Source organism: Chelmon rostratus, chromosome 4, assembly GCF_017976325.1.
Source record: "Chelmon rostratus isolate fCheRos1 chromosome 4, fCheRos1.pri, whole genome shotgun sequence".
NCBI classification, from domain to species: Eukaryota; Metazoa; Chordata; class Actinopteri; order Chaetodontiformes; family Chaetodontidae; genus Chelmon; species Chelmon rostratus.
Genome location: NC_055661.1, coordinates 15,894,972 through 16,039,150, shown reverse-complemented (window position 1 = coordinate 16,039,150; position 144,179 = coordinate 15,894,972). Strand labels below are relative to the sequence as shown.

Sequence of the window (144,179 nt, the reverse complement as noted above, 5' to 3'; positions counted from 1 at the left end):
GTTGTATTTGTGTACAGTTTCTCCAGACTCAGGACTCTAGAGTCGTGTTTAATGCTGTCAACAAAGCTGTTTATGCGCCGTCTCTACTCCCAGTTATTCTCTTTGAGACAGTGATGAAGTCCTTTCTATTAAAACATTGGTGATATTTTGGATCAAGGGTGCACAAGGCCTGGCTTTCTGCAACTAAATTTGAATGCATTTGCAATATGAAGTCCTTTTCCTGTTCCTTGGTAATCGTCCCCACAAAAACACTTGTGTATGTATTCACTTCAGTGTCCTTATGGATCACACAGTAGTTAGTTACTTTACAGAGAAACTTTGGCTCCCATCAGAGATTTGGTATTCAACACCTGACTGATGTGTCTATGAACTGAAATTTAAGGCTTTATGCTAAATCTTTTCTAGATAATAGATGGCAGTGAAATGCTGGAAAGAGGCTTTTGTACAGTAGCTGTAATGTTGCTGTTTTGGTCAGTGGTAGAGATTTTCCAGGTAGCTTTTTTTGTACGTGTCTCTGTTTGTGTTCACACTGCTACATTTACCTCCACACCCAAATCTCTGACTGAAATGTCGGCAGAGGAGTTGCATTGTGGGTGATGTAGGTGCCAGGTTTTTGACAAAGAAGAAAGACGTGTGGAATAAAAGCAACGTCTTTGGCAATTTTATGTGAGTGTAAAGTGAAGTCAATGTTGTACTCTGTTAATCTGAATAAAGCTTGCTACATGTCAGCGCTGCTTCTGAAAAGTATTTGTAAAACTGAACAGCAGAGTAGTCCACTGATCCATCCATGATGACAGTTTTACAGGCTCTTGAAGTTCTTGAACCAAACCTCCAGTAGCTAGTAATCTACATGTTTGCATGGCTCCCAATCTTTAACTGTACACTGTAGTGATGTTGAAGTTTACTAATTGCTCTGTTACAGACATGCTGGGCAGGAGCACAGGCTGCAGATCCATAATCAATCTAGTCTCTAATGACTGTGAATGTTGTGGTGATTAGTGCCTTTTCCCTAGAAAAAACTGCTCTCGCAACATATGGAGTTACTGCAGCCTGGGGAAGCTTGAGCTCCTGTTTAAACAAATTAGCCAAAGGCGAAACCTTGAATATTTTACTGTTCACTGCACAGACGTGTTCATAAAATCATCCATATCAATGTTCCTGAGCCAGAACTGGTCTGTACTTTCTACCAGATGGCTTCAATCAGTCAGTGCAGGACCAGATGAATGCAGACCGTGGTTTATTGGCTTTACTGATGGGGATAATGGGTGTTTTTGCCTAGTAAAATGTCCCTGCTTATATTGCAGTTATTTATAGAGGAGAGGTTGCTATAAACTGCAAGTCAGTGAGCAAACATGTTTTTATATTTTCATTGATCTGAACAGTGTGCATTATGACTGTTTGAATAAACTGACTAAAGAGTATAAAATCTAAACTATTAGTCTAATACATCATTTTTTATAGTATACAAATTTACTGTGACAAACAACTAGCTATCAATAAGTGGGATGGCTCTTGTGTACCAAATTGAAATTCATTTTTCAACCTGTGTCGGCCTTGCATGTCACAACCACAGAGTGTATGACGAGTTGACACATAACACACTGTGGACTGTATAGAATGTATCAGTATGATGACTGATGGTGATGGTGACTACTGGCTTCTTGAGGTTCGGGAGTCATTCATTTAATGGTTCAGAGGTTATAAGTGCCAGTGTCAGTGTTAACTACAAGACAGACAGTGATAAAGGTCCTGGCTGACAGAAAGTAATTACTCATAAACACTGCCAGAGAAAACAAATATTGATACGGATAATTAAATGTCATATTCATATCATCCTTAATGTAAATAAGTAGGTTAATTAAATGTTGTACGCGAGGTAACCTCACTGAGATTAAGAGTCTCCTGAAAACTGACGAGTCAAAGCACTGTGCAAAATGTGAATAGAATCAAAATAGGAGTGATACTAAACAATGAATTCAACCAAAAGAAATTCCTCTTACTGTAGAAGCACTACTGAAGTCCACCAAATAAATACAAAATCAGCAGTTTCACCTTTTCAGAGCCTATTTAAATTTCCATTAAACAAAGCGATGACACATCCTTATTCATATCCTTTATTGGCCTTCAGTTTGACAAAATTCAATAACAGACGCTTAACAAGCAAGTAAGTAATAAATCATATGAGTCATGGCACTGTTTTGTGAAATGGAATTTTAAAAGATAAAGATTATTAACACAGAAGTAAATGCTACATCTGTTGTGGAGTCAAAATGTTATTAATTATAGTAATTATTTTGTAGGAAATAATGACAGAAATGCTAATGGATTTTCTAGCTGAGACTTTGCTTCAGAATAATTTGGTGACAGATAAGCATCACTCATCCATTCACTCCACTGCAAGTCAACTGCAGAAGAGTTATTTAAAGGTTTCCCATATGAAAAGTGACTTTAATATTCTCAAAAAGTCAGTGTTGGTCCTAAGTCTGACTACAGCTTTTGTGAAGCCATAAACTAGTTAAAGGTTAATGCCGTTGGAAGGTCTGAATACAGATGACTGTGGTTTATACAATTCACAAAGTTAATTTTCAACCAAGCTGACTTTTATGGCTGGAGCGTAAGGACATATTTAATGACCTCAGATCTCTCTAATCTTTAGCTGACAAACACTTTCACTCTCTTAAGGATGACCTGAATAGCAGATTGTTAGAGGTGGATGATCATAAACAGATTTTCTGGTTTTTGGTGAGGATGTCTCTGGAGGATAGCAGACTGGAGTTTTAGTAAGACAAACAATTCTTAGGCACAGAGCTGCTTTATCAGATATAATCAGTTAAGCCTCAATTAACTGAGATAAACAGCTGTGGAAAAGTGAGGTGAATGAGAAAACTCTTCACAGTATGAAAATATAGATGAAACTGACTTTCCACCTGAAGTCATGACCATAGCTTTAGTTGGAAGCTCAGTTAACTCATTAACTGTCAGGAACATCACCCTTAAATCTGATCATCATACTCTGATGTAATCCTGCTGCTGGCGGTGGTAAGGATGGCCATGGTTGTCAAGGGTCCCCCTGAGGAGGTGGGACTGTGTTGCAGCTGAAGTTAATTGAGCTGAAAGAGCATGCTGGTTAGCGATTGGCACTGAGGTAAGGGAAGAGAGAGGAGTGGTACTAACAGGGGGAGACTGTCTCTTGAAGTGATTTAAAATAGAGGAAAGTAGGAAAATATGAGAGAATCTGACTCAAATGTAATATCGTAGAGGAAACAATGGATGGAGATGAAGAAAAAAGCTCCTTAGTAATATCAAGAATTCAGAAAGATCTCTTTGTTTTCTTTGCATTTTTTTTAGGGCTTTAGTCTGATATCATTTATTCAGAGACTGTTTTTTTTTTTTTTTTTTGCCCATCATGTGAGGAATTACTTCAGCCATTTATTTTCGATATGGATCTACTCTTGGGGATGTTCCTGCTCCAGTGATGTAGCATAACAGTACTTCAAATAATTCTTGGACAGGAATAAGGTTTAATGAGACTAAGAGGCTGCAGCCACGCTAGCAGCTCTGTGAGGCTGTACTTAGTTAAATGCTAATGCCAGCATACTGACATGCTGATGCTAAACAGGTGTATTGTTTACCGTGTTCACCCTCTGTTCAGTTTAGCTGCTAAATGAGTACAGGTGAGACTGATGGGACTGCCAGTGTTGCAGGTATTTGGTCAGTAACCAAAGCATTGGAGAATCTCTGTTTCTGTCTTCACCAACTCTTGAGAAAAATGTTTGGCTTTTTAACTGCAAAAAGCTCCACATTTTATCATTAACTGTTGCTGTGTGCAGTGTGTTGCTGGGAGCGTAGTGCGCAGTGGGTTTGCCAGCTCCCTGGTGTGTCTGGAAGTGGTGCTGATGAGATGAAAACAAAAAACAATGAGCTGAAAGTGTGTTGATTATTCCAACCCAAAACATGTATAATATTTAACAAGTACATGAAAACAGTATGGGCTCACTCAGCACTTTACTTATGACTTTGCTGGTAACTAAATTCAACCCCCAAGATAAAAAAAAACTTATAAAGCAGGTGTAGTGAATAGATATGAGAGGCATTTTAACAGTAGCATGTAAGAAAACGTCTTCAGCTCCGGGGTAAGTTCAGCCGTGTAACTCAGGCCGAACCATGAATAATTGGACATCATAGAGTCCTTCAAAGGGAAGACTGAAACTCAGCTGGTGGTTAGCAGAGCGTCTTTGAAGTGCCGCTATACCTCCTGCACATCAAATGCTTGTGAAAGAGCCGGCGGCGGTGACGTTCGCCTGTGAAACACCAGGGCACGGTGTAAAATGGCAGGCTATAAAATCTAAAAAAATAGTTTAAAATGTCCATCTGACACTGGAAGGTGTCGTCTTTAAATGTCTTGTTTTGGCCCGCAAACAGTCCCAAACACAAAGATGTTCAGTTTACTATCACTTAGATAAAGGGAGGAAAGGAGACAGATCGTCTTTGGAGAAAAATATGACTTTCACAGTCTGCACATGTTCATGTGTCACAAGAAAGACATACACATACATGAAAAAGTTGACATAATGGTCATATACACATTCTGTATAGGCTTACTCATTTATTGCCCTTCCCCTACCGCCACATATACTTGCGTACACGGTTTCGTACAGTATGTGGCATGGATCCAATCTAATGCAGCAATTAGATGATTGATGAAATCAATCAAAAATTAATCGATAACGTAAGTTATCGTTAGCTGCAGCCCGCCCTAATCGATCCACATGGAACCAGCCCCAACAGGATCAAGCAGTGTTTTACTGTTTACCAAAATGTATGCTTATTATTATATGCAGAGAGAATACACACCATGGGTTATTGCAATGCCATTTAACACAACAGTCCTGTAATACCAAACTGCTCTCCTACAAATAATGTTCAAATTAGACTATTTTGGTAATAAATACTCTCTTTGTAAAACCTGAATTGTTGTTGACGCATCTCAGAGGTCATTTTATAATTTGTGGTCTTACTGTATTGGATTACATTAAGTGTTTCCAATATGCTGCCTCCTCATATACAGTATGATGTGGATATACGTATAAATATTATGAACACACTTTCATTACAGACCACTCCCAAACAACACTACCACAAAGTTCAATTTGAAAAGTTAGTTTACAGTTGAGTCAACACACAAATAACTGAAACCTTTTCATGTTTTGTTCGGTCAGGCCCGTTGTTTTGCATCACATAACGTCTTGGAGCTGTTTATTTTTTTTCTTTCTCCTATACATATCTGTGCTGACTGGCAAAACAGCCACTGGGGGTCGCAGACCCTGCCAATCCGTCTAGGCGGTTGGTTTATTTTTGTCCTCATGCCACCTGCCTGCAAACAAGAGCTAACTAACAGCTAATTTATTAGTTCAATTGATTCACATTAAACATGTCCGGCAAGGCCATTTTTCTTGGAATGAACTATGCTAATTTACAGCCTGCAGTATGTTGTATCCACTCTTGGCTCATGACTCTATTCGAGTTTAAATAGCATCATTGCCTCTAAAAGCACATGAAATTATTTTACCTGCAAAAGATCTCAGAGTGGAAACTAAAGAGAACAAGTGGCTGGAGGGATAAATATAAATCAGATTTATTGTATATTTGGACTTGAAGCTCCAGGCTGTGCTAAAGTGAGTACTTAACAAGAATTTACTACACAATTTGACTTAATGCACCCTGTGTTTCGTGATCTATTACAATATAAAGAGTATTATTTTGACCTATGATAGAGATGAAAAGTAAAAGCAGGACAAGTCTGCAATTTATTAGACTGTATACAGTAGTGGAAGAATTTGTGAAACAAATCATCCATAAATATGCTTCCTCCAGCCCATAAAAAACTCTCTGCTCCAGTCATGCATGGTCCAGGAGAATAAGCAGCACTCTTAATGGAATAGTAAATTGGTGTTGTCAAGAATGCAAATTCAGCATGAATGGGATGTGTCTTCCATCTTTGTAAAGTGGCTCTTTTTCATCATAATGTCCACACGGTAAATAGCTCTTTGTGTAACTGAAATCGATAAAGATCTTAAAAGAGTCACCAGGTTAATGAGGAGAAGGCATTCGGTAAAACGTTTATCATTCTCGTGAGGGGAGATCAACGAAAAGTCACATCACAATAATATCAACCTACGCTACGTCTTTAATCTTCAGTCCATGTTTTTACGTAGACACCAGTTTAGAAATATTGAGCTGCTTCCTTACTTCTATGTCTGTAAACATCTCATTATTATCTCAAGAACTAAACTCCAGCTACATCTAGCCAATCATGAAATTAAAATGGTTTGATTTGGATTAGAGACTCTTTTGTTTAAAGTCTTATGTAGATTCAGTTTCTGTGTTCACAGCTCTCTAGAGTGCAACATATTCGTCTCTGCTGGTTGTCATGATGCAAATCACCCAACCGTTGCAGATCAATTTTTTGTCCATCGATCTGAGGAGAAAGGAACCAAACTGTAATCACATTAGCATAATCAATTATAGCGTGTTCATTCATTATCTTAGGTTGGATTTCTTCCTTCAACATGACCATGAGAAAATGTGACAGCATCAAATAATCACCTGTGCAATTAGATTTTTTTCAGAAATGTGTTTGGATGAGTCCAGTGTCTGCAGGTGTGTGAAATGACTAATTCATTTCTTAATTTAACACATTCCAGTACAGTGGCTGTTGCACTGATGGGATCCTTCTAGAAAAACACTGAGCATTTTCATGCAGCACACCCTCTCAAACAACAAAGTCCACACCATTGCAGATCTGTCTGCTTTAGTAGAGAGTCTTATAACTCATATGTGTCCTATAGGTCCACGTATTCAGGTTTATGTTGCTGACTCAATCATTAGCAGAGCCTGGCACCTTCACATCTCTATCACAGTTTCCCAGACTTCAAATTTGAGTCCTAAGCTACACAAGGCAATGTTGTACAATGGAACAACCCTATCGCCAGACAAAAACGTTGATTTTGGACAAACGTTGGTCGAAGACATTGTTGTACATCCAGTGCCGGTGTTTTTAAATGTATTTCTCTCTGCATTACCTGCATATAGAAAAACGAAGGTTGCAGGTCTGTCAGAGAACATGAACTCAGAGAACATCGCCTGCGTGGAAGTCGGCCTTACTCCACACCTCGCTGTATAGTTCGCAAAATGTCCTGCATTGATAGAGCGTGTTTGTATTAGAAGTAAATTGTGCAGTGCAGAATTGTCCAATATGACGATGTAATTATATGTTCTGAGCTTCAATTCCCAGGAACAGTGGCTACATTTACATGTGCATATTATTCAGTTTTTTTGCCCTTATATCGAAAACAGTATTCCTACTAACCAGTTTACATGGTTATGAAAATGAATAGAAATGAATATTCCACTAATATTCCTGTTTACATGCAGCTATGCATACTCTGATGATGGAACACAGCCTTCTGCTTTTTTATTCATCCAGCCACAAAGACCTGTTACGATATTCAAGTCTTTCAGAATGTTTACAAGTAGCCGTGTTTCTCCTTCCGACCAGAAATGTGGGCTTTTCTTTGTGCATGCATCTCTACCCCAGCCTTGCAAACTAGTTGGTTTGTGCACAATGCACAGAGCCAAGTTTCGTGGAGAGAATTCTGCCGTCATTGTAAATCAGATGCTGAATACATGCAGATGTGGACTGCAAACACAATGGAAGCCGACAAGAATTTCCAGCATATACAGCATATCCACTGTCAGTTCATTTGTTAGGATGAGCCGATACAGCCAGTCAGTGTCCCTGTGTTACATTATCTGTCACCCATGTTGTGCTTTTTCAGATCTGTCCTCACATGTCCAAGGTCTGGTTACTCTCTGACTCATGACAGGTGTCTCCACATTGTATTGATGCCTGTTTTTCTTGCCAAGCACTCCTGGATTCAGTTTGAGTTGAGATTAAATTTTATTCTGTTCGATGTTTCCATGCCTGACTGCTCCTTACTCAAAACATCTGGCATTTTGATTCGCTCAGCCTTAAATCATGATGTGTGCCTGTATGCGTGATGTTATGGAGTACTAAACCCATCAAAGGAGACTGTAGAGGACATCAGGACGCAATAAATCTGTAACATCACTCACCAGCTGATGGAAATGTGACAGGCCCGAGAGTGTGACATCAGGTTTGTGTCTGATGTTAATGAGTAAACATATCATCTGCCAACACAGACGTTTCATTTAATGAAGACCATAATGTAGATCCAATTTGAAATCGTGACAAGTAAATCAATAAAAAGAGACCGTTTCTGTAGCCAGTAAAGCAAAACTATGATTGCTTTGGCTTTGAACTACTTTCATTATTTTAAGTGTGCAAGTTTAAGTATCTTGAAATTAGATATGTTTTGCTTATGATAGTTATTAAGTGCATATGTGTGTTTTGTCACAAGAATACATGAACCAGTGAAATGTCAAAAAACGAGGATGTTACTAGACATGGCCTTTTCTCATTGAAGCCTTGAATGTCAATGGCTAAAAAAAGCACTTTTTAAAGTCACCTGAAGCAGAAAAATCAACTAAAAACTGTTCTGTGTGCACACAGGCGGGACAGTATGATGTAGGAGCACAAATATCAACCCTCGTGAAAAAAGAAACACCAAAATATACTAAATATTAGTATACTGAGCATGCTAAAGTGTACTTGTGTACTAGTACTTGCAGCTGGATTATTAGTGCACTTAAAGTGTGCTAGATTTAAATAACTCATTTTGTACTTATTGCACTTATTTAAGTTGTACAGAAGTCCAACTTAGGTTGTATTAACAATAATATTGTATTAAAATTGACTGTGCTCAAATTTTAAGTGTACTTAATATACTGCAAATATGCTAATTATTTTATATTCACTCATGCTATTCTTTAATTTAAAGTGCAACTGAAATACATTAATAATGTAATGCAAATTGTACTTTGAGTGTACATTAAATCAAACATTGATAGATTGCAAATGCATCTACATTAGGAGACTGTGTTTTTACATAGTTCTTGAGCATTTTCAGTACACTTTAAGTGTACTTGAAAACTGAGGATGACCAGGATGTACATATATGTTCTCAGACATATAATGCATTCAGTGCACATTAATGCCTGCCTGTCCTTGAAATTTTTTTAGGTGACACTTAAGAGCGATGTGTGCATTTATGCACGTGGCACAGCAGTCGTAGCTTTCGTCAGGATCTGTAATAGTAATTAATATTGGTATGGCCATGTCCTCTCACTTTATCTATGCATCACATCTCCAAATACACAATATGGTTTTGCATCAGGAATGGTTTTTCATTATAGGACAGGGATATTTTAAATGTTATGTATTTTCATCGTGGCTTACTTCACAACTTTACAGTCTTTGCATTTTTATATACTGGAAAATTTGGACAGCTGGGCCAAGATACAGTATAGTTTTAGTGTTTTAACACTACATATCAGAAGCATTTTTATTGTCAATTTTTTGTCCTTTACATTTAGAGCTGCAACTAACAATTATTTTCATTTCTGTTATTCTGCCGATTGCTTCTTTTGTCCAACAAACCCAAAGAGTCTTCATTTTCTTTCAGAATTAACAAAGAAAAGCAGCAAATCTTGACATTTAACAGGCTGGAACCAGCAAATGTTTGACATTTGAAAAATAGCTTAAACAGTTAATCAGTAATTTATAGTTGGCAACTAATTATAATTCGATGGACATTGTCACTGTTCTTTATCTCACAGTAGCATTTTTAGCAGAGCCTCAAGAGTATGCTTAGAATTTCAGTGCACATATTGTATGAGCACGTCACAAACATAACCCTTGAATGTTGCATTGGGTCCGCAGACTTGCCAGTTGATACCACGGTCTCTTTCACAGTGCACCAGTTTAGCTGTACGTTATAACACATGAGAAATTATTAACGAAAACACCTCAGCTACTCATATGCTGTTGGATGTCGTCAATTATTGATGGTTGCTGCTTCAAAATTATTACTTGGATTATTTTGTGATAAATGTTGTAATTACATGTTTTGGTATACACAATGACTTAAACTGCCTGAGTTTATTAGTTCAATTGCTCTAATCACCTAACACAGATTAGATCATCTTTCAGCTTTCAGCAGGAATAAAGCAGATAACAGCAGGGACAGTGATAAATGGCACAACAGCATGGATAAACAGCTGGAAACATCACCTACCGTTTTGAGATGCAGATGCTGTGATGGCCTCCCTCAGGAGGAAGTCCATCAATGCGCTTTTGAATCACATGCAAAACAAGGCTTCTCGGATTTGGTTACTGCTCAGAAATGGTATAAATTACATCTTCTGTGTTCTTATTATGTACTGAGAAAAGTTGTTGTAGCTCTCATGTTTCTGGCACAGATATTTTTCACATTACAGCTCAGCATCAGCATCCTTTCCATCTTCACAACACCATCACCAAAGCAGTGAATGTACCTCTTGAGTAACAGTGTGCATCAGAGATATTTTAGAAATGGAACAAAAAGTCCTTTGATGATCTGGTACAGTGGATACCAGATCATCTTGTCAGGTAAAATGTCCTTTCTTTGCTTTTAAGCTTTAGGAAACAAGAGAGAGCCTTCTGCACGTCTAATTTTGTATAAGCGTGTAAAAAATGTACAAATGTTGAGTGAAACCCCCAAAATCTAGTTGTGTAGCAGTGTGTATCACCTACAGTATATATTCTATAGTCTTCTGGTGTTAACCACTGAGCCAGTGATGGGGGGGTTCAGTGCCTTGCTCAACGACACCGTCATGGAAGCTATGATGGGTGGAAACTTTCTGTTGTATGAAAAGCAGTCACCATCAATACAGAGAGATTTGAATTGTGGACTACATGTTCGCCTGTCATCTCCTTCCGGCTGCTCCCTGTTAGGGGTTGCCGCAGTGATCCATCTGTTTCCATCTCACTGGCAAACCGGGTCCCACCCAACCCAGCGTAGAAATCAGATTTTTATGATCCATATATTTGATTTGGCATCGGCTTTTTATGCCTGATACCCTTCCATAATGGAACCCTCCCATTTTATCTGTGCTTGGGACCAGCAATTAGGAAACCACAAGCATTGAGCAAACCGGAGTTCAGTGTCACGCTCTACCTCCTGAGCCACAGGAAGGTATTTTGGCCTGGTGCGCCTGTCACTTTTTAAATATATTTTTATATAATTTCATGATGCATGTCATATCACACTTCCTCTTGTTATAACAAAACAAAACTTGCATTTTTGCATTTTTCTTGAGCTAAATTGTCATTCTTTTCCAAGAACAACTTTGTACGCCATTTGAAAAAGTCACCCCTGTTTGCAAACTGTCTCTGTTTAAAGACACTCAGAGCTGTCCTCTTGTTAAACATAACATTAATCATAATATTTGTGTTAGTGGTCTCAGTATCTGGTAATATGCTGCTTTGACGGTGTGAGTCACGACAGTTTGAATGAGTGAGGGTCAGACTCAGAGGGGACTGTGTGCTTCAACTCTTGTACGTGAGCCAGATTGGATGTTTTTTTTAACTTACCGGATGATGAGTTTCCAGCAGCGAATACAAGGACTTCTGGGAAACCAATGAAACATCAGATTGAGATAGTTCCACAAGTGAGGGAGAAAAGAATCTGCTCTGTCTGTCCTCTCGACAACACAACACAGCTCAGCGTGTGAATAATTGATACGATACCTCACATCGACAGGGTCAGGAGCAGGGAAAATATTCCCTCCAGCTCAACCTGCAGAAGCATCCATCTCCTCCGTGTTTAAACTGACAACTCATTTCCTTAGTCAGGAGTTACTTTATTCTGCTCTCTAATCTGATGGACTACTGTTGGACCTTGTTCTCTCTAAACATATGGCACATTGTTGAGTCTTTGGAAAAGTGCATACATCCAATATGTCTCAGCAGACGGAGGGTAATAATGAGAAACAAGAGGTAATTTTCTGCTCGATTTATTTCCATGCATGTATGCAGAGGACAGCGTGTCATGCTCTGCTGGTGCAGATTTTAGCCCCAAGTAAAGAACATGCATATGTATTGAGTTGCAGCGCCTTTCATGTCAGATATAGCTGGAGTGGAGCCTCACCAAAGTGTTCCCATATAGAAACGTAAGGTATACCAACACAAGATATCTGTATAGAAACTGAAGCACGTACATGAGCACAAAATCTGCACAAAAACAAACCTTTTATTATCCATATAGTATTTATTCCATAATGCTTGTCTCTACCTACATTCTTGCACTTTCTATATCACATCCATTAACATACAGCAACAAACTGACCTGCATATATATGGTCATGTCCAGCTCATGTTTTAAGTTTGCTTATATTTGGTTAGCTGTATGTCTGTTTTGTACTCTTCTGTAAATTTGTCTGCATGTCAAGAACTCAAGCCAAATTCAGTTTGTGTAAGCATACTTTATGACTGATTGTGATGTTTGCTAAGCGTGACTTTGAAATGCCTGAAAAGGTCATTTTAATCATGGACAAGAAGCAACTTTCCTTGAGTTTTCTGCTGCTGCATGCTTTTAAAATTCACAGGCGGCTCATGCCGTATGAACCCTGTACTCAATAGGCATAACAGCCTCCACCAAATGGTGCATACATCAGCACAATTTCAGTGGTCGTGTCTCCTGCCAGCATCAGTCGTGACCTTTTAAATTCAAAGCCACCGGGCTGTGCTGCTGATCAATATCTGCTCCTGTAACAAGGATGCTTGTTGAAGGAGGCTTGTTGTCATGTGGGAAAAAGCTCTGCCTTTTTAGTATATGTTCAGTAAATCTTTGTTCACTGACCACAACAACTGAATTTTATCTTGAAGACGAAAGTGGAGAGAGCTTGTGTTGAGTCAGTGTGGGTTTTTTTCTTTGGTGTTAAAGTGTTTATTTCTGCCCTTTGATGAGTGCTGCTGATTATACCTTCTGCTCTGAGCTGTCAGGATTTTTCCCCTCCGGCCTTAACATCATTACGTTTAATGGCGGCAGTATTTCAGCAAACAACATCTACTGACTGTGAGTCATAGTACAGAACAGCATCCAAAATTTCCAAAAAAGGTCTGTTTTCAGGTAGTTGACCTCGGATTCTGTTCAGGGTTAACGTAACTAACCACTTACAGGATCAACAACTGCTGCTGTTTCTAATTTTCCCAGAACAGCAGCAAAATTGCCATAATTCAGAATCAATACAGGACTAATTATGTTCTTTCCCTTTTCAAGGCAGAGTGGTTGAGAGAAGAAAGGCAATTGCAACTCTCAGACATGTAATTATTGTGTTCTGTACACCGGATGCTTAGTAAGCACTCTTTATTTCAGAACTAAATATACATATACTCTCTTTTCACCTATTATTGGGCTCCCAATCCACAAAAAGGAATGAAGAGTTGAGTTGACCTCTAGTCAAACTTTATATAGTACCAAAGTATAATTCTTGAAACTAAGCAAGAGGGTGAACATTATGGCCATTTTATGTCCATTTTCTCTGTCCTAGAAACCATGTCAAGTGTGAGATTGTGTGTACAGTATCTCAGTGTGAGAGCTGGCAGGACTGACAGTCAGGGCTAAAGGACCATTTATAATGAACAAGGCGTGGAGGACATGCTATAAAAATGAACAACAGTGTGGACGTCCATTACAGCTAAGCTATATAACCTGACACAGTGCATGAAATATAATACTCTGAAGGTCAGCTGCACTGGAATCATGTTTTTTTTTATTCATTTGGTTGTCTTATTCAATCTACTGCTTCTGTATGTTTTAATTGTAATGGCTAAAACATCAATTAAACCAAAATTAAAGGCCAGTATGGCTGATTCAGCATTTTTTGGCCTTTGTGACACTGAGAGCACACTACCGATCTGTGCTGGGATTACGACTGCAGTTAATTTTCATTAGAACTCTTACTGGTTCTCGACACAGATGGGGCTTTAATCAATGACAAATCAGGTTTACTTATCTTCTAAGTAATTGACATGGACAATAAAACTCAGTGCACACATGACTGTTACACATACTGCTGTTGCTGTTTAACATCCTCCATGCAAACACACTGGTTAATGTGGAAGAGAGTTAATGGGTTCAGGGATTATTCATTATCTCATCAGGCAGAACTGTCTGCTCCCAGTGTTTGACCAGATGTGGATTTACTTCATCAAACCAACATGTGGGCATGCGTTCAAGAGATGAGCTACAAAAATAAACTATTTCTGAGAGGCGGAATCACCATTAAAGGCAGGCACCAATTGAGCTCACCCAGTAAATATGGAATTGATGATTTGCAGGTCAAAAGACATCTTGATGTCGAGGTTAAAACTCGACTGAATGAGGGAACAAGCCGCAGTTTTGGAGCTTTTGATCTAATCACATGATCTTCATCAGCAGATGGGGTTTCCCTGTTGTCATGGAATTGTACACTGGACTAAAGTTGGTTGAAAAGTGAAAGTATTTTGGTAACAAATAACCTTTGCTGCAACAGCATTTAAATTACTATATTTGAGTGTCAAACAAGTGCTAACTACACTTTGAAATGCAGTCATTCAGATGTCTTTGAAGCAATGCATTTAAGTAACCCAAGCAACTATAAAAGCTTTCTCTTTTCAACCAGTTTTCACTTGGATGTCATTTAACCACTATGATACTGTGATAATTGCTGCCTACTGGATAGCACAGGGCAATCTTTTTTGCTAATTTTGGCCAAGTTAAAAGTATGACAGAAAGGACATCAAAATTAAATATCACTTAACCTTATTTCTTTTAAATAAATAAAAGCAGTGACAATTAGAGCTGTACTCGAATCAGGATATTCACAGTCGAGTTGCTGTTCTGCGTCACGCTGTCCTCTGTTTCCACCAGCTAGTTTTGTAGTTAAGGTAATTTTAAGACAAGACTCTGTAAATGTTGTAAATGTTTACGGCCTGCCATGCTGCTGTCCGGCTTGTCCGAAGTTAAATTCAGGTGTCAGGTACAGTCATCCCTGGTTTGGGGTGAAAAATCAGCCTGAAAGGAAAATGTAAACTGTCTGCCAAAGAGCAGTTTTCAGAGGAAGGTGGACTCACCACGGCTGTCATTTCTTGGTAGGGTACTGTTGTTCTCACACACTGACTAACATGACCGTGCTGTTTGCAATTGATGTGACTAGACAGGAATTCTGGGAACCCATGTTAATGTTTCAAACTGCTGCGGCTTGCTGCCATTTTTGTGCAGTCTGTGACACAGTAAGTTGCCCTCTGAGCTCGAACCCTTTTATCTAATAATTTGTGTACATTTCATCTGTGACTCCAGATGTGATGGAGCGCAGACGGTTTCCAGTGAATGCAAGTGGGTGGCTTCTTTTTTAACTTTGACGCAACAGATTGAAACCACGCATTAAGAGTCACGACGGCCACTTCAAGTTTATATTGAAGACTTTCGCTGTTTAAACTGGTGATAGCGCACATTATTTAGCAGTGAGTGCAAGTCCATCGTCTTTATAAAATAAACAAAAGCCCACAGAACCAAATCGTGCTTCCACTTATCTGTCGTCAGAGACCTTTATTCATGTTTGAGACTCATCTGATCGAGATGTGTTCTCGCTAAAAGGCCCTGGCTGACAGACACTGAAGACCTGCGCTGTCATGATGTCTAACCACACACTCAGTACAAGATCCCACCACATGAATCAAGGCTGGGGGCGTTGAGAGCTGAATTTCAAACACCTCAGCAGCACCTCTACTTTTAATGCATAGCCACCCCAACCCCCATCCTGTTTCCATTTACACCACCGCTTCTCCCCCACCAGAATCTATACGCTCAAACTGAACATGCCAGATTTCATAAAGTCCTCTGGGGCGGTGTTGGCGGTAGCTATGGCTGATTCCTGAAGCTCCTCAGAGGTGTAAAATCCATTACATGGTTGTAGGTAACAAGAAATTAAAGTTCCAGTGAACCACAACATTTACATTTAAAGATGATAACTGGTCTTCTAGAGAGAAGGGAAACCTTAAGTCTCCTGTTGAAATGTTATTGATGGTTTGCTGATTAGGATGGGAACTAGCTCATTTGATCCATCAGCTGAGCCCCAGTGTGCAACCCGCCACTATCCAGCCTAAATTGGATGTGGCGTATCGACCCGCTACGGTTACTGACGCTGAACTCACAATTACACTGCCCGTGTTTGTATAGCGGGATGGATGAAAGGAAGCGAGAGACGCGGAGACTTGTACTGCAGACTGATTTTAATGGACTTGTCGGTTACATAAATGACACTGATCTTGAGCGGTCTGTCCTGAATGAAGAATGTGCTTGAGCAGCAATGTGATGAGTGACTACAGGGGGAAAAGCAAAAAGAGGGGTGGCCGAGTGTGAGTCCTGACCTGGGAGATATTCTACTTTTAAATGATTTTGAGTTTAAGAACACACATCAAATGTTATTCTGTAACATCCATTAGTTGTTACTACAAAAAACCTTCAATATCGTCATTGCTGGGAAATGTTGCTGCAAATAAAGCACCAAACACTCCCTATTTATGGGTAAATATCTTGATTAGTCTTAAACTTGAGGTTTCTCTCCTCTTTTATACAAGGCATACACTTAATGAAGCATAACATTTGACAAGTTCTAGTCAAATAACACTGGTACCCAGAGATATTTAATGTTTGTGGTTCGTAAGTGCCTCAAAATTATTTTACCAAAAGAGAAAATACTTATTTTTGGACAGTAGGTGGCAGCATTGCCTCTGTCGATGTAAGCTTGGACAGTCTAATTAAAATTTATTAATACATGTCTATGTCTTTTACCGAGCAGACTATGTTAAAATTAGGAAATCCAGATTACAGCTGCAGATGTACATGGGGCAGTGATATAAAACTTTGCATTGTGATTCAGACCACAACTTGAAGTACACGGCAACATTATACAGAAAACATTGTTTTTTCCTGCAGAAATGGTTAATTCAATTCAAATTCATGATTTCAGTGTTCTTGCCTGAATAGGACTATACCCCCTTTAAAGCCTCCAAACAAAACAAAATTAAAACACATAAAAACATAAAAACAAAGCAAAACCTGCGTAAGATAAATAAGATTAACTGTTGTTCTAGTAAAATAGGCATCAAAAAGATTCTCGTGTAACAATTATGTTAATCATTCACAGCGAGCATGATTTATATAATTTTTAAGTTGTTCCCTGATAGCTGTATCTCTGCTGTTTGTGCGCTGAACTGAAGGTACCACGTGGTCTGTGGTGATTCAAGACTTCGGGTACCTCCAGTCGTCGTCCCAACCTCGACTGATTCAACCTCAGCCTTGAGGGTCGTCCTTAAGACATTTCACTTCTTCTTTGGATGCTAAAAGACAACAGGAAAAAAAAATGACAAGTGTAATCAATACCCATTCAGTTCATATCCAGCAGCAGACAGTGTGATGAAGCTACAGTTAATAATATACGACAATAAAGACAAGTCAGTGGACCCGCTGGAGAGAAAACAGTCCATAAAACAACACACACCCTATATTTTACAGCTGAAACAAATGGTAAATGGCACCTACCCACTGAAGAGTTTGACATGATTAACCAACCACCAAGCATGTGATTCCAAACTAACGCTGGGATGAGGACACTTGACTGGGAATTTAACCACCTGACCCAATCTGACCTGCCGTCCCATCCAATTAATCGCTTCACCCATCAGAGGTGCCTCTTCCTGGGCCCACAGACAGTCATTAGAGATATTTGTCTCTATTTAATTTCCATTTGCTCCAGATGGACGGCAGAGGGATTCAGAGACACTATCTGAACCCTGAGGAGACAAGGCGCAGGCTGCCACGAAAGCTACACAAATGGTTTTTAGGAAATGCATGTATGATCCAAAACCAGCACACTAGAGGTCAGTTTAATACAGTTTTGATGTGATGAAATCTAACTTGGGTCTTCATGTGACAAAGTGACTTTCCATTATTGTTGCTGTTCCATTCTAGCCTTTTTAATAGTTGGTATATCTGTGCATAATATATAATACACATCCAGAACCCTTCTGTACTGGACAGAAAGGCACTGATTTGAACAAAATACTGTGTGGTTTTGAAAACCTCAGCCGCCATGCCAGGACAGAGAGAAAGACAGAGGTGAAATAAAACCTCAGATGTCCACGCCAGCCGTCGGAGTAGAAAGAGAGAGATGTGATAAAAATGCAGATGTCTGGATGAGCCAAGCCAGATCTGAGGGGCAATGGTGCACAGCAGTTCACAGAGGTGAGAAAAGCTGAAACTGAGCAATGAACCTAGAAGTGGATTCTGGGAACACTGCAGTACTTCCAATGAGCCATCTGTTGGTGTCCTAAGCAGAAATACTTTGAAATGTTTCCACAGTGAAAAATACCAAGAAAAAACTAGCAGGTAGTCAATCAACTTTGAGTATATTTTAAGAAATCAGTGTATATTCAAACTGTCAGATTTGCTGAGCAAGTGCAAATGAAGGAATGTCCCCAGTGGACTGCACTGACGTGGACTGACCCCAGACTGCAGCACAGATACAGAAGACTCACTGTGCATGATGGATCTGGTCGTGCAGCGGGGAACGGGGGTTTATGGGATGGGTGGATACGCCACAGCCCTCTACAAAGTGCACGGCGTGTAACCACCGCATACCTAACTCAATCCTGGTCTGCAATTCTTCCTGGCCTGGCTCTCCTCTCCCTAAGTGTTCCCAAGATAATTGCCACTACTTCTCCAGGCTGAATTTGTCTTCATTTTGACAGACGTGTCTTATTCTGCGCCATACCGGTCAAACATAAAGCTTGCTGTGTGCTTGGAAATGTGCCTTCAAAGTAAAAACTGGCAGCTTGCTTGGTTTCACCTCTTAAAGGGAACAGTTTCTTGGATGTTGTAAATTACGGCATCCAGTCTTATTTTTTCTGACGATTCCTAAAAATATATTCCCAGGACACTTGACTGCACCTGTTTTTTTTTTGTGTAATATTATGCACAAGTGCAGGTTGTGACACTCGTGACATTCCACACAGCTCTGAGATTAGATATAACCTTGTACAGTGAAGTGCACAGAGGCATGGCTGCTTTTATCCTCTGATTAATGATTAGCTTGTCACATGTGTGGCATCTGAATGTCCTTCACAGCCCAGAGTGTAAAGTGTGCTGCGGTGGTGGTGTCAAGAGACTGTGGGGCATTAACTTTTAGTGAGATTTTTTTGTTGGGCAGCTTTCAAATTTAGTGCCAAGAACACCAATATTTCCATTTTAAATTCCATCCATGACCAAAAACCTAGATGGCACGGTTTTGCACTCAAGTAATGTGTATTGTGGACGTTGCTTACAGCAGCAGCGAGCGCTTGCTCCAGGTCTTCGATGATGTCTGCCTCATCCTCCAGTCCCACAGAGAGTCGGATCAGTGTGTCGCTGATGCCCAGAACTTTCCTCTCTTTTTCTGGCACTGATGCATGAGTCATAATCGCCCTGAATTATAATAGAAGACAGTGCCACACTATGAGCCATATATATAAAAACATCCTGCTGTTTCAGAAGAGATTAGAACTGAGACATAGACTTCATGATGGAAAAAAAGTGTCTCAATTAAAATCTTTGAGTCTGAAATGGATTTTTTCCTTGATCTCTGCTGCCCCCTTGTGGCGCTCATTGTTACATTACATCTCAGATTGCAGTTGATGAGTGTTACCTGCATGTTAAAGTTATAATTTGCCTTATATAACTCGTCTACTGTTTCTGTCTGACTCAGAGTTTTTAGTACAACACTGCACTGAAATAATTGATATATACAATACAATGTTTGAAGACAAACAGGGATACTTACGGATGTTCTGCTAAACTTTCATAACCACCAAGACTCTCAGCTACAGCAAACATCTATAATACATAGACAACACAGGTGAAATTAATTTATGGCAGAACTAACAAATCAAGTCACACAAAAGATGATAAGTAACAGACTACAGAAACTACCAAAGCCACAGTCACCTCCTTTGCTTACATTTTGTGGTTTGGATCATTTTCAAACATGCCAACAGTTAGCACTCAGGTTTCTGTCATATACAGCAAACACAATATGGAGCTCTTGTGACAGCATGAGCCACTTATCAATGCTGGGGCGTGTCTACTTCAAATAAAAAGCTGTTTAAAACCAGCATGAACAAAAGAGGTGGTGGTTTCCAGGGCGAGCAAATTGAATGATTCTGGTGTGTACTCAAAAACCTTCTTCGAAAGCAAACTCAGTCCTAAAGTTTTTACAGTGCGTTATTGCAACATCGTGTTGCGCCAGGAAATGCCTGCAAGTAGAACTGTAGTGCTTTGCTGAAGCGCCCATGTAGCTGTGGTGTTTTTTTCTCGTCACCATTCCTGCCAGTCTGGGAATTCAGCCTGTTTGAAAAAACCCCTCCAGTCTGACATTCTCAGCATTAGAAAACACAAAACTGAACAGTCCAGGTCAGATAGACGTTTACTGCAAAATTACTTTGAGGTTACTGAGGAAGGCGGTGGCATGCTCGAGTTTCCCTTTAATGTAGAAGGTGATCATCCCTGGACATCCGGTGCATTGTCTCTTCATCAGTTCGTGCTGGGGGTGAGAGGGCAGGCCTGTGTCGACATATTGGAAAAGCATTAAAAAAAAAACAGTCAGGTGGTGATTGCAGGATATTTCTACCTCACTAAAGAATGGGCAACTGGAGGCCTGTCCTTTCATAAACAATGTGTGAGTTTGAACATAGTAATATTAATTTAAAATATGGATATAGCAACATAACATCCATCCAGCCTATTTACACCAAACATGCTACAAGTGGTTTATTCGAATTGCAGAGTAGCTGAATATGTCAGTGGAGGCATGATTTAAAAGAATGTTTAAGAATCAGGCAATGGATCAACAGGCATGTCTCAACAATTTACTGGTATGATATGAGAAATAATGAGGGGTTTATATCAAAGTCGTTATGTTTATATTGCTACACTGCTGAGACATCACCTGGGAAAATTACGCGCTCCACTCTTTCATCGGCCTCCAGATACTTGGCAGCAGCCATGGCGTTCTTGAAGTGCCGCTCCATCCGCAGGTGTAGTGTCTTCAGTCCTCTGTTACACAGGAAGCAGTCAAAGGGAGATGGTACACCACCCAGTGCTGAACCAAGGCAGGGTCACATGGGGAAAAAAAACAAGAAGGTTATAAAGCCTCCCAAAACCCAGATCAGGCGAACAACAAAAGCATACACAAACACTTCTTTCTGAAAAGGTTTTAAATTGGTTCTGAAACTTGGCCTCAGTAGCATGTTTTGGTCATTTAATGAGTGAATGTAGGTCAGGTTGCAATAACCAGTTCACCAAATACTGAGTGTGGCAGAGCCAGACTTCCTGAGGTCTGTGTCCTTAAATGAACTGGCAAAATTAGAGCGTGCGAACATTTGGCCTCTTGCTTAATAAATGACTCAAACCATAAATCTATCAAGATATCTGTTGATAGAACTTTACTAACCCTGAAGGAAATTCTTGTGGCAGAGATCGCTGGAAAGTTACAGTAGCATAATAAAAACAAAGTAATAAATGAATAAATAATAATAGTAATAAATATGAAGTGTAAAAGGAGGAAATAACATCAGTGCCTAATAGAATAACAATTCAGTAAAATCATTTAGATCATTTAGTAAATATAAGTTAACTAGAATAAAACTAAAATTGAGAAAGTAGTATTGGCAACGATTTTGAAAAGTAATGAAAAGTATTATTGCACATGATATTGTAAAAGTAGTATTGCAATGACCTTGAACAGTAATCATGTACATGCTTGTTGCTTTAGTTCAGCACTAGTCTACTGTCCGGTACTGTGAAGCAGCTACTCACTGACGGCATCTGATGAATGCATTTTGTCAATGATTCATCTGTCAGTCTTCATTTGTTGGTCTTTCGACTCACCGTTTTGCAGAAACTTCAGTCGCTCGTACAGATCGTCCCGGTTCACTGAGACCAGACCCATCACCACATCGCTGTGACCTGTCCAGTTAAAAGGCAGGAATAAAAGCAGAGCTGATATTTAATGTCCAAATTGGAAATAATGTTGAAGCAGAAAATTTTAGCTCATGTGTGGATAGTATAACATCAGAGACATTTGAAATGCACGCTCAGAATGTTTTAGTGTTTAGTGTCAATGTTTCAATGTCAAAGTCATGATATTTCAAGAGTCTAATAAATAGATATTAAGACTATGACAATCACGATGGTGTAGGTTATGATGATACTCTGATGCATTTTATTGACTTTTGTATCAAATTTCAATGAAATTGTATGCAAGCAAAATGGGAAAATGTACATAACCTACCGTTCATGTATTTGGTGGCTGAATACATACAGATGTCAGCCCCCAAAGCCAGGGGGCGCTAAGCAGCAAGCGTACAAGAGACAGGAGTTAATCAATGACTAGTTTCCACATGAAGTGGAACTTGATTGCAGATCAGACGAGCACAAAGTGCAGACCTGTCACCCTCACCTGGAAATAGGCAGACATGAAGGTGTTGTCTACGACCACCACTATGTCTTTGTTGTGTTTGTGCACCAACTCCGAGCAGACCTTGATGTCAACAACTTTCATCGTGGGGTTGGTGGGCGTTTCGATCCACACCAGCTACACCGAGAAAGAGAGGATGTTATTTCATTGTGGCAGGAGTCAAAGACGTGTCAAACACGCACTGTGGCAAAGGTTCCCACCCGCCACTCCAAAAAAAAAATGGGACGCTGTGTGAAGCTCAAACAAAATGTGATGTTTTGCTAATCCTTTCTGACGTATACTCAATTGAAAACAGTACAGAGAATAAATCTAAGGACTGCTTCGAGACAGCTCATCGACTGGTGCATGAAAAGTAAAGTGCTGATTCACATGAGCAGTACAAGTTTGTACTAATGACACGCCCGATTATATAACAGTCTTGCAAAGCTGGATTTGAAGAAGAACTTTTTGACCTTGATGTCTTTTTTTTTTTAATGTATGTATATTATGAATCAGTTCCACTTTATTTTTATAATATCATCCTTTGGCTTACTTTAGTGTTTTCCTTGAGAGCAGCCTTCAGCACCTCTGGTTTCGTACAGTCAGCGAAGGACACATCCAGACCAACTTCAGCGGCAATTCTTTGGAAGTAGCGATTGGTGCCTTGCAAGTGAGAGAGTGAAACTGCGATTACGTCTCCAAAAATAACCACTTACGGTTCCAAACCAGCTCACAATGTACTCTCAGACCAACAGCCATTTTGTACAAGTGTGTAATGTTGCATCATTTCTTTTCCTACACAGCTGTTGTTACAGAGTTGTGTCTCACCTCCATACACGTCATCCATGCAGACTATTCCATCACCGGCCTTCAGCATGTGAGTGATGGTCACTGTGGCTGCCAGCCCAGAGGCAAGAGCAAGACCTGCAGGGGAAAAGCACAAAAGCCGTCAAGACCAAAAATTATTTTCATATCAGAGAAAACAAAGGCTGGAATTTGCAGAAATTGCACCTTTCTGATGGCTGATCCTTTTTTTTTAAATGCAGTGTTGTTAAACATACCCTGTCTCTGTGGAATTTGACCACCATGATTATGTAAGTGTCTGTAATGACAGCGTTACTTACAATATTTTGCCCCATCCAGAGCAGCCACAGCCTTCTCAAGACAGTTCCTTGTTGGGTTTCCACTCCGGCTGTACTCAAACCCCTGAATAAAAACACAGTTATAAGATGATTCGGTCACCGAAAATCAACATTTGTAATAATATGCTACGTTCAAACAAGAGGAAGTTGCAAGCGTGCATTTATCCGGTTCGTTTTTACGCCCAGTCGCACTAGAACACTGAAAATTCCTAAATGCATCATAGCTGCTTTATCACCTTTAAGAACTCAGGTGGCTGCCAGCCAACACGCCATCTGGAACTGCCTCTGCTTGCCACTCGCACAAACAGGCAAACCCAGCGTTTGTTTTTTCGCTGGATAATCTCCTAATAGATGGGTGTGTGTGCAACACCGGTAACTGTGAGAACAACCATTTTAAAATCATTGATTGTGAAGTTAGATATTGTAGGATTGTCTGTTCAAAATAACAGGGTTAGGTGAAAAAACAAGTCACCCATTAACGTACAGCTTTACTGCTAAATAAAAGCTCACTGTGTTTAATACAAGGATGCACACACTTTTCTGCTGTAAATATGAGAAACATACAGAGATCAGCTAGTTTAAACAAGATCTCATGTACATTTTGGATTCTTTGGAAGTGGAACTATAGCACTTCTGACAATAGACATGTTTGGATAAAAAAAATACTGGAGACTGTCGCATTGAACAGTGGGTTTGTGGTATTTCTTTTAGTTTGATCATCAAATCAAAGATGCAGTTTTAACCCATAAGGTAGCACATATGCCTTAGGGTTAGTATAAGCTGGGAAATGTAAAGACCATTCAGTGTCTTTGTGCCAAAAAAAAGACATCAAAAACCTAAATGGCTTCTGCTGTCTGTCATTCATCTTATGGAGTATCCACAGCACTTCCATACTTCAGTAAAAGTCAACCTTGCTTGCAGGAAAACTGCCAACTGCGCTGTTGAAACTCCAGGGAGAATATTAAAGGAAGAAAACTGGTTGTTAATTGCACACAGACTGTTCTTTGTGTGTGTTCCCAGATATGGCCTCGGGAGTCAGAACAGACAGACAGAGAGAGAGGCTGGTAGATTCACATATGACTGAAGAACCACATTAACACCCACAGACGTCATTTGCTTTACATTTAACAGAAAGTACAGGTAAATGCTATACACAGGACAGATTTATTACATACTATACATAGTCCTATATTTTACATAATTGTGAATGTCTATGTGTACATAGAGTCTCTATAGCTTTTCCTAATTATTTCTGGCCAATTGCAGTGTCAATACAGTGTCTCTGCTTTCACTTTTAATGGCTGTAGATTAAGGTGGCAAACAATTTCTTTCCAATTCCACTGCATGTGGATGAGACAAGTTCACCATTACTATTTTCTCTTTACGGTTGGCTTGTAACGTGAGCCCATCTATCCCAAGGGCAACAGACCGATTGAGACAGTATTGATTATGTCTTAAAAAAATTCTGATCAAACATTCTGGATATGCTAAAAATATGTACATGAAAGTGTATCTTTACCGACAACGTGGTTATATGTATCAAATACCTTCAAACAAAAAACAACACCAGAATATTCATTTAAAGCCCGCTTAAGTCCTCGTGCATGCCGCTGAATAGGGTGTACTTCACACACGCGGTTACCGCCGGATGATGCCCATCACCCCTCTTCGCCCCCTCCTTATATAGCCAAGGCATATCGGGCTACTTACGGCATGGTTTCCTGGTGCGCTCTGCTTGAACGTGGTGGAAAGAGAGATTGGCGGCACTACAGCCATTGACTTCCATTGCTCCGGCTCCTGGCCGACATGAATGGCCTCAGTGGCGAACGATTTAAAAGCCGTGTTGAAGCCGGCGAACACGTCGCTCTGCTCGTCTTGTTTGTGGTTCTGCTCCATAATGGTGTGCTTCCCCAAGCATGAACTAAAGTGAACGAGGGATGAGTATGCATTACCTCTGTAATGTAAAGGGGAAACCCGTTTAACGTAGCTGTGAGCGGCCCCTGTCCCCGTGCGCCAATCAGCGCTCATCAACAAGCATTTGGAGGCGCTGATTGGTGGTTCGGCAGGGGCGTCAAGCCAACGTGATCTTGCACGTTGTTTGCGTTCTTTGTGAGTACTGATGCAACGCTTCCTGCTATTACAGACAGGAAGGCTACACTTTTTACTCCTTTACTACACGTTTACTTCTAGTTAGTTACTACTTTTAGTTACACCTTAATTTAAGAATCACCTTTTTTAGCGACGTCGTGAAAACTGTAAAATCCGCCCTGTAAAATGTAGTTCTGCAAAATAAAAATCAAACTCAAAAAAGCAAATCAATCAATCAAAACAAAAAGCAGAATCAAAGCCAAACCAATACAAAAGCAGGATATTTCTCAGCCCACATCAGAAATGTTGTAGTTGGGAAAGGATATCTTGAATGTTGTGCATTTTTGTTCCTGGTGGAACAGAACAGAGATGTTCAGCTGCATTTCCGTACATGAACTATAGGTGGAGGAAGTGCTCTGTACTGACTGATCACTAGAGGAAGGTCTGCTTCACCTTTTTTAAACTTCACCAGATGGATGCTCCAGTTTGTGTATGTAACTGGTTTGATATCTGCAAGGGTCACAGAGTCCACCACACAGTGTGCAGCTGGTGAAGGAAGTACTCCGATCTTTACTTAACTAAAAGTACTAATACTCATAATAATGCTGTGAAGAAATACTCTGTTCTTAATAAAAGCAAAAGTACTTAAGTATAATCAGGAAAATGTACCAAAAGTATTAAAAGTAAACGTGCTCAGCAGAAAAATGTCCCCTGTAACTATGTCTGCTGTGATATCTTGGGATATATTTAAAATCGCTAGATTGTTATTACTCATGCATTCATGTAAATGCAGCATTTGAGTGAGTTGAGGTTTAGCTCATTTTTCAGTATTGGACTAAAGCTAATAATTATTTTGATTTTGGATTGATCTGCTGATTATTTACCCCATTAATCAACTGATTGTTTGGTTTGTAAAAATTCTGAAAATAGGGAGACATACCTTCACAATTACCCAGAGCCCAAAGTGACACCTTCACAATGCTTCTTTTATCCAACCGAATGTCCTAACTGCAAAATGATTATAAATGCATTTAAGTCATTAAAAGGATAGGCAGCTAATCCTCACATTTGCGAGGCTGGAACTATGAAATGTGTGAAAAATTACATAAAGGATTATCAAAATAGTTTTCAATTAATTATCTGTCAATTAATTAATCAATTAATCAACTAATAATTTCGGCTGTACATTTAGAAAAATGTTGGGTGGTTTGATTTAGAACAAAACATCACATTTTAAAAGCTGCTGGCATGTTTTCTATGCGGAAGTCTTTATTTGTAAAGTAAGTGTCAGATGATTGTTGTGAAGTAAAAAGTACAATTTTTCTCTCAGATGTGGTGGAGTAGAAGTAGAAAGTAACATGAAAAGACAAAACTAAAAGTACATGCATCTCAAATTTGTACTTATGTACAGTACATGATAGTATGTAGTCATTTTCCATCACTGGCAGTGTGACCTTGAAAAATATAAAAAAGCTAGATAGCAAAAGCCAAGTCACATAAATCACAAAACTGAGATAAGAACCTCGAGTGACCAGAGAAAACAAATATAACAGCCATAAATAATAGATCAATCAATCAACATGAATAAATGTTATTAGAGAAATAAAAATCAATCAATTTAAACTCTAATATGTAGCTAGTAAATATACACTCTGCAATGATAGTGCCACAGTAATGTGCTAAGTACATAATACTGTGTACTGTACAAAGTGCTGATTGAGTATGCATGCATTAAAATATCAGAAGCGGGAGTAAAACAAGAACTACTTTATAGTCGTACTGAGAGAATATTCAAATACACAGGATTTTTAGTTGCAGTCGTAATACTAGTCAGATGGTACAGTGCAATAAAGCTTACTGTTAATAGTGGCGGAAAGAAACAAAGTACACTTATTCTAGTACTGTTCTTAGATACAGTTATGCTACTTTACACTTCTACTGAAGTACATGTCAGAGGGAAATTTCCTCCTTACTCCACTGCATTTATCTTACAACTTAAATTCACGTTTTCTTCCCCCATTTCCTACCCGTGGGCTATGTATAAACAATCAGACCCCATTTAAACCTGGTATGAAATGGGATCTGTATCTGGACAACATGTCATTGTTGTCACGATCATTTGAAACATAGCGAAATATAAATCCAAACAGTATTAAATGAGCTTTATGACAAATGCTGTCAGGGAGCGAAACCTACTGCAATAGAAAATCTGAACTCAAAAAGTTCTAAAACTGAGTGCCCATGAATTGAATTTTCATCTGTGCCCCTTGAAGGCATCTCAGACTAGCTGGGATGTTAAACAAAAGCGTGCCTCAGAGGATTTATGGATTTAAAAGACTTTTCACTGAAATTTGTAGCTGCAAACATACAAGACTGTCTTCTGCAGCTGTATCAGATCTTAAATAAAATATAAAAATACCTCATTACAAGTAAAAGTCTTTCAGAATTGTACTTAAGTAAAAGTATAGAAGTGTATGTAAGTAAAAGTCCTCATTATGCACAATGGCTCTTTTCAGAGTTTGACTTTTGCCTTGAAAGAGGCCAAATGTATTATTATTCTTGAAGCAGCGTTTAATGTAGTAGATGGTTGAGGTGGAGCTAATTTCGTCACTTTTTCTATGCCCTTGAGTGGAATAACATATCATTACACACACATATGTGTAGTAGCTGGTTGAGGTGGAGCTAATTTTGTCACTTTTTCTATGCCCTTGAGTGGAATGACATATCATTACACACACATATGTGTGTGTGATATGCAATATTATTTTTATGCTGTTTTTGTATAAAATGTACATATATAGTGGATTTTTTTAATCCATTTTATTGTCTATTTGTCCTTTTTGTAGGTCTCCTTTTTATTGTTGCTGTTATTGCTGTCTGTAACATCTTAATTTCCCTGGCGTGGGATCAATAAACAGTACCAGAAATCTGTATCTGGTACATTACAGCACATGAGTAAATATACTTTGTCACTTCACACTGCTGAGTGCTGCATGATGGATACAAATGTATTGAATGAGTATTAGATAGTGACCGTTAGTAACCTTTCCTGAACTCTCGCGATACTTCCAGGCGGAAGACATCAGCCGAATCTTCCGTACTAGTTAACTGGAGCCGCTTATGTTGTGCAGCAATCAACGGCAGTTTTGGACGGTAGGAGGAGAGCGAACTGTTTGTTTTCACAGTAAACCGGTAAACGAAAGCTTCTACTTGTTCGTCTCCCAACAAATGGTCGTTTTTGCCTGTTCGGTGAAGGAGTAAGTGTTTTCATGTTGTGCAATTTACACTGTTTGCGTGAAGACTTTCAACTGGCGAATAGCATCAGTTCGCCCGGAGGGTCATCGTCAGCGACGACACCCTCTGCTCCGTTAGCGTCAACTGTTTAGAAAATGACCGGAGAGAAGATCCGCTCCCTGCGTAAGGATCAGAGGCCGAGCAAGGACGAGGACTTACTGGAACCGGACGAGGAGGCTGCCACCGGGACGTTCACCGCATCCAAGACGAACAACAAGAGCAGAGCGAGTAAAATCTTCAGCAATCACAAGTTAATCAAGTCTTCATCCACACAGCAGCAGCAGCAGCAGCAGAACCAACAGTCGCAGATTAATGCTAACACTAACACGCTGTCATCAACGGATGTCATCGATGACAATAACAAAAACCCCATCATCCGAACCGGGCAGGACTTTCCGGTTCATGAATGTGTATTTAAAGGAGATGTCCGGCGCCTCTCTTCGCTCATACGGACACAGAATATCGCCCAGAAAGACGTCCATGGTGAGTCCGGCAGCTGCTTATTGCCTAGCCCCGAAGGCAGGATCCCCAAAACCCATCACGATCTACCAATTTCAAGGTCCAGTGCAGCTTAGTTTTAGTTAGCCAATAGGCCATCAGTCTGAAGCAGCAGTGGATGTAGGCGAGGCTTCTCCATACCAAGGCCTGGATAACTGATCCCCCAAAATAAGGAGGAATAGTTTGATTCCACTACCATATCATTTCAAGTTAAAAGAATAAAAACAGAAGTGTTTTGAAATTCACTGATCAGATCTATTCACTAAAACCTTGTAAGATAAGTCATAGTTCTGCGTATTTAGATTTACATTTTTAGATAGCAGCTCTTGCTCTTGCTCAGGGCAAAGTCTGCTCAGATAATACCACAATTTCCAAAGAAACACTCCCTGAACTGGCAAAAGGACAAAATTGGTTTGTTCCGGTTGACATGCTCAGACAAAAGATGTCCTGTACTTGTGCTCGGTGTCAGCACTGGAATGTGGTTTGTCTTCAAATCAAAGCTCTGACATGGTGTAATGCAGCAAGGTGTCAGACAGGGCATTTGCCTCTGCTGTTGTTTTGGAACTTGAGCCTGTATTTTTCAAAGGCTTTCGCCCGTCTTGCTGAGGGTCAGCATGGCTCAGTGTCAGCAGTTTGTGTGTTTACCCACACATCAGTTTGGCTTCCAGTGGGTACAGGCTGAGGGCAGACTGTCACATAATGTCATTAAAGTCAGTTAGCGTGTTTACATTTTGATTAATGGTCATTTGGATAAAAACAAAGAAAATAAAGCTTAATTTTTTGTTCTAGTCTTTGGCCTTGGCCAAAAGATATTGGCCTAACATAAGTCACACATATAGCAAATATAATACACAGTTAATGGTTATAATGGTTTCTCACTAGTTGTTTTCAACCATTCACATAATATTGGTATTATGTGCCAGTGTTTTGAGTTGTCCAGTGTAATAGAATTCTTTTTATTGATTGATTAATCAAACAGTTTTTGGGGAATTCATCTGTTAAAAACTTGAAGCTGGTTTGCCAACTGCTGCAGAAGAAAGGAGTGAAAACACAGAGGAGGAGAGTGAAATCGTAAATACAGAGCAGGGGGCATCCAATGAACGCAAGATGAGGGAGAAGAACTTGTTACTAAAAGGAGTGCAGCATCTGTCATGTGGACATGGGTGGGGTTTAGAAGACCCAGCACAGTGTGGTTATATTAAACAATTTCTTAATTGAATTTATACACCTATTACTGTATCGTACTGTAATCTTACTGTATAAGATTTTGGCCATGTTGCCTACACCTACCTCCCACCACCACTGCCTGGTTGGTGGGGAAGTAGCAGGGGCGACTCTTGAGCTGTAGATGTGGTTGTTGTTGGCAGTAACCACAGTACAAGCCTACAACATCTTTGTGTTCCTAGAAAAGCACTTCAGTTGGGTTACTGCCCTATCTGTACAGTTTATTGTAACATCCAGTGGGACTGATAGCTGGTCCCCAGCTTGTAGTTTCACCCACATCAGGGCTTTACAAGGCAGGCCCTCTTTACTCTGGATGCTTGCCCACCGCTCTTCTCCTGGAAGAGAAGCCTGTAGGAGCTGACTGGGCAGTTTGGCTTCCTCTTGAGGGATTTTCCAATGCTTATGAGGCACATTTCACATGCTGGGAAGAAAACATGTGCTTTCCCACACCTGACTCAAATGTTATTTTACCTTTAAGTGTTTACTCATGTCTGTTAACAAGCCATGTCCCTGTCAGTTAAATGCAACTTATTTCCAGTAGCTGTTTGCAGCAGGTTAATAGACTATAATATTGCTTGTCATGGCAGGAGGACACACAATAGGCATGTCCTTCCCACATAATTTCGAATTAGTGCATTCTGCTTCCCAATTATACATTTTATTCAGTGTGACAGTCCTGGAGGCGCTGTGCTTGTCACCGACTCTCGTCTCTATCTGTGTTTATCAAAGACAGCCGACAAATTCATTTTTCTTCTCTTCCTACAGGAAACACACCGCTGCATCTCGCTGTCATGATGGGCCACAAAGGTGAGTAATCTTTAAAGATGCTCATCTATGTGGTTTATTTTTGTCTCTGTATGTCTCTGTGGCTTTCCAAATGAGTCCCTCTGTGGGTCTGTATGTCTTTTGTTTGTGTCCCTGTTTATTTGTGTGTGTTTCAGTTTATTTCCCTGTCTTTATGTGTGCATTTGTCTGGCTAAGCACCACCAGACATTTGTCACAGATCACGACACAAATCCCAGACGGCAAGATGCTCATGCATGACTAAAGAGGTTGTGTTTATGGATTTTTGCCTGGTGAAAACCCAGATTGAGCAGGAGAACTCTTTTTTTCTTTTCTATTGGACATTTCTTCTCTTCTATTTAATACAAAATGCTGGAACATGTTGAATCAGTGGGGAGATAGATAATGATGACAGTGCAAGAAATAAGATCCTCTCAGTGGGTAAAGTCTCTTGTTCTGAATGATGTCCCACTACCGGCTCAAAGACTAATAGTTTTAAGCTGGCAAAGGGGGTAATTAGTTGAGATAAGAGATTTCATTTTCAACTTCCAAATTATTTGCTTTGTTTGCCTTCATTAGCTTTCTGCTGGTGTTTCCTGTGCTGAAGAGGTTGCTTGGGGTTGTCATAGTTTTTAGTTGAGTTTGAGTCCGTTGTGAAAATCAAAAAGTACCACGAGTTGTGTATTTATGTAACTCATAATCAGAAGAAAAAACAATCATTTGGAGCCAATGTTGAATGTGTCATGGTGTATCAAGGCTTTGTACAAACCTTTATGTGATTTTGTTTTCAGCTGAATTGCACTGACTGGACTGAAAGCATGTGCATAAAATATTAATGCATTGCCCCTTTGTGAGTCGATACTTACATTAAATTTCATAAGGAGACTTCAGACCATGCTATTGAAAAATTAATCCCCCTTCTTAGCAGCATGCTCACAGTGAACAGTTGAAGCATAGAGTTGCTCATGCGGCACGTTCCCATTTGTTTAGTGTCTGTCATTGGAGCGTGGGTTTCAATTGATTTCATATTCGCTAAGTTCAATTCCTGTTGCTGGAGTGAAGGCCCTGCCACTGGCTATTGGTAATCCAGATAGCGGAGCTCCGAAGTGTAGTGGTGGATGGGACGTAGTGGAATTGATTGTGCTAATGAGGTTGCCTATCTCTTGCCTGTGCTGCTGGCCTGTCCTCCAGGGATGCTCAGGCCAGACAGGCTGAAGGCTACAGCATGAGATCATAGTCTGGGTGTGGCTGGTCTGTGGGGATGGAGAGGACAAGGCTGTCTTTGTGCTTGTGTGTGTGTGTGTGTGTGTGTGTGTGTGTGTGTGTGTGTGTGTGTGTGTGTGTGTGTGTGTTATTCACCAGACTGACGGTGATGCATGCCTATAGTCTCTTAAATTTGAGATTTTACTGCTATACAGGTGAAAAATAATCAGTAGAAGTAGAGACACTGACAGTCAAAAACAGAGCATCATGCAGTCCAGATTTGTGGTTCTGCCATTCATAACAAATGAGATACTGACAGTGAAGCGCTATATGCATATGAACATAACTATAGGTGCAAGGCAAGATTAACATGTGCAAAGAAAGAAAGGAGACACCAGCTCTCTTATAATTATACCAACTGGGCTCAGCACATGGCACAATTCTTTATCCACACTTATTTTACCCTTAATGGAAAAATGTATTCTGCCCTATTACAGGGACCTTTTTCCCCTCTCAGGGTTGCCAAAAGTCTTTGGGGGAAATACAGCAGCTGCAGCTGAAAATTGTTTTCGTCATCGATTCATCTGCCAGTTATTTTCTCAAAGACTCGCTTGGTATATAAAATGCTGAAAAATAACCTTTATAATTTCTCATAGCCAAAGCCAATGTCTTGAAACTTTTACTTTCGTCAGACTAACACCCCACAATCCAAAAAAATACACTTTAAAATTATATTAAACAAGCAAAAGCAAGCAAGAAGAAAAAATAGCAAAATAGCCTTTTAATTTTCTGTGTCAAATCTTTTCAGCTCTCAAGAAGTGAGGTAGATAACTGACATGTTCTCAACTAGACATGGACGACATGTCTAGTTGAGAAAAGTGGTTAAATCAAATGAGTAAATAGTAAAACAACTCGAAATCAATGATGTGAACGAATGTGCAACAGCGGATTATTCTATTCAGTAAATATTCTTCACCTCACTGTCCGATTGTGATTTGCAATGTGTCCAGAAAACGCTCTTGAAATGACACTCCCTGGAAATTGAAACTTGGAAGTACACTATTTCACACCCTATTATAAGATGACACCACAGTCAGAGGTATGAGATTAAGACAGTTTTCTCCTCAAGCCTGTTTCCTGCCTGGCCTCTCAAAGGACAAAAATGTTTTCCTTTTGTGTAGTGGCTATGATATCTCTTCCCGTGGGCACCGAGATAAAATCGCAAGATATTTCAAATTGGTTTCAGAGATACAAGATACTGACTGAGTGAGTGTTTGGAGCCAGTGTGCCAGGCAGGGGTAGTCTTCCTCTCACATGGCACATAGGCACATTTTATCAGGTCGTCACAAAAAAAAAGAAGCTAGTTAAATCTGGAGAACAGGGTAGATTGTCAATATGTACATTAAGATTCATTTTGTCAAGAGAAAAAACACAACATTCATTTGAGTCAGTCTGTGAAGCGAACCAGGGGATGTGATAGAGCATCAGTTTTGCCTCAAAGACTGTGACATTGTGTTTCGTTAACTCCTGATGGATGCTGAGTATGTGATCGATGGCGAGGAAGTGAGCGTAAAGCCATTTTATAGATGTACTCAGCCTGGATCAGTATGAGTGGTGATGGTGGGGGTTTTAACAGCCCACAGAGCCTCTTTACAAGTGCCCCATCTGTAACCAATGCACGTAGTGAAGCATTAGATTAGCACTTTATTTGCTCCATCCTGCTCTGCCTCCCTCATTCCTCTGTTAGAGTTGTGACTCGAGCAGGACCTCCGTACGCCTGCTGCGCATGCAATCAAGCCAGAGACCCACAGGGAGACTTCCTTTTATCAATACTTTCACAACTGCGTATTGGATCGAATCAGACGGCACACCATGGCTAATGGGTTATAGGCTAAATGTTAATGTATCCAGGCAGCTCTTTTCGATTTTGTTCAAATTAATGACCTGCAGTTGTTTGATTATTCTTTCTCCAGCTTTTTACAAGGAAAAAAGTAAGAAAACACCAACTCAAAAGAATGGTATTTCTATTATGTTGTGTGATATAAAGCTGAAGCAGCTTGTCAATTAGTGGATAAACAGAAAACAGCTTGCAGCAGAGAGATGACAGGAAATAAAGGGATAGAGAGTGATAGGGAATGACATGCAGCACAGATCCCCACCTGGACGTTAACCAGTGATGCTGCTTTTCCTGTTTGGCGCCCTAACCTCTAAACCACCACAGCATCACAATCAACAACTATTTTAATAATCGTTTCAGTCATTTCTCAGGCAAAAATACCAAATGCTCTGTAGTTGTAGTGTCTCAAATGTTCGGATTTGCTGCTTTTCTTTGCCATATTTGATAATGAGCTGAATTCTTGTTGTTGGTCAGATAAAACACAAAGAATGTGTCACCACAGGCTTTGGGAAATTATAATGATTATCATGATTTTTCATAATTTTCTGGCATTTTATATACTAAATGATTAATCCAAAATCACAGTAATCTACAGATTAATCAATAACAACTCCATAGTTGCAGCCCTATAATGGCTCTACTAGTCAAAACTGGACCTTTACTAAGTCACAATTCACATCTTACTACTAGGATTGTGCATCAATTAGTCTAAATGTGTTCAGACTTTGGAATGTCAATTAGAAACTGAAAATCCAAGAAAGATATTTAAAACATAGAAAACAGAAGGTATATAACCTGGTGTCCACACACTATGATGACTCAGATCATTCGAATATTTTTGTCAGTATCAGTTAATCCACGGTCCTGCACCTGCAAGGCTGAAGCCGGACCAGAAGCTGGCAGATTCGCAGCTCAGGACACATGGCCTGGCTGGTCTTTCCATGGTTATGTAATGTATATCTGCTAAATGTTGTCATTATTGTTATACAATCATTGGATTTAGCAGGGTGATATATAGGTCAAAGACCCGCGGGAATGCAAGGCTTACGTCAGAAAGCAAGCACTCAAACACTTGGCCGCCCGTATTTTCTCGACATCCACCTCTGTTATCAGCTGCTCCATCCCGGAGCCTGGGCACTGATCGGACTAATGCATAAACACAGAGGTTGGCTGTTTTGTCCGCTGATGTGAGGCTCTTTGTGAGGCACTCTGCAGTTACGTCCATCCTCTCTGGTGCCAACACAGCTTCTTTATTTAATCAAAGCACGCAATGTGGCCAATATTAGTCTGAAGTGGTCATCATTTGGACAATATTCAGCACTTAACATGCAGATCGCGTCCAGCAGAATTTGATAAGAAAATAAATTCAGACTAGCCATGAGCCAAGTCTTGCTCCGCCTACGTGAACACAATGACTTCCCATTGGCCTGTCTTTGTTCATTTGGATTTTCTCTGCCAAGTTTCCACCTTGAAACAAGCTGTGAAGCAGAGCAGTGTTTTTGGAAAGAACATAGCCTAAATGCTTCGGGTGCTGTCACAACACACCTTTTTATTTCCCCTGCAACTATTCTCTTGGGACAGCCACGTGCTTCTGTTTTTGTGTGGATAATATGTTTAATTAGGAAGAGTTTCGAAATGTATTCCTCCCAGTCATAAAGAATGAATGAGACCCTGGCCTCTCTCTCATTAATAAAACATAGTGAGTCTGTAGATTAGAGGGGTGGTGTGGTATGTTGGACTATGTGACAGTGTTGCTATGTCTTATGCTGTCTTGACAAAAGGCAGCAGTTGTTACTTATGGCTCTGGGCACCAGGTTTGCTCTGTGAGTACGCCACTTGAGGCAGGTTTTCGTTAATAGCTTTCATGCCGATGTTAAGCAGAGAAACAAGTCTGTACATGAGGGCAGTAACCAGTTTGAATTTGTTCACATGACTAATAGGGTTGAGTCAAAGGTTTGTGATGAAAGAGGCTGTATTGAGAGCTTCTGTGCAGCTTTAGTCAGCCTACACGATCGTTGGAAAGACTCGTCAAAGAGCTGTCATAAAGCTCAAGTTCCTGCCCCATCAAATGAAAGCCCTGCATGTCCACTGAGCAGCACACTGTTAGCAGTTAGCCTCTGCTTTGCATTCGAGCGGTTTGCTGCTCACAGGACTGCGACTGCTCCTGCCCGCCAACATAACAATGAATGATGTCACGAAAAAAGTGAGAGCTGAGCCGGAACAACGGGCTTCATTTTTGGCTAGCTGCAGTTTGTTGACAGGCTGCCCAGAGAGGGAAGGGATTTTGTGCTGCGCTTACTGCTGATGTTACCACAGAAAAGAGATGAGGCTCTTTGGCTGTTTTCCCATTGCTGGAATACGAGCACAGCTCAGAGGGTTACTCCACGCTGTTCCAGGGGACCTGTCTTTTTGCGAAGTTGACATATTCTGCCTGAGAATCCTTCCTTATTTTAAAGCAGTATAGACTCTAAAGTAGCATGAGTCTTGTGTAACTGTCGGCCCCATATGGCTCTTTGGTTATTGGGTCAGCTAACATCTCAATCCTACACACAATCTGTCCCTCTATAAAACTCAGCATTATTTTTATATCATTGACTTGATGCAACAGGAAGCTTCAGTTTGAATCACATGTTGAAAGCATGGTCAGATAGGTGTGACAAAAGTGTGATCAGATTAAACAGAAGCATGCAGCACAGGACAAGGTAAAGGCAGTAAGAGAGTCTTGGACTTCATGTTTGGTCGGTTTCTCTCTTGAAGAGGAGGTTAGCACAAAATCTGAGCTGGGCACAGTGTTGCCATGGAGTTGAATTTGTTTCTTGGCCTTTTATTTGTCTGTTTGGTTTGACATAATTTTTCTTCCCTTTTTGTCTTAGTATTTTGTATTCATGCATTGTGGCTGTGTGGTCCGTTGTGGTAGTTTAAGTTTCTTCCTTTCAACCTTGCAGAGTGTGCCCACCTGCTGCTGGCTCACAATGCACCAGTGAAGGTGAAGAACGCTCAGGGATGGAGCCCCCTTGCTGAGGCCATTAGCTACGGAGACCGACAAATGAGTAAGTATGGCTTTTAGTGTCACTACATCCACACTAATACGCTTTCCGTTTAAAACACATAACTTTTGCTGCATTTACGCCTAGTGTCCACGATACTCTGCCATTTTAGAACCCCTAAAACAATGACCTTGATACCCATGTTTGCGTTCTCATTGGTTCTTATATGGATGTATATTGGTTCATGTTGTAAAGTGCTTTGAGTGATTGGCAGACTAGAAAAGTGCCATATAAATACAGTCTATTTATCATTTAGTAGTCTCAACATGTCCTTCCTTGGTTTGTCACACCCCGATCCCTAACCCACGTGACCCTTTTCAGGAAGAAATGAAACATCATCAGCATGTACATATCTATGAGCCTTGACTACCAGCCGTTAAGTCAACATGGATAATAAATTACAGGCATCGCTGACCTTGTTTTTCATGCTAGCAGCTGTTGTGCAGTTAAGTTCTGCATTTTATCATGCTACAACTGGCTAGATGTGCATGCGCAGTGAATGTGGGTGGTCATGTGATATGTGTTTTCAGCCGTGTTAGTTTGGACGAAGAATATTTGTGCTTAAACACAGGTCTGGATGGAGATGGTTTGCGTTTTGAAATGAAAATGTAGTTGTGTGGACATGGCCTGAGGCTGGCTGACTGGCACTGCTTGGGAATACACTGGAGCAGACCTTCGAAACTCTGCCACCACTGCTGTGTACAGAGATGATGTTGGTCAGTTTATTGAAATCAATGTGGCATTAATAGGGTTTCAGTTTGGCTTTTCCCGTGTGAAAACGGAGATGCCGGAGAGAGAGAAGGTGCGATCAGCAGATGCAAATCAACAGTTGCTCCTGAACATTCTTCCACGCTGCTGCCTCCAAGTGAGGCCGCGACTCCAGCCTGCCTCCTTTGTCCCTGAGAGAGAGGGGACATTCCTCAAGGCCCTCTGGCTTTTGTGCTTTGATGAAAGGCAATTCATTAGACGTTGCTCTCTCTCCTCATAGGCTGATTATGCTCAAACCCCTGCCTCACCCATTTTCTACCCACATTTCAAAGTGGCTCAAACCTTTTTAAATATCTACTTTAATAAACCACTGTTATTGGTCATGATAGGTTGTACAAAAACAGCACTGACATGTAAGTGAAACCAATGCTGTTACTTTTTGTAGGTGCTCGGTTCACCTTTGCATCCTTGCAGTTTACTTTTTCACTCCTGAATGTTGAATTACTTGACCTGTAATGACCAATGTGCTTTGGACCTTTGTCAGGCTGGTTTTTTTTTTGATATCTCAAAGTGTGCTTTTACTTGATAGTTGCACCGTGTCCTCTATCTATTTAAAGCTCTTGATATGCTGGTCATGGGAACAGGAAGGCCTGAGGTTTTGTTCTTTGTGGTGGAGCTCTGTAGCAATTGTGAGATACTAAGTACAAACATGTCATACTGAATTATAACACCTTAATACTGAAACTAAATACACTACTAAAACTTCAGCCAGGCTGAGATGTTGAAGTGCCAGTGTTGCAACTGATACTGCATATCACACGTACTGGAATATTATGTTTACAGGCTTTGTACAAAGTCTTGAAAGTTTGGAAAATTCTTAATTTTAACCTTTATGTTTTCAAGGTTATGAGCTTGAATTCAAATATATTCCTTGAAAAATTTTGATTTTCAACATAACCTGTTGTTACATCAATCCTAATTATTCCTGTAAGCCTAAAAATTTGCATTTATAGGTTGTAACAATGTGTAACAATGTGATGATGATAAAAGCTTTAAGAACCTTTAGGTTTAGATACCGTAAAGGTGCTTGAATTTTACTCTTACAAAGCTGTAAGAACCCTGTATTTAAGATGACAAGTTAAAAACAGCAAGAAGAGATGAAAAAAGAAGGAAAAAGAATAAAAAGCAAATGTGTTTAGTGCCCATGACAATGAAAGAGTTAAGACTTCATGCAGCCACTTGGCACCAACACTGAGCAATCATACAGGGAAGCAGCTTAGAGTGTTTCCATTGACTGCATCCTCTAATTAACTCCCTAATGCCACTTACCTTACTGGGTTTACAAGTGTTTATATTGACTGAGGCCTCTAAGAAACCTTAGAAACCATTTTTCTTTGCCATTTACAGGTCCAACCCATGTCTAGTTTGTACAGACCATTGTGTCATGCAGCTGATGATGTCCTGTGTTTTGAGTGAAGGCCGCAGCTCCTGCTTTTCCCCCCTGGAAAAAGTTGCTGTTTTGCAGCTGCGGTGGTCTCTGTTGACCAATGCCCTTACACATTTAATGCAGCAAGTTTGTGCCTTTTGGTAAATATTATTAAAAGACATTTTGGGAACTACAGAAACTCTGACATCAGTGAAAAGTTATAGTACGACCATGGAAGTTCATTGTTCATTGCAGGGCTGGACGCTCTCTATTCAAAAAGCAGTTAGATGACTTATTCTTCCATTGTTGTTGCAGCTTTGGAGCACAAGGTGAGGGACCAAAACTGAGAGTTAAGGTCCGCGAAGACCTTTATGGAACGGCATTCTGTGAAAGAGCAAATTCGCCAGAATCTCCTGGACCCGGGCCAGGGAGAGGAGTTAGTTGGCCAGAGCTTAGTGGCCGGGCCTGTATCTGTCTGCTGATTCAGGAGATCACTAGACAGGTACAGGCTGGACCTGCTGGCAGACAGGTACAGTAGGTCAGTCTGCTGATCAGCCGACAACAGGGGACTGCAGCTTCTGTTGCACTGAAGCAAAAACTCTGGTGCTTAGCCCTCTTTGCCTCTTTGTGTTCTTTTATGTTCCTCCAAAGTAGAGGGCATTGCCTGTGTTGTGACAGCTCAGCTGCAAATGGCTGAGTCTGCAGACTGTAAAACAACCACACTTGGCTTTTCAAACAGGAAAAGTTTACCTGGCTGCCATGATCACATGAAAGGAGAAAGGAGCTGAAGGAAACTGTGACTGTTTTCCCTATTCAGCGCAATAAACATTGAGCCCTTTACAGGCGTAGCCTGGCAGAGCCCTGCCCAGCAGTTATTCAGTATGAGCTGAGTCAGCGTCAGTCAGGAGTCTGTGAGGGAAGCAGAGGTCGAGGAGCTTTGTTGATTTACAGTAGGGCAAATGTCCTGGCTGGGAAATCGCTGAAAACCTGATAAACCTGCATCTTTCCTAATCAAACGTTTTCTTCAATGAGATCAATTACAAAATTCTCAACCCTGCCTTCTCGCTGTGTTATTTTGAGCCAGTGTTTGTGACTAATCTCCATAGACGTCAAGCCACATCTGTTATGATTTGATGTCTTTGTCACCTGAGTTTTGCCACGTGTGGCTTTCCATTTGAACAGGAGACAAGATGTGGCTCAGAAATAGATTTTGTCATGTGTTTTGTTGAAAAAGAGCTATTTCTGTCCTCGGTTGATTGCCACTCACACAGCTGTAATGTCAGCTTCAGCAGCTTGTTTAAACACCGCCACAGTCACTTTGGTGTTTAGCTGACGGGGAACTGCTCACTGTCTTTCATCGTCTCTTAGCTTATTCTCAGTGTAAAGCAAATTTATGATCGCATAAATGGATAAAGTTTGATTTTGATGTTTTACAGCCAGTTTAGCTTGTAAACTGTATGTTGGTGCCTAGCCAGTGTTGGAGTCCTCCACATCTATAGTATCAGACCTCCAGTCACATACTGTAGGTTTCATAGCAAACTGAAATCATACTCCATTTGAAATGCAGTAACACCTCACAGAATTATATCTAAACAAAATATTAAAGCAAAATGATAATATTTGAACAGGCCAGTTCCTCCATGCTAAAGCGTATTTGTTTTTTTCCCCTCCCCCTTAAAGTAAATTTTAATCAGACTTTAAGTGCTCTCCATCCTCCTTGTGCTCAGCTAAAGTGGCAATTTTGAGTCTCTTTAGATGTCTTGTAAAATTAATAGACCTCGCCTCAGTAAGTTTCAATATTTGAAACTACATTCAGATTGGCCTGTTTGCTGCTGCCTGTCTGCTCGGCTCTATCACGCTGTGACTCCACAGCCTACCTGTGTCAATATTGACTGTTCTCAGATTCCTGGAGACCTGCCATCAGCAGTTGCCCAGTTAGATCCAAGGCTTAATTGTTAAATAGTGGCGGTTTGTGGTGATGTAAATGCAAACTTGTCCTGACTCTGTCTCTTTTCATTAATGTGCAGAGGTGAAATTACTGAGGTCACTCACCTAATTAATGCCAGGAAAGTGCCCTAATCAGTATCTGGGTGAATTAGCGCCAGCATGGAGAGTCAGTTTGGGTTAGTGTTAAAGCTTTGGTTTCTCGGCCTGTGTTGGCTGGGTGGTCTGTGGACAGATGGTGAGATTGTAGTCCCTTCCTCGTCCCGCTGAGAGGCGGCGAGGATCAGGAGGAGCCCCATCCAGACCTTGTCCACACTCATTAGGCAGCCGGGCCACAAAGGCACCCTCGTCCTGTACATGTGTGTGTGTGATTTGGCACGTGCGTTGGCTTGTGTGTGTGTGTGTGTGTGTGTGTGTGTGTGTGTGTGTGTGTGTGTGTGTGTGTGTGTGTATGTGTATGTATGTGTGTGTGTGTGTGTGTGTGTGTGTGTGTGTGTGTATGTGTGTGTGTGTGTGTGGGGGGGGGGGGGGGGGGGGGGGGGGCAATGCATGCCTGTGCGCTAATTTTGCATTGTTGAACCATGGAGCCCTCCACCCCCTCTGTGTTGCCTCATAGAGAGCACCACTAAGACAATGAGAACCACATGTTTGTGTATGTTGATTCACCACGTGGAGCCCAGGAGCTAGTTAGGCTAATGATTATGCCGTATGTCCACTGTTGCTTTTAGCGCCATGAAAATGTAGGTCAGCCAGTCACAAGCCAAACCCTTATTACTGTTTCCATTAGCTTATAAGTGGCCAATTCATGCCGTCATTTCATGCCCGCCTGACTCCATCACAGCACTGATGCGCCCACTCCTCTTATAAACAGAAGCAACGTTGAAATAAATGCCCGCTAGTTGGGTGTGGATCTTTTTTCCTTAAGCTTGTTTTCCTTTGCATGAACAAGCAAGTCTCCTGCAGCCAATGGGCTAAAGAGCTGTGAATGTTCGTTAATCTGACCCGTCATAGTTAAAAGTCTCCTGTGAGTGTGTCTCTCCCCCAGGTCATTAAAGAGGTTAAAGGCGCAGCTCGTTAGCAGGCAGCCCCATATCTGTTCCCTTTGAACTTCCTGGAACGTTTTGATCCCTGCAGGCGGCGTGCAGGGATTGGCGCAGTGCCGCTGGGAGTGTCCCATCTGGCCCCAGGAAGTCATCGTATCTCTCAACCAAAAGCTATCGTTACTGTAAACCGCATGATCTTTGCCTTCATTGTCTCATTGTTGACAGGATTTGCATAGTGAGTCTGTCCCTAAGACAATGGTGGTGACTATGGCATTCATACAGGCATTATATACTCCTGTACATTCAAAAGCAGCCTGGCACAATGAAACACTGCCACCGTTGTCATGTTGGAGGAAAAAAATCTGAACAATCACTTTCCTGTACAATGCTGCATGAATGCAGCATTAGTTTTGACAGCTGAAGCTTTGGTCTTAATGATGTGAAGCTTTTTTAGTTTTAGTCACATTGGGAGTTTTTAGGTGGATGATGGATAGTGCAGCAGTGTCCGCGCATCGAAACTTCCAACACCTTCTGTTCGATTAAAATGAGTGAGGAGGGGCTGCACTCAGGAGGCAGATACTCTCAGAAAAGCTCCTTGTGAGCAGATTTCTCAAAGTCAGAAAGGTTGCATGTTTCAGAAAAAGCCCTATATATTCAAAAACCTTTATTTCCCTCTGCCTACTAATCAAGATGCAGGAGAATCTGGCTTTCATGCCATGTAGCGAAGTTTGCCAAAACAAGAGCAGTATTAGCAGTGCAATTTAGTTTTGGAATACAGTGAATAAATCTTCTTCTTCTTCTTCTTCTTGGAGCAAGCTAAGTGGTGGGATCAGATTCAGCCAAACGAAAGGTTATTCATGAAAATTCACAGCCCGTGTGGGAACAAATGACGTCCTCCAAAAAACGTCTTCATATTAGCATGTGTGGAAAAAGCTACATCATTGCCGATGCTTCTGGTCTGACTTCTCTTCATCTCTCCTTCTCTTTTTTCTCCTCTGTATCGTTCAGTCACAGCGCTGCTGAGGAAGCTGAAGCAGCAGTCCAGGGAGAGTGTGGAGGACAAGAGGCCCAAGCTGCTGAAAGCACTGAAAGAAGTAAGCAGTCCAGGTTTCTGCTCTGTTCTCTCCAATAGTGCTGCTCCTGATGTCTTGATGCAGTTCCTTTTTGTGCTCATCCGATCTTACTGCCATCACAACAGAGCAAAGCCAGCAGCGCGTGCACACACAACACACACACACACACACACAACCTCGTACTTCTGTCCTTGTGTGAACCCACATTGGCATAATGCATTCCCAACTAAATGCCTAACCCTAATCTAAACTTAATTCTAACCTAACCCTTAAAACCAAGTCTTAACCTTCAAACAGCTCTTTGAAGTTGTGAGGACGGCCCAAACTGCGCTCACTTTCCAAAGCCACCCACTGTAAACATGTAACTGCTAACAGACATGCTGTTCAGAGCCGCAATTATCCGTCAGGGTTTAACTGTGGCTCCCTGCCCGATATGATGTCACACATACACACAAACTCTAAACATTAGTCACATGCAGACTGATACACATGTTTTTCAGAGCGACTAAACGAGGAGCCTTTCCGTACTGTTGTGGCTGCCTAACATGAAATTAAGGGGGCTAACTTGTAGGCGTAATCATCTGGCGATTTTAGCTTCCAGGTCAGCTGTGCAGCAACGCCACCCCCACAAGAGAGTCAGGGAGCAAGTAAGCAGATGGGCAAATACAAGACCAGAAGAGGCCAACTGTCTAAAACCCTGTGTGTTTTTAACTCCTTATAAAGAGGTCACCATAGTACAGGTTTTTTCAGTGGACTTCCACCTTCAGTTGAAGTTGACACTCAGCCCAGGCTGCGTCCGACATGACAGGATGTGATCCTTTCCTGGGTGATGAGGCAGAGATGCCAGACATGAGAATTTTCTGCGTCATCGTCTCTCTGAGATTATATAGGTCTGGGAAATGATGATCTCCCACCAGCCTGACATCATCACTGAATGCCAGATTGAGACCACCAGCGGCGGTGACGAGATCAGTTCGTCCCATCTGAGTACCTCACAGCATAATGAGGCTTTATTGAGTTGTGTCAGTAATATGCTACGGATGTGCATTAAGGCTCATGTTTACTCCGGTCAATGTCAATTGAGACGCTTTGGTTCATCATTTTGATTTCTACTCTGCAAAGATGTGTCTCGTTTGTAAAATATTTTTTTGCATTCTTCACAGTTTTTGTTGCAGCAACCCCAAAACACACCTTTTGCTGTTAACAAATGTACAGCGTTTATTTTTTTTTAATCACAAACTCACGCACTGTATTTCCACCTTTTCTACTCACATAGTTTTACTTGTGATTGAGATGTCTTTGTCGTCTTTTGCAGCTCGGAGACTTTTACTTAGAGCTTCACTGGGACTTCCAAAGTTGGGGTGAGTCAAGCAACACCTTCTGCTATCTTACAATAGTGAGTGTGACAGAGAACGGCACTGTTTCATAGACATTATACACTCTGGATATTAACCAAGCGTCCTGTGTAAGGGTGTCAGTAAGGAATCTGTCAATGTTAGTGAGACAGCTTAGTGGCTGTTTATCTGTGCCATGAGGGACTTTGACTGTTGGAGTGGCTACAGGCTGACTGACTGACTGACTGACAAATGACTCCTCCTGCTGGACATGAACTGACACACCATCCTCTAATGTCAGTGCCCCTCTTGAGATGACTGTCCTGGATTGATTTGTTCTCCAGTTACACTGAATTTACACATAATTTCATCCTGTAAACTGCTACAGAATACAGATGAAATATACAGTGTGATAGGACTAAATGTATCTACTGGTGTAGCAGCATTTGCTTAGTCTGCACAAGTCTGGCCCCAGAGTGTGAGCCAGGACTACATTCTGTGTACTCACTGTATTTTTGTGAATTATTGACAAGGTGGGAACGATTATGTAATGGATGCATAGTAACTGAATGTAAACTGGTTGCATAACAGTGCACTTGGAAATTGTGTAAAATGAAATGCTTTGATGCCTTAACAGTCATCTAAAAAATGTATTTGTAGGTTAGAGCGCTAAAGATTTTTGTGCATAGAGAAGAATCCGGTTTAAACCAACACAGTCCCATGGATCTGAGACCGTCAGAGGGATTTCTGGCTTCGTGCCCTTCAGGCCTGTTTAGTCTACATGTGGTGCTCTGCTGGGTTGGAGGAGCCACTTGATTTTATAACAGCTTTTTCTTCAATGCAGTCCCTCACAGAACTGTTTTGGACTGTTAAAATATCTCAGGGTTTGTGCAACAATATAACCGCAAGGGAAGTTTCTCGCTTTCGGTTACTTAAGCTGGTGAGCGCTGTGCGTTATTAAATATTAAGCTACCGAACTACACGTTATATGGCCTTCCAGTATACAGAGCTATATGCTACTGAGGCTTTGAAGAGGATGGTGGTTTTCATTATTGAGTGAGTTTTTCTAAATTTAGGGGTTGCTTCATAGATCCTTACTGTATCTTTTCATGTTGCAGTGCCTTTGCTCTCCAGAATCCTGCCTTCAGACGCGTGTAAGATCTACAAGCAGGGCCTCAACATCAGGCAAGTCCTGTCACCAAATGTGATGCATTTAAGTGAAATGTGTGACACCACCTTGTGGAAACCACATCAACTTAAACCACAATTCCTTCAGAAAACCTTTATTTATGGAGGCACTTAGTTACTCACTAATTTATCTGTCATCTTGTGCTGCACATAACAACCTCTCCTCTTTCTCTTCTCTCGCTACCTCCCATTTTCTCCTCTCAACCTAGTTTGGTTAACTAGAGTGTGAAATCAGTGCCTGGCAGTGTGAGGAAGCAGAATGCAGCGCCTCTGCGCGCAGATCTTTTACTTCTGTGTTTCAGTTTAAACTAGAGCTTCACAGAAGGAGTTACAGTCGTGTGCCATGTGCTGCCTTCAGCTCACTTGCAAAAAGCGCCAGGAGAAATTTGTCACACTGTTGACGCATGCTGACATGTCACAACAGAGAACCTACAGTGGGAATCTACGGTGCTGTGTTTCCTGGCCTCGCGGGCAAAAAGCAGGGAGCGTGCAACAACCTTGAGGTTCAGGCCCACACAGCTAGGCCACAGGCACAGAGTTTTGTTACTGGGTTATATGTCAGACAAAGCAGCCTTTATCCAGCACATACACAGATGCTTCTATATTAGGGTATCATAACATATCAGCTAAAGCTATCTGAAGAATGAACTCAGTAAAAGAGTGTTTGTGTCTCTGTGTGCTGTTCCTGTATGAGATATCCTTGATGCGGCGCTTGTCATTATTCTCTGAAACTGCTCCTGGCTGCCTCATTTGGTATTCAAAATGCCCTCTTATTATCCTGGAGTCGCAGGCAGAAAAAGAGGGGGAGAGACCGAGAGAGTGAAAGAAAAAAACACTGTCACAGCAGGTTCATTTACATTCTAGTGCTACAGTGTGTCAGGCCTGTCATACCTACCCACAGCACCAACCGCTTTGTGCCTGGTCTTCACAGGCAGATCAGTTGCTGTCTTTGCTGTCATGCCTCATTCCAGGACTTCCCATTTTGAGTGGAAAAAAAAAGATTCTTGAAATGCGCTGTTGGACTCCCATGGCAATGATTACCATACACATTGTCTTTTAACTTTCAGAGATGTGACATCCATCACAGCTTTTTTTTCTTGCTTACAGTCTCGACAGTGTGTTTGCTGCGTCTTGCATGTGACCAAAGTTAAACTCAGTTCAGCTCCTTTGCTGTCAACCTCTGTACTCTTTTCCTTATTTGGCTGTCTTCTCCTTTTATCTGTCTCCTGTTCCCACACTAAACCTACTCTGTGTGTGTGTGTGTGTGTGTGTGTGTGTGTGTGTGTGTGTGTGTGTGTGTGTGTGTGTGTGTGTGTGTGTGTGTGTAGATTGGACACGACCCTGATAGACTTCACAGACATGAAGTGTCAGCGCGGCGACCTCAGTTTCATCTTCAACGGCAATGCCATCCCCTCTGAGTCTTTCGTCGTGCTGGACAATGAACAGAAAGTCTACCAGCGGATACACCATGAGGTCTGTGAGACACATGCTCATGAAAGGCTGAGAGACTAAAGCCTCACCTGCGCCCCCTGAAGTCGACAGTGTTCACGACAGTTCACCTGTTGTTGCACCTGACAGTTCACCATTAATTAACCTGCCAATCATTTTTAGCATTGTTTTTTTCGTTTTGTCCAAAATGCCAGAAAACAAATATTGTGTTTTTTCCATCAACCAATTTACTGCTCAAAAATGTTCAGTTTGACGCCTCTTCGGATTGAATAGTTGCAGAATAATTATCTATAAATGGACTCATTGTTTAATTGATTAAGCTCTACCACACACACACAACTGAGCGTTTGGTTGAAAAGAAGAACACACTGGCAGTTATCAGTAGTGAGGCTTCAACATGTTTTGATTGTGTGTTAATGATTTATTTTAAATTTGACCTGAGGGTTAAACTAGAAAAAGGGTCAGTTCAGGATACCAATGTCGTCTCAGGGGAGCTTGAATATTCATTTAAAACTTTCTGGCCAGGAGCTGTTGAGATATCTTAGTCTTCAACAAAGTGTTGGAGGAACCAACGGACCTCAAAGTTATTTGTTCCCATCACTAGTGGGGGAAAGATTACAACTGGTTGTCAGAAATAGTTCTTTCTTATCACAGTAATGCTGGATGAAAAGTCAATCAGATGCATTTGTCTCCTCTCTTCTCCACTGCCATGCTTTTTAGGATGTATAATTGGCTTGTTATCATTGTTAGCGTTCCTCATACTGAGTGTCCACACCTCTGTCCCGTATGTGCAGGAGTCGGAGATGGAGACGGAGGAGGAAGTGGACATTCTGATGAGCAGCGACGTGTACTCGGCCACGCTCTCCACCAAATCCATCACCTTCTCCAGGGCGCAGACCGGCTGGCTGTTCAGAGAAGACAAGACGGTCGGTGTTGTAGTTTTACTGTAATTAAAGTCACTGCGCGGTATGACGTCTCCCAGCTCAGCACAGCTTTTCTAACATCAGCTGTGGCTCACGGGGTTTCACCTGGCCGTGGAATTTTTTTAGTGGCTTGACCCAGACAGAAAGTTTGGGAATTTGTTAAATTCTCTGGGGAAGGCAGGAAATTGAATGCAAACAATACAGGAGGAGGAGTCAGGACACAGATGTGGTTCATCAGAATGTACTTTGTGTGTAGGTTAACATCTATTGCATGATATGATGGTTTTCAGCTGGTCAAAAGGAGTCCAGACTGTTGACCCCTTTACAGTTTGTCTGACCTGAAAAACAGCATGGACCTGGCACTGCAGGGGAGAATATATTTTAGGGTGTGGGAAGCGCTCTGGATGTGATCTCTAATGGAAAAACACAGAAAGAGAAAGATATGGATCCTTGTTCTCTTGCTTTTTACTTTTATTTTACTGTAAAAGCAACAATGCTGGCAAAGTATTGCAGATAAATAAGCTAGTCTATGTTTTTTTTGCTCCTTTTAGCCATTTTCTTTCCATCATTGTGGGAAATTCCAGTTTATCCCAGCGTTGTTTCTCTGAGTCTTCTTGTTGTCTCATCCTATGAGCAGTTTTGCTGTTCATTGCTGTAGACTCCACTCTCCTGATCACATTCCCTGCACTACATCTCCCACACCAGGCAGGAAAGATGAATAAATGAAAGGAGCATCAGTGATAACCCCAGGAAGGAAGCACAGGTGATAGGCTCTGATATAAAACCCCACAGAGGCAGGGCAGGGGGCATGAAGAAGGCGTTGCTTTCTGTCTGTTCGCTCCGTTTGTCTTCCTGATAAGTGTTTAAAAGGGAACTTGGTGACTCAGCTGGGGGGCCACTTATCTGTTTCTTGTCCCTCCAGGAGCGCGTGGGAAACTTTCTGGCTGATTTCTACTCTGTGAACGGCCTGGTGCTCGAGTCCAGGAAGAGGCGGGAGCATCTGAGCGAGGAGGACATCTTGAGGAACAAAGCCATCATGGAGAGCCTGAGCAAAGGAGGGAATCTCATAGAGCAGAACTTCGAGGTGAGTCAGGCATCGAATATCATCACTCCAGCGGGGTGATGGGAAGAGGGAAGGCTGTTCCTCTCCCCTCCATCTTCACCCATGATGTGAGGATTGGAGTTATGTGGCCCTGTGGAGCATCACATCACTATCACAGATTGGTGCTCGATAACATGACATTATGCAGGAGCCAGTAAGGCTGACGTCCACCGTGACATCGCTGAAAAGAGGCGCTGAATCCTTACTGACGCCCACAGCGCTGCTATGTCAGCGGCTCACGATGCAGGAGATCAAAGGATTTCTGATCACTCATGCACTTATTTTAAGTATCTCATGGAGTGGACATCACACATTTTCAGGAACAGGAACTGTGGAACCAGAGGAAACATTAACACACAGAGGAAACATTAACACACTGGGATTCTGTTGTTCTTTGTTGCATGTGTCTGGTTTAACTTGAGCTTAATAAGTAAATGAAAGTGAGACATGCAGGGAGACTGTTCATGACCTGCTGAGTGTTTCTCTCCGTCTACGCCCTCGCACATGTTGAAGTACAAGTTCTACAGCATTTATGTATTTATTGTAACTCACCTACATATCTCCTCCCACTATTTAGTTCCAGGTCATGAACTTGAGTCATTCAGTGATCAAGTTACATAGTGAGTCACTGCTGGGCCATGTACTGTGACTGTCCTGGATCTTTGTCAACAAGAAGAAACCAGTTTTCTCAGGATGAAACGTAGAAGGCAGTTTGGCTAAATACCTGCAGCTGTACACATTTGAAGTTACTTTGTGCCTCACTGCCAGGAGCTTTTCAGTTAGAATGAGAACCAGTTGGAGCGCTGCTCTGTCGATAAACACCCTGTTTACTTACACCTGCAGCGTAACCACCAGTCCAGTCCTGAAACTGTGCTGTCCCGCTGGAACCTTGGGGTAGGACATGAGTCTCAAACAAAATAAACCTCACAGTCACCGCTGTATCTGTACCAAGATAAATCCTGTAGAAACAGCATGGACTTCCTGCCAGACTCTGTCCATCAACTTTGCATGGTTTATTGAAAAATTCCTGTCTGACTCCCCGCTGTCGCTCTTTGATGTTTTATTTGTTTCATGACATGAGAACAGAATGAAGAGTTGCCCCCATCACTGGTGTTTGTGACACATGTCCTCCACCCCCTCCACCATCCACGATGCATGCGTTTGAGTACCACCACTGCCACCTAGTGGTGAAAGCTGCAAAGCTTCACCTTATTCACAGGGAGGACTCTCCCACCCATCATCCCTTCACTACAGTATGTTCCAGAGTTTGCTTAGCAAGCCCTTGTCTAAACACTGAGCATAAAGCCAGTCGCACAGTGAAGACAATGCCCCGCAACACTCAATGGATGCCTTTTTAACTGCTCGCTTGTTTTTTGTCGACTCCCCCTTCTGTTCTGTGCTGGGCTTTGTCTCATCACACTGTCCTGTGTTGTGTGTCCGCCTGTTTGCACTTATTTGAACCACTGCCCACTCGTGTTCAAAGTGAAAACGCTGTGTTTTAAGTGGGTGTCGACGGGTAAATAGTTTCTCCGGAAAATGATACATGGAAGTGGGCGCGAGTGAAAAAAGCAGCTGCTGTGACGTAGCTGTGTTTACCACGGCCGGGGAGAGCGGGGTCGGCCCTGCGCCTGCGGACAGGGGGGAAGCGTGGGGGGGGGGGGGCTTCCGAACAGGGCTGGACACTATTGATCACATGGATGAAGGCTAAAACCCCTGGTGCCATGGAACGATGGAGGGGCGGGACCGGCATACCAGCAGATCAGGGCCTCCGCAGGCTGTGTGTACTCTGTCCTCGTCACAACACCGCAGAGCGGATACACACAGTGTGAGAGGCCGCAGCCCACAGTGAAAACACCACAACATTTCTGTGATGGCTGCAGTGCGAGTGGGAATGAAGGAAAGCGTGGATACCATTCTACCGCTGACTCTTGGCACAATCAGGGGTCTCGTCATCCACAACGTTTCTCCACATTATTCTGCCCTAGTCGCCTTATTTCACCACGGCTTGTCAAAGAGAGGTCAGCTGATGTGAATCCATTTTTCTTGCTTAACCCGAGCGTCTACGAGTACAGCGAGTTCATTGTAGATGAAAGTCAGTTTTAGGAGAAACGGGCTGGAACTCATCCCAGTTCTAATTCAGGGCCGAGAACAGATTGTCCCATCCTAAAATAAACTGACGCTGAAGGAGAACTCTTACAGTTTATTCAACAAGGCCGAGTGGAGATCACTTTCCTCGGGAAACTGAGATTATTTGACATGAGGGGGAAACTCCTCTCTCCAAAACACTTTGGGAACATTTGCTGCACACTGGGTGATAAACGTGATCAGAATAGCTGATATTAGTCTGTCCCCAGTAGCACAACAGGTGGCTCTAAATGAAGTTTTAAGCAGTTTTGCATTGTGAAGGCCACTCATCACAGAGTACAGCATAGAGCTGCAATGAATGGTCGATTAATTGATTAGTTGATCAAAAGAAAATGAATATTTGGTTGTTGGTTGGACAAAAGCAATCTGAAGACATCACTTTGGTCTGTGAGAAGCTGTGATGGGTATTTTTCACATTTTTTTTGACACTTCATAGACTGATTGTGGATCTTACAGTAAGGCTTGGAGAAAGTGGTCCTGCTCTCTGATGATCTCTCAGTCTCCTGTATGCATCTTGGTGTAAACACAGCATCCTTCACACATTCGTCCGTGATTAGATGATGGTGTTTAACACTGATTCTGCTGATAATTATAAGTACTTTTATGTTCTGTTCATCTGTCTGTCATTTGTCTCTTTGTCCCCCTTTACTCCAAGTCTTTGCTGTAGGAACTTTCTTAGTGCTCTCTGTGAAATATTATTTGTCTCTGTAGATGTGTGGCAGTACACTGAATTATAGTAATCCAGTTATGCTGCATGTGTGAGGCTCAAACTGAGCTTTCTGTGGCTTTAGTGATGCATCGGCGCCTTCTAGTGGCGTGTGCTGTACGTGTCCTTGCCCTTCAGGAGTAACTAAAGAATAAACATAATGGAGCAAAGAACAAACTGTTAATGACTTATCGTTTAGTCTGCCATCAGTATCACTTTGTGTTCTTGTTTGTGTTTTAGCTGTGTGACCCTGCGGTTGTTAAGTCTGAGATTTAACCTGTTTGTCTTTTCTCTCTCTTCAGCCGGCGAGGAGGCAATCTTTAACTCCCCCTTCACCCAACACTATCTCCTGGGAGGAATACATCTCTGCTGACAATGGAAAGTAGGTGTCTAAATACATGACAGCTGCTTTTTTTAGATTTGTGCTGAGAAAGCCAGACATACTGTTCCAGTAATTCATTGACAACTATATTTATGAGTAATAGGACTACGCTTCTGATTGTCCTTCCAAGTGAGACCCTCTGTTAGTTTCACTCTCTAAAAGAATGCAAATTTAGTTTCCACGCAGTCTGGACCACAGTGTCTTCTTGCGATTCGATGTTATACCGTATGTATTTTTTACATTTTACAAAAATCCTCACATGCAAACATCTAAGTTTCAGTGTCACAAAATGTTTAACTTTTCAAGGCCAGTTGTTTCCTGTGTTCAGTTACTGTTTAGAACAGGGGTCGGGAACCTTTTTGGCTGAGAGAGCCATGAACACCACATATTTTTGAATGAAATTCCAGGAGAGCCATACAATATGTTTAAAACTAAAAATACAAGTAGGATATTTCGATGCAAATGCAGCATGGCGTGTGTCGAAGTGCCGCTTTATATTTGACCGCTTCATAGATGCAATTTTATCATTGCATATTAGACACACAGCAGAACCAGCTTTCTCCACAAAGGCAAATTCCTCTGTCCATTCCTGCTGAAAAGTACGATACTCGTCGTCTTTTTTTCTTTTAGCCATCTTCTCAGAAGCGTGTCAAAAATTAGTTAGCTGACAGCGGGATTAACGACAAGCCGTAGTGCACCCGCTACATCGACCGCTATTTTCAGCAGCAAAATACGGCAGCCTCACTTAAACAGTGCCTGTCACTACCCGATCTGCGTTACCTTTGTGATTGATGGATAGATAGATAAATAGATAGACACAATGACATGTATGTTTGCCACTTTCCCACTGAAATGACTGCGAACCGGCTTTCTAGTCGCTGGCTCGCGCGTGCGCAAAGGATTTGTCTGCGAGCCAGATGCGGCCGTCAAAAGAGCCACATCTGGCTCGCGAGCCATTGGTCCCCGACCCCTGGTTTAGAAGAACGATGATGAATGACAGGAAGCAGGATGAGCTGCCTCCATGGCCATAAAGTGTACATTCAAAGACTCATAAATCCATTTTTAGAATTGGGGGAAAACTATGGAAGATTTCTTGCATAATAACAAGCCGTGAGCTCTTCCTCTGTGAGCTGCCTTCATCTTGAGATTTCATCCTGACCGGATCTTGTTTCTCCCTCCCCCTCAGAGCACCTCATCTAGGAAGAGAGCTGGTCTGCAAAGAGAGCAAGAAAAACTTCAAAGCCACGATAGCCATGAGTCAAGACTTCCCTCTGGGCATTGAATCGTGAGTCTCCCCTTTACGTTGGCATCCAGACCGTTGTTGAACAGCAGGCGGCCTGGCATGTGGCAGGTGGCCGTCAACAGTGTCCACAGTCATTTGTGTGAGCATTTGTCTGTGTTGTTCTCCTCCAGGTTACTGAATGTTCTGGAAGTGATTGCACCCTTCAAGCACTTTAATAAACTCAGGGAGTTTGTTCAGATGAAGCTCCCCCCAGGCTTTCCTGTCAAACTCGGTAAGCAGAGAAGGGTACAGCTACAGATAGAGACGACGTGTTAATTGACAGGGATTTTTCATTTGATATTTTCTCCACATTTCATTTTCTTCTGAAGGCAGGTGTAGAGTTTCAAAGCCGGCCTTTTTCGGAGATATGATTTGTAATTCTGCTCATGTCTCCCTGCAGACATCCCCGTCTTTCCAACGATCACAGCCACCGTGACGTTTCAGGAGTTTCGCTACGATGAGTTTGATCAGTCCATTTTTACCATTCCCAACGACTATAAAGAAGACCCCAGCCGCTTCCCCGACCTTTAACCTCTCAAGCGGGAGCAGGAAACGAACGTGCAACAAGGCCACGTTATGCTACAAAACATACTTTTTGAATTACAAAAGGAAAAAAAAAACTGCGCCAACGTTTCTTGACAGCTTGTGGATTCCATCGTCCATCCCAACCCTGACGACAGACAGCAACAAGGCGACGAGAGTGTGACGTGACAGGACATAAATGGCCTCATTAGAGCTGACGGAGTATTAACAAAGTGTTTGGAAGCATTGTGTCGCAGGTTGAGAGCCTCATCAGTGAAAAGACATTGAGCAGGTGAGTTTTCTGTCCACAGGATATAAGTAGAAGACAGACAACCAGTTCAGTTGATGCTATGTATTTAAGTATGTAAGTAATGTTTATAAAGGGAATGTTTTTAACTGACTCGTAGTACGGCACTGATATTACTGTGTGACACGTTGAGTAGGAATTCCACCAAAAATGACTTTTTAGGTACTTTTTCCTGCTTAAGTAGACTTTTAAAAATTCAGTTCCCCTTCTTCTGATGCTGGATTTGAGGTCAGTGAGACATAAAATTCATACAATCTAATGCACGCTTGTTAGACAGATGTGTAGGGGAATAACAACACTGCATTTTTTACACTTAGAAATGTTCCCAGAGATGTACTAAACACTGATTAAAATGTCATTTGACATTCATTTTCAAGAAATGTTAAGTGAAGCAGCTTCTTCGTAGGTTAAAAACCTAAAAATAATTTTTTGCAGGATTCCACTTTAACTCTGCACATTAGAAAATTGTGTGTGAGTGTGTGTGCATGTGCGTGTGTGTGTGCGTAACATTGATTTTCATGGGCATGGAGTAGCATCACTGAACTTTTGGGCACTATTAAGATCCACTACAGTCACTCTACAGTTTGTGATACTCAACCTTTAATTCTGCTTTTGAAATATTATAGTTTCATCGAGGCAACGCTAGAACTGCTGCAGTTTTTATGGTACCAGTTTTTTTTTTTGTTTGTTCGAGTGGCAGCGAGGGTAATTTATGATGTCTCAGCCTTTTGTTTCTTACTACACCTGTAAACCATGTAACAAACTCCACAATCCTGCTAACAGAAGAAAACTGTACAGTAAGTAGATATTAGGGAATTAATGAATGGTTACAACATTCATGCCAATTTTACAAATAACAAGAACCAGGCTTTTTCTCTCGCACAGTCTGTAAATACAGGTTTGTCTTTTACGTTGTTTTCTTCTTTGTGCTGATGAGTTTAAGATATTCTCTGCAAGCAGAAGAGTTGTGGAAATTTTTCTACGTAGCGTCACAGGTTAATTCAAGGGGTTCATTGGTTTGTAACATGGTGGCAGTTGCTATTTTTGTACATACTTGTTAATGTTTTAAAGGAAAAAAAAAATCTCTTTACTCTCTTGTCATTATTTCCCATCCTTGTGAACCTCCTCCAGATGTGTGGAATAATCAATCACTTCCACAGTGTGAAAAGCACAAAGCACCTAGTTTCCCCAGAAAACGAATTCTGTAGAAGTCCAGGAGGTGCTGACTGGAGGCTGTTAAACTCTCCAGGAGTGTTTATAGCTGCTGCTGCGGTTCATGAGCTTTTAATCGTGTTGATACAAACTGGTGTGGTGCTCATGTTTGTTAACTTGTTCCTGGAGTTTAAAAGGTGTACTACGCAGATGTGGTCACTCAAAGTATTGTTAGAACAATTAGCTTATTTACATCCATATTCATTATCAGTATAACCAAATCTTTTTCCACAACACGTTCCTCCTAACGGGCAAGTGCAGCCAACCTTACTGATACTGTGCCTCCTCACCTACATGACGCTTGACATTTTATCTCATGCTCCTTCCTGTCTTCAGCTGCTTGAATTTTACATGTTTTACGTAGGAAATTCAGCATTCTACATGTCCGTTGTACAGCAAAGACTGTTGTATACGTCTGCGACACTATTTTCATATAAAATGTACTAAAATAAAAATTCCACATATCTGAGAGTTTGGACTCGTTTTTTTTTCCTCAGTACTATTACTGAGGGAAGCCTGAGGGAAGGGGAGTTTGACATTTTGAGAAATACGCTCACTTGCCAGAGAGCATAAGTTAACATAAAATATCTGCCTGGTAAATATGAAGCTTCAGCAAGCTGCTGGTTTGCTTAACACAGCACACACTGACTAGAAACAACTAATGCTAGTCTACCAGCACCACATTTGAGCAGACTCCAGGAAGAAGGACCGCATTTCCCATAATGTCAAACACTTGCATCAATATAGCAGTGACATAAGTTGACAGTTTGACCCAATTTTATTAGTTTCCTTTGGAAAACCTATTGCAGACAAAGCATTTAATTGCAACAACACATTTCAATCTACAGTGTACAGTTACAAAGGGGTGTAAATAGGAAGGTCAGCTGAAACACGACCGGGCGCATCACAATTGAAGCAAAAATGGTTCAGCAACCAAAAGATCAACATGAAGTTGGTGGCAGGTGGTGAGTGACTAACGGTTTGAATGAGGAAAGGACTCAATCCTGACTAGTAAAATATTTACAAAGACAACATTTTAGTGGGAAATGCTGCGTATTCTACTGTCAGGACGTTTAAACACAAAGGCAACAAAAAGAAAAATCAACAGGATCTTAAAAAAGTACAGCAATGGCAATTTAAAACCATGTCTCACATTATTCATAGTTTAGTCCTCGTTTTCTTGTCTTTACAAAATTAACTGCCTGCTTTCCTTTTACACTCCCCTCCCCAATGCTTCTACAGTTAAGACAACATTTTTTAAATTGTTTTTTTTTTTTTTTTTTTTTTTTTTTTTACTTAGACTGAGGCACAGACACGTTGTGGCCTATATTAAAAATATAAAAGGACAGTGGAAAGATAACACGGTCTGGTTCGGGATGCTCTTAATCACTCATCTCCATGTCTTCCTGATGGTGATCGTCTCCATTCAGCTTGGACTTTTTGGGGATTGGGCCCTCGGATCGCTCCATCTCCTCCTGGCCTTTGGGGGATGAGGCAGAGTCAGAGTCGCTCCTCCTCTCATCGTCATCCTCCTCTCCTTCTTTTTCACTGTCATAACCTTGCTCTTCTTCATCATAATCCCGGGTCACCTGTTGAGACATTTTAACCGACTGTTAAAAAGGGGAATTTAGAGGTGATTAGCTCTTTGTTATTAATGTTCTCAGCTAAATCACATTCAATGCATCTAACTACTGATGTTCAACTAGAAACCAAAAATATCAACAGGAAATGACACGCTCTAAACACACCTTAACGTCTCCCTTCTCACTGTCGGACTTGCGGTCCCGATCTCGTTCTTTGTCTTTGCTCTTCTTCTTCTTGCTGGTGGAACGTTCTCTTTCATCTCTGCTCCGGTCCCTGTCCTCCCTCCTGTCTCTGTCCCGCTCCTTCTCACGCTCCTTGTCCTTCTTTTTCTCCTTCTTGTGACTGGACATGACAAATGTATCAAATGTTTTGAGTTGTATTCTAAAATATAATATTTAATAATATTCATCGCATTTAAAACGACGACTCACCGTCTGGGCGAGGGAGACCTGGACAACTTCCTCCTGGGGGACCGAGACGCACTGCGGCTTCGCCTGTGCCTCCTGGGTAAAAAAAAACGAAACAAAAAAACGTTTGGACTACTGCCAAGTTTTATACTGCTGTGAATAGAGCAGAGCATCACACTAATTTGAAAGGCAGTGCACTTGTGTGCCTGTATTTCAGACCCACTCACCGGCTGATGCTTCGAGACCTCCTGGCACTGCTGTAGCTCTTGGGGGGCGTCTTTGACCTTTTCTTAGACTTTTCCTCCTTCCGCCTGTCCCTGGTCAAGACACAAGCATAGTCAACAACATTAGCAAGCAGCAGCACATTGAAGGAAAGGGTCCTTCTCACAATGTCAGTGAACAAGGCATTAGAAAGAAAAAAAAAAAAAAAAAGCCCTGGTCTTGGTCCTGACCTGGATCTACTGCGGCGGCTTCTATCCCGGGAGTGGGACCTCCTCCTTCGTGGACTCTTCGACCTCCTCCTACTCCTTGAATGGGATCTCCGCCGAGACCTGCTCTTTGAACGCCTGCCAAAATTAAGTGGCACATTTTTAAAATGATAAATTACTGCCAGTCATAAGCTGCTGTTAATGTCTTGTATGTAGACGCCACAGGCCATTTCTTTTCTTCACGTCTTGTATTGCTAGTCCATGGACAGCTACCTGTGTCTTGAGCGAGATCTGGACCGTCTGCGCCGTGACCTCGAACGGGAGCGGGAATGTTTGCGCTTGTCATCTTTCTTATCTGCAAAAACCACAATAAAATGTTAGAGATCTACCAGCTTGTAGACTTAGTGCTCACACAGTGGAACAAATATTCCACGGCTGACTGAGCCAAATTAAAAAAAACAGAACATTAACATTGTCACACATCAAAATCGACTAAATAAAATAAGTAGCTGCTACATAGTCTTGGCTAAGACATTTCTGCAAAGGGGGCATGAGAAAACAGAGCACTCACTTCCTGGCTCAATGGCTGCAGAAATGAGAGACTGAGCCTCTCGGACTCTCTTCATGGCCTCTTCAATCTCCTTGTTGGAGGCATCAGTCTTCAGGCCTGGATTCAAGTTCAGTCCGGCCGCTAATGGATTCAATCTGCAAGAGCCATCAATTATTTAGACTTTTCTCAACATATATAAGCTCAGAAGATTGCATATCCTGGATGAAGAGTGTGTATGGTTTCTTACTTGGGGTCCATGGACTGCATAAGCTTTAGGAAGTCTGCAGAGAGCGCCTGAAAGAGATACGAGGAGGATATTACCCATTAGACAGAAAGTGTGTTTTAATGTGCAGCGACTATGAGCGTGACTGACCAAGTGCTCACCTGGGGGTTCATGTTAGGCCCCGGCATTCCCATGGCAGCCATTTGCTCCATGTTGGGAGCTCCAAGACCTCCGAACGGTGTCCCTCCCATCTGAAATAAGAGACACTCGTAATATGAATTTAACAGCACTCACCACCAAGCTTTGCATTTAGCAGCAAGCTTAAGGCACCCAGCACCAATTATTGCACCCATTTATCAATCAAATGCAACTTGATAACAAATATAGCCAATATTCACAGAGCTGCCTGGTAGGTAGGAATCTAATGGGAAATCAACACTTGCAATGATCATGAACACAATGTAAGATTTCTAAACATACTGTTGCCAGAGGATTGGGTGTTGGAAGAAGGCCTCCCCCGGGCATCATTCCTGCCACGGCATTGGCTGGAGCCAGCAGCGACATAGCTTTAGATTCATCAGGAATGACTCCTGGAGAAAAACAACAACATTTCAGTACATGCTCCAAGCAAACATCGATTAACACTCAGACAAGACTTGCAGACAAGCCACCTCAGTCTAACTACTCTGCAGTAAAAAATAATAAAAAAATCCACTTTTTGTCTTGTCTGTAAATCTTGATCCCTGACTTTTTTTTGTGAAAGTATGATTGTAGGATTAGCAGCTATGAGTTTAAAAGTCACAATACACACTGTGGTCAACACTGCCAAGATTTTATCACCTGTACTTGTTTTTTAAGTCATGAACCAAACGTAAGCAAGCACAGCCAGTTGTCCCGTGGGATGTGCTCTCAACTTTCATTAGATGTTTTATGAACAAGCGACTCGCGCCGGCTGCTTCGCTATAAAGCACACAAAAACATTGAGATACAGAAAACAAAGTTCATGATTTGGGTGTGGACACAAGGGTACATTTCAACATCACTTACCATTACCAATACAAAAACAGAAAAGGTGCAGTCATATTACCTTTTCTGGGCTTTTGTTGGTGGTTACTTTGAACAATCCCACCACAAAAAAAACAAGAACAAAAGCAAAAACAAAACCTTACTTGCCAACCAGATTAAGTACTGCTAACAAGCTAGAGTGCTGCTAGGCTTTAGCCAACAGTATGTCACTAAAAACAGTTAACAATGTAAAGATAAACTGCACTAAACAGTTAAAGGCTACTGAGAGCAACAGATGTGATAAAAATCATGGAAAATGTGCCCAAAGCTGAAGAAAAACCAAACAGTAAAATCAAAGGGAAAATCTTATGGAGATGATCATCCATGGTTGTGCAATCTGAAAACAGGCTATTTTTTAATCTGACATTTTACATTTTTAAAGGGGGGGAGAGAGAGAGAGAGAGGGAGAGAGAGAGAGACATACACACGCACACACGCGCACACACACACAACAGAAAGGACACTTGAGAAACAGGATAAGGCTGCAGAAGACAAAACTGTTGGTGGCATTTTCAGCAGGGCCTGGTATATAGGGCTGGCTGAACCAGGAAAAAGAACTGTAAAACACAACAACAAAAGAAACACCACTGTTAAACGTGAGAGTCACTCAACTCTTTCAGAGTCATGTGTGGAGAGGGTCATAAAAAAGCATTTTTACCGCAACATCAAGCAGAGGCTTACAGCTACTTTTATCTCGTGTGTTAGTGAAAATTTGGAAATACAGATGCACAGTGTAAAATGATACAAAGCTTTGGCGAATGAAGCAAGTAGATGCCAAAGGCAGTTTGTGTGCTTATCATGATTAATAACCAAATCATGTGCAAATTAACTTCCACCACATCTGCTGAAAGTAACTGTAGATGATGGGACACACTTTCAAAATCTATTCTAGCATGCACAGCTGATTAGTTCATCTATCCTGCATGCTTTGTGCTTGGTGTAGGGATGTCCCGAACATTTTGGCGTGATCTGAGCCACTAAACGTTAGGATTCTGCCAATACCAAGTCCTTGTCCGCTACTTATATTTTCTTTACTGTAATGCAGTTGTGTGGTGTATACTTAGCCTAATCAGGCTAAGATTACATTTAATCCAGTTGTCCAGTTAGTCCAGTTTGGATTTGGTGAGCAGCTCTGCATTAAGAAAACAAAGCCAGGCCCCCAGCACACCCATGCATACGTTTTCACTCATTTGGCTGATTAGACCTCTCCTCAGGACTGCATGGACCTGTAAGACTGCTTAATCGACATCTCCTTCACTCTATTGCTAACTAATGTTGCGCTTTTGGGCGGGGCAACTTACACCTGGAGTTACGTGACCTAGGCAAACTCCCACCACGCCACAGCCCCACCCAACTTTAACCTAAATAGGTCTAATCAGCCAGTAACTGAAAACACCAGTCTGTCTGTGCGGGGCCTCTAAAACACAGTTTTCAACTGCAAAACTTTTAGAAGTGTACAACACCAGCAAAATGTTGCTGAAATAGAGGAGACCTAAACTGGCTTTCCTCACTGATGCATGCTGTCACTGCAGATATCATGAAACTCAATGCTGACCTACTGGTTTAAGCACAATGGGACATTTTGGTAGCTGTTGTACCCATAGTGCAAAAGGTTAAAATATAAACAGGGGATCAGAACTGGTTCAAGCTTAAAGTCAACACCAATTAATTAGAAAGATCTGCCCTGATACCAGTCCGGCAGATCTGCTCGGGGCATCCCTAATTTGGTGCATGTCGACTAATCGACATACATTTTATTTGAAAAATATTCAAATCCTTTGAACATGTGATGAATTGAGATTGCCCTGCACCCTCTCCCCTACCCCCTGATTTTGCTTAAGAGTTGTGTGGCTATTTTTTTTTAAAGAAAAGAAGCCTTGAACAGAGAAAAAAATACAGAGTTAATATTTTACTGCAGAACAAGAGAGAGAAGGGGGGCTTGCGAGCCTGGTGCCATTATTTTTTCTAATCTCCTGATGGCAGCAGAGGACCACTTTCAGCCAGCAAGGAAGGGGCTCTCTGCAAATGACTTGTCCACTATGAAAACCACAACACAAATAACAGAGAGAGAAGTTTACAGCTAGATTGTAAGACATGGACACAAATGTACATTTCCCTTTCACATACCTAGAAATGCCAAGCACAGACAAGCTTAGCTAATTTTCAGAAAAAAGTCACAATGGCTTTGATAGTGTTTGCAATTCTATTAAAAAAACCTACACATTGTGGTGGATGTTCAGAGATAGCCATGTGAGTGAAGCAAGAATAAAACATACACCCACCTTCAGCAAAAGGGACCACAATCAAGGCTCTGTCCACGAAGACGGTGTTCGTCAGGTGTTGGGAAACTCCCACCGACTCAGACTCAAGGAACTTTACAAAACAGACACGTGAAGTCACAGGCAAGGGAGAGTCACTGGAAAAAAATACAGATAAGTTGTGCAAAGAATACAAACAAGGAGACCCAACATGCCTTCTTCAAACTGACTTGAATGAGTTTTGTGTCCCCAGGGACAGCTAAGGTAATAATGGGCAACACAATCTTATGTACTCTCTGATCTCTACATGCTCTCCTTAGACCAAGATAAGATACCTTATCTTACAACTATTTATTTATAGTGTGTTGCAGTGTTAGTGCAACTCTCATCAAGAATTTGTTGAGAATCAAATATCAGTGTCAGTCACTGATGCTTTGAGCATCATCTTTTTCACCCTGGTTTCATGTGAGTGAAATTATGACTGTTACTATGTTGTTGCAGTCCTTGACATGTCCTACCTGCTGAGGAGCCAGGTGTAATTCGATAGAGGAGAATACAGAGCAAAAAACAATTATTTCATTCTAAAGTCAATGTTAAAATCCTGTAAATATGTATTGCAGTAGCTCATTGGCATCCCAAGTGGGCTGTCAAGAATCCAAGCAATTGCTAACAGGAAATCACTGACATAGCTATATTAAGTTAACTGGTTTTTCCACTTTGTTCATATCAGCACTTACTACATTTACAAACTGCTGTAACTATTGCATCTCAGGCTACAACAGTTTATATTATCATTTAATCTAACCATTACTTTTCCAACTACCCAACTGTTCAGTATAGAAAATGTCAGAAAAAGCAAGGATAACACACAAATTATTAAATTTACAGTGATGCAACACAGGAAAAGGCAGAGAGGCTTGAACAGGCTAATGTTAAGTATTTTTCAGTGCTAAAACAACTAGTCAATTGGCAAGTTCATCGGTTTCACAATCAAACAAAAATTCTGGGCTTGCACTATTTTCAGTTACTGAATATTAGGATTTAGCGCTTTATACACATTTTTATAAATGTATACTGAGTATCTTTGTGACTGTTTGTCTGATGAAAAAAGAAATGATTTCACCTTGGACTCTTGAACTTGTGATGGCCATTTTTTAACAATATTTTGACATGAAGGGGCTGAACAATGAATCAAAAATAACTGACAGATTAATAAACGATAGGCCCAATATTTTACTTAAGTGCTATCATTTTGTCTTGACAATTATCTCAAACAATTAACAAGTGTTGCCAGATTGTGTGGTTGGACTGCGCTGGGTAAAATGGACTGGCAGGTGGACTGGATTTGGAGTGTTTTAGCACGAGTTGGTCTGGTTTTAAAATACATAGTATTTTAAAAATATATTCATGAATTGTGTTCCTTAGCAATGAGACCACATCCAGTCACTCATCACGACTTTGATGTGACAATTATCATTCATTCTGCTGAGGAGATAGGGGTCGCCATCATTACCACCCACCTCACCTCATAAACACTTGAGTTGTAGTGTAACAGAAAGCTCTATGTAAGACATTACATCATTATTTGTTTGGTTTTTAGACCGCATGGGATTACATGCTCTTCTCCCTCCCTCTTCATGCCTGTGTGCCTGTTGGGGGGTACATACTGCTGCAGTTTACAAAGTCAGATAAGACATATTATTTTTCCAATTCGAGGTGCACTTTTACTTTTTCTGTATTTATAAAAGCCGAGGGCAGAGATGAAAAATAGTTTCTGTAGTTGCATTGTGTGATGCAGCCTCCTATATGGGTTCTTGCGCACTTGTGAAGACTTGAATTGTTGTTTAATGTTAACATTATAGCACATCATTAATGTTAATGACTTCATCTGTATCGATCATTACAGATGATATTTTAGCGTTTTTTCGATCAAATTGGACGGATTTTGAGCAATTATTAGACTGGAAAACATCGAAGCAATCTGGCAACACTAACTAACCTTAACAGATTACCACAAATTGTCGGTAATTAATTCATCTATCGACCGATTAGTCGCCTGGCGTTAACTGTTTCGGCCCTATTTACACCCCGACGTCTGTGGAAGAAAGAATTTAAAGCTATACAAAACCATTTACATAAACACACAATCGTAAAAAGTACCAATATGTGTCCCTCATGCATTGAGGGGAGTGACTGCTGCTGCATTCACTAAAGGCGCGGGCAATCGTTAGCATTAGCATGCCGTGCAGTGAGGCCTACTCGACGCTACAGGCCTCACGAGGAGCCCAGCGTGAGCCGCGTAAAATAGGTAAGACAACGTTTTACCGATTTTAAAGTTAACAATACTCACTCAGGTGGAAACAGTTTGAGCTCCTCTATGTTTCCGAGGAATCCAAACAGAGTCCTCATTTGTTCGGACGTCGTGCTCGGGGAGACATTTGTCACCTGAATGACGTGCGTGTTGGAATTCATTTTCGCGACGGCTAATCAAGCTGGCTAGCTTTATGCTAGCAAGGTGCCTGAATTTAAAACAAAAAAGACGAGCTAGGTAACGTTTACGACGAAAAAAACATTAGGCGAATACAAAAGCTAGCATCTTTGCTGTTGATAGAAGGTGGATAACATTTGCTGCGGACGAGAACACAACGGCCGCGACAAGAGAGCAACAATGCCGCTGCCAAAAATGTCGCGAGGCAGGGATGCTGCTTTCATGTCCAGTTTGTAAGCTCGTACATATGAGCTTTAACGTACAAAACATGAATTGCCCGATACAAGGGGGGGCAGAATAATATGATAGCATTGTTTTTGGTCGATATTACCGGTGGTGGAAGAAGTAATATCACCATTGACAAATATTCTTTCATCATATGATAGCATTATACTTTATAAGCTAATTTTGTATTTACTTTAAAATCTATAGCTTAACCGTTTCTGGATTTTGCAGGCTGATAGTAATTTCAATATTTGTGAGTTTAGAACATCCAATAATGATTTGTTGGTCACTAGTATTTGTTTATTTTACGCCAATACATAACATAAAAAATCTTGATAGAAATCCCTTAGAATTATTTGGCTTTTTTAAGGACATATACACACAGACATATACAGCAATACAGACAAATCTTCTATGAGTTACTATTGGCTGATACGACAACTTGACCGGTTTATTGCTCTAGCTCTAGTAAAATGTAAAATAGCTGTCAAATAAATGCATTGAAGGAAAGAGTACAATATTTTTCTTTGACAAAAACAAACATCAAACGGAAATACTAAAGGAAAGCACCCCAAAACTGTCAAAAAATTAGTATTTTTCCAATTGTACGTAAATACAGCATTGCTCGGAATACGGCTGACGTGAAAGTGGGTGTGGTTTAGGTTGTGTCACAGTATATCGTTGCTCGGCTGCTAGCTAGCGGCTTTTCAAAATCAAGTCTTTTTAACGTTTTTCTTCTCAAAATCTCGAAGCCATGCAGGCACCGTAATAACTGAAGGATGACAATGCATGCAGAGATATGTCGGTAATTTTAAACAATCAAGCGATGCTTTGTGCTTGAAACAACAAACGGTCAAAGGCAACTCAACGACCCAGATCCAGGCGCAAAGTCGTTGCTTGCTAACTTAGCATCCTCCTTGGCACGTCAACAGGTCGCTGCAGTGTTAGCTACTGCAGATATTTTGATTATATTGCATTTTGAGAATTTGAATGGTGTCGTTTTGCTTCATAAAGTTGAGGACTCAGTAACGTTAACAACTCAGGGCAGCATAATCCCGAAGAAACTGTCAACATGTCACTGCCGAGATCAACGACGTGAGACAGGCAAGTGGATCCACATCTGCACCCTGTCTGCAGAGATAAATTATATTTTCTGTGCATGATAACAATGAGATTTACAGCTTTTTAACCGTCTGTGTTAACAGTGAAACATTGGCCCAAAATATATGAAAACACTGCCTGCAGTGCTCTGGAAACCAGTATTACAAATAATGTAATACATGGAGAGTCAGAAGAGTAATTGGCAAGGCTTAAAAACAATATATAACAATAAAGTATTCGAAAGCTGCAATCAGACGATTTTGACTTTTTCCCCCTTACTCAACCCAATTAATCAATTATCAAAATAGTGATTAATTTAACAGTTGACAACTAATCAATTAATCGTCGTGACTTTTGGCTTCAAAGAGATACGGCAGTGGGTGTCACACCAAAACTATTTGTTACAGGTAGTATTAAAAAGATGATCTGAGTTTCCTTTTCAGTGTCACAAAAAGTACAACAAATGTTTTCAGCTAAATCTTTTTATGCAAAATTCATTGACTGCATAAATGCCTGTAATTATTTTTAAGTGGGTCTTAACTGCACTGATTTCCAGCTTGTTACCATCACATTTCTGCCGCTGGCACTGCCATCTCTGAATGAGTATTATTTCTCTTACAGGAAGATGTTGGCATTGGCAACTTCCGAAAAATAGCTATGAACTAGAAGGACACAAAATGGTGAATAATTTCCCACGTCCACCTGCATTCTCATGACACCAACAGGGAGATATGGGCGTCCTAAGACTGGTAGCCAGAATCATGGGTAGGGTCAGTACTTTCAGGTCCTATCAGTTTGTGCTTCTCCTGGCTGCTGCACTTGCTGTTGTAGCCTTTTACTACTTTGGCTCAGAGAGGCAGAACTTCTCCAGCACCACAAAGAGGATCAAGCAGACCCAGGCCAGCCACAACACCAATAGGAACGATGCAGACCTAACTGTGGACACCGGACTCTCACACCCAGCTGCATCCGAGGAGCAAGGAGGGGAAGAGCAACAAGTAGGCGGAGAGAGGGAAGGATTTAGGTCCAGGACAGGGGACGGTGAAGCTGGTGACCATCGCTACCACGCACTCATGATGTTCACCAAGGTGGACAAGAGCCGGAGCCTGCAGGACAAGTTCAGGGTGGCCATGTTGTCTATGGTTAAGCATGGACGTTTCCTGGAAGGAGAGGTATTAGTCCTTCATTTTGTGAGCGACCAGGCCAGCAAAGAACTGGGAGAGAGGATGCTGCAGGAATTTCTCCTTGACGCAACGTTTAAGTATGAGGTAGGTAGTCTAAAAATGGGTTCACACCATACCGTCGCTCTGTTATTCATTGGTTTCATGATAAGAAGAAATCCTCATGATGTATGACTTAATGATAGAAGTTTATTTTAAAGTTGCCATTGATGTGCATAGAAATCACTTGAGTTTGGTTGTATGCTATTGAGATAGTGGGTTAGTATATATAGCACCTTACAAAGTATGTTTTCATTGAGCTAAGTGAGGACAGATAAAAGGGAAATTAGAATTGGCAGCATGATCTTTGTAGTGAAACAGTGCCCGAGAGACATGTTTATTATGCTCTTTGGTTTTTTGTTGCATATGTCTTATATTTTAGCTGCACAACTCAGTCTGATGGAACAGAAACACGGTCAGTGTTTCTCACAGAATGCAAATGTATTTAGTTTTATTAGTTCAACATTCTGCACTTCAGAATCAGATCCAAAAGAGCATTCACAAGTTAATTGACCATTGAATCTGACCATTTTGTTAGACTTTTTGACAGCGTTGGGTGGACATTGTCAAAAGGTGAACCAAATCAAGGGGGTTTTCAACTTCTTTTCATGTATGACCCAATTTAAAGGTGTCAGGATTCTCAGGACTCCAGCAATTAGAGAATTCTCAAGTTCTAATTTGAATTTTATTGTGGTATTTATGTGGTGTTTTTCAATTTTAAGAGACAGCTCTATATAGGTTAGATAGAAATAAGGGCGGATTTAAAAAACAATTCAGTTCGCCTTTTTTTTCAAATAAATTAGAGTATTTCAGTGTTTAAAAACACTATCAGGGAAACCCGCAGTTGTAAAATTCGCTGTACGCCCGAAACAAACTAGTTTGCACAGCATGCCATCTGACTACGCCTGCAGGTAAACGCGTTTAATCCTGTTCTCAATGGCCACACTTGAAAGCGAGGTGAAACAATGTCACAGGGTGAAGTGACAGCCAATGGTCATACAAATAAGGACAACAGCTTTCATAGCGTTGCAGTGGATTCAACACATGAAAAGTGACAACAGAAACAGTTGTGTAAAGAATAAAGACCTGAATTTTTCACACCTCCCAAACCTCAGCCGAATTAAGTGAGCATGTTTTACAGCTTGTAAATTTCAGAGACTTACAGAAATTGTCAGATGCAGTTCTGATGTTGGAGTGGTATGGGGAGAGGGGGGTTTGAGACGCAACCCAGGTCTCCTCTGTGAGAAAGAGCTGTAGGTGCTGTATAAAGTTGAAACACATGGGGGCAGTGTTGGCCTTCCAAACTCACCCCTCACACTGGGTGTATCCTCCCACCCCACTGTGCTCTCTGCCAAAATAGAGGATTATGTCCCCTCTGTGTTGCTCTTTCTGTTGCATGCAGTGTCCTGCCCTGTTTCTCCTCTTTTGTGTTCTTCACACAGCACAAGATCATAAACTTGTTTACAAATTAGTTATCCCTTTCCAAATACCCCTCACCAGCAAGGCCGCTTCTCTCAGGATCATCATCTACAGCATCTGGTGTGGATGTTGCAGCTCTGTATTAGCTCAGGCTGATCCCATGCCTGCTTTGGATTGGTTAGGGGTTTTCTTAGCTTTGCATCTTGGCAGTTTTTGAGCCTGTTGGTCTGATTGCTTCCTGTTCATTTCGCTCTCTGTACTCAGACTGAGCTCAAAGTCTTGGAGGAGCACAGCTAAAGTGTGTAATGTAAAATACTGGACAGGCTTACTGTTCATATCAGAAGTGCTGTGAGACATTCTAGACCAATATAAGACGGATCTGTTGTGTTCCCAGGGTGTTAAAGAGGACCAGAGTAGGTCTCTTGCTAAAAGAAAATGATCTTAAACTGGCGTGCAGAGATTATCCCTCTAGCCCTTACTTTAACAACAACTTTTTATTACTCACCAAGTACTAACAGTTGTTCTGTGTATAGCTATTAAAGTTAGACAAGATACAAAACACATTTGAAGGACATTTATACGGCTAGTAGCACAGAGTATTGACAGTATAAGCAAGATGCTTGGGTGTCACAGAATGATACAAAACAATTTAGAAACATGAGGGTCCTTAATTAACGACATCACAAACAAATATCCAAACATTTTATATTAACTCAAACCATTGGCCTGTCAGAAAAAGCATCATTCAGAGGCGGAGTGTTGCTGTGGAAATACAACACAGATATTGCAAAATATTTCAAGTTTATTAGAGACAAGTTCAAGTGACTAAGACAGGTATTGAGTAGGCACCTGCTTCTGTTTCTAAACTCCTAATTAACGAGACATGTCTTTAGCTGTCTGTACTGCTGCACTGAAGGTTCTTGTACTCATCGGCTACAGCGTATGCACTGACGTATCAGTCAGGCTCTAGTTAGTACACAGTGGCCCAGGGAAACAAGTGCTGTGCTCCCAGTGGTTTTTATCATTTTCATGGTATCATTCCAGATCAGGGCTTTTACACATCATGGGTTGAAATAATGTTAAACCGTGAATTGATGAAAGCCAATGACACCAGTACAGCTGTTGTGTCCTCCTGATGTGCAAACAAAGAGGCACAGAAGTCACGCCAAAGTTAGCGATGGGACGGGGACTCCCGAGGGGCCGACGGTGACGGTGCATACGAGCATGCTGACATCCTCGTCTGCTCGTCTTGATTCCTTCTAATTAATTATCTAAAAAGGAACATGAGGGCGAGGCAGCGGTCATGCAAGAATTTTAGCCTCCATCACTCCTTAACAGTGGTGAATTCAGTGGCCCACTTGACATTCGCAACAAACAGCTGGCACAGTCACACTGCCCAAAGGCTGAGCTCATTACTGCTGACCAGCATCCACACAGTCCTTATGACACAATGTACTGGAGTCTTTCTGCACTTGTTATTTCATGACATGTTGGATGCAGTTTTGTAGGAGCTTACTATGTAACTGAGAACAGGGAAGTGCTATAGCCTTACATAAAGTAAATTAGAAGGATCCAGTAAATAGAAAAACAAACAGTCAGTTTGTAAAATAGATAGAATCATGTTGTTATGGTGGCCTTTGGAGGCCTTAGGAACCCTGTGTGTGGATCGAGAACCACACTTGTTAAGGAGCTAAGTGTTAACATCTTCCCTTCTTTATGGAGATCCTCTGAAATGAATGCGAACAGGCACTCTGTGGTGGGCAGGTTTTCGATTAGATTAGATGAGATTGAAAGATTTTTATTTAAAATCCTGCCAACATAAAGGCAATAAATGTCTAAATAAAAGGATACTATTGTTTTAAAGTTTAAAGTAAGGTTTAAGTTATTTAAAGTTTGTAGCTTTTTGTGGTAATATTTTTCACTGTGTTCAAGTGTATAGAGGATTAACTGTCTCGATTTCCCCCCTCTCATCCTCTCTTCAGTAGAAGTTAGGGTAAGCAAGTCTGGCCACAAAAGTCAAAAAAGGAAATTTTGCTCAGTACTAGCGTCCTCTCAAAACTCAGTACAACGACTGCCAAACATGTCCAGCCTCTGAAGTCAGCTATGTGCAGCTGGTTCTGATCGTGAACTAATAATATCACTTCGCCAAATACACTGCATGCCAAAAGTATCAGAAGCATAGATAGCAGGACAGTTTTTATTTTATGACTGAAGAAACAATGTTGTTCAGCTACTTCGCGTGTGTCAAGTGTGTCCCAAAATCTGTGATCTTTGAAAAAATCTTGTTTGGAAAAGGGTGGGAGGTTGTGCCCACTGAAAAAAACAATGTGATCTCTTGTATGTTAATATGGTAAGCAGTAGTTTCTAAGCAAAGTATGATGTCCTTCAAACTTAAAGGGAACTCTTAGTCGAATCCTTTCCCAATCAGCAGTTGTTCTTACACATTTATTTGTGTCTGACTCCTGGTACGGGGTGGGTCCTGAACCCTCACAAACCACAGGTCCAAATTATAAAATAGTAACCAGCACTTAAGCTGTTTAACTTCACTGCTACGTTAAAACAGCAGAGCTTCAATTGTGTGTCAAGCATCTTCGTGTTCAAGGCTGGTTAGTCGGTGAATTCCTCTGGTCCCTTTATCGAAGAAAAGGCTGCACAAGCAGTGGCTACATTCAGTGCTTCTTTGAAATCAATCAAAACACATCTTAAAGTTATCCTTTATGTGGCACATATAAAAAATATGACTATTGGTCATCTTGTACAAGCTACAAGAGCAAATGTGATCATAGCTGCTAACATGACAACAGCAGCCTGCCATCAACTGAGTGTCACTTGAACTTTTGAAAGGAAAACAGAAACATAAAAAAAACATTTGGGTGGCTGTGTTGGCTGCCCAAATAAACTGTATTCACAAAATCACACAGTACACAGTACATTAGTCAAAACAATGGACTTTTGTGGCCATCTTTTAAGACTTAGAAATGCTCCCACATAAGCCTTGACTGCACATTGATACCCTTTACCTATGCTAGTCTTTATTTAGTCACTAAGTGAGAATTATCTATCAGGATTTAAACAATATTACTTATTGTAACCACAGCTTACAGATTTATGTGTCATTACATCACATTACTAACAGCAGTCCAGGACAGCACTGATTTCCACAAACAGCGAGGCCTTACCTTAATCTTCCAGGGATCATTAAATGATGTTTGCCCATCAAGGCACATGGGCCTGATTTATAATAGGACAGCCATATTGTCCAGGTTTTATCTGCATCCTCTAACATGCGTACTTACTGATGCCAGGCTTAACCAGAAAAGACCAGATTCTCCTCAGGAAACGCTGCATGTCCAAAACCAACATATTTATTTTTCCTCTTGCAGGAAAGCATTAATGATAATCAGTGCTTACTAGATTAAAAAAAAATCCTCTCTCAGTAATCTGTAGAGATATCTGCTGTATATGATCAGACCTGATCTGTGCTGCCTCACAGTTGTTGTGGGATATAAAGCTCAGAGGAGCAGCACTGAAACTTGGACTCAAGAAGACAGTGTTTAATGGAAATTAGGTTGTTTGACTTTGTCTGATCATAAAAATGAAGCATCATTTGTGGTCAAAACTTTAAAAATGACATAAGGCAGTGTGTTACAAAAAAGATTTGTTGTCCATATGTCTATTTCATTTTTTCTTGAGCCATGAGATGTGCCACATCAGTGGGCTATTACTATTGTAATTTCATTTCATGCTGCAACTGTAAATTTGCTCAGTGTGATTTTGAGCATCTACTTCATGTGTTGGCCGCATATTCTAAGTCCAGATAATTTCAGCAAGCTGCCCCACACACCTCTGATAAGAAAGACGAGATAAGTAAGAAATTACATAAATAATGTGAAACTTTTGACCAAACACCTGAGCATATGTAGATGTAGTTCAGTTGTTTTGTGAATGAGTATTTGTGCTTAAAAAGATGATTGCCTGCTGGGAAGGTTTTTGTTTAAGTTGACGTGAGCGGCTCACTGTGTCTCAGAACAGTCCAAACAAACTGAGACGTAGCTTTTAAGATGAGGAAAACACACATTTAAGCCGTATTACAGTAAGAAAAATCTCGGACGATATGTACTAACAGTCTAATAAAATGAGATGTTTAGTAGCTGCACATATTTCCCAGCTCTACTGCAGCTGGCACATTGTTGTACTAACATACCTCCACTGTGTTTGTCTGCCGTTCAGGTGTTGTTCCATGACGTGGCGGCTCTCACACAGAAGCTGTTCCCTATTGTCGAGGCCATGCAGAAGCACTTCAGCGCCGGCTCTGGGGCTTACTACAGCGACGCCATCTTCTTCCTGTCTGTTGCCATGCATCACATCATGCCTGCAAGTAAGAAAAGCATGCTTTGTCACATTCCTTAGTTAAATCAGATTTAGAGTTATGGCTGAATCAGCTCTGTGGAGCCCAAAGACGATAGTAAGACGAGTATTTTCCCTCTTACTATCTGTGCAGGTGGTTTTGGTCTGGTTTGCAGAGGTTTTGAGATATTTGTGTCTGGGATTTCACACAAACACAAAATAACCAGGTTGAATGGAATTTGTGGAGCTCTAAGCATTAAAAAATTACACCTAAAGCAAACTGTTTTCCTCAAAACAATATCCCATACATATCCTGTAGAAGTGCAGCATTTTGATGTTTAGTGGTTTAACGTGATAGCAGATTGCAATACAGTATTTTAAAATTTGTTATTGAAGCTGGCCCTCAGATTTTTTTACACAAATACTTTACATTATATTACTCTAACGTGTATTATTCTTAGTCTTCTGCTTGGATTCTGTGGCAGGCCGTGTTTTAAATTCACTCAGATGTTGCTTCTCTATCCTGGCACAGCTGGTGCACAGCTGGAAAAGGCAGTATGGGCAGGTATCTGACAGACACGTGGCATGCTGCAGAGGCCCTGGGGAGTGAGGAAGGAAGGACGAGGTCTGTCGCTGCTGCCCACATTAGTGCCCCCTGTGTGTGTGCTGTATGATGGCAGCGATCCCCTCTGGTGAGCACTGTTGTGTTTCACTTCAGTGCATGTGCAGCATTGGGTATCACTCCACAAATGCTTCACAAAACTATTGGGCTCAGAATAAATAGTAACCGGTGGCACACATATGAAAACTGATGCTTCCATCTTGCAGACAGCAGGACTGTATCTGTCCCATTTGAGATTTTTGAACTGTGAACATTTTAGATAATCATGTTTTTATTTTAGTTTTTTTAAATTTCAATAGAGGTTGACATATAATGAATAGAGGGTGTAGTGATGTCTTTTTCCACTCTGAAGCAAGAGTTTCTGAATTACATATATTACACTATTTTTATAGACAAGGCAGCACTGAGAGTCCAAGAATTTCTTCTTCATTTATTTCTTTTTCACCAAAGAAATTGGCTGCATGTCCACATTTGAAGGCTTGACAACCTCTGTGGTCAAATTCAGGTTTTCTTTAGCAGATCAAAGTTGCTATTTACATTACTCAGGAAAGAATATCAATTAGGAAGCAGAAGAGAAGAAGTGTATGGCTCTGGGTGTTTTGTATGACATTTTTTTCATTTAACCCCCCAGCAGTCTGATGGTGTCTCACGTTTTGTCCTTATTGATCAACCACGTGTGCCACCCGTTGCGCCGTGCGTCCAAGTGGTCACACACTTCTATTTAAAGAATGCTTTTATCTATAAAGGGCATTAGTGGTTGTCTTAACAGAGAGTGTGGGTGGAGGGGGAAACCATCCTTCTGTGATTTAAGTATTTTTCAGAAACTCTTGCAGCAGACACAGGACATCGTTTATAATTAATGACAGTGAAACAAAAGTGATATCCGGAAACATAAATAGCAGCTGCAAGTGGGAGGGCTGGAAATTTAACATCCTCTGACTTGTGAAGTGGGAGATGTGATTTCAACGAGTTTACTTTGGTTTTCAAAAGAGAAGAAAGAAGTGGAAGGAATTGTCAGCACTTTGGCTTCAGTGTTAAGCCAGCCACACAGCCAGAATAGGAAAGTTTTAGCTCCATATAAAAGGGAAATTAAAAGGTGTGTTTGTGTTTTAAATCGTGACGGGGGTGGTTACCCATGATAACAGCAATAATTACCAAGAATACATAATAAAAATATCCTTGAGTTTGTTGTAGTAATATTATCTCTGGCTGCAAGATGTGAAGCCGTGGAAGCCGAGTGAACAGTGTGTGGATTCTCCTTTACTCTGTTTGTCCCTGCCAGGTAGCCAGCTGCCTGCAGATATCAGGCTGATGTCTTGTCAACACAAACAGTGCAGATGAATTAGTAAGCAGACTTTCAGTTTCTGGCCTGTCTGTGCTCTAAGTGGTAACTTAAGTGGATGTGCTGTACTAAGCTGAAGCTCCTGTACTGTGACAGGCGGGACATCATTTGTTTTTTTTAAATATGACTAATGACGACACCCTTTCAAGGGGCACAAGTCTTTATTTACTCTTGCTCTGTTTTACACATGTAGGCCTGAAACATATTGATGTGTCATGTTTTAGGTGTTTTGCATTTGCTCACTTGTTGAATGTAGAAGAAATTTAAATTCCCAGGATAATTTCTGAGAAGTGCTTTATTCAACATCGGTACTTATCTGATGTAGCTGAGCCATCAACAACTGAATGAAGTTGAATCTGGAAATCAGTGCCGATATTCAGCCCTATCACAAGATATCACAGTATTGATTATTCAGTTAGCTCTCACAGACTTGTCTGTCGTGTAGCATTTGTTCAGTGTATCTAGACATTTAAATATATAGGTGATATTCTGTAAATGTGACAGTGTTGAAGGAGAACTTCATGTGAAAATTGGAATGTTCGACCGTGCTTACAGACCATGATGAAAGCAGTCCGTAGACATGGCTTAAAAAGACGACTCACTTTATCATCATCTGGATGATAAATAAAACTGCGCAATGGAAACCTGTTGCAATTCATGACAGGGTTCCTAAGAAACACTGTTTTTGTTCATGGGGAGGTATCATGGTTTTGTATCCCCTCTAGAGGTCTCAACATGCTAGGACTTGAGTCTCTCCTACACCCGGACCTCAATTTTCCACCGCAGGTACAAGTGGCACTGCTAATGTGTGAATTGCTCTGCTTAAGTGAGAAAGATGGTACCTGGAGGTGAGATAATGGCTAAACTGGTTGTTGGGCAGGACTGAAAGTACACAGCAGATAGATGTCAGAAATGCTGATTTACTGCGTTTTTAGGTTCCATCTTTATTTGCCTCTTGACCATGTCAAAAGCAATCAGTTTCAGAACGCCTCCTATCAGTGCCTGGGGAAAATCAACAAGACACGGTTTATTGTTTTTTTTTTTAGTTTTTAGTTTAGTTTTTTTTTTTTAAACAAAGCCCAACTTCAGTGCACATCCCTGTTATAACCGCTCACCCTGTTCCTCCAGAGCTAATAACACAGAGTTGATAACTCTTCCCCTTATAAAATAACAGGCCAGGGTTGAACATTGAGTGGGTTGGTGGAGTGGTCCAAGCTAGAATTTAAATGTCCTGACCTCCCCTCTCTAGTGGGCATGTGGGCATAACGGGGACATTAAAGGTGAGGTCTGGAGCTGCCTGCTACCCAGTTATACAGTTAACAAGGTCCACAAATGGGCTACACACAAAATTTGATTTGTAGTAGCAGGAAGTCTATTTGAGGACGGACTTCACCACACATTAATAGTGGGACAACCCAAAATTGATAGTAAAATGAATTATATAGCAAATGAGAGTCAATGTCCCTCCCTGATTCACATGTGCAACAGTTTTGAAAGGGCATCCCTTGAATCCCCAATGAAACCTAATCAAATTTATATATGATGGAAATCTCTGCTTTGATCCAAAGTTTCCTGTGACTAATTCCAATTCCAATGTTTTGAGTTAATTATAATTACCAGTTGTAATCATATTACTTTGCTTAGGTGTAGTCAGTCAGTGGTGTCAGGAAGGCCACTTAAACTGTTCTTATTAATTGGACGGGTGTCTTGGCGTAGCCTTGCCAGCTAGTCATACTGTTGCTAATGTAACTGCAGCAGATCTGTTTACTGTTTCATGGTTAATGAACTGACGGTGTCCATGGAAATATTAAAAAGACAGTTTTACTTTTAAGGGTCAACAAGACTAGCCAAAATATTTTCATAATTTTAGCTAATGTGTTAAAGCAATGGCATCATACATTCAGTAATTTGATTTAAGTCTAAACTTGGTTTGCAGCCCAGAAAAGCTAGTGTTACCTTTTATTTTTTTAAAAAATCTGTTATTCTGTCTATGGAAAAAAAAGTGAAAATTTAAATGTAAGTAACTGAAAAATCCACTGCCTGTTAAAAAAAAAAAAAAAAAAAAAGGAAAAAGGGATCCAAAGGATTTGAAAATACAATTTGGATAATAAGAAGCATTATTGGTTTTTATTTGACTCTGAATTTATGGACTGGAGTTTATTTGTGTTGCATGGGAACATAATGAGGGTGAAAGAGCATTTCAAATGATCTCCTTCCAAAAAAGCAGGGGGTTTTCCCTGGAATGTTGGCCAAAGCAGAAAACAGTGACCCTACATATTGGCTGTGAGTGCTCACATCAAGACTGGTATTAGGACTTAATGAGGATGACCCACTTTCTTCCTGAACATGTGATGTTAAACAACAGTGTTGGTTGTTTTGTTGCTGTGGCTGAGTTGTGGACCGTCTGTTCTGACCAGAGCCTCGGGCGAACTCTAAGCCACCTTAATAACATTATTTCTGCAATAACTTTGATAACAGTCATGGATCTGGCCAAGACTGATCTCAACAACCTTTATTTCTACTTATCTGTTTCCTTCAGTAGCTGCTGTTGAAGCAATGAGCCTTGACTATATTTTTAGCTCAAAACAGCAATGAGTTGAAAAAGACTACAACCTCACACGTTTTTATATGTGATGTAACTTGTTTGAAAAATCTATTGATGCCGTAGCTGTCACCAGTTGCATCAAAGTTCAATTTTAAGCCTTAAACTTTAGGACAAAAATACAGTAACTGGTGATCCAGCTGTGCTAACAGGGACCGACAGTAATACAGAAACACATTTTTCCAGCAGGAAGTTCCTGTTCACATAAAAACCTGTTGCCTTGATTTTCCCATTCTCAACTTCACCTTTAATTTCTGCTGAGAGGAAATGAAGGAGGAGAAAGAGATAAAGATAAAGGAACTGCACCCTCTGTCTTCTTTCTTTTTTTCACTCTCTTCCCCTCTCTCTCACCTTTATGCCCAGCAACTACTGCAAAATCTGTTTTGCAGAGTTTTCAACATAACCATGTTCCCATAACCATGCTGCTGTTAATCATGAAAGGGATGTGTGCCATTTGTAAGCAGTGGATTTTGTCTTGTCACAAAAAGCATCAGTGCAACTTACAGCATGTTAAATAATGAATTTATGGACCATTTTTACCCTTAAACAAATTTGGATGGAAATAATTTGGGGAAAAAAGATGTTTTGTCCATAGTTTGGGACCTGAGTTGGTGTCAACAAGTCAAATGTCCCTCTTGTTATCCGCAGACTATGCAGACAGACAGCTGTGTGTGATGGCTTTAAGGCAGTGGTGTGAACACTAAATTTATGATATGTAATACCAAACTGCAAGCGTAACCCAAAACTACTGTAAAACTCAAAGCTGCGCCACAGCTGTTGTGAGAAAGTAGAGCAAGCAAGCAAATTAGTCTTTTATTACTTTGAATCACATTATTACCGAAATCATAATCACAGTGTGCTGTGATAAAGCAGCCCGTACTACAAAGCCCCATTTTCACCTTCACAGGACTTTGTGTTGAGTCACTGATCTAACATCAAACCCACTGCATGCACAATGTTGTAACAACTTGATGCCCCCTTCCTGTTACACTCCCTCCAGTTAAGCCACGTTAGTACAAACAAACAGCGCCGACCACTCAGAGATTACTCTTCCGAGCCCCTCTGTGTTGCCACAGTAGATGAAGGCATTGTGATGGCAGCTTCCTTGTTTGCAGAGCACAGAAAACAGGTCGCTGCCGTGTTGCTGAGTCTTCTCTTTCCGTCGCTTGTTTAAACAGAAAACGCCACTCAAATATCTTGGCAGCACAAACTCGTAGTCCAGCTATGATCCAGTCATAGTTACACAAATAAAATATTAGTTTTATTTATCTGTGATGTTTGGCCCATTTGAGTACAGTCCTGCACTGGACTTTCTATTTTTACCACAGTAAAATAAGACTAGGATGAATGATTAAACTGTAAATTAGGAGCCTTTTCACTTAGAGTAATTTGCTTATTCAGATATATCAAACCTGCAACTTGCACAACAACTAACACGAGTGACAGCATGGCACATTTAAATTAGTTCTGGAATTTTTGACAAGTTTTAAGTTGATTACGGTCCAACTTTTTAACAGTCTCTACATGCAAAACCTGAATCTCAGGGTCCACCAGTTTTTGTCTGAACAGATACAATTATAAAAGCAAGACAAAGTTGCAGTGCTGTTTTGTAATTACTTTAAAGCAACACTGATATTCATTATGCAGCTGTTTTACATAGACAGTACAGCATAGAGATGGGACATTAGCATGCAGATTAGAGCAACCAACGTACGACACATGCTGCCGTGAAAGTGAAATTCACTTTACCTTGCCCTGTTTACAAATCAGCTGAACTAGTAGGTGACTGTGTTTATTTGTCATGCGTAGCCTCTTTATTTTCCTACTAATAAATACATCATCTTGAGAACTGCAACAGAACTGAAATCATGTTCAATTGAGCTCTGAAGGTCCATGATGCAGACAGGCCATGCAGCTTATTATTTTTAAGCACCCTCATCTTTTATTTCTTTTGGCACCAGTTATACCAATTCCACAGCTGTTGTCAAAGCAGACTTTTACATTGCAAATAAACGTTTACTGCCTATAAACTAGAGGGTGCCCTCTTTGACAGAATATCTTAAAATGACAAGTGTTTTCATCAATCTAATAATCATGTTGTGCCCCCGAGCACACCATTCCTCAGTGTTTCCCATCCTTTCATCACCATGCCAACCAGCAAAACATAGGAAGCTGAAACAATGAACAGATGAGGGCCTGAATATCCTGGATACTACTGTTACGCTTTTATCCACAAATAAGACAGAGTGTTAATCATTTACTGCATGTGCGCTCACAACTGCCAAACTGCACTTTTTTCTTGTCCTGCTCATCTTTCTCTACATTTCTTCTCATAATTTTGTTTCAAATTTAGGCCAGAAAGCACAAACACGACAGCAGAGCAGCCATTTAATTGTATTGTGTTTTCAAGAGTGTTCAGAGCCTGCTCTTATTTCCTCTAACTGTGTATTCCTGGAATGACTGTCAGAAGTGATTAGGCAGGCAGGTGGTCAGTCACTGGACGATGTGGTAGCAGCCAGAGAAGCTCAACCTACGTGCACAGTTGACTCAGGAGTGCATTTCCTGGGATGATTTCTAAAAATAGAGAATTAATTTCATTCACATGGCGGACAGAGGTGGCTCGTAGGGATGTTCTTTCCAACTGATTTCCTTGACGATTAAATGAATGTTTAAACTTCGACCGGCCGACCAGTTTAAAAGTAAGAAAATACTCAAAATTGTGCAATTTAATCTATAATAACATTGTGTGATGAAAGAGCCATTTTAAGCTGTTTATCACATTCTTCAATAACCAAATCACACTTAAAATGCTGCTGAAATGTTTAGCAATTTGCACTGTGCATCTGGGTTTTGTTTTGTTTCCTGGACGATTTCAAAATCCCGGACAAATGGGAGAAATTTCAGTGAAATATTGTGTGTTTATGGACCATATTTTTCCCATGTTTCATGTTTGAAGCAGTCTCATCAAAATGCTATGCTTTTATTTCAGGTCTGACGCGCATAGTGCAGCTTGATCTGGACTTGAAATACAGGACCAACATCAGGGACCTTTTCCAAGAATTTGACCGGTTTCCTCCAGGAGCGGTGATAGGCATCACCAGAGAGATGCAGCCAGTGTACAGGTAGGACCAGTGGCACAACACATCAGCTACTGGTGATGCAAATCAGCTGTCACTTAAATATTGTGCACTCAGAAAGCACCAAATTACTTTGAAATGTTTTACTGGTCAAGTTAGTCTCTGCTTTCATTTCCGAGCCTCAACTTTTAGGTGTCCACTCAGTGTCAAGATGTTTTCTGGCTTAGATTGGATCAATTGTCAAGCGGAAAGGCCTGACTTTTGGGCTTTGCCTCTCAACTTGTGAAGACATCTTCACTTGAAATAAAAACTGTGTCTGTGGACACAGTTAAGTTTTGAACTGTTAAGTGAAGAAACTGATGGAGACAAACGAAAAGAGCAGTTGTCACAAGAGTCCAATATTTGGTTGATTAAAAACAGTTATGTAGGGAACACTGAATGCTTGTTCAGATTCGTAGTTTTTTTCTTTGGACAGATGTGTCCTGATTTCATACATGAATTTGCTAATTTACTGAAACCTAAACTGACCACAGCATTGACTTCTTGTTTTAGTCAAAGAAAGATCATCAGGCTGTTAAGCCTCAAAAAGATTAAATGCTAAAAATAACTCTTGGTATCAAGTTTATTTTACAAAGCTCATATGCTAAATATATATGCATGGAATTGGTGAGTGTAGTCACATTAACAACTTAAATCCTTTTTGTTTTACCATCTCTTTCTCACTGATGGGTTAGAAGCCATCATACTGATCTCACTCTCTCTTGTGACCCCAGATGGATTTGAGTTTTTATGGGCCTCACTTGCACAGTCACAGTTATTTTCTCTCACACTTTCTAAGTGAGAAAGAACATTAGAAGTCTCTCATGCACACTCCGATTCACAAGAACCTCAGTTATGTTACCAGTCTGTCATTTTCCCAACTACAAGAATAAATTAAGGCAACATTCAACAGGAGCAAGCAGTGGCCTTTCTGATGATCCATGTAATGATTGTCAGTCCACGATTGTCATGATAAAATCAAAGTGTATTATCACTCAAAGTGAAATACCCAGAAAACCTGAAACATTGAAAAATGAGTTTCAGTCGTGGTAAATTCTAAAATCAAAAGTGAGATTAGAATAGGGAAGTAAATTTGAATCAAATCTCCTCAAATACAAAGTTGGGTCATTGATTAATTTATTCTTAAAGTATTCATGTCTTTATCTAATTTTTATGTCTTTTTTAAAACAATGACATATTTTGTATCCCACACCAATATGGATTTTAATGTACTCAAAACACAGAAAACATTTAAGCAGAAATGCCTCTCAGTTTAAGTAGCAACACTACATTCCTGAATCTGCAGTAAAGTATAATAGCATGATGCTTCAGCTCCATCATCTCTGAATCATCTTGGTGTGCTCTGCATCATTTGTGTAATCAAAAAGAAACCCTTTGAGCACTGACAGTATGCTGAAGCGTCGCTAATGTGCTCCCTGCATGATGCAGCCATCTGGACTAAGAATGAAACTCATCTGAAAAATCAACCAGCCACAAACCAAAAACAACTCCTTTTACTTGACACCTAGAGCCAGCGCTGCAAGATAATAACGTACGTTAGCAGATATAAAGTCACAGTTGCAAGATGCAAGTGCAACGCTTTATGTGATGTTTTCATGAATAAGCTATTTTAAGACCTCCTTGCCAGATAAATAATTGAGGATTTGGCAGAATCTAAGTGGAGAGCAGGCTCTTGTCGGGAAGTGTTTTGCTCTCATCCTGTGATTCAGATCTGTCTCTTTGTCAGACCTGTCTGGAGTAAATAAACAACATGCTCATCCCCAGACCCGACAAACACACTGATAGGACCCACATTGGGTGGTATTATTTCACTGCGAACCAGGCAGCAATCAAATGAACTTACTGAGTCCACTTGACTTACAGCACCCTGTGGTGGCACGGCAGAGTTTAAGACTGAACTTCTCCGCAGGCCTGCACACCAATTCAAAACGAAGTATAGGCTGCCTTCTCAGACCATTGTTTTTATCCTCAGTAACACAGCGCATACCTTAGCCATGTGCACACTGGAGGGATATGAGTGGAAGAGTCACAACAACTATTTTTTTCACCACTACTACTACCTTTTTTTATTTTATTTTATTTGGCCAAAGTTCTGGTACAGCTGCTTGTGTCAGACAGCTTTAAATGCTGATGCGGAAGTCATTGAGAAATTAGGCATATTTTGTTGAATGGAAAAGTTGCCGTTTTAGTTACTACAGTTGAGACATGTAAACTTGTTATCTGCCAGCACACAAGTGTTTTCATGTTTTCATATTACATATACAGATCAAGTTTTCCATACTTTCCATCCCACTTTACCTCTCGTAGCAGCCATTTTTTCTTTCTTATATGACTTTTGATTAAAGGTATTAAGATGATAGTAATTACACTACCGTACTAATTACTGGCAATGAACGGTGTGTGTGCGTGTGTGTGTGCGTGTGTGTGTGCGTGTGTGTGTGCGTTAACAAGGGACTCAGACCTTCAAGCTCTTTGTTCTTCGGCTGATTTTTCCGTCCCTCTCCAAGATAGTAAAACAAACATGCCTGGTCCGTTTAGACTACTTCACTGTTTTCCACCCAGGCATGGCATCAAAACAGGACGTCACTGATTGTGTGTGTGTGTGTGTGTGTGTGTGTGTGTGTGTGTGTGTGTGTGTGTGTGTGTGTTTGTGTGTGCGTGCGTGCGTGCGTGGGATAGTGAGACTAGATGAGGCAATGTCAAAGGCAGGAGGTTTCGTGAAGCAGCTGCTTACTGGGATAAACACACAGGCAGGTGGTTTCCTCCGAGGTTTTAATGAGTGTGTGTGAAACAATGAATCAGGATTTGACCTCACAGCATATTAAGAAAATAACTCACACCTCTTTCACAGTTTCCATCTGTAACACATAAGCAGTCTTATCCATGCAGTATCTGCTGTACATGTAAAAGTCTGTGTGTGTAAGTTTTATGAGATAAAACCAGGACAGAATTAAAGTCGTCTATTGTCAAGTTTGTGTCCTCTCTGCAGCCCAAAGACTGGGAAGAAGCTTCACTTAATGTCTTTTCTCTCTAGTTTGACGTCATATCAGTAATTTAGGATAAGCAAATTTACAGTTTTTAACCAGATTTTAACCTCCAGTATTTGGATCAAGAAACTTGTGAAAAATATACAACAATAACAAATTTAGTAGCCTACAGCTATTATTTTCATTTTGTCAAATATATATTTAATCAACATTTATGTAAGTTTAGGTATCAGATCAGACTCAGAATCAGCAGGATAAGAGCCCAAAAAACGATGATCAGGACATCCCAGTAATGTCACCAATGTATATGTGATTTTTTTTTTCCTGATTTGTTGGATGATATTGTTGGCAGGGTGTAAAAAGGTTGTGAAATATGTGTCATTGGAAAGTACTTCTGTATACATGTGAGACTGCAAGGCTTAGTCTGCATTACTGTAAATGCAGTTTTTCCTGCCGGGCTCCAGCTGACACCAGCGTCTCCAAACAGATCTGTATCTCTGCCCTGCCACTGTGCCGGCTCAGAGGGTTACTAACTCTGGGAAGCCCCTGCTAATGTTTGTTCCTGTGGGTCCGGACACATTCATTTAAAACACACTGCAACAGAGAAGGAGATCGTGCTGCTGAGCAGGCACAGCCTCACTGGCTGAACAGCTTTCACACAAACTGTCACAACTGGTTGTCTGTCTTTGTAGAGCAGTACTGGTGTGTATGAGCCTGTGTGGGGATGTCTTTGTGAGTACAGAGCCTGCAGGGTCATGAAGCACGAGTCGATCAATCAGCATATTCTTTTTACGTGCAACCTTCAGCAGGCCTGGTTTTAAGTCATTTTTAGGGGAAGGCCACTTTGGCCTTTGATAAATACAAATTTATTGGGGCATCACAGTCAAAATGTAGGACACCGAGGCCAAAAGCAATGGTGAAATAACAACAAAACAGTATACATTCAACACTTACAAGTCAGTGTGTTGAAAAACGATGGAACCTGAATATTTGACTTTTCCACAAAATGTGGTGTCAATTCGGCATCAATATAATCCATAAAGATAAACTGGATAAACTTTACAGATTTTGGATTTTGTCACCTCAGCCTCCTGCCAGCCTGCTTTGGTTAGCTGCACTATTTTAGTATGAGAAGACTGTGGGAATAAGAGCTGAACCGTTTCAAAAATTAAGGTCTCTCGCTGAAATACGGGCTGCATTAGATAAATGCTGATAAATTAAACAGATTGGGCTCATCTTATCACGTGAGTAAGGTTTCTGATATTTACTCATAATTTTGTCTTGTTCTCTTTCCATTTCGGGCTATTGTCTTGGTGCGATGCCCGCTGAAAACGCAATATCCTGGTAAACTTTAAAGCACATGTATACGTACACTGTGCAGCGTTTAGCTGCCTGTGCTTATCACATAACACAAATTGTTAGCTAGTGGTTTAGCTGTTTACAGAGTGGGAGAAATTTTGTGCTGATATCCAACGTGATGATGGAGACACTGGGAAACAGGATGTTTATTTGCTGCGTCAGTTTTAAATGAGAAAATCTACTACTTTTTTTAAGGACACAACAACCAGTTCAAGACAGGGCACGCCAAACTGGCCTTGTTGTAGGCTTTGTGGTAGGGGGCGCATTATGGCCACACCCGGGGCATCCACAGCACTGGTCGTTCGGCCGTGGTATGATGTTTTATGATTCTGTCTTGGCCAGAACTCCCTTTTCAGAGAATTAGAATCTCAGCAGGAATATTTCTGATAAAATAAAAGTTAAATGAAAATACAAATAATGATGGAGAGCTTAAAAAGACATAAAAGACAAAGAAATTCCTTTTGACTGCCTCTGAGAGCCTGACAAATGCGGTATTCATGTTACGCTTTAATGCAAGTTCACATTTCTCTCCACAAGAGAAAGACTTGATGTAATGAGTGAGTTATGCTGGGACTAACAGTATCCGGGGAACGCAGCTTTTAATAGGGGTTGTCTTTTATTCGGAGCAACATGAGAGTCCGCTGGAATTTCACTGCTGCTACACTGCATCCCAAAACAAAGCAGCATGGTTACACTGTAAGTATAGTAAGTGTTTTCAGCCTGAGTGAACTAATCTGCTTCCAGCTTGTTAGCTCAGTGAGCTGGCTTGTTAGCCATTACCAGTGGTCAATGGACCTAGTAATATTTTAATTTTGAAACTTGGTATTAGCGAGGCATGGTGAGAATCCTCTCCACTGGAGTGTTTTCCTGTGTTGAGTGGAGAGGGCTCTCAGCTCCCACTCTGTTTTGGTGCTAATGGACAGAGCATTATGCAGGAGAACGCATCCTCCCACCAGCCGCATTCAGAGCACATCCTGCCACCGAAAAGTTCATCATTGGAAAAATGCCTCGTGTCTTTTCCCTGCAGCTGCATTTGTAATGTTTCAAAACCCAAGAGACAAGACCCACTTACATAAGTGTCACAGTCATTAGCATTAGCAGGAAGCAAGTCACTCTCTTTATGCTTTGCTTAGTCTCCGTTGTGTGCTACATCCCACGTATCCCCAGTTTTCTCTGGAATCAAATGTTGAATGTTGAATGTTAAATGTTTAATTTTGCGTCTGTCATGTATCTGAGTCTTGAACAGGCGGATGACAGTGAGCTATGTAGCACTGTAAACTAAATCTCCTGCAGCACAGTATGCATTCTTGTGTGAAGGCTCCTCTTTTCCATCAATGCTGGAATTTTCCTTAATATACCTTTTTCATGTTGCCAAAGTACGCCGCGATGAAAAGGACAAGGGGTTTCATTTGTGTACCCCAGAACCAGACCCCCCTCTGTCAGCAAGAGGGTTTTACACACTTTCCAGAGAGCAGGCTGTTTCTTGTCCTGAACAAAATGGCGGATCCATTTGGATGGGATAGCGGGACAGAATGTCCCCATCACCTGCTAATGCGTTTCATTCTTTCTCGACTGAGAGGGGAGAGAGAGAGAGAGAGAGAGAGAGAGTGAGTGAGAGACGGTTCACTTGAAAGGCTGGCAGTGAGAACCGGAGGCAGGAGATGATGGAGCTGTGAGCTGGCAGAGCAGGAGAAGAGGCACTTGCAGGAGGACTGATCTAAGCTAAGAGGTTACATGTTCAATTTGACTGAGACTGGTTTGATTGTACTCGTACAAAAGGAACAGAAAAAAAAGTCATTGTGACAGAGAACAAAGTGGCAGTCCATACTCATGCCTCAAATCTCAGCATCTCCATCGGAAAAATGTGATTGATGTGCAGTTTAAGGCTTTTGAAAAAAAGAAGTCATTATGTGATGTTGGCCAAAGTCTTGGTGGGTTTTTGTGCCTCGAAGATGAAAACAACACTGAGGTATTTGATATGTGACAGGGTTGTAGTTAAGATAGTTATTGTCAAGCATGCAGTACTTCTGTCAATAGCTCCTGATGTTTTTTTTCTATGAAAAGTTGACTGGAACTACTTTCATGCGGATTTTATGCAGATGTATTTTATTGCCATCAATTTTAAGTTTGTGTGTCATTTCACTACTGGTTCCATGTCATTTGTTTTTATACAGGTTTATTTTTTAGATATTGTGTCGCATCTCTTAATTCTTAAATACAAAAACCTGTAGCATATGCCTCTGTTAACACTAGCTTCACTGTCTGTCATGTCTCATAACAAGTGTGCTGTCACATATTATGGCTGTCATGACACTTGAGATAATGCAGTATTTTCCACTTAGTACATTTTTATGTCAAAACAGCGGTTCCCTTACTGACTTTGCTTACCCTGAATGTGTTTCAAGGCACGTAGACCCCAGTGTATGTCTTAAAAAAAGTGCTCCACAGGGGCCACAAGTCCCCAGATACCAAACCAACAGACTGTGTAAAACTGTGTGGACAAGCTACAGCTGCTAAATATAGGTCAGCACATAATCCTAATGTGTGATTCAGAGAATCTGCTGCTCCCTCTAGATTTGATCAAACTGCACCGAGAGGAAGAGGGGTAACCACCACAATACGAAGCAGTTATTCCACACAACTTTCCCACAAGCGTTTATCTGCACCAAGAGAGCAGGCGGAGCTCAGCTGATTATACATTTCACCAATTTATTGTGACTTAAAGGTCCAGTGTGTAGGATTTAGTGGCATCTAGTGGTGAGGTTGCAGATCGCAACCAGCTGAAGACCAGTTGCCTCACCCTCCCCTGTGATGGCTGTGAAAAGGCCCTTTCTAGAGCCAGTGTTTGGTTTGTCCCCTCTGGGATACCGAAGAAACATGGCAGTGCAACATGGTGGACCTGCTCCCTCTGTAGATATTAAGAGTAACAAAAACACAACAATTCCTATTTTCAGGTCATTGTTGCACTAATGAAAACATAACTATGAATATAGTATTTCTGCCAATAGATCCCTCTAAATCCTACATACTGGATTTTAAAAGGGTAGTTTTGTAGTTTTTTTGATAAAGTAACTGCTATTAATATTTAAACTACAATAGGTTTCCTCAGGCTTGGTCAACACTAAGAATAATCTTAATTCTGTGGGAAGTGTGTGCGGTTGGAAGAAAGGGTTCGTTCCCATTCATCCTCGTGTTTGGTAGGCATGAAACATCATTGCAACGCCTGTTTGTCAGTATATGGAGACAGACATTTTGTACTTTCTTGAAGTGAACACTTCACCCCCAAAAATAACAATAGCACACCCACAGCATAGAAACTAGTGGTCTCCATAGACTTGATAGAAGTATAAAAACCACACCAACATGAAGGTGCTGTAGTAAGAAAATGGCAGATGTAGACAGGACCTGTGTTTTCCCTGTTTCTTATTTGTCCCAATTGGGTTTTGTCAGTTCCTCCTGAGAGATAAGATACATAATTCATACGCACTCAACAGCTGAATAGGCAAATACACAATGTGGTTAAAAGAGGATATTCTCTATCTGTGGTTGCAGGAGGACAGAAAGACTAGACTTAGGTCAACTGAACTGTCCTTTACCCAAATCTCACTTCCTTCTTTGGGATCCTCACAACTCTCCTTCTGCAGGCTGCCACGATCATGAAATTTTAGTGAACAATTAATTGGCATGCAAATAATTGCAATTAACAGTTTAATTGTCTTTCTCTGTTTATTTAAAGCCACGACAATGGAAAGAATGTGGTCTCATATGAGCTGAAACAAAAAACCCTGTCCAACAGTAGTCCAGTCCAGACAGCCAAGCTCCTTCTTCCCCCTCTCATGATTTTTCCTGACATTGGATCCTTCAGGTTGAGTTTAGTTGCCTCAACCAGCTGATGGAAGCACACATAACTCGTTTGTTGCACCATTTCTATTATAAGCCAGCTTTCCATCCACATGTACCGCAAATTTTAACCAAATTTACTGAAAATCGCCATAAGAAAATACAAAGACATGCGTTTCTTTACAATACCGCAATGCGATTATTAGAAGCTAAGCATTTCGAGACAAACGGTTTGTGGCGCTAATTCTCCACTCAGGTGCCATTAAACCGTAGCAGCAGAAGGGGGCGACCAGATAGCGTGATTAAAAGAGCACCAGTAAAGCCTGAAACATTGGAATACAACATGGAAACAGTTTGGTGAATGGAAACGTTTGTAACAATTATGCAAAATGATCACGGTCAGCTCAAATAATTGCTATTACGTAATATTTAACACCGCTCTGTATTCTGACAAGTGAAGCTCCTCTCCTGTAGCTCAGTGTACTTTGTACATCTGGTCCCAGTTTAGAAATGTTTTATGCAGACACACTCCATATATCCTGTTAATACCATTACATCATCTCTTTGCTATCTGGTATGTTAGATGTGGAAGAATACAGGTATCACTAATAGCAGAATAATTGGCTCCATTTTACTCCTTTGAGATATTACATGTCAGGGCTGTAATTTCCCCTCATCCCTTAATGAAACTGACAAATACAACAGGACTGTTGTGGCACGCATGTTAGTCTAATGTGCCAAAAATAGTGACCCTTTATTACACTCTGCATTACATAACACAAAGTAAGTGCTATCTTTTACACTTGACTAAAACCTTTCTTGCCAATGTAAACTTTGGAAATGCAGTAAGATAATGATAATAAAGCCCACAAAAGGTCTTTCTTGTGTGCATACAAATGCTTGTTGAATGAAGCTCTGTGTGCCATTTAGCTGCTTCAGAGTTGGTGTGTTGGCAGAACAGAGTGCCGAGTTGGCACAAGCCTCTGGCACTCCGACATGCTCTGACACTCCTGGACCAGCTCGCTTCCTGTTTTTGGCCACGGTGCTGTTTGTTCAGCAAACGTGGACCGAAACAGAGTTGACCCTCACTTTTCTCAATGTCCAACAGCCCAAACATATGAGTGGCACATTTCACCGCTGGTGTACAAGTTCCAGACAGACTTCCAGAGAGGAAGGAGTGCATACTCTGAGAGATAATCTTTTTAATCACCAGCACAAGAAGTGATGGTGGTTTACAGGCACATGTGTCACACTTTGTTCCTGACTTTTCTGCATGTTCCTTTCCCCTAATGTTTTATCCACATGAGTTTGTCTCTCTGTGAAATATTTGTGCCACGTGCTACCTTTTAACTTTGGTGTTTGTCAGTGAACCACAGAGAAAAATAACTTCAATCAGAGCAGCCTTAGTGCCCTGTGACACCATAAAGTGGCAAAGCAAAATTCATTCACGTGTCCTTATAGAATAGGCGGTGCTGGAAGCTCGGCAAGGCCAAGGCAATATACAACATATGGCTGGTGAGCTAACCTGACAGCTAGCAAGCGAGCTAGCTCAATTTCCAACAGCACAATTAGTAAACAGTTTATTCAAGAGACATATTTGTGCCTCAGCGCCTGTCTCACGACTCAAAGCAAACCCTGCCTTTTGGAGCAGTATATTCTCTGACAGAGCAGGGTTATGTCAAATAGGATGGTGAGAAACAGTTGGCATGATGGCTTCTTCCATTTCGGACTCTCTGGCTCTCTGTTCCATCAGACGTTAGCACTGTCAACATGGTTTACAATTTTTAAATGGCACAAATTCACATGTCACAGCTGAGCTCCATGAGAAAGCTCTGCACAGGTTTAGTTTGCCTCTGCCTTTACGTAACCAAAAGTGTACAACCTCTTGCCTTCTTTCCTCAGACACACCTTCTGGCAGTATCGTAAAGAGAACCCACAGACGAAGGTAGGTGAACCTCCTCCTGATGGCCTCCCGGGCTTCAACAGCGGCGTGATGTTATTGGAGCTGGGTGCTATGAGGGCTTCAGCTCTCTACAACGAACTGTTGGAGCCGAGCAATGTGGCCAAACTAGCTGACCAGTATCGCTTCAGGGGCCACCTGGGTGACCAGGACTTCTTCACCATGATTGGCATGGAGCATCCTGAACTGTTTTATTCCCTGGCCTGTGGGTGGAACCGGCAGCTGTGCACCTGGTGGAGGGACCACGGATACGGAGACGTGTTTCAGTTGTATTATAGCTGTGGCGGACCCGTCTATATCTACCATGGGAACTGTAACTCTCCTATACCAGATGACTGATATGTACTGGAATGATGCTGGAACTGAAAAACAGTCTATGGCATCTACAATAACAGTTAAAGGGACATTTTTGCCCTGCTTTTTGAGAGGGAGGACTGTGACTTCATGGCAGTTTCCTTTCTTGACCACTGTACTGCCCATGTAGTCACAGACTCTGCCCCCTGCTGGTCCAGGGGCTACTGAAGGGCCCGCTCATACTTGTTGCTACAAATGTGATGCTCATCTGTGTCATTTTATAATAAATTTTGGCATTCGGGCCGAAAACAGCCCTGCCTTACAGCAATGCAAGGAGCTGCCATAGTGGGGGCGTGCTTTTTCAGGTACCGAGATGATGAAAAGAAGAATTATAATCTTTGAGGTTCAGTTTGAGAGAGAGATCCATTCATTTGAAGGCTTAACAATAGAACATATTGTTCACATTACAGAGTGATCTACCAGGAACATGTTCTTGCCTGTATTTGATCGGCCATCCTTGCTAGATGAAGTTGTAGTGCAGCAAAAGTTAAATTTTTTTGCAGGTGCCCCCGCTGTGTCGTGAGGGCCCTAATGGCAGCATGAATATGCATTACAAGTCATTTCTTTTCATTTGCTTCTGTATTAATTAATTTAAATAAATTTGGTATTTGTTTTGAGGAGAATCTAAAAAAAACACTATCCATTAAAAAAAGTGGTGTAAACAACAAATTTTCATGATTTACAAGGAATTCATATCACTAGCAGATGTTATCAGCAATGAATATAGGGTCAGCAAATGTGTCGATTGGTTAACCTCTAAATAAAAAGCATCTCGTACCGTTTTCCACTTTCCGCACTCTGTTTCTAGCACCTCGAGTTTTCTATCAGTGGCTCAAGTTCACCCTGCGTCGCCCTATCTTCCTGCAACACCTCACCAGGTGAGGGCTGATCTGATGCCATTTATTTCACCTCTGTGGCTTGTAGAAGAACAGGCAGGGTTTGTTCCGGAGCCACGTGGGCACAGGGCACAACACACAATTCCTTTCAAACACATCTTTCAGCAGGTAGGAAGACAAGCAAAAGAAAAATAAAAAATCACATCAGAAGGTGGAGGAGGTGTCGGAGAGATGACCGGTAACAATGATGGCACTGACAGCTGTTCGTGCCCTGCATTTGTAGTTTAGCTGAGGCCAAACACACGTTTCAGAAGGAGTGAACGTGACTGCAGATGCTGACCCACTTTTGAGTTTTCTTGCTGTCCTTACTGAACTGACACTGATTCAGAGAAATGTCAGCACTCTATATTCATCAGTCAGGAAATTGTCTGAGGTGATGCACACACATACACACAGTGAGAGTGAGGCAGCTGAATGCCCTGAACAATCAGTGGAGTCAATGGAAAGGCTACTGAAGACACTTGAGAATAAAAATTATTCCAAATCAATACGCTTCCCTTGAATTCACCCTGAAGCTGATCAATACTTTTTCTGCCTCTTTCAGAACAGCACTCTTTAGCCTCTAGAACACATTGTTGGCAAGATGAATAACCATCAAATCGAAGCAAATACTGAAAAACAACTTCCATTCTCAGTTCCTGATTGCACTTTCCAACCTCAAAACGCATGCTTTGTCATCAATGGTTTTGTTGACTAGACCCGGTTAGATTTATTTTGCTGCATTTATTATTTGTTCTTTGTTTTTAAGGACCATACCAACAGTTTTGTTCATTCTGGCCCATTAACTACAAATGTATATTTGTAGGGTTTGATTGATTTCCTACTCTTGAGGCAGCAATTGGTTTCCATTTCTTTCACTGCATTATGAATTTTGACTGTAAAGTGCTTGTGTTGGATAGCAGTTGCAAGTGGGGCATTTCAAAGACATGTCAGTGCCCCGGAAAGGGTAATTATTGCTGAAAAACTCAAATCTAAAAACTTGTGTGTTGCTCCAGTTGGCAAAATGTTAGATTATGGACTAACATGTGCAAATCCAATGGTATCATCCTTTAAAATATCCTTTTTATCTAATATCCTGGTTTGTCAACTGTTTATCCCTGTGTATTGCTTATACTGTATCCATTACAAGGTTTGGTGACAGTTTATTTGCCACTACTTTACTAATAATACTTGCTGGGAAGTTACCTGGAAAATATGAATGTAATTTGCTACAAATAATAGGGAAAACAGAAATACTGGGAGAACTACTCTATTTAAATCACAGTAAATATATATTCATTTATCATTTGAAACTTCAGTCTTTGTATATTTTCTGCAAGTTCAGCTGACCTCACCACTGACGAAAAGACTCTTGGTTATGCTATCAAGCACTAAGTACTGAATTTAGTTTACTAATTCAACACTTTCTATACTTTCCCTGTATTTAATATCAAATTACACACCCATACTTCTGTTTCCAGGAACCAGCTGTGAAATTGTGTTACATTTCTTTTTTCTAACACTCTCTGTGTATAACATGCAATGCTGAAAATAGCTGGAGATTCATGCTGGTGTATAGTGAGAACTGGTCTGGTTTAACTTGATAAATGTGATAAAGGTAGTAACCTATGTTCACCCACCAATTGCAAACACAGTTTGTTGCTTTGGTAAATGGCTGTTCTGTATCAGTATGTTGAATGTGCAATTTTAATTTTAAAGGGCTAACAGATGTTTGCAATTAAGTGTATAAACACTGTAAATGTACCATATCTCACTGAAAATCCCTGTGACAGATTAGGAAGCTGCTGCTGTGCTGTTTAAGATTCAAGGCGACAGGTTTCTTTCAAATGTGAAAGCAGCTTTACATGAAGCCAAATTTTTTTAATGCTCTCTTGAAAGAATGTTTAAACTCAATGACCTTCGACAGACGAGCTTCCTGTGACGCAAATACAGCAAACTTCCCACTTCGCTAACATTTTGAATTCAGGACTGTGTTTCTTTTGTGTGTTCAGCTTTCCTAAATAAATTCTAACTTAATTCTTTTTTATGGTGTTATTGTTTTATAGAAACTAAGGATGCACAGAAGTCGCTCTCTGTTCTTGTTTTAGTAGTCCAGCAGCTCACATGAGAGAGAGAGAGCCGACAATACTCCCGCCCTAATGAAAAAGGTGATGCTTTTAGTCACTTATGGGTTAGAATGAGGCGGTGAAAATAAATGTATGTTTATGGAGTGCACTTGCATTTCTCGTTATACAAACATCTGCCAGTGTTCTTGTTTGTCTGCTACAAGCTAGACATGACCTATTTCTGTCACTCATATTTGCCAAAACAGGCAGCTAAGTCTCCATAGTCCATAGACAGAACAACATCAATCAGCCTTGACCCCTGAATGTGATGACATTAAATAACCCAATTTACACATGAAACTAAAATGTATCTTGTTGCAAGGTCTGCTGGAATATAGTGATATTTATATTTATTATATTGCTCCTTTTCTTTCATTGGTTCACATGTCTCATGTAACATTTACATTATTTTCAATTATGTTTTCTGGCACAACAGATTCTATAATGTAGACAATAGGTGAGGGAGATTCATGAATTTTAAGTCTTATCTGATAGTAGAGTGTGTCTCTGCAGAGTGATTTTATTTGGGGGGGGGGGGGGGCAGAGTCAAACATGTCATACATTTGTTTTTTGTCATCATGAAATTGTGCACATGCGTAAGCCCAAATACAGACTCTTACAATTATCCGTGATTGCATGGATATTTAGGCATTCAGTTGTTTCAGCTGTTCATTCCATACTGCAAAAACAGACTCCACCATTAACAAAGTGGCTTTTTATGATTTGAAGTTCCAGTGCCTGGCCTTGTATTACAGCTCCTACATTGATGAAATTATATTAGGTTGGACATAATAACCCTGGGCTATGTAGCCTATTAGTGCGCTGTGATTCCTAAAATCCCTCTGCCTGGATTCATCGACAAACACTTTGAGCACATTTACCTTCAGGGCGAGCAGCAAAAACAGCAGGCTAGAATAGATTTGATACAGCAGCAGCATTGATGTCTCGCCCAAGAAACACAAACAGCGCAATCTAGAGCCCAGTAAGACCCAGAGTTTCTGCTCTGTTTCCTATGGATCGACGGCGAAGCGACAGGCAGACAAATGCTCTGCAGAATGCATTGCTGCTGTGACTGCTAATCACAGATGAGTCACTAAATGAACACCACATTCAAAGCCAGCAGAAACATCACATGATGATACTCCCACAGACATGCACACAAAGGGAATAGATGGACCCGTGAAGGAGCCTACGCATGTGCATATGACGACAAGTCAGAAACAGTGTTTAAACAGGTGACCTAGTGACCTGGTTTTCCACTGTGAGACACACTCTGAGACAATCATGTGCTTAGTGCCTTTAGCAATGTGAAGTTGGAAATACATTTCACCATATATATACTATTGTATGTTATTTCCAATACCTGCTCAGTCCTGCTTTTAACACTTTACTTTTAGACCTTGCTAGTGCTAGTGCTAGCAGACAGCCTTAACTTTCTTCAACTTTCTTCATCTTGCAGTGCAGAAACTACATGCCTTAAACCATTGCTTTCTTGCTGGCTGTGACTTTCCAGTCTGACAATTTGACACCCCTGAATGTGGTTTATCTACTCGACATGCAGCATTTTATATTAATGATAACAGCGGGTTTTGGAGTTTTGTATCTTGTGTGCGGTATTTGGAAATAGCAAAACAGATGTGACACAATCTAATCAAGGCATTTAAAAAAAAAAGTCAAATTTGGACAAAATACTGTCCCATTTTGGAAAATTGAATTTTGTACAAAACAGATGTGACACAATCTAATCAAGGCATTTAAAAAAAAAAGTCAAATTTGGACAAAATACTGTCCCATTTTGGAAAATTGAATTTTGTACAATAACAGTTATGATGATAGCAACTTATTTTCACTTATAGCAGAACTCAAATTTGTTACAGTTCCTTAATTTTTTTAATTTGACTTGTGTGGTGATGGAGGGGCATTTAGAAGAGCTCCGGCTCATTGCCATCTTAGCCACACTCAGAGAAAAACAGGCCTGTACACATTTTTAGGGCAGGTTTACGTTACCTCAAGATTTGAGTCTCCAAATCCATTTTGAAGGCATTCGTTCTGACACCCACACATTCAATATTTTGGCAGTGTGGGATTTGTTTTTCCTGCTGTGCGGTCAGACAAACAGCCGAATGCATTACAAAAACAGAGAGATCCTGCTGCTGACATATGCTTGTACTCGTATAATAAAGCAATGGCAGCTAATTTCACTCTCCCCTTCACTCAGTGTTTACACCGACAGTTTTTGATTTAGAAAAACACATGATAATGTACAATGACACAGCATTAAAAATCTCAAACTGCTCACTTTTGTGGAAAACTGCTTTGGCAGAAAGAGTAAGCTAATTGAAATTCCACAGACTTTGCTGACAGTCAGTCTAGTTTGAACATTCCGACCATGTCAAATCCAAAATATATTGCCATCTCTGCTTCTGAAAGACATTTACCTGGCAGGAGCTCTACACGATCCGTGTGACAGTGACTACATCTACATTCAGAAATATTCAGTTTTTGCCCTTATTCCAAAAAAGACAATATTCCTGCTAAAATCTTTATATTGCTAATGGAAATGAATATTTCAATAATATTTCTGTTTCCATGCAGCCGTGCATACTACTATAATCATACTAATATAATGAGGTACCTTAAAAGGTCGGTGTTATCCAAAAACCTGTTGATACCCAAGTCTTTCATATTGTTTAAAAGTAGCTGTGATTCTCCATCCAACCAGAAATGCATCTCTACCCCAGCCGTCCGTGCTCGTTAGCTTGTTTACAACACACAGAGCTGACTGTAAACAGACAAAGAGGATGTGTGGTGCAAACTGTGGTAAAAATTCCAATTGAGACACATATATACATGTCCAATGCATGCTCCTAAAACCTGAATAATATGGGCACATCCCACGTCTTAATCGGAGAATGTTACATTCATAATGAGGCCTATTTTGGAAAACCTAAACAGAATATGCTGTTTACATGACCCAAATCAGAATCATTCAGAATATTGTTGTATTTGGAATAATCACAGAAAATTAGTGTGGATGTGAACATAGTCAATGTGTAATTAACAAAGTGTGACAGTATACTGTATATACATTAATATGTGCATGTGGCCTGAAACAACTAAATTTTTACCTGTATGTGTGTGTCTAACTGACACAGTGCTCCACTAGACAAAATGTAGGCCAGTATCTTCCTGAGTGCTACTCAGCCCTCTCTCTCTCTCTCTCTGCCACCCACAGACCCACAGAGAGTGGGCAGTCTGTCCAATACAAAGCTGAACAATGACAAACCTTCGTACATCTGTACACATCGCTCACTTCTCTGTTTGAGTTACTGTTTGTTCTACACTCTCCCCTCTCTCTTTCCTGTCTGTATTTGTATATTTTTTAATTAAAAATAAGTATAAAGACATTTTAAGGAAGCCAACTGGAAGCGCAGGAAACAGCTAGCCTAGTTGAAAGGTACCGTCCAATAGCTGCAAAGCAGTCATATACACATGTTGTATCTTGTGTGCGGTATTTGGAAATAGCAAATGAGGGGAAGGTGGTTTAAAAGTTAGCTACAAAGCTATGTCTTTTTAATGAGGGTGTCCATGCAGCATTTATCATCAAATGACTCAAAAGGTAGATTCAGTATTGTGCTGCAGGTGGCAAAAAATATTAGCTCTGAGTTGATTGTTAGAGGAGCTGTTACTCCCAGACTCTGGGCCAAAGGGCTGGAGGTATCCGTGTGGATGGCCAGGCTATGAATATGTCTTTGAACTATTCTTGCCCTTTTTCAGAGCGTTTCCACCAAGAATGTGATTGCCGGATGTTTTGTTGGTCAAAGAATACAGCATACCAATGGTACTGTTCAAGCTGCATACAGTGAGCAACCTCTGGTGCCGAATGATGCAAAGTGTCCTTGTCCATACAGTCCAAGGGACGAAAAGACCCACGACCAAACAGAGGAGCAATACATCACACAGAGCCTGTTCATTCTGCCCTCGTTTAGATGGTGGAGGAGTATGATAGGTGTGCAGTAATGATGCTCTTTTGCTGTGAAAAATCGCTCCCAGCTTGGTGTGGCCCCAGATAGAGCTAAAAAGCTGCTGCTTGGGAGAGAGGCTGCTGGCATGGGAGAATACTAAAAATGCAGCCAGACATAGTGAACCAGAGGCTAACAGAGCGCCAGGAAAGTCCGGAGGCCCGGACTGCTGAAACAACAGAACAACTCACATTGCTGGGAAACGAGTTAGGGACTTAGAACGAGTTAGGGACTTAGAAAATAAGAAAAACTTTCTCATGGAGTCCCTGCAGCACATGAAAAAGCTAAAAAGGCAGTTTATATTTTGATTTATTTGACTTATCAAAAGTCCTACACTGCATCAAAAATACATTATTGTCGCAAATGTCAAGGATAAAACAAAGTAAAAATAGAACTTACTTCCATGACTGTGATGTGACACTTTACTTTTGATGGTAGTTTGAAGTGCACCTTTTCATACTGTTCAATCGCAGACATCATTGGTCGTAGACCACAAGTGACTTTAATTGAATCGTTGGTGATTATCACTAAATGACAACTGTGGCCAATGAGATGTGGCACTGTGCCTTCTTCTTAAATCTAACAAGGGCTGCCATGCCAAGTTACTGAAATTATTCTGGCTGCTGCTGCCACTGTCACCTATATTATGCTTTATTAGGGGAAACAGTAATTAATATGCACATGTCACTAATGCTGGCTGGGGTGGCTGTCTTGCACCCATGTTCTGCACACAGAGCTTGTGTCATGATGCAACTTGTGAGGAAGATCTGCATTTAATAAGAAATTAGCTATTTGTTTTTCTGAAAGCGCTCACTCCCTCCGAGGTGTTTGCTCCTTGCATTGGCTCCAATCTACAAACAACTGGTGTGAAAAAAAATGTGCATTTTCCCCCAGTCACGCAAGGAGGTACAAGGAAAAATATTTGTAGCGCTGGGGAGGATAAAATAAAAACATTGATATTGTTTAAGGATTCAGGTGCTGTAGCTTGCTTGCTGAAAAGGCATAGCCACTTTAGCTTCCTGTCTTTCTGCTAAGCTAGGCTAAACACACCCTGGTCCAGACCTGTCTCTGTACTGGTTGAATATTATGGATCTTTTCTAAAGGCCTTTTCATATCTTAACAAATTTAGAATCCAGAATTAATTTAAAAAATGTCAAAAAAAAAAATACAATAAAAAAAACTAAGCCCCTCACACTGAGTATGTTTTTTAATATGTCGCTGCATTTTAGGTTTAACTTAAGAGTTTCATGTCTATCACGGTCTCACTGTGAATATGCATGAAACTGTTTCATTCAGGAGACTGCCACAAAGGCTGCTGAACTCTGATTATTTCCTGACAACTCAACAGTCTGCCAACAATGGCCAATTTCAAGGTGAGCCTCAGCAATGAGAAACAATGAGCACTGCTGCTTACGCATAAAAAGCTCTCCTGTGCCGGTGAATCCTGTGGCTTCAAGGATCCAGGCAGTAAAAAGTTGCTACAGGGGAGCTCTCAAGTAAAACGTCTTGAATGTGGGAAAATTTATATTTTCGGTGACCGGTGATCATGTCCGTACACACATCTGTATCAGTTCAGAACCATTTTAAATGGTACTGATAATAAAATAAAACACTCAAACATTTACACGAAGAAACAGAACAGAAAAGAGAATATATACTGTGTGCAAATGTGCAGTTGCTACTGTTAAAGAATATCTTCTTGTTTCTCTTTCCATTGCAGGCTTTCATCGCCATTTCACACCCAATGTTCTCCATATGCATAACCAGAAACAAATTAAAATGCACTCACACGCACCACCACCATCTGTGTTCTTCAGAGATTGCCCTGTTTTCCACCTCTCAGTGTCAGAACAGCTGTAACTTATAAACAGGAAGGAAGATTATGATGACAGCAGAGGGTCATTTTGTGAATCACCAACAGATAAAATATCAGCCAAAATGGCACAGCTTGAAATTGGACCACAGACTGTCAACATCATTTCTGTGGCTCATTAGTTTAAGTATACATAATAGCCTAATAGTCTGGACCATGTTTGTGATTATATACACGGATTTGATGCTCTTATCCAAGAAGCAGCAGTAGAATTTCCTGAAATCTGTTACTGAACATTACGGAGAGGAACAAAAGATGAAACGATATATGTGCAACCCCAGAAAGATTCTGTGTGATGGAGAGGATGGAGTTGGAAGCTCGAGACAAGAAAGAGCCAGTCTGCGTTTGTAATCAAGAGTACGTTATCAACAGAGAGTGTTGCACGATGCACACTATAAATATAATAAAATAGTGGCAAGGCGGCAGATCGCACTGATTAACAGTAAGCTTTTGTTGTTGTTATTACAGATATTTTTTTTATCCAAAAAACAGGCATGGACCATCTATTAAAAATAAGAAGACATCGTGCAAGATGGACAGCCTCTTTCATTTTCTCTTTCCAAACTGTAGAATATGACTCACCCAGTATTGTCATCATGTTGTTTTGGTTCCAGCTGGGAACCATCTTTTGGGGTTCTGAACCAATTTATTTTTAGACAAAATGCTTTAAATGGTTCAAAATTAGGTGCCAGAACCAGAACAGAACCCATTCCATTTTTGGTGGAAAGGAAGTATGATAAGTGTCAGTGTTTGTACAGATTAAACAAGGATCTGACATGTGATCCTTGAGGTTTAGTGGATTTGTTTTCCCATTTCCAGTCTTTATGCTAAGCTAAGATAACTGGCTGCTGATTGTAGCCTTACACTCAACACACAGACATAAGAGTGGTATGGATCTTGTCATCCAGGTCTTCGCGAAAAACCAAACAAGTGTATTATTCCCTCAAAAGACACAGGTGGGTCAGCAAACCTTGATAACTAAAATAAATATATTATCTGTACTTTAATATAGACTTGTTTACACCGACTTTGTGAATTAGAAGATTCATTCACCCTCATTATGTTCAGAGCAGTCGACAAGTCAAAACAAAATTAAAATCAGCAACAGGAACTCATATGTGGGGATAAGCAGATAGATAACACTGTAAAAAAACAGCCAAAAGCTCTCCCTAGCAGAATAATATGAGGTTTATTGTATTATTTTACTGTTTTTTTTAGTAAATTCTAATCTTAAATTTTTCTTGTATGCATTATTTTCCACTTTTTGAGTATTTAGACGCCTAGTTTGTCAGTCACTTTCAGCTGTGCTAACTGAGCTTCTTACTAAGGAAATAATAGAAATAGTACTCTTTTTCCAGTATAAGTACATTATGTAACATGGAGATTTTCAGACTATAGCTGAAAGTGTAAATGAGGTTTCCAAATATTAAACACAGTATGAAACGAAACCACTGTGAAATAATGTGTTAGCAAAAGCCTCCGAGGGACTGCATACACGTACAGTCAAAGTACAGGAACAGGAAGGACAACAACAACCCTTGAGACATGTAAGCTCATTGTAATCATATGCACTGTTTGTTCAGGTTTTATTCAGGTGAACGACACAAGATAAACTATATGGGATCAGCTGAATACATAAGATGGATTTGGAAGGTGCGTCACAAACCACAGGGAACACAGCATGTCAAAATGAGCAGACAGTGAGATATATGAACAGACTGTCTCAAGTGCTACAGCTAGACATAATACAGTCATTTATTCACAAGATATGGAATCACAGTGCCTTCTGGGAGGATGCAAACTGTGAACACTGGCCGGGAGACTGACCCACATAATATATGGCTCTATCTAGCAGAAATTAGGTCTCTGTGTCGCCCCACTTCAAAGTCCAGGGGGAGAAATGTCCATGCTAACATCTAATCTTGTATTCAGCTGCAGAATCTGATTTAAAATCTGAGGTGGCAACTATTCTTAAGATGGGGTGAGTTTGACTGAACTTGTCCCAAATGTAGTGGAGTTCAATCTTTTTACTTACCTTGTGTACAAAAGAGGGGAATTCTCAAAATAAATTGAATAAGACATTCGTTAAGTGCTTGATTTTGTTCTTTATTAAAGTTTATCAGCTTCACTCTCGTTTCAGTCCTTAAACACAATGCTGTGCAATTTTCAACATCCCTTCCTGTATTTTACAGGAAATGAATATGAATATTTGTATATATATATAAATGAATATTTGAATTAATGAATATATATATATATATATATATATATATATATATATATATATATATATATATATATATATATATATATAACATAATGGAAAATAAAATGAATTTTCTTGAAGAGTAAAAACATTCAGGTAACAAAGGTAAACAGTGTCCCTCTGAGGTTTCACAGTGATTTATAAGCTGTTGTGCAGAGTGCAACATGTCTTCTCACTGTGTAGATGCAATAAAAAAGCTTGACTTCGAAGGCTTCACATCACTGATTATAATTGATTAGTTGACCTAGTTCTTCTTCCTCTGAGAGTGGACGTGACTGAGCAGAAAATTAAGCCCCCATTGGCCTTACTGGAGATTGATCAGGTAAAAAAAATAAAAAAATCTATCACCAACAAATCAAATGAGGATACAGCAGTCAATTTGGGCCATCTCCTCTCCCGTAAAGTCAATATCTTTGATTATAAGACACACTACAGGGACTTTGCTGGGAGACATGTCTGGTCTGGAAAATGTCTCAAAGCAGGAGTCAAGTGATCTTGGCGTCAAGGAGACATCAAGGTGTGAATGACCCAAATGTTAAAAAGTGTAAAGATGCCTTTCAGACTAAATAGAAAGTCCTTTTAAAAGAGTGAGACCTGTCACATATATTTATGGTCATACATCAAGTTAATCCAAAGTGTGGGTGCTGTGAAATGACGCATGTGTCAGGTGATTTTGCTCCATGGGCGTAATGCTCCTCAGTGCTTTATGTGCCTGTTACCGGATGAGACATAAATGCTGACCTCATTTTGTGGTATTTGTTGGTGATATGATGTCTGATACTTACGGGGAATACACAGATTGCTTCTGGCAAGATCATCAGGTGGCATTTATGGGGGTTCATAGGAAGAGCTGGCCGGCAGGTGTGCGTAATGCTAAAGAACGGGCAGCTTACAAAACGACTTCAGTGGGCCCGTGCTGATTTGATAATACTGTGACTTCCCATCTCTCTTGTTCATATATATATATAGGCATAGTCCGGCACACATAATCCATACAAACAAAGGCATGCACATACATATCTTTTCTCTTATGGAAGCTAGTTGATGAAAATACCAATGAGTCTGAAAAGAAAACCAGAGGAAAGGTTGCAATAATGAAACCCTGATATGTCAGCCCACTCTGACATAAGACTCAAACAGCAAAACACAAAAGTAGGTCAGTGGGCTATCGTACATGCAACAGGCTAGCGGCAGAGGAGCTCTAGAGATGATTAACAGCCACTCAGATCATGCCACTGCATACATTATAAGGGCGAGACACTGTATCTAAAAGGGTGCAGGTACAAAGGTCCCAGCAAGGTGACCTTTTTTTTTTTTTAGGAGATTCATCAGCGATCTGCTTTTTGATCAATTCACATTACATTAAACTCTAGAAATTCTTCACCATGACCTGCAGGACAGCGTAATAAACAGATGGAGACTGTCAAACAGAAGTTTTGGGTTCATGCCCTATGACAGTGAACAGCTGCCCTACTGAAGGCACTGAAGTCCCATCAGTTCAAGCAGCAATGTTCTGAAGTTGACCCTGGACGTCTCACTCCATATGGAGTAGGGCAAGTAAAAAGACAAAGAGTCTACTATTCATCGGTGAAATAAATACCAAGGCTCTGATATCCAATAAACCCAAAAGAAAGTGGCTAAAACAAACACTGTACTATGTCTCTGGCAGTTTCAATTCATATTTTTTGAATTTTTTTTGGTCCATGTTCCCAGCAGGCTTCCCGAGCTGGCAATATTCAAGTTTGATTTAGGTAACATAGGGGAGGCATTCATTCACACATATCTACAAATAAAAGTGATGACACTTTGAAGTCTAAGAATGTTGAGTGTAGTACTGAGAAGAGTAAAGGTGCACGAGTATACCATGCTTCATGACGGAACATCTCTAAAAAATCCAAGCAGCATCAACTGTACTGCAAAAGTAGAATGCTAATATGCTAACAACACCATTCCAACACACTTATATTCTATAGTACACATTAACAAGACACAATAATGTCCTAAATGTGAGCATGTTAAATATGCATGGTTACGTGCTAATGTTAGGACACAAACATGCTAAATGTTACCTCAGTATATTAATCTACAATGGTTGCTAACATGCAAGTTCATGTGGGTATTATATTTCAGCTCAGAAACAGCTGAGTCAAGCACATCTCAGACTTTTATTTTGGATTGAAGTTGAGCCAAGCTGTCCACTGTAGAGCTGTGTCCGACATGCCCAAAAATGGACATTGTACACTTGATGATTCCCTTTTATGTAATAACCCTGTTACACTACTGACACTGTCAGTCCAGACGCTTTATTCTCTGGTATGTACTGAGCATCACAGCCTCATGGGGCTGCTAGCATGACTACATAAAGTTTTATTCCTGTTTAGACAGAGTGATTATCGGTTAATCCATGAAACAGTTATCATTCCACCAGATGCTTGGTGCAAACACCCAGCATTGCCATGGCAACAAGTACAGTGCAACTTCTCCACAAGCCCAGTCGTTATTGTTAGGAGCATCGTTATAAACCACCATCAAATGACTGCATGCCCTGCAGCCAGTCTGTGTGTCCACAGCTCTGTCCTCATTCCTTGGCCCAGATGGCCAGCGCATCCACACTCTGTGTCTCTGCCAAAGCAGTGGTGGTGACTCACTGGCATTTATGACAGAGAAGTCAAATAGTCAAAGCCTCCTTAGCTGATGCACATGCTGTTCTCAGACTGACATCACTGACAGGGAGGCATTTTAATTACAAGTTCCTTATATGTACTCGACGTCAGCATGGAAGATATGACAGTGTTAGTGATGGGTTGACAGGGAGGCCCGTGATGATGTTGACTCTGCACTTTAACCAGAAGATTAAATAAGCCATGAAATAATGCAATATTTGTGTCAGCCAAACTCTTCATCAATAGAAGATTTTAGCCGTTTTCTTTCCACCAAAATAATGTTTCTGCATTAATCCAGTAATTAACTTGGTAGAGATGCACAAGAAGAACTATTTTCACAAACTGCTACATAAAGAATAATCTACTGCATAAATACCATACACTATGCATGCATGTACATGGAAAAGCACCAATCTTAGCTGATCATGTCTCTCCTATCTGAGTGCTGTGTTGCCTCTCCAGTATTTGTGTGTCCTGTCCTTCTTTCAGGTGTCCATGGTTGAGAGGAGGTCATGTGGCTCAGGCTGTACCTAACTGGAGACACCGCAAGCAACTCAACGTCCTCCTGGATCCATATTCTTTACTTATATTTTACAATCTACATATAACTGTATTTTTGTGATCAGTTTTTGTTATATTGTGAGTTTTTGCTCATCTATGTGTACAGATGACACCTATTGCATGTCTGTCCACCCTGGGAGAGTGATCCCTATTCTGTTGCTCTTCCTGAGGTTTCTTCCATTTTTGGGGGCAGTTTTTCCTTATCTGAATCGAGGGACTGAGGACAGAGGGTGTCGTATCCTGTACAGATTGTAAAGCCCCTTGAGGCAAACTATATAAATAAAACTGACTTATTAACAATGAGTGCCAAGGCAGTGTAGTGTTTTTATACTCTAGGTCAGGCTTCTCAAAGTCTGGATCTCGAAAGACAAGTCCAAGCCATATCATTAACTGGTGTCCTGCGGGTCACATCCAACCCAAAGAATACAAAGGAATTCAGAATATGCACCCATCTAACTCACCAACGGAGGAGATTGAAATCTGTCCTGAGAGTGATGGTCCATCAGCCTGCCGACCCTTGGCACATAGATTGATAAAAATAGCATTAACTTTGTAAGAAAGTGAAAATAGTAAACAATAATAGGATAATTAGGTCAAAACAAATTAATAATAATATATTTTTTAAAAAGAACAGAACTTGGCCCTCAGACAAATGTGGTTGAGGACCCCTGTCATACCTCGTGCTATAAATAGGCTACAATATTTCATGAATTGTAATGTTTTCTATATTGAAATTAATTTTCTATCAATAATTTGTAATGACACTGAATATACAGTGTAGCTGGAGATAATTCACAGCAATTCTGTCCTCAGATGAATGTGGTTTTAATGTGGCTTATTTCCTTTACGTTGACATTGTTGTCATGGCAACACTAACTGTGTTGCGTGTTGTTGGTGCAGAGTTCACACATTAAATGTTACATCAGAGAATTTACTATCAGCTCAGTAATCACAGAAGCAGAATGAGTCTCCCTTTGTCTAGTACACAATGTCTACAGCTAGTGTAGATGTAGTTGTAAGAATATTTCTGAGTCAGAAATAAATACAGACTAAATGTCTGAGACTTGTCTGCCTCGGTTTTGTGCTGGCCCAATCACAAGATATGTTATGTTACTTAATTTATCAAATATTACTTTGTTACCACCAATTGCTGTGGACCTCAGACCCTGAATAAAAATCAGATGCAGACCTTTCAGTGACAAGTTTGAGAATCGCTGCAAAAGGTGAAGCATTGGGATTGCTGAACTGTGTACAAAGAAAGCCTTTGTTTTCTAAATTCACATTCACGAACCATCTTTAGTCGGAAAAGCAGCCGTCAGTGGCAACAGAATGAGGATTTTTTCAGTAACCCAACCTTCAACTCTCCATACAGGCAATAATTACTTACCTAGAGCAGAAACCCACTCCCCCATAGCAAATTCTCATTTATCACAGCTGACTTTGAGAGGCAACTTAGATTCTCTGAGGTGGGCATGTCGTCAATGACCAGTCGTAGAAATTGTTTTGACACGTGCTATAAGTTGTAAGAACTTGTAAGAAAGTAGTGTTATGAATAAGTGTTTGCAGAATGCTTACATACACAGTATGGACACATACATGCTCAATGCAAGAATTGCTTGAATATTTGTTAACCTTGAGAAGCCGTTTGAAAATATTGTACAGTGTCATGGAGCACACAGGTGACAAGAAAATGCAAAAGATTGGCAGTATTTGGACAATTTTTAAAGTTATTTTAAAGGTGCATTATATATTCGCTGGCCACTTAGGTGCAGCAGAACATATAATCATAATGTTTGAGAGACCTTATTAGCAAACCATTGCCAGACACAGAGCAACATTAGTATTCATTTGGAGTCGTGTTTCTGTCCATCTGGCAAATGTACAGTAAATTCAATATTCAGTATCTCTCCAGCTGTGTTTCGGTCTTCACCAACTCCTGTGGAAAACATCTGGCTCTTTAGCTGCTAATTGCTCCACTGTGTAAGACAGATATGAAGCATCTGTATGAAGTTTGACAAATCACTTGTAATACATGTCCTGAGCTGATCAATACTTCCTGACATACTGAATCAATCAGAGTATGTGTGACAACAAGTAGACAGGAGGGGAGATTGTCTACTAGTTAATCGATCCTGGATGGTGTTGTTGTCTCGGATGAATTAAAAAATTTAAATGAAAAATGCAAATATATTTTGGCGGCATTTAACGTACCTTGGGGGCCCGCCAAAGCCAAGTCTAAACACTGTCGTGTCTTTGTGTGTGAGAGACAGAGAGAGCAGGGTGCACAGCTCCAAAAATCATAAGCAATCAATAAATCAATATGTGGCGAGCCAGCCACAAATAAATTAATGTATGGGAAACTCTGAATATCCTTAAATGTCTATTGTATAAATTCACACAAACATCTATACATTTTCATGCCCACGCACAGACACAAAACAAACACGTGAGCGCTGCTCTCACGTGGCACTGGCACAGGGTGTTCATCAGTTGATCTATGCTGCTTCTCATGTGGAAAGTATCAAGAAGAACAGCCACCTGGGCAAAAACAATAAACACTTTGTCTGCAATTTGCCCTGAATAATCCTGCTCAGCCTGGACTGTATTATTACTGTTTTTCTTCTGGTCCATGGAGCGAATCTTTGCCTGACTCAGGCTTATTTATGAATTATAACATTATTTTAAGTGCTCATCCCAAAACATTTTTTTTATTATATCTTGGGGCACAAAGTGGTGTTACAAAATAATGGAGGTCATGTTACTCACTTAAAGATGGTTTGTTGTTACCTAGTATAGGTAGTGTGGTATCTTAATTTTGAAAACACTTGCCCTTTATGACAAAAGACATTTGTGAATTACCAGAGATGGAAGAGAAAGGCCATAAATGACATCAAAGCTGTGAATGACGCAGAGAGAAGAAGAGGGGGAAAAGGGAGGATGTGTGCAGGTGAGCAGCGGACTGATTAAAATCTCTTGCGGTCAGGCTGATGATGATGAGCAGATGCACAAACACAAAAACATGTCAACACAACACAACAACACAAACATGTCTTTGTGTGAACATGTCTTTGTGTGAGGAATTCACACACGCACAAGCGCACACAGCCAGATGTAAAAGCTACAAAATCAATTACTTTCGCCTGGCAGGCGGAGGGGCATTTTGTTGACATGGCAGGTAAAGTGTCTGGCCTCCACGAGTTTGACCCACATTCAGTATCCAAACAACAAACAGGTGCTCCTGCTGTTCCAATCTCACTCATCTTCCTCTCTTTGTGCTTGTTTCTTTTATCACAGATGAGCCTGCTATGTAAAAAGAGGGATGACTAATGAAAATTAGTCCTCTCCCCCAGGTGACGGTGCTTCAGAAAGCAGTGAGGTGCCGGGGAAAATACTGACACTAGCATAAATGTTCAGCTATTTCATCCATGGTGCGTTCCACTCAGGGAATATTCAGTTCCACGTCAGAATAAAAGCTTTGATTAAATTAAAGAGGCAGTGGAGCAGTGGATTGATTGTGCAATCTAAATTCAGTCTTACATTCTGCCATCTTAAATAAGAATAGCAAATTGCAATGCTACCTGTTTGAACTCAAGTGCACCCAATGAGGCTTTCACACAGATGACCTTGTTGCATATGAGGCATTCAGACCACACGCTGTTCGCATTTTAAATCAACAGAGTGTCCTTGTGTGTGTCTTCTGAAAAGCTGCTCAGGTTTGTCTCCTGAGATTTTCCTGCTCTGCTGGTATGTGTATGTGTGCACATTGGCGTGCGCCTCAAATCCTCATATAAATGTAATCTGACATGCACGAGGCATCACACATTCTTCTGAGATCTTACACACAACACAGATTTGCTTTATACCTGCAGTCACGTTCCAGCTGTCCGTCCATCGACAGCTGTTGCTTTCCTCCACAGATTCAACATTCGCCACTAATGTGTGTAACATAATGACTCATACTGATGGAAATGCAAAAAAATACCAGAGGCAAACTGTATTTGACCAACTGCTGAGCAGTGTTGCATCGAATCTCCATCAGAGAGACATTAATTTGTTTATTTAATAAGCTTTGCAAAACAGTACTATTTGTCTGCATTAAGACATCTTGTTATGTTAGTTCAATCAAGTTTCAGTCCCCGGACAGCAGAATAGTTGAATAAATCATTTTTACACAGTGCCTTTTTTTTATCTGTATTGTGCTTCAGCCCTCCGGTTATGATAACATTACAAACTAAACAACCCAAACTTGGCTTCTATCACATGGCTCACAAGTTCCTCTACAGAAACTGAAATGCAAATGTAGAACTACTATATGTAAAAAATAAATCCTGATTAATAATTATTCGCTATAATTAAGGCCTGAAGTTCATCTGCACTTCTCTTCATGAAATATGAGGCGCTAGAGGTCTTTGGTGTTGTGGAGACTTCTCAAAGGGCCAGTAGGTGGACCACTGTAGCTGAGGAGCTAACTGCTAGCATGCTAGCCAGCCAGGAACATGCTTCTTCCTGTTTTCTGTACTGGGCCATTTACCCCCACCCCCACCCTGCATCATGTTCACTTCAGCTCATTTCATTAGTTCAAGGGTTATTGAAGAGGGCAGAAAAGCTCTCTTAGCTGTCAGCCAGCATGCTTGGTTGTTAACAGGGCAATAAGTTCTCAGGGTTTATTCAAAAGATGTATTGTGTTGTATTGTACCATCAGCTCCTGTCTAGGGCTGCAGGAGTTTTCACACTATACTGTGATATGAATAATTAATGTAAATTAAAACAGAACACACTCATTTGCAAACTAACTGTGTGGTAACTGGTAACAGTTTTACAAAATGTTCCCAAGCCAATGTAGCAATGTACTTTGTACAATCATGTTTCACAAAGTGATGAACCTCCCTCCATCCTTGCTTGTGAATGGCTGAGCCTTTCCAGGATGCTCCTTTCTTAGCCAACCATGATACTATCACCTGTTACCAATCAACCTGTTTACCTGTGGAATGATCCACACAGGTGTTTTTGGAGCATTCCACAACTTTCCCAGTCTTTTGTTGCTCCTGTCCCAGCTTCTTTAACATGTGTTTCTGACAACAAATTCAGAATAATCATATATTTACAGTAATCAATGACGTTGATGAGGTAAAACATTAAATATATTGTATTTGTACTGTTTTCAATAGAGCATATGTCAAAGAGGGTTAGCAAATGATCATACTGTGTTTTCACAGCTTTGCAACACAGGTAATAATCTATGACATCTTCCTTCATTTTGGACTCTCTGGTTCTCCATTCCCTTAAAGGCCAGTACTGTCAAGACTACTTCCTATTTGCTATAACAATTTTTGCACTGATTTATCTTTCCCCCGCTAGCAAATCCATTGATTGCTGCAAACTCATTTCAGCAGAAAATGCTGCCATTTTAAATGCTGGTGTGACTGGGCTATATCTCTGTTCAGTTTGAGTGTGGTGGATTCCATGTGCATTTGACATTTTACAGTTGGATTAAGGTCGGGGGCACAACCTCCACCAAATAATATATTGCTATCAACAGCTGTTCTGCTTCCTTCCTCTTCTTCGTTTCTCTAAAAGTCTTCAAACATGTTGATATCAGTTGATAAGACAGTTAGTGGATTATTAACATGTTTTTTTTTTCTATTTTTCTGTGTTTTAGTAGCATTCAGGGTTAATAAACACATTCCTTCATAGTGTGACAGCTGCCAGCAGCAGTGAATTAAAAGGTGTGGGTGGTGATGGAGGATACTGAAAATATACTCTTGCGCATTGACTTTCTTTGTGTCTCATGCTCTGTCTTTGCCTTGCCGTCTCTGTGGCTGGTTCTCAACTCTAGGCTGAACAAACCAATCATCCAGCTGTACTCATGCATGCATGCTGTGCATGCACCTTCCCCTTTTGTCTGTGTGTGTCTAAATTCGCTCATTTCTGTCAAGTGAGCTTTTTTAAGGTGACAAATTATGTTGTCTCAAAACTCAAACACCAATGTATGTATTTTAAACTTGTAGGATGTGATATTTTGATTAGCAATGTGAGCATACACACATCAAATACACCTAAACTTTTACACTTCACACATTCTCTCTCTCTCTCTCTCTCTCTCTCTCTCACACACACACACACACACACACACACACATTCCAATTAGTGTTGCTTTTTAGGAAACTAGGAAATATTTAATTTAATCAAGTATGGGCATGATTAACTGGGATAGATTAAGAAACGGTGCTCAGGAAAAGATTTTACATACTTAACCTAAATAATATAGGCTTTGGACCCTTCAGTGACTACAGAACACTGATTAATATCGAAATATTAACCATCTCCTCTACATCCATCCATCCATCCATCCATCCATCAGTCTTTTGGTTGCAGGATGCTGGAGTACACACTGGGAAAGAGGCGAGGTACAGCCAGGTCACAGTCAGTCAGATCAAAAGGATAACAGACAAATAGATGGACACTTTACTCACACCTATGGAGAAATTTAACTCAACATGCAGGTAGTGTAAATAACCAATGTTAAGGGATATTTGCTGATGACCACATAATCTGACTTTGTGAAAGTCTTTAATGCTTCAAAACACTCAAACTAGATCTCACAGGGATAGCAGTACAACTACCGGCCCCCCTAGCAGTGACACTTCCTCCGTCTGCCCCAGAGAGGCTGCCAGTATAGCCCTGGCACAATGCCCCGTCGAGCAGCCTGGACCACCCACTCATAACTGCTGTGACTTCTGCTCAAGTGACACTGGCCATTGCAACTCTGAATTATTGTGACCGGTTATACAGTATATACACACTGTACCACTAATACCATATATACTAATACACACACACACACACACACACACACACACACTATAATTATATGGGCTTGCTTAGAAATTGCAGGTTGTAGTACTGTTTGGATGACTAGTGGGAGTGTTATAGTACGGTAGCTATGTGACTTAAATCTTATCTGGGATTACTGGGATATAGAGTACTGTATGCACCCATAGGTAGTGCTATAACTGTCCTAATGGGATATGTTTGAAGAAGATCAGAAATCTGATACCATTTGATTGCAGATATAAATGTTAATGTCAGTATAGCCGATCCCACAGCACGTCTGCTGTCATTAACCTTTGTTCTTGTTCATTTTGTCAGACAATGTAGTGATTATAACATTTTGAATCTCCAGTGCAACAATTAGGTAATGACTGCTGGTCTAACTTCTCAGTTGACATGTACCATAACACCCCTATGGAATTAAAATGCAGTATACAAGGCTTATAAATGACCTACAGTTCTCTATAACCTCGATTGCTTTAGTTTACACTGAAAGTGAAATCATTTGGAATTGACTTGATAACTAGTAATATTCACCTTGTGTCATCCGAAATGAACCTTTGTTATTAAAAAAAATAAAAATTTGCCTCTGAGGCAAAAGATTTGTGTACACACAGTTTTGTATTTACTAATGAGATATGTAACATTTTTTATGTATATGCTTTAATGTAATTTCATTTCATCAGGAGTCACATGCAGAAATTTGAGGAGGACACAAGTGGAAAATTTCATCCCTATGAAGAAATCTCAAACATCTCTGTCCAGCATACCCTGTGCGTGAATGCATGTGCGCACCTGACCTCAAATGCACACACAAAGTGCACAGCTGCTCCACCACATACGCTCACGCCTGCAAGCATGCCACACACACATATGCTCATCCAACACCATGCCACATACACTGAGGCTGCAGTTAATGGGGTGATGGTATTTGGCTCTTCTTGGAATTGCAAATGGGTGCTGCTGTGCTTCCACATAATTGTGTTATGTAACTTAGGGCCACGGCTCATTATTTATGGCTATCCCTGCAGGCGAAGTTTGATTTATCAATGCCAGTTTGATTGTAGCTGCTCTCATTCCAGTCCATGCCAGCTCTATGGTTTTGGCCACAGGCCTTGGCATTAGAAGGCACAAGAACATGATGTTCGTTGTTGTATTTACTGTCATTTGTCATCTGCACTTAGCCTGACTAAGCCTGACTTAGTGGCCATTTGCTTTGAGCAAACATCATTAAAAAAATATGCGATATGTTAGAAGTGGCCACCTGTTGAAGCCATGATACAAACAAATAGGTGGCAGCATATCACAGGAGTAACAGCTAACTGCTGCTAAATATAGCTCCCGCTAGCTAGTTCGCCTAGTTAGCTGCGCAGCTAGCAGTCCTATAGATACAGTATATACTCTTCCTGGACAGGGATATCAGAACATCTGCACTGTGTTGGTGTTTACACCGCAAGCAAAGCAGATTTGGACTACCAGAAGGGGGAAGTTTTCAGGAACTGGGCAGGGTGGACCCAGTGGGGGAAGTCTAGTGGGGGAAAGCAGCGCCGCAATGGGCGCCAGAACTAGAACAGGGCAAGTCAGCAACGAAACTTAGCTCAGCAGCCTCCCAGCGAACCTGGACCAAACACAGCCTCCGAGACTGACAGAGGACACTTTAACGACAGGGAATACAGTACCGTGGTGGTTTACTCTGTCTCCGGGGACGATGAAGACACGGCAGGCAGGGACAGGAGAGGTGTGAACTGGGAGAGTCCTCCTTCGGAGGCCTGAGCTATATTATCAGATTATCACCTCTTGAAGTACAAAGTGGTATTTCAAGACAGGACTGGCTGGGACTAGCTGATTAGCATGCTAACTTCACAGATGTTGTTGACATAATGTCAAAAGTGGTGTTTCTTCTATTTTAGTATTATAATTCTAATGTTTTAAACTACAGTTTTACATACAGCACCTAAAGGCTGTAATCTGAAGATTCACAATTGTTTCCTTAGACAAATCATGAATCTTCCCTCGAGCAAATATCCCAGATGTTGAGCTATCACTTTTTTTGCTTTGGGTTTTACACCTTGACATTCATAGAGACTGTCATATTTCAGATTTTCAATAAATCTAAAAAATCATTTACCTTCAGATCTATGCTGAGGTAGCAAATAAGCAGCACAGATGCAGAGTCATGCATCATTTTATATGTACAGCAGCTAGATTAAATAGTTATTCATGAGGTTTGCAAGACAGAAAAAGATTAAAATTTAGACATGGCTAAAATGAAAATCAGTTACCTGAAGAAACTAGTATCAGCAAAATAAGAAGTTATATGTCCTTACTACTGTCTGTATGAAACAACAACAGATACAAAAACATACACTACTTAAAGTCAAATAAATGAAATATTTAAAGCACAGAAGAAGTCAGTCAGACAGATATAGACAGATTATACCAGATGGTTGTAAAGCACACAGCCATACAGCATCCTCTGTACAGCCGTACATTATGTTCTGTTCACACAGAGCAGAAAATAGGCTGCACAGATCCTGCCGGCTGCCTATGGGAGGCACTGCTGTACTCTGAGGGAAGCACTGCTGCAGCTCATGAAATGGGACGATCCATTTGCATGCACGCAGCCCTGCTATTTGAAACGGTGGCATGAGGTCCATGCAGAGCACCATGTAATTGGTGTTTGTTTTAACTGTTGCTTAGTACTGAGAAAAAGGACTGGATAAAGTGTGGGTTATATAGACAGAAGCTGGACCTTCGGCTTGTAACTCCTTTGTCACCATTAGCAATAGCTTTGGGTCAATTTTTCACCATTAGAACAACACCGACTTGTTTTATGGGCCTTAAAACAATGCATTAGTTTTCTGATATTAAACACCTTGTGAAAAATGTGGTGCAAAGTCCGCCGGTCCTATCAGTGATGATCCTGATACTTCACTGCAACTACACTCAGTAGTCTCAGATGAAAGTGGTGATGATTTATTTTTCAAACATGTTTGGGTCATAGAGTGACATCACTGTGAAACAGAGTAGAAAACAAACCACAATGACTGAAAACTTGTGGGTAGATGAATTTGCTTTTGTGCTATAAACTGCCTAAATAAAAACAGTCAGAGATGCTCATTATTACAAGAGAAAAACCAACCTTTTCATCTGAGAGTGCATATTTGGCATTCAGGATCTGCTCAGAGCCTAAATAAAGGTGGTGGATAGTTGGAACAGCTGACCTACTTGCATGGGTACACACTCTGATCCCTGAGCAATTGAAGACCATACATAATTAAAAAGAGAATCAAATTGCCATTAATATATCACAGCATTGTCTTTATTATTTTTTTTACTTTGTCTCTTTCCCCCGTTCTACCTTTCTTTTGACTGGCATTCCACTCCCTCCTTACCCGCTATAGCGTCCCCCAATGATGCATCTAATCACCTGTTTACCTTTGTTTGGCCATAGTTCCTTTCATCTGTGTCTAACCCTCTGTTCTTTGAAGTTGTATCCCTCGTTCCTAACACACTGACATACATTTCTGAATTGATGACCTACATTCACAGCCCTGGGCTTCCATCACTCACTGCAGTAACCTCCTGGTCTCCTCCCATTCTTTATCTCTCTCTGTCTCCCTCTCTCATTTTCATTCCCTTTCACACGCTGTTGCTGATATTCAGCCATCCCTTTGTCTTCATCTGGAGCTGCCTTACTACTTGTTGGCTGTATTGTTTTATCCTCCCATGCCTTTCTGTAGTGCACATGTTTGTACACGGTATAAGCTTTTGTTTCATTTACTGTTTCCATCCCTCATTTGTTTCAATGTTTCGAGCCCTTTTTTTCACAAAAGAACTTTCTTTTATCTTGTTAAATCCTTAAATTTACATCATCTTCTCCCTCAGAAAAAAAATCCTGTATCTATGATCATGCAAATATGTGTTGCTTCAAATGTTTAGTTTGTGCATTGGAGGCCGCGACTTTCCACATTACACTTGTGCAAGTTTAATATTGGACCAGGATTGGCTCCTGAACCATTTGTGATTTCACTAATCATGCTCCTAAAACTGGATCTTCAATGAGCACAGAAAAACTTTCCACTTTCAGCAGATGAATGTGAAAACAGCCTTCTAGTGTCAAACTCTGCACATACATGATTATGCACAGTGAAGCTCAAGCAATAAACTGTAGGAACAAGAAGGAAAAACAGATTTTTGAGTGGAGAGGGACTTTAAAGTCATTTTTCTTGTGGTGGAAAAAGAACTAAAATAAAGTCCTTTACTTCAATTACAGTTTTAGATAGATAACAATAATCAGCTGAAGGAAAACACTGTTTTCTTGGATTATTAGGATTAAATAGTGGTGTATTATATTCAAGGACTAGACAAAACATCTTAATAAACCAGGAAATATTGTGAAAGAGCCAAAGTTAAGTTGTTGAGGAATGAATGAAAGAATGAATGAAATGAAATTTATTTTTGAAAATGAGAATCAGCAAGGAAGCATTTTTTACATGACATTTCTCATTGAAATTAATAAATTGAAGGTCTCTACATGTTCAAAAAAGGAGAAGGAAGAAGCTAACTTATATTTACCTTCCCCTTCACACTCTTCACATGTTATTTTATCTTTGTCTCTCTCCTTTTGCCAGATACAGTATTGCTTGGCCATTGGGGGTCTCCCAATCTCCGCAAATGTCCTGTCATGTCTGTATGAAGTGTAACAGTCACTTCTGTCTGAATAACAAAAAGGCACCACATTAACAGATTGATGCAGCAATTTTACATATTGCATGTCTGAAAAAGGTTTAAAAAGTGCAGTATTTCCTGTCTTGTCTCCCACCTTTGACTAATAACTTATAACTAATAACTTGCAAGTCAATACGTGTTTTTCAACAGAAAGTTTAAGGTGACAGTATTTTATTATGGAAGGGAATTGTGTTTTTGGATTTGTAAGCTAAGGTGATCTAAACTCCAAGCTTTAAAATGCCCCTTTAGTGTGCTGTGGGTGACACAGGCGCTGCATCCATCTTTTTCGTTTTTCTGTCTATGATTGGAGCACTCCTCTCACAGTGGCTTTGTGTATCCAGACCCTCAGCGACTAGTGTGCAGCAGGAATACTGTTTCAGAAAAAGAATTCAACATCACAGTGTGGTGGCTTCATGATGTCACCTCACACCTTGCCAATCCACAGGAGAGCAAATGAATTATATGTTGAAGGAGATTGAGATTTTCTGATAATGTCAAATAAGTGTATTTTCATTATTCAATGTAAATATACAATCCTCAGACACTTTTAAGTGTGTGAGTAGACTGTTTTCTGTACTACCGCAAGGTCTCCAGATAATAAACATTACAAAGACACACTCTAGAGTGTTCTTTATAAATAAATTGATGACAACCTGTAAACAATTATTTCTCACTTTCTGTTCAGTGCATGATGGGATATAATCCTTCTCCACCTCCACGAAAACTGTAAGCAAGCCAAAGATTTCCAGAGATTTTTTTCCCCCAGCTCATGTTCATTTTTTCAGTAATAAAGCATCACTCAGTCCTAACCTAAGAGGACTGGCAGCCACACTGATAGCCTGTGAACGTGATGCTGCGTAATCAAGGAGGAAAAAGGGCCTCCATCGTCACATGCGCTGCACACATGCACTGAACGTGATGAGAAACGGGGGGGGGGGGGGGGGGGGGGGGGGGGGGGGGGGGGGGGGGGGGGGGGGGGGGGGGGGGGGGGGGGGGGGGGGGGGGGGGGGGGAGCCCAGATCTTTAGCCCCTCAACCTCCACCCATTATGTTCCTTCTGATGGCAGTTTCTTCTAAACAAGAGTTTCTTATGACAGCGGAAGAAGTCTTTCCTGTTTTTTGGCTCTTCCTTACTCTTTTTCTTACAGTGAATCTGTCTTTTTCATTTTCTCTGTTGCTCTCTTTTCCAACTCTCATCTATCTCGTCCCTTTGCCCTTGTTTTTCTCTCTCATCTCCTTATTTCCCTGCTTTGTTTTTCTCCTCCTTCCTATCTTTGTCTTCTTTCTCTCTTTCTTTGCTTCCCTCTATCACCGTCTGTCTCTGTGGGCACTGAATGACTGTTGACTGATGCCTCCATGCAGCAGGTGATCAATCAGCCCTCTATTTTCCTCCACACAAGGCACCGGGGTGCCACAGCAGGTGGCCCTGACACGTGCTGGTGCGCCCCCACCCCCACTAAGGCATGCGCTCACAGATGCACAAACCCCGTCTCTACAACTGAGCTATATATGTGTGTGTCCTTTACGCTGTACTTGTCGCTATGTTGCAATTTAATCCTATTATACTATTTTATCCTGTTCACGCAGGACTTTTTGATTGTGTGTTGAAATTGCTAACACAGACAGCAGTCTACTTATGGATTGACAAACCATTTTTGTAAAACATATTTGACCAATATAATAGATTCAGATTTTGACTCTTAACAAAGCGATAGAAGAAGAGCTGTTGAGGGGAAGGTAATGATTCAGATAACACAGAGTTTTATTTGATACAAGAGCTTCATTCACACCTGAAATACACTTTGTATTTTAAGCGACCTAATCATTGTAGGTTCCATTCATTCTGAGGGTATGTTTTGTACACCGTTTTCAAATAATTAGAATTTTCCATAACATTGTAATGAAACATTTTCACAGGACAATATTTTTTCGGCCCAGACATGCATATTAATTCTAAATATACATGTTCAGCTTGTCAAACTGTTCAAATAAATATATTTTGTTTTCTTTTCCTTTTTCATACGAAAGACTTGATTCATTGTGTATGAAAACCTTGGAAATAATTTCTGTCTAGCCAGCTGGCCACAGAAATAAAAAGGTTTTTTTGTTTTTTTTTCTTTTTTGTAATGTGCTGTTTTGTAAGTTTTGTCTCACACAGTCTTCATCCTCCATAGGTCTGCCCACTCACTCCTGCAGCACAGCACAACTTAAAATTGCATGTACCAGGTCAGCCAATTACATAGATTTAGTTTGGTGTTTTTCTGTCATTATTCTGCTGCTCTGCTTTATTCTTCAATGGCCCCTTCACGCCAGCTCTGCACAATAATTCTGGCTTACAGGGGTATTTACATGTCCCTCATATTTACCTCAGCCCATGGTTCAATCCTCTCACCACACAATGGCATCATATGAGAAGGTTCTCAGTTATGGCTTTCTACTTGACCTCCTAAAGACTGTGTTACAGCGCAGTGATGCTAGACATGAATATAGTAATAACCTGGATTCAACCAGTTCTCTTGTATACTAGGCTGTACTGGGCTTCACCTTTGCTTATCTCCATCTAACCCACCACCCAATCAGGTGGCATGACCATAATGGAATAAGAAGAAGTGATGACCCTGCACAACCAGCCATTTATGCACACAATCTACCCTCATACTGGAGTTACATGCAAGTAATTTGTATCACGAATGAGAATGAGCCACTCATTAACGCAGCCCAGACTCCTTACACCCCTTGTTCTTAGCACACTCAGCACCATATTCACACGCTTGGAGAATGTGTAAGAAGCCAGAGAGTCGGTGAAAGGCTACAAAGTTTAATGTTTTTCCACTGACAGATGAAAGAAAAGCAAAAAAGAATGTGAGCATGAAACTGAATGCCCTTCAGATCTATGGATGTGATTAGTTGCAGGCACAAACACATTCCAGCTGATGTTTTACTGCTGACACATGAAACAGATGTTCTGCTATTTGTTCAAAAAGTGCAGATCCAGAATTACCAACCCAAAGTGTGTCAAACTCTCACATGAAGTGGAGCATCTTCTGTGTCACTAAAAAAATAGATTGTATGATAGTGTTGAGTCTAATAAACTAGATCAGGTCTGGAGAAGGCCTCTCAGTGCTGTTTTTCTTCCCCCTTTATCTGTGAGGTGAATGACAGAATGAAAACTATAAAAAGAACATATATCATAGCTTGGCTGTCACTCCCAGTTTTGCTGGTATGCTGTTGAATTTTGCACCACTTTATCACCTTCTCTTGTCTCCTGAGGTGATGTGTTCTCATAGCAGTGAGATAATATTCAGTGTTTCTGCTGTCTGGGTGAGGGGCTAAAAATATACTTGTGCAAACAGGCTGAACTCATTACTGAACCAGCTGACACAATCTGCTGTCCACTATCCCTCAGTCAGTCAGTTATGAACATCAGTTTTACTTAAACCATGTACAGGAATATGTCTCGGGTACTGTGAAAGTTTCATGCATACAAAGGAAACATTTATCTCATGTAGAGAGACTCTACAAGACTCTACAAGCAATCCAACACTGACTACACAGCTAATTTGTCTTAATATTTACACAACTTTTTTTCTGTTCAGCATAAATGGCACCTCCAACTGCTGAACCTCCAGACAGAGACTGAAAAGGCACTATTAAGTCAACACAGCAAAATCTGACAAGATAGTGTGACAGGTTAGATGCATGCAGACATTAAGTGAGATGTGTGTACCCTGCTTATGTCTTTATATTCATGCATGGACCGTATCAATCATTGTGTTATATTGTCTTAGTAATGATTTACATTGTTCCTGGAAAAAGATTTGGCTATAATTCTGTAAAAGAGCTGCAAAAACACACAACTCTGAGAGTTGTCCCTGAATTACATGAGATGAAATAATTGTAAAGGAATATTTTTGTTTATGTTGAGATTTTGCACACAGTATGACGATGAATTTGAACCATTTAATATCAACTATCAGCTTATGATTCATCAGGTTTGTGTAACACAGGAAGGGAAAAGAGTGCCATGGCAAAAAAAGTAGTCATTTTTGTGACCTGCATCTTGCCAGAAGAAAAAGATAAGAGGAGGAGGAACTAGAGCAAAATGAAAAGAGATACAAAGTGAGAGGGAGGAACTGGGAGAGGATAGAGTGAACTCAGTGTACATGTAAGTGCAGAGTCCTGGAATCCAGGATTACTGCAGGAGCTTTGCCAAAGATTTAATTTCAGTCTTTTAATGGGGGAGATAAAGGAGAGGGGGGTGGGGTCAAGGCAAGGAGAGAGAGACAGAGAGAGAAAGCGATAAAGGGATGCCATATCTTTCCACATCTCCACATACTGTTCAGCTGACACTGATCTCTGCAGTGAAAGAGAAAAGGAACACTTTGTGCTCTCGCCTGCAATTTCTTATTTTTCAGGTCAGTCAGTATTGAGCAGGACCAGAGGTGTTAGTTAGACTTAAATTTTGGAAATTCAAGCTTCATCAACATGGAATTAAAGTCTGAATATCAGGTCACTGTCAAGAAGGTTTGGAGTAATATGTTTGTTTTGTTATAAACTAAATAAAATGTTTAATGTACTGCATGTTACCGAACAAGAAAAATAGATAAGTATAATTTAACATCTAAAACTCTGCTATATATAATTCAATATATAATTCAATACCAAAAATATGACCTAAATATGAGATAGCTATTGATCAAGTGCAAAACAAATGAGATATCAATCCAAAGTCAGTTTCAAAGAAAGACACGTTCAATAAGATTCAAAAGTTTTTTTTCATGCTTTGCATTCAAACACTGGGTCTGACCTGGAAGTGTCATCCTGTCCTCAACCTAGCAGTGTCTTTCTTAGCTTGTTAGCCCAAAATCGAGAGCAGATTCTACACTGAGCACGCCACACAATGCTAGGATTTTTACGCTCAGGTCTGCACACAAGCGCTTTCTTGAATCGTGAGTTTCAGTCAGATACAGGCTCGAATGCGCCTCGTGCTTGATCAAAAGATTTTGTCTCTGTACATCTTCACTGATTACCTGTGCATCCATGTGGTCCAGACCTCAACCCTGCAGCTCATTACAGCCATTAGTGGCCACTGCTGTCATCTTAAATCCCACTTTGCAATCTGTCTCATCACTTAAACTTGTACATTAAACCCACCTCATGTACAGCGACTGGATGCTGTGGCTGACTGCCAGTTCCAGCTGCCACATCAAATAGTCCCCAGCCTTCCAACAGAAATACATTCCCTGCATTTTAACAGTTGCATAACTATTTTTCATAACTGCTCTGGCATTTTGTGCACATTCCTATTCAGCTTGGCTCCCAGGGGGGAAGTTGGGGAGTACCGCAGGCATAAAATATATAATGAAAAATAAATAAAAAATATTAGCTATTGTCAAATTGGCAGTGGCTGTGTGATACCTCAATGTCCCATTTTCTTTTATATTGTTCCCTATTTTTAGTGCTGCCTCTAGTGTTGATGTTTTGTGCTTTGTTAAATTGATGCATGATTTAGAAAGCTGTGCTGCCTATGGGAGGGTAAGAATGAACGACAGGATAAAAAGTGAGTGGTGGCAAACGAAGTAAGTTTAGGTCTTATGAATCAAATGGCCTACTACTAAGGCTGCTTTAACACATATTGTAACTTTTCTGGTGAAATTTAAACAAACTACGCTATGTTTGCCCAATTGATTAAAAAAAGAAAAATCTATTTAGGCTGTTGTGAATGCTGTCACTGAAACATTGTTGAGGACCAAACACCACACAGAGACCTCTTTAAAAAGCTGGTTATGGACCACTTCCAACCAAACTCTGCTGTCATTGTTTTCAACATACGCACAAAGCAGACAGAGCATAGGACTGTGTGACAATAGACAGTGTATGTGATATACATTAGGAAGTGATCTTCTAATACCATGGGAAACATGGCAATGTGCATGTGCATCAGCGCATGAGGACCAAGATTTTCTTTCATACATCAGAAAGTGAAACAGGTTCAAAACAAGGGCTAAAACTAATGATTATTTTCATTATCTATGAGTAATTTTGGTCTGCACAGTGGCTCGGTGGTTAGCAGCGTCGCCTCACAGCTAGACGATCCCCGGTTCAACACAGAAGTGCAAACTCCACTTCTGTGTGGAGTTTGCATCTCCCTGTGCAGCGTGGGTTTTCACTGGGTTCTCCGGCTTCCTCCCACAGTCCAAAAACATGCTGAGGTTAATTGATAATCCTAAATTGTCCGTAGGTGTGAATGAGTGGTGTGCATGGTTGTCTGTCTATATGTGTAGCCCTGTGGTAGGCTGGCAACCTGCCCAGGGTGTCCCCTGCCTTTGCCCGAGAGACTACTGGGATAGGCTCCAGCCCCCCCGTGACCCTGCAAAGGATCCAGCGGTGTATAGATAATGGATGGATGGATGGATGAGCAACTCTGTCAGAAAATATTTGAAATAGGTGCATCACAATTTCCCACACATGATGTCTTCAAATGTCTTGTTTTAGTGGACCAACAGTATAAACTGTATAAATATATTCAGTTTAAAATGATATAAGACTGAAAAAACAACAATTCCTCACATTGGAGAAACTGATACCAGCTTTGGTATTTTTGCTTGAAAGTGACTCAAATGATTAATCAGTCACCAAAATAGTTGCAGACTAATTTTGTGTTGATTGACTAATCATTTCAGAGGTGCTATGTTTGTGTCACACACTACAGATTTTTTTCAGCTCCTTATTAAATGTAGCGACTACACTCTGACAGCAACTAATGTATTGCCCCTCATTCCAGATGCCTTATCATTATCCTGTTTCTACCTGTCAATCGTATTTAATGATATATGAAATCCAGTCACTGTCTCTACTAATAATGCTCATACTGCTACCTATTTCTTTTGCAGCACCAGAAGATAAATAAACACAGAAAGTGCTGTAACATGCAGCATGACTGGCTGCAGTCAGTCACTGAAAAAAAAAAAAAAAAATTGTTTAGTTTCTGACCCATGGGTTCACAGGTTCATGTAAGTACACATCCAGAGTACCAGAAAAGAGATTCCATGTAAATTGGTGCATTTGAAAAGAAAAACTTGAGGAGCAGCTTATAAATATCAAAGATCCAATGTCTTTTTAATTATGCAAACAATTGATTGATAATAATGATAACAATGATAAGTTATCGATAAGAATAATAATAAACTGCAAAACCACTAACATAAAAATAAAAGTAAAAATAATGGCAATAATAACAGCAAAATAGTACATATTTATAATAATAATTAATCTTGTATCATTATCATATATATCCATCATATATTATCAATTACATATATAATGATACAATAATAATAGCAATTAATAATCAATAAAAAAATGAAATTGTAACATTGTAACACTGTCAATGTACTGCAGCAGCTATGATAATATACTGCAAAAAAATAATGACATGACATGATAATATGTACTATATGTCAAAATATACAGTAATAATCCATAATAATTAATAATTAGTAATAACATCACTAATTATAATAAGCTATGCTACCCCAAATTGGCTTATCCAGCAAAACTTATTTTCCATGGCCTCTCTGAACCTGTCATTGTTGGCAAACTGAAATCCTTAGAATCATAGCACCTGTATTTGCTGTTGGAAAAAGGGCTGGTCCATTCTGCAGCTGTGTGGGAAACCCCACAGCAGGGATTTTCTGGAGCCCAGTAGCAAAGACCAAAACATTGTCCACTTCAGAGCGGTTTCTCTACCACCAGTAGCCAGTCTCTTTAAAATCAGACACCAACCCCTTCACGAGACAAACAACCAACATCTTGCCCACCGTTTTGTAGAGTCCTTTCTGTAAGGCAGCATGCCCAGGGCCAATGTCCTACTCTAATCAGAACCTTGATGCAGTGGCTCTTATGATGCCTCATGATGAGAGTATAAAATTCCCTTGTGGGACCCCCCTCACTCACAGCACCTTCTCCAACTCCTATCTATTTTTGACTCAGGGTCAAAACTGGTCCTTGAAAATGCACAGTCATAGTCTTCCCCCTGGAAACCATTAATTTGATTCTGCCTTCTGAACATTCAGTCGATGGGGTGGCTCAACCCATTCTCATTCCCATAGCATCAAACATCGACACTTTGTCATGCCCCTTGGCAAGGGTACCTTTTGTGTCTGAGACAGACCGGGCTTTCAAATAACTCCTATATAAATTCGGCCACCGTGATATCATACACCCAGAGCAACTATCCCGATCATCCAACAAGTTCTCATGCCAGCCTTCCTGCTAGAAAGCCTTTCTAATAGATGGTTAATGTTGTGAAACAGCTGTACCCCACCGTCCTTCATCTGTTGACTTTCTTGCTCTTTATACTACGTCACCATGCTCTGGGTATCTAATATTGCACGAATGGTTTTACAGTGCAGTTAGGAAGCCTGGTTCGTCTCACATGGACACTGAAGGGGACCTTGTGAGTCTGTATGAGACTCCGAGGACCATGAGAAAGCATCCGTTTTTGATGTTCTGGGAATGATACCAGGGTCGGTGGATGGATGAAAGACAGAAAAGTAAGGGAGAGTATAGGGGGACAAATTACTACCTTTGTTGCCACCAGTGCTACTACAACTACTACTAGTCCGACTAATAACAACAATAATAATATTGATAATAATAATATTAATAAACTAAGACAGAGTGCCACCCCGTCCACTGGCAGTAAAGCAGATTCAGGGTACCTTCAGGGAACTCCAGAATGGATGGTTGGATTAACCAGGTTATTGTTTCATTTTTTAATTATTGTATTTAATTATTATAAATTTGAACTTTTACACTGATGTAGCCATGTTTTCCATATTGTTATGTATAGAAATTATTTATTTTACTTATTTTGAAAGGAGATTTGTGTTGTTGTTTTTTGGACCGACCCATATAAAGTGTCAGGGGATCCCTTAAAAAACTACTCCCAGGCCCTAAGGAGGGAGCCACATTATTAGGGATTGACAATCAATTTATTTATATGACATACTGGTTGAAACGAGGAAAAAGTTGACCCAGCCTTCCTTCCCCATGAGGGCCGCTACAGAGAGAACTGTCAGTGTGCACCAACAGGGTGGGACATGGCCCCAACAGTTCATTTGTACCTTAATAATATTGGTGGCATAGGAGTATTAGAGACAGAGAGAAAGAAAAATAAATGAATCGGAAAAAAAACATGAGTATGTTGAATGAGTGACTACATAGAAAAGAATACAAAGGATGGGAGACAATATTCATGACAAATATGGAAAGATAAGTGAGAGACAAGTATAAATAAAATATATTGAAGAAGGTTGTTAGAGTTTGGAACATGGCCCACTCACTAATGAAGCGAGATCCAGTTGAAAGCGTTGAAAGCTAGAAAAAGGACCTTTGAGCTGGCTGACCTTTACTGGTGGCTTGGAGACAACTTATGACCAAGTGCCATTAGGTGTCCTGTGGGGGGCACCGTGAGAGTATGCAGTGCCAGTCCCCATCTGGCTCAGGTTCACACTGCACTGTACTTGTATGAGCTCCGTAATCCAAAATTGTCTGTCAGAGCTCATGTCGGATTTCTAGCGAGTATGTTGTGCCAAAGTTCTGTCCTGAGGGATGCCTGGTACTTTGCACCCCACTGCCTGGGTGTGATCTCATTATTGCCTCATTGGCTGGCTGCTAATATACAGTGATGCCGGGGTGAATGTCAGGTCACAGGATTGACTCAGAGAGGTTTCCAAAAGCCTCTCACCGTGGATGTTAATTGGTGCTCCAGTCAGCCTGGGGCAGCTCTCTGGCAGCAGTGTAATTGGGAAAAGTGGAAGGTTGGCCAGACTGGTCATCCTCTCCCTTGTTTCCAGTGTCTGTCTTTTTCATAATCAACTTGCACTCCGTCACTACTTAACACGGACAATTTCACATGAAAGCAATGGAGACAGAGGAGAGAAAGAGTGTGTCAGAGAGAGAGGGAGATGTGAAGAGGGACTTTCAATTCGGCACGAAGGATTTATGCCTACAGTTTCCAAGGTGATAATGAAGTGGCAATTATGGTATGGCACAGTTCCCCTGGCTGCATTAATAACTGTCCCTTTTATTTCTGAATCTCACATTCTTTGTAACTAGTATTATTGTACTCTAATCTGAACACATTATAAGTAAAAATGACAAAGGCTGGGCTATAATACATGACAAAATTAAAAAAGAAAGAAAAACATTGTCAACCCAAAGCAAGGACACTCAATTCAAACCTTGTCACTTGAACAGAGGGTACTGTTTACTGTGCTCAGTGTGAATGCAGACTGTGCACGTGTTCACATTGATTTGGTGCACAAGTCAGTGACGACTGAGTTTCTGTAATTATGAATAAAAGCCAGAAACCTTGAACATGTATTGTTGCCAAATGCACGTGTGGTATGATTAAGTCACTATCCTTCCAACCACATACAAACAGACAGAAGATACATACAAAACATAGTTAGCTGTCTCCAGACAGTTTAGCCTTGGCAGGCATCTAATGATACTATAAAAGTTAATACAATACAAACCTACACTAACTCAAATGGAAGGCTCACTGGGCCACATGAGAGGGTAGAACCAAGAGACTAGAGAAATGTCATGATGCTGTGCTGTGTGAACTGAATCTCAAGCCACATATTGCCACCAGTCACTGACACTCAAAGACTTAAAAGCATCACAAAGTGGTGGCTTGACTTCTTGCAAATGTCCTCTCACATCAAGGAACAGCAACCAATACCACCCGTTTTGACTGTCCAACACAGTGACTGCCCTGAGTGCAGATACAGAACCACAATGCCAATCAGTGCTGTCAGTATGCGTCAACACATATTACAAAGTAAATGTACTGCAAAGCTAGGAGCTATTCTGTATGAAACTTAAAAACCAGATGGAAATTAAATGAAAAGTGCACCTGTAAAGTGTCAACATCAGAGAGTAACTGTATGTGTCAGTATGTACATGCGTCACGTTAAACAACAGAAAGACTACCACCTTTGAATTCCTATGTGTGGACAAGGCACTAATTCAAATAAAAGGCTAGCTGGAGGGAAGAGTAAGTGGGTGTTCAGACTGAAATCAGCCCTGTGTTAAAACAAATTACTATTTTACTTTTCTACTAATCATTTTAAAAGCAATGTAAAACACATTTACAAATGTTTTACATGGTTGTTTTCTTATATCAAAAATATATTACCCTGCTTTTGGGAAATCAGTATATTTTCAAAAGTTATCACCATGTTTGGGGTGAATATAATTCCACATGGCATTTGATTTTCATAAAAAATACAGTATATGGGGATTTTAAGAGACTGGGCTCTCTGAATTAACTACTTGATAAATGTTTGTTTCATGCCATATATGCCTTTGCTTTTTGAACGTCTACTAATAAATGCCACATGTACAACTTGTACAGTTTGAATTTTAGATCATTTATTAGTTGCTAGGTTGGCTTATTCCTCCGCACAGTCGTCTTCTCGCTTTACTTTTTATTTATCACATTAGTCAGGGCCCTTTAGAGTACTGCATTTGCCCACGGCTGACTGGGAACTGGCTGACTGGCTGAGGGGCTGGACAAATGATTGATGGTGACAAAAGACTGATTCAGGGATGGAGTGAGAGTGAGGTTATTGTAGGCAGATCGAGTACAGAGAACTCAAGATGGCATTATTTTTTCTTTTTTTGTTGTGAAAGGTCAGCTTTTGACTTGTCAACATTTGAATAACTCAACAGTGAGTGCAAAGAGCGCATTCTGGTACAGGTACAGATACAATACAAAAAGACATACAACACTGAGCTTGCTGCTGGCATCGCTGGTGGCACGTAGAGATACACACAGCTACGCATTAAATATCTGACACGTGATCAGTGCATCCTCCACAGTGTAACAATACATGCTGGTTCATAAAAAACAGAGAGTTAATGTTAGGCAAAACTTTGATAAACCCTCATCAAAACAGTCACGCAAATTAGAGAAAAGCAGAAAGTCGTGCTTAATTTTCCATCTTAAAACACAAAATAAAATGTTTTTATCTGCCTTCCTCTACCCTTGACATCTTCACACAGCGAAACCAAACCAGACAAAAATGCACCAATAAACAAGACTAAAGAAGTTCTTATACCTACTGATGCTGCTGTGTCTATGTTCAAAATTGCCTAAGTGAAGGTTGCTACCTGACATTTAAAATGTTTGTGGATGTCTTTGTGACATGAAATGTTCCAACAGATTAAACTCAGTTGACACCAAACACTCTCAGTCTGCACTGGAAATTACAGGTGTTCTTAGCACTTGAAAAGATGCTTTCAACACTTCACATGAGATTGTGCTGCATGTGTACTGTATGCTTTAACATTTATTTAAGAACTGACTCGGGTTGTGCTGCAGTGGGTGACTGAAATGTTCACTGCACCACTGCACTATGTCACTGACCTGCAGTCACATATATGTAATCAGACATTCAGTCGCCCAGGATGACAGGTCGCTAGTGAACATATGTGACACGCATTCATTTAGTCCTTTGACTGTTAAAGTTATTTGTGGATGTAACTAGAGTTAAAATGGGATGTTCATTAAACAATCATCAACAGAAAATTAATCAGCAACCACAGGAAAATTACCATGCCAGTTTTATGTCCTTGCATTTTTAACTTTGGGTTTTGAACTGTTGGTTGGACAAAATAAACTATTTGAAGACATCAGCATATGGTGTCCGCATCTCTGCTGCAGGGAATTCAAGAGGATGTGTGGCTGCAGAATGCTCAACAAACTGGCATAAACACTGAGATGTTACTATATATTTATACTTTTTACTGTGCAATAACCCAAAGACACTGTATTTTTGCCAATATTTTTATAATCTTTGCATATGTACATAGCCTCCTATAGTTGACTTTATTTTGTAGCTCTTTATCAGTTGTTGATTTTATTTTGTATCTTTTTGTACCACTTCTACGTCTCCTTTTATTCTGCTGTTGTAAAAAGACAATTTCCCCGCCGTGGGATTACTGAAGTCTTATCTTATCTTATCATCAGTATTAATGAAACATATAAATCAACTTTGTTGCAGGTTACATTAACCCCTTGACGCCTGAATTAATTTAGAATTATATTAAAAAAATAATTATTTGTGTTTTTGCTTTCAAATTGATCCTAAATTAAGAGGACTTTGTTTTTCTGTAGCACATATAATAGATATAAATTTAGGTATGATGCAAATTAGTGATGACAGGCGTTAATGCCTGCATTTTAAGCATTAACATTGTCGCTAATTTGCATAAAATACTTTTTTTTCAAAATTCATAAATGTGCATCATAAAAGCCACAAAATTAGCTTACAACCATTACATTGTAACAACAACACAACGGATGTAGTTTTAACTTTGACTGGTCCGACGAGAAACCAGTGCTTGCAAATGGTTCCTAGGTGTGTGTTGAATATACAGAAATCGGCATTAGAGGAATGCATGCGCGATTCAGCTGCAATGTGGATTAAAGCGGTATGATGTGAATTTGCAACAATAGGTGTTAAGGTGTTAAACTGTGTCTTACATACTGTGAGCTTCTCCTCACAGTTAATCATGACAGCAATCATTGCTCTTCTAACAACAAGGTTTCTTAGGGACAGATGCTGTAATTACCTTTGTCATAATGCATGACAAAATACAGACTTGTGAGAACAAGGCATTAAGCTACTCAGCACAATAGGGAAACAAAACTCCACTCAAGCCTGGTTGCCTTAATGATTAAAGTGCCTTCAGTAACAAAAGCATTTGACTAAAGAAAGCTGTGCTATCAAAAAATACAAATATCTGGATCTTTCTTGATTTTTTACCAGGCAACTTACTTGTACCCATCATACATTCTAATCTCAACACAGATTTACGTATTACAAATGTAATACTTACAACTGTTTTGTGAATCAAGCATAGAAAAAGTAATTTTTAATGCACAAACTTAAGGCACACACGTGTGTGTGCGCGCGCGTGCATGCATGATTTCAAAATCACCATCACATGCATTCACGCTATTTTGCATGAAATGTCATCTTTTTCAAAGTTAACAAGGTGTATTTCACAAAGCCTTTCATGACTTTGAATATCTCTATTGATGAAGCTTGAAGAGCTTTGTGAAGCCATGCATCCAGAGACATAGTCCTCAGAGTCAGAATCTCTGTCTCTTTGCTGTCTGCCTTTGCTGCAGGGCCTTGATGGCTGTACAGGCACGCATGCACATACAGCATTTTAAGTCTATTCCTTGGGGTGTGGAGGAAATTTGCATGGAGGATAACCTTGAGATCAGTAGGCTTCAAAACCAGCGTAATCTCATGTGCTCCACTGAGCTTCTGACTGGCACAAGTCCTCTTTCTCTTGGCTTATCCATCACTATTGGCAAGAGAATAAATGATAAATTCTTTTGAGAGCAGTACTTTACTGTATCTTTACAATAACAGCTTCTCACTCTTATCTATTTTAGATTCTGCAAGCTTGGAAGTGAAATTAAATCAGCATTTTGTCATAATAATATGTTAATATCACAAAGAAAGTATTGTGATATTATATGTTTCTCAGTTGAATTTGTGTTACATGGCTGTAGATACTTCGTCTTTTCTATATTACAGCAGTCACATATATAAACTAAACAAATAACTAAAATGCACTTTAATGTCTCAGTACTTTGTGTGTGTTCAAAGGGGGCGAAGTTTCGCAGTGATTAAGCACTAAAGACTTGTGGGGGTTCGAGTGGAGGAGAGGTCATGGGTTTGTATTTTCACTACATTATGAACTTCTCACCAAGCACGTTCATGTGCTATACCGTGACAGGCTGCAAAGATGAAAATATGTTGCCTCAAGTGTCAACTCAGTTTTGGTTTCCACTCAGACAACTTTGGATTCAGACCAAGGTTGGATTGTAGTCATGAATCTCTCACCCTGATGAATGAATTAAAGTTGAGAGAATTAGCCTTGAATTAGTGTGAAGGGTAGTTGATGTGCATGTAGGGTGGACAGCTCGGTTCCTTTTCTGACCATACATAAAGGTTACAGAGCTTCTCTGATTAGCAGTGATCTCAGGCTCGGCACTGTAATCAGAGCTGTAACAGCAGGGTTGATGTTGGTCAATGATGCCTTGTTTGTGTACTTTTATGCAGTGAAACCTGTCAGGAAGGTGGGGACTTAAGGGGAAACTAGGAGGGGAACTAAGAGGGGTACTAAGGGTTGAACCCAAATGCAGACAAACAAAGGGGACGTAGACTATGGATTCCAACTAATAAATTTATTAAACACAAAACTAATTCAACATAAACCAAATCTCGGGGAAAACACAAGAACTAACTTGGAACAAGACACGTAGGACACAGACGAGACTAGCAACTGATGTTAACATAAAACATGGCACGACTAAGACAATGCAAGAACACACATACATGAAACATGACAAAACTAAAACACTATGGCTACAAAACTAGAAAACCAAAAACGCTCCTGAAGGAGGAAAGCACAAAGGGCTATGAAAAAGGGAACTGACCAACTGAAAGAACTAGATATGAAAAACTAACAACTCAAAATATATTCCTAGAAAATGGAGAAACAAGAATCTAAATAACAAAAGTAGTCAAACGGAAAATCACTCTTACAAGAGGAAAACAATGGCTATGCTAAGAACTGGAAAGGGAAAACAGAAACTAGGTTATTAGATCTACCAACAGAAAACACTTACAAAAGGACTATGGCGTGGGATCTCAAACAGAAGGGTAACGCAGACAACACTAAGGAACACTAACATACAACAAGGCCTAAACAGGAACAAAAACAAGGCGGAAGACAACATGCGGGAACTGAGGCAAACAAAGGACAAAGACAAACCAAGGAGACGATCACACAATTCACGGCACGGACAAGAACAACGCAACAAGGAACACTCACTTACAGGGCTATGGTAAGGCTTGGACTCTAACAAGGAACATGGGTAGCAAGGATACATGGAATTGACTATGAGACACAGACAGGGTAATGCTGACGACGACCCAACAAGGACAAAGGGGAAGACACGGACTTAAATACACTAGGGAGGAACACTAATGATGCACAGGTGAAAACAATCAGACAATCACACGGGAGGGAAAACACAGGAAGTAAAGCATTACAAAGACACATAACATGAACCTTCAAAATAAAACAGGAAGTAACCAAAGCCAAGCAAAACACAAGACACAATGGGAAACTTAACAAATCTACAAACAAGACAGGGCAAGGGTAGAGACTAAGACAATACAAAAACTCTTACATAAAACATGGCGTGATTGAGACAGCACTAACTAACTGAGGCATTGGCAAGAATCAAGAGAAAAACTAAACAAAGCCGCCGTGCATGGCACGGGTCATGACAAAACCCAGCAGTAGCTGTGTACTATCCAGTTGCTGGAGTAGTCTTTGTAATTCAAGCAAATACCAGGCCTCCAAAACTACAACTCTGTAATGTTTTTTATATATATAAACTCTTACTCACTTGGTTCCAAGCAGGAAGAAGCCAAGAATCATATTAAAGTTAAAGTCAACGTGAAGAATGGACAAAAAGAAGGTTGATGAAAAGTCCATATGCATAGAGAGGAGGACAACTTTTCACCAAGCTTTTTAAGTTTCGGTAATTTACATTGCATACTCTCATCTCCTTGCTCTTTTGGCATTCAATCAAATAATCCCTTAAAAACCTGAATACGGCCACACATCATGCTGAGTGTCATTGTTTCTCCGTTCCCAGCCTCACCCATAAGCCAAGTGGAGAACATTTACATAACATGTTTTTTACTTGTTTTATTTATATATTTTTTCAGTATCATTTAAAATCTTCTCCATTAGGCAAAGTCAAATGATTAGGATTTTGTTATTTATTAATCAGGTTCTTTTTTACCCACACAGGGCTGGTCACTACTGTACGGTTCTCTGTCTCTGTCTCTCTCTATCGATGTGTGTGTATGTTTTGTTGTATTGGCCAAAGTTGTGTAGTGGTCCCCAGAGAAAACTCTTGATACTCCAGGTGACCACTCACTGGGGACAAGTGATGTAGCTAACATCCAGCTGGTTTTGATGAACCCACACAAAGCCTGTGTCCAAAATCACTCCCTACTGAGTGGTCTAAAATCGCCCCACCATAAGGTTTCATATGACCCGCCAGATGGTTCTAGTGAAAAATTACAAAATAATATTTATTTTATAATAAAAAAGAATGGTATTCTAAATAACTGTTTATGCTGTTTTAGTTAGTTTAGTTTTCAGAATTGGAGCGCAGCGGGCAGAGTTAGTCAATTAAGGACCAATGTGTAGGATTTAGTGGCATCAAGTGGAGGAGGGGTAGTCAGTTGACTAGGTGACCACTCACTGAGGAGGGGTAGTCAACTGACTACCCCTCCTCTCCCTTTCCAAGCATTCAGCAGCACCTACGATGGCTTTCAGGTAATGTAAAAATGTGAAGGGCCCTCTCTAAAAACAGTCTTTGGTTTGTCTGTTCTGGGCTACTGTATTCACTTCTCCTCATTATGACTGTAATCAGATCTGAAATACTGTGTTTTACTCCTCATATGCTAAATGAATAATGGACTGTACAGTTGAGTGATTCTTCACAGTTCTGAAAACTACACAACCTGGATCCTGACATTTCTTAGAAAATAAATTGTTTTAGATTAAGGATATGGATTATTTTAATTTTTTATATCAATTATTATTGCAGTATAAGAGCTGTCATTTCTTGCTGGTGTAAGACAGATACATATAGTACACTATGTAGCAAAAACTTAATACCACCTTGAATGGTGTTTGCTTGTTTCCTCACACTGGTCTCCGGCTGTTGTTGTTTTGCCCAATTTATTCTCATTTATTGCCCATGATCACATCTGTGTTTATTAGGAATTAGTCTAAAACCCCTGCGTCAATATGTCATGAAAGGGGAGCCAGATTGCCTTAGAGCACCGGGATCAATAGCCTCTGGAATATAGCAGAAGCCCAGAGGAGGCGACACAGTCCTGACTCTCACCACAATTAATGAGAAAATGACTTATAGGTTTTATGAGTTTTCATCATTTTTTTATGAGTTCAGAGTGACCTCATTCTGAGTGATAGGAACTTAGATCCTGACCCTCTATTTCATTAAGTTGGTTCTGTTTAATAGGACTGTAGTGTATAATGTAGTGAAAGGAACCAGCTATGTTCTCTGCGAGCCATGGCTTCTCTTTCTTTGACTTCTTTCTGTCCTGCTCTCTCTCTCTCTCTGAATACCCAGAATAAGGTAAACATGGTATGTAACTGATCTCCTCAGCCTTCTGTTATTTCAGGTTTGACACTGCCATCAAATGCACTGGTGCTTCAATGAATGTATGTGTATTTGACCACTACTGCTACTCTGACATGTTAATATAGCATGAATCTCCTAAAGGCCTTTTGGCAATACACAAAGAACAAATAAACTGACTAATGCTGCTAGAGGCATCCAGCTTAGCACACACACATGAAACCCCAACAGTCCTCATTATGCAAGTGAACTTGTTAAGTTGGTTAAGTTCATGCAAACACATTATTCATGCTCTACAAAGTCCTGAACACAGCCTCATTACAGAGGACTGGCCTTGCATAACAGACTCTAATTCTGTTCAAAACTTGTAATGGAGCTGTTTATTTGTGAGCTCTTTGTCTCTTCTGTTGATTTTTCATTCATTCTTTTTTATATCCACTATCACAAATACATCATGGTGTCTGTAACAGGTCAAAAATTCAATTCCTGTGATAAGGTAAAAAATCCCTCTTGAATGACTTGAGCAAGGCATTGAATACCTGCTAAAGGTTTGTTATTCTTTGAGTCTCCTACATTCAGTAAACTGTAGTGAAAGAGCGTGAATTCCTAAATAAAACCACACAGCAAATTTAGGATCCGGGAATAAACTCTCTGTGAGTTAAAATCAACTCAATCTGAGTGTACATGTGAGACCATCGAATAAACTCTTGGGCTGTGTTAAAGTAACTCTTTTCTGAGAGTTGATCTATTGACTCCTATCAGGAGTTAAAACTGAACATGTACAGGAGTTAAAATATGACTCCCATTCAGAGTACAATTAACTCTTATATTTAGTTAAATTTATGTTAACTCTTTTTCAGTGTTAACAGTCAACTATTAATATGTGTTGTATTTTACACTAATGGAGTTAATATTTCAAGACACTAAAATGCTTTTTTTAGGTAAAATAAATATGAAATACACCAAATAAATTACTTTAATTCTTCTCTTTATTTAAAACATTGAGACATTAGGTTAGCAACACTTCGCTGCATGAATACATACTTGTGAACCAAGTTATACTTTGGTAAAATCATTTATCTAACAATAAGCTTTGTTAAATAACATTGTTCTTCAAGTAGAAAATAAGGTAAAACCTCAAATCAAAAGACACTGTTATAATGGCAGCTTAAAGGTTGCAAAACAATGTTATAAAATGTAAGTCAAACAAAAAAAAAAAAAGGTTATACAAAAGCATTTTTCATTGTTTCAACAAATAATCTCAACTAGATTTCTACGAATTCTTTGGAGAAAATACATCCAGTGCAAACTTTGTCAAAAACCTTTGACATATTGAACACATTTAACAAATGTGACTTACTTGTAATGCAGGATTACAGACATAATGTAAACAGTTCAACTCATCATTAAGCATTGACCACATTTTAATCTTAAATTTTTCCCTGGATACAGTCCATGAATTAGTTTGAGGTGCCTGAACAACAGCAGAGCTGTACCAAAGGATGACGCACAGAGGAAACATCTCAGCATTTTAGCTAGCTGAACGCACTACTGCTTGTTCAACAACTTTGCTCTTAACTCTTTGACTCTTGGAGTTTCTTCTGTGGTGTCAATGTCAATGTTGTACAGTGTAGTCTGTAAAAATGTGTACAGGCTGGAGAGAGCATCATCATATTTCAGACTGAAAACAAAATGAGACTTGAACAGCTCATCAAATGCACCCAAAGATGTACTTGACTGACATGGAAGAAGCTTCCCATCCAAGACTATGTAGAAGCTGAAAACCTGTGCTCGTGAGGTTCCTGTGGCCAAAAGATATGGCTGGGGGTTTCGCTCTGCGGTAAGGTGATCCTCCAAGCTCTGGCACGCCTGAAACACAAAGAAGCATTGTCACATAAGCAGTTAACTACAAAAAAATGTTACAAAATACTGGAAAAGATCATGTGGCTTTTACAAACCTTCCGAAATAGCACTAAATGATCTGCAGCCTCTGCAACACTGATCTTTTTTGGCCGCTTACGTCCAGCTGGTTGAGGTGTAAGCAGATGCATCAAGACAAGAAGGGAGGCCATGTCGCTGTCCCACTCTGCAGACAAAAATCAACATATTTTACCTAAGAATATCTTTCTCTACATTTTTACCCTGTACACAACATAGTAGCCTCTCCTAATTGCTTGTTATTTAAAAGATAAACAGGAGGCAGTAATAATCAGATATACTCCCATTTGCTTAAAAAGTTATGGCAACTTATGATATCGCAAACAAATCCTTAACAATATAATACCTGGCTCCTCATCAGCAGTGTCAGACTCTTCATTTAGGGCAGAGTTGAGGTGTTTTTTCAGAAGAGGTGTCTCTCTCAGGCTCCTGGCCTCTCGGATGATCTTGTCTTTAAAGCAGGTGGTCCACTTTTCCAGGAACCTGGATGAAGTCTCTGATCCAAACATCAGCAAGAAATCCTGCAAAATCTAATGTAAAGTGGAAGGAACTACCATTACAATCATATCAATTGAATAAAATTTATTTTAAGAAATATTATTCAAATGTTTCCTACCAGTCCTTTAGTGTCCAAGAAACGAGGGAACATTTGGAGAATGTCTGCTGACTGCTGTGGATCATGGATCATCTGTTGGCGATAGAGGAATGTTTCTCTCATCTTCTGCAAGACTAAGTCATGGTCGGTTGTGTGGTGAAGAAGAGACATTGCTTCCATGCAGCCATCTCCTGATTGCTGGTCATTGGTGGGGCCAACTGTCCTTGAAGATGTGGGACCTCCTTTACGCACCACTTTGTTGTGGGAAGTTGATGCAGTTTTAGACTGACGTTGAACTGTCTTCACCCTCCACTCAAGAAAACCTTTGTTGCTCTGGATGTCATAGAAATGTTCCTGGAAATAATAATATCTGTGGTTAGAGTTCTGACACTTTAAAGTTTCAAAGGAAAGCAAATAGTAAAATTCTGAAAAAGATCAGTATTTCACACTGTATTTACAATGCAAACTCACATATCCCTTTTTTGAGTATGGATCCTTCAAAGATGGGAAGAGTGACACAATCCCAAGAGCATGAAACTCCTTGGTTGTTTTGGCTACTGCTCTCCTAAAATATATAAAAACTGTTTGTGAAAAGATTCTTTCCTTCACTGAAAAAAAAGAAAATTTAGGTACTAGCATCAAGCTTCTTACCCTTCCTTTTCACGCATGTGAGCCACAATGATGTTCACCATTAATCGCCGAGTTGAATCTTTCAAACTCCCTGTGTCTTCATACTCCTTGATCACGGTCATCCCTGCTGGCTTTGAGGTCAGAATCTGCTCCACCACCTAATTGGAATAGATTTTTAAAAAGATCATAGCAGCCAAAAGTACTGATTATTTAAGGAAACATCAATCTGTCACAAAAAAATATCAATTAGGATTAGGCTTTCAATATCTGTAGTCCCTGAGTTTAATCTGCATCCTAAATTACGCTAACCAACTGGCAAACTGTCAAGAATGTAAATTATTACACTTACACTTCTTGCACGGGTGCTGTCCATATCAGGTTGAGCAAGTTGATATCCGGCATCACTTGTTTCACTTCTTGGGCTGCTTAAGCTCGAGATGGACAGTGTATCTGTTAGACTTGAGGAGGAGGATCCTTCACCTGGCTGCAGAAGTGCGAAATCTGAGGATAAAAAAAAACATCAGTGTATAAGGCATAACCCTGACCACCAAAATCAACATTACTACTTGCTATCAACAGAGAATAGTTACTTAGTATTTTCATTCTGAACACAATAACATTCCCTACCACATGGTGTGAGTGTTATATACTCGGCCAGGTCTGCACTGTCAGCGTTGTCCTTGGAAAGGTCTGGTGGTTGGAGGTCTGAAAAGCAGACATTTGGTTGTACTTTTTTTAAAAATATTAAATTATTTTGATTAAAAAAAAATTAAACACTGACACATTTCTTTCAAAGGGAACATTTTTCTCAAGAATATCATCACTTAATAATAATAAAACAAACTGACACCACTTTACCACCATCAGTGTAGATGACAAAACAGACATCTTTAACTGTCGCAAGCTCCGGAAAGACATCCTCATCCACCTCTATTCCCTGGTCATCTGTGATTTTCAGCATTGTATCTTCTGGTATCAGAAATTTCTGATGAACTGAAGCATGACAAGCAATACTCCATTAACACATTATCATTACAGCCCCATGAATTACTTAATTCAAAATTAATGTAACTTACCCAAACCGATAAAATCGGAGAAGCTGATTTCATCCAGTTTAACATATTTCCTTGTCCCTTTGTATTTCACCTTTATCAGCATCTTGAGCACTTAAGGGAAAAAGGAGATTTAATATAAACATGAATAGCAAAGAATGGATTGTAACTGTAACAATCTGTCTGTGTTGGGGCTGTTACAGTATATAATGCATTATTTTTAACCATTTTTAAAGTAAAGGAGGCCCAGTGTGGTGTAGGCAAAAATTATATTTTGAGAAAAAATTGGGTGGGCTATCTTTTCCCATTTAAAACCATTTGCCAGTAGAAAAAAGTTACTGGCAGACTGAAAAACAGCAACAGTTTGTGTAAAAAATATGCTTATGCTCAGCATAGCCAATTTACAGAGCTTGCAATCTAATGTCTGCACACAACAGCACTCTAAACAATGAACTGTTATCACTGGTGTTCTCTATTAGCTTAGTCTGCATTTAATCACATTATTTAGCACTACTAGCCGACCGTGTTTCCACCATTTGATTCACAATTACAGTAGTCACGGTCGCGTTGCTTGTCAAAGTTTTTCGTGGTAAATGTGAAGCATTACTGTTACCTGTCAGTGTTCCTCTCGTGAAGGCCCCGGTGTCCTGTCATGCAGCCTTAAGCCGCGGCGTGTCCAGTCCGATGTTGTTACAGAAGTTAGTCTAAAAACGACACGCGCAGTAAATACACAGTAAAACATAGAAACAACCTAACGCGAAGCTAGCAAAACTACTTTTTAACGACACCAGACGTAATGAGAAGAGCCAGTGTTCATTTAATACATGAAATATGAGCGCGACTGGAAGAAGCTAGCTTACCCAGTTGTCTCACTGATAGCAACGTTCAAACACGTTCTGCAAGAGTTGGAAAATTGACATTCTTACTTACAAGTCAGTTAGTCCTGGCCAGTATTCAGTTTTATATTACATAAACCGAAACATATCAACATTAACAACGGTTTAAGAAGTAAAACTGGTCACGTACCTGTCTCTGTATAAGTAGGAGCGAGAGAAACGTTGTGAATGAACTCTCAGGTGGAGGTGATTGACTGCCCTGAACACCCAGTGAATGTACTACTTTTTTCCACACTGCTTAAGAGTAACAGTTAACACGAGCTGGAGTTTCAATGTGTGAATAAACTCCAAAAATTTTACTCCTTCACTGCTTTTTGTCCAACTCCTGATTTTTTCACTCTAGAAATTTGCTGTGCAGAGCTCAGATAATTACCAGGTGTCAAATAACAGCAGTGGAAAAACAGGAGATTTCCCTCCTGAGAAAATATCAGCTGTTTAAGCAAATGGCCAAAAACATATGTATTTTTTACATTTAAGACAAAGCCTTTATTGCACACAAGAATTATGATTCTAGATCAAAGCAGTAGGTAGTGTGATGTTGTTATACAGGGGGGCCAAAAAAGTCCACAGAGGCATTAGGTGGAGGACACTGTTCACTTCACATTTGCTACCAACAGTCAACACTGGCTTCTTTTAAGCAAATAGTTATCTTATCCATGACTGTATAGATACCCAAAACTTAATCATGTAACTCTTTTTAAAACAACAACATTTCCCGATCTAACCAAGTTGTTTTCATGCCTAAACCTGACCAAGCCTTAACCATGGCAGTGTCAGATGGGAAAATGGTTTTATTTTTCTAACAGTGATTTGTAATAAAGCACAGGTGCATGAGAACAGAAAACACATTATGACACTGTAGCCCTTCCAATGTGCATCTGCAGGGAAGGAAAGTAACAGTTTTGACAGGAAAGTGTAGTTCTGACACGTGCACCACCTGCAGAGAACATTACACTATTCATTTTTACACGTGCCGTTATCTTTTTTGTTTGTTTGTTTGTTTTAAATTTGGTTGGTTGAGTGTTATGAGGTATTCAAACATCTTTCTGTCTTTAAGTTTGCATGTCATGTTTGCCTCTGATGTACTGATGTATTTTGGTTTCTCTTCTGGACCAACAGAGGCTGAACCCAGCTTCTAAACTAAACTCCGCTTGACTCGACACTAATTGATCCAGCTCACCTCAGTGTCAAGTGAAAAACACTTCAGAAACAAAGCAAGCACTAAGCCATAGAGACAATAACGAACTGGTGTCTGTTTGACTCTGCTGCTCTATAGTATCTTTCATCTCAACCATGTGCAGTAGCTGCAGCTTGCATGTGGCTTGCCCTGCTCCTCTCTATGTCGAGACAAGGAGCAGCCAGCTCTGGCACTGGCCAGCCTCCTAAATGTGACTATTGTATCCCCTCCATCAATGCTGTCTCACAACATCTTCATGTTACACAGCCCTATCATGAACTTTGATCTGGGAAATTACATCTACAACCCCATAAGGACCTGGCTAACCCTCTCACAGAGCAGGCTTTGTGCTCATGTTACTCAAGCCTACATCTCTGTAACGGCTCAGAGACACAGTTTTAGGATTATACCAAGCTAATGGCTGTGTGTGTGTGTGTGTGAGAGAGAGAGAGACTGTGTGTGTCCTGCAAAATGATTCAGTTTACACCATCATTATAGTATACAATATCCTGTACAGTCTCTCATTGTTTTATATGTGTATGTAACATTTGGGACAGTGGGCACATCTATGGAAAGTATATGTGCACTACCGAAGTGGACAGCAGGGTATCCAAAAGATTGGGGGTCTTTAGAAAGCCACTGAATCGTTTCACTCATTGCATGTTTTTTTCTGTATAATCCTGTCAGCTAAATGCCTTACCTCTTAAAATGAAGTAACAGACAACTGTAAATCATATGTCAGTGCCATTGCCATTCATGAGTAAATGCAGCAACATGCTAATGTTCAGATGGAGGTGACGGTTATGTACTCAACATACTCACAGGTGACAGTCTAATCTGTGAATGAATGAAGTTACTGGATAACAGCATTACAGGAACATCCAGTGTCCTTTCACGTGGCAGTCATCATCAAAAGAGACTGTGCTGTCCTAATTTTATCAGGAAAAACTTCGACTCCGCAATCTTAAACGTCTCAGCAAAAACACAACGGAGAAAATGACTGAAAAGCTTAAAAAGATGTATGTCACATACAGAACATTCACATTTTGTAAATCTGGAGCTACATAGATAACACAGACGTATATCATCAGCATGAATGCCTATAGCATCAGAATCATTATTAGTTAGTCTTATAAAACTCATTACATTCCATTAAAGCTGGTGCAGACATAAAAATAGGGCTGCTCCCTAAATGGTTTGAATTGTCATCCCTTGAATTGACACATGTGCTTTTTTTAACTGCATCAGAGTAATGCTGGATAACAAGTGTCCAGCACACGTGGGAAAGGTGGTATAGTGTATTGAAGAAAAAACACGAGTAATAATCTTGAGAATTTTAAAAACTATAAATATCTATAGATAATGAAGAGCATAGACCAGCAGCAAATCAATATATCAATGGTTTAGACTTTTGGACAAAACTGAGCAGGTTAATAAATGATGACATAATTTTACAAACTGGTCCTCAAGCACAATTAAGATGAACAGCTTGTGTGACCTGTGTCTTTGTCATGTAAGCCATGATATCTTCATAGGAAACCTACAGCAGGATGTGGTGTCTGCTGTAATATTACCCACCTGAGCTAATTAAGACACAAAGCTCAACGTGTCAGATGAACCTGAACTCATATCGATGTGGATGAGAGGTGGACACTCTCACATTTGTGCTTAATGCTTAAATAAACTTTAATTCTACCTTCTTAATGTGTAGTATAATA

General features: G+C 40.4%; 4 protein-coding genes across 8 annotated transcripts; 2 read left to right on the top strand and 2 right to left on the bottom strand.

The window, feature by feature from the left end:
* Positions 1-15,724: 15,724 nt before the first annotated feature.
* cth (cystathionase (cystathionine gamma-lyase)) lies at positions 15,725-25,607 on the bottom strand. Its single transcript, XM_041934986.1, has 12 exons — positions 25,347-25,607; positions 23,619-23,700; positions 23,323-23,418; positions 23,048-23,157; positions 22,498-22,632; positions 22,330-22,387; positions 21,927-22,004; positions 20,986-21,138; positions 20,479-20,600; positions 19,822-19,874; positions 19,328-19,466; positions 15,725-17,344 (listed from the first exon to the last, which is right to left on the bottom strand). The coding sequence occupies exons 1-12, from the start codon at positions 25,530-25,532 to the stop codon at positions 17,327-17,329; spliced, it is 1,230 nt and encodes a 409-aa protein (XP_041790920.1). The 5' UTR covers positions 25,533-25,607; the 3' UTR covers positions 15,725-17,326.
* Positions 25,608-28,844: 3,237 nt separating this feature from the next.
* On the top strand, positions 28,845-56,882 carry LOC121606008 (ankyrin repeat domain-containing protein 13C). The gene is made up of 13 exons (XM_041936162.1): positions 28,845-29,501; positions 31,506-31,547; positions 37,569-37,673; positions 43,800-43,885; positions 45,180-45,225; positions 46,317-46,383; positions 47,715-47,859; positions 48,630-48,761; positions 49,681-49,842; positions 53,014-53,093; positions 54,280-54,378; positions 54,507-54,607; positions 54,776-56,882. Exons 1-13 carry the CDS (start codon positions 29,114-29,116, stop codon positions 54,904-54,906), a joined length of 1,584 nt encoding a protein of 527 aa, XP_041792096.1. The 5' UTR covers positions 28,845-29,113; the 3' UTR covers positions 54,907-56,882.
* Positions 56,883-57,681: 799 nt separating this feature from the next.
* Positions 57,682-65,628, bottom strand: LOC121606009 (serine/arginine-rich splicing factor 11-like). Of its 5 annotated transcripts, XM_041936163.1 has the most exons (12): positions 65,282-65,628; positions 62,956-63,089; positions 60,089-60,198; positions 59,770-59,859; positions 59,633-59,679; positions 59,407-59,540; positions 59,109-59,190; positions 58,860-58,973; positions 58,635-58,724; positions 58,432-58,503; positions 58,165-58,342; positions 57,682-58,005 (listed from the first exon to the last, which is right to left on the bottom strand). In XM_041936163.1, the coding sequence occupies exons 1-12, from the start codon at positions 65,401-65,403 to the stop codon at positions 57,799-57,801; spliced, it is 1,380 nt and encodes a 459-aa protein (XP_041792097.1). In that variant the 5' UTR covers positions 65,404-65,628; the 3' UTR covers positions 57,682-57,798. The 5 variants fall into 5 exon arrangements, with proteins under 5 accessions (XP_041792097.1, XP_041792098.1, XP_041792099.1 ...); XM_041936164.1 differs by lacking the exon at positions 65,282-65,628 and having other exon boundaries at positions 60,449-65,248; XM_041936165.1 differs by lacking the exon at positions 65,282-65,628 and having other exon boundaries at positions 60,089-62,710; positions 62,956-65,248.
* Positions 65,629-67,368: 1,740 nt separating this feature from the next.
* Positions 67,369-94,816, top strand: xxylt1 (xyloside xylosyltransferase 1). The gene is made up of 4 exons (XM_041935489.1): positions 67,369-68,013; positions 73,615-73,762; positions 81,287-81,419; positions 91,523-94,816. The coding sequence occupies exons 1-4, from the start codon at positions 67,477-67,479 to the stop codon at positions 91,917-91,919; spliced, it is 1,215 nt and encodes a 404-aa protein (XP_041791423.1). The 5' UTR covers positions 67,369-67,476; the 3' UTR covers positions 91,920-94,816.
* The last annotated feature ends 49,363 nt before the right edge of the window (positions 94,817-144,179 follow it).

Bases quoted from the DNA above. Each gene is read 5' to 3' on its own strand.
- cth (XM_041934986.1), bottom strand. From the start codon at position 25,532: ATGGAGCAGAACCACAAACAAGACGAGCAGAGCGACGTGTTCGCCGGC. The intron at 22,005-22,329 runs GTAGGTTATGTA...TTAACTGGACAG, and splicing joins AGCCACCAAATACATGAACG to GTCACAGCGATGTGGTGATG. The intron at 20,601-20,985 runs GTGATGTCTCAG...ATGTCGACACAG, and splicing joins GGAGCGCGTAATTTTCCCAG to GCCTGCCCTCTCACCCCCAG.
- LOC121606008 (XM_041936162.1), top strand. From the start codon at position 29,114: ATGACCGGAGAGAAGATCCGCTCCCTGCGTAAGGATCAGAGGCCGAGC. The intron at 48,762-49,680 runs GTCGGTGTTGTA...TTGTCCCTCCAG, and splicing joins TGTTCAGAGAAGACAAGACG to GAGCGCGTGGGAAACTTTCT. The intron at 53,094-54,279 runs GTAGGTGTCTAA...CCTCCCCCTCAG, and splicing joins ATCTCTGCTGACAATGGAAA to AGCACCTCATCTAGGAAGAG.
- LOC121606009 (XM_041936163.1), bottom strand. From the start codon at position 65,403: ATGAATTCCAACACGCACGTCATTCAGGTGACAAATGTCTCCCCGAGC. The intron at 59,860-60,088 runs GTATGTTTAGAA...CTCTTATTTCAG, and splicing joins CACCCAATCCTCTGGCAACA to ATGGGAGGGACACCGTTCGG. The intron at 58,974-59,108 runs GTAGCTGTCCAT...TAATTTTGGCAG, and splicing joins AGATCTCGCTCAAGACACAG to GCGTTCAAAGAGCAGGTCTC.
- xxylt1 (XM_041935489.1), top strand. From the start codon at position 67,477: ATGGGCGTCCTAAGACTGGTAGCCAGAATCATGGGTAGGGTCAGTACT. The intron at 68,014-73,614 runs GTAGGTAGTCTA...TCTGCCGTTCAG, and splicing joins ACGCAACGTTTAAGTATGAG to GTGTTGTTCCATGACGTGGC. The intron at 73,763-81,286 runs GTAAGAAAAGCA...CTTTTATTTCAG, and splicing joins GCATCACATCATGCCTGCAA to GTCTGACGCGCATAGTGCAG.